This window comes from Saccopteryx leptura, chromosome 8, assembly GCF_036850995.1.
Source record: "Saccopteryx leptura isolate mSacLep1 chromosome 8, mSacLep1_pri_phased_curated, whole genome shotgun sequence".
NCBI classification, from domain to species: Eukaryota; Metazoa; Chordata; class Mammalia; order Chiroptera; family Emballonuridae; genus Saccopteryx; species Saccopteryx leptura.
This window is the reverse complement of record NC_089510.1, coordinates 53,154,776-53,298,954: the sequence shown is the minus strand read 5'-3', so window position 1 is coordinate 53,298,954 and position 144,179 is coordinate 53,154,776. Positions and strand designations below refer to the sequence as shown.

The 144,179-nt window shown below is 40.2% G+C and overlaps 2 protein-coding genes, 2 non-coding genes and 2 pseudogenes across 6 annotated transcripts; 4 read left to right on the top strand and 2 right to left on the bottom strand.

Annotated features, from left to right (window-relative positions):
- The first annotated feature begins 13,658 nt into the window (after positions 1–13,658).
- Positions 13,659–13,765, top strand: LOC136380218 (U6 spliceosomal RNA). Its single transcript, XR_010746894.1, has one exon. It is a non-coding gene; the product is annotated as a U6 spliceosomal RNA (small nuclear RNA).
- A 9,389-nt stretch (positions 13,766–23,154) lies between these two features.
- Positions 23,155–64,534, top strand: ROPN1 (rhophilin associated tail protein 1). Its single transcript, XM_066347594.1, has 6 exons — positions 23,155–23,235; positions 42,120–42,247; positions 44,139–44,256; positions 45,583–45,744; positions 63,071–63,246; positions 64,454–64,534. The coding sequence occupies exons 2-6, from the start codon at positions 42,132–42,134 to the stop codon at positions 64,518–64,520; spliced, it is 639 nt and encodes a 212-aa protein (XP_066203691.1). The 5' UTR covers positions 23,155–23,235; positions 42,120–42,131; the 3' UTR covers positions 64,521–64,534.
- Positions 64,535–65,710: 1,176 nt separating this feature from the next.
- On the bottom strand, positions 65,711–68,125 carry LOC136379527 (DNA-directed RNA polymerases I and III subunit RPAC2-like; annotated as a pseudogene).
- Positions 68,126–73,976: 5,851 nt separating this feature from the next.
- Positions 73,977–143,106, top strand: CCDC14 (coiled-coil domain containing 14). Of its 3 annotated transcripts, XM_066347554.1 has the most exons (14): positions 73,977–74,112; positions 82,848–82,903; positions 83,227–83,299; positions 83,868–83,937; positions 84,030–84,152; positions 101,694–101,930; positions 102,039–102,133; positions 103,411–103,897; positions 106,059–106,200; positions 131,747–131,829; positions 134,296–134,514; positions 134,590–134,722; positions 141,576–141,961; positions 142,054–142,311. In XM_066347554.1, exons 1-14 carry the CDS (start codon positions 74,083–74,085, stop codon positions 142,176–142,178), a joined length of 2,259 nt encoding a protein of 752 aa, XP_066203651.1. In that variant the 5' UTR covers positions 73,977–74,082; the 3' UTR covers positions 142,179–142,311. The 3 variants fall into 3 exon arrangements, with proteins under 3 accessions (XP_066203651.1, XP_066203649.1, XP_066203650.1); XM_066347552.1 differs by having other exon boundaries at positions 141,576–143,106; XM_066347553.1 differs by having other exon boundaries at positions 74,107–74,141; positions 141,576–143,106.
- LOC136380178 (small nucleolar RNA U3) lies at positions 104,338–104,552 on the top strand. Its single transcript, XR_010746865.1, has one exon. It is a non-coding gene; the product is annotated as a small nucleolar RNA U3 (small nucleolar RNA).
- Positions 109,760–110,934, bottom strand: LOC136380041 (Y-box-binding protein 1 pseudogene; annotated as a pseudogene).
- Positions 143,107–144,179: the final 1,073 nt, after the last annotated feature.

The window sequence follows — 144,179 nt, the reverse complement described above, 5'->3', positions numbered from 1 at the left end:
GGTCTGAGCCCCTGTGAGCCCGGCACACACATCTCGCCAAGGAAGCTTGCACCTTCCCAGCCCATCTGTCACTTCTTTAAGACTCTCTTTCTCCAAGAATTATTTTCTAATTTATCCTGCCTGTTCTGCTTTCACAGCATGACTTCCACTAAATCATCTATACTTCCTTTCACAGTTTGTTGTTGCCAACAGTTATATGTGCTTTTTGGGTCAGATATTATAGCAAACATTGGCAAGGAAGTGGGAAAACAGGACCCTCATCCACTGCTGGTGTAGTCATTCTGAAGGACAATCAAGTGCCTTAAATCCAGCAAGTTGATCCCTGGGTATAACCGGGGACATTCCTCCAGGGAACACAGGGAAATGTGCACAAGGAAGTTCGCTGCCACTGCTGAGAGCAACCTAGGTGCCCATCTCTAAGCTCTGTACAAGTAAGACATAAGGTATGCAAACAACAGGATAATGCATTATATCTTTATATAAGCAACCTGAATTGATCTCAAAAACAGAGTCGAAAGAGAAAAGCAAAAACAGAATGAGATTTACAGCACAATTCCATTTATGTATTATACACCCACATAAAACAGCCTTGTATGTTTGGAAGGGTGCCCATATATCTAAATAAGCATCCATCAGATGGAGTGAAAGGACTATATTAAATATATTAGAGTGGATTCCTATGGCAGGAGGGCAGTGGGATTGGGTGTGGTGGATGAAAAAGGAAAAGGAATAAAAGAGGAAAAAAATAAAATAAAATTTTTCTTAAAAATAGAGTTCTTCCATGATAGATAATGATGTTCCATGAACTGAGAATGGGATTACCTCAGCATGTGCACCTGAATCCCACAGGATATAAAAAAGGAAGAAAATTAGAGATAGATAGGTGATAGTTTTTGTTTGTCTGTTTTACATCTTCAAAATGAATGAACTGGCCCTGACCAGGTTGCTCAGTGGATAGAGCATTGGCTTGGCATGCAGACGTCCTGGGTTCAATCCCCAGTCAAGGCCCATATAAGAAGCAATTATCTGTTTCTCTTCCCCTCCCTCTCCCCCTTCTCTCTCTCTCTCTCTCTCTCTCTCTCTCTCTCTTCCACTTTCATAGCCAGTGGCTCAATTGGTCCGAGTGTCAGCCTCAGGAGCTGAGAATAGCTTGGTTGATTCGAGCATCAGCCCTAGACTGGGGTTGCCAGGTGGATCCCAGTCAGAGCACATGCAGGAGTCTGTCTCTATCTCTATCTCCCCTCCAATCACTTAAAAAAAATGAATGAATTAACTATGCTGATAATGGTGTATAAGTTTCCTATTGCTTCCATAAAAATGTACCACAAACTTAGTGGCTTAAAACAATGTAAATTTCTTGTCATACAGTTCTGTAAGAACTCTGACACAGGTCTCACTGGGTGAAAAAGGGTCAGCAGGGCCGTGTTCTTTTTTGGAGGCTCTAGGGCAGAGTCCACTTCCCTGCCTTTCCAGCTCCTAGAGGTCACCCACATCCTGTGACTCCTGGCCCTCTTCCTCCACCTTCAAAGCCAGTAAGGGCGGGTCTAGTTTGTCTCACATCTGCCTCTCAGATTCTCACCTCTTCTGCCTCCTGCTTTCACTTTCAGACCCTTGTGATTACATGGAGTCCACCTGGATAAACCAGGATAATCTCCCTACCTTACAATCGGCTAATTCTCCTTTGCTATATAAGGTAAATATATTCATAGTTCCCAGGGATTAGCATGTGGATTCTGCCTACAAACACTTGGGCATATGGAAGGTAGTGAAAACCACGTGTTCTTTATTACTGTGAATCAGTTGTTATTCATCCAAATAACAACAAAAATGTGTTGAGTCCTACTATGTGCCGGATCCCTGTGGTAAGTGCTGAGGTTATAGTAGGGGTCAGGAATTGGGGAAGTTGGTGATTTTTCTCTCTTTCAAACAATATTCCCGTTCTGACTTATTTTCTACTAAGGGATAAAGGGAAGTAATTACATTAATCTCTAGTCACTACATTGCAAATGACGGGCCTATGGTAATCTGGAAGAGACATTCACATTCTTTTTAAGAGGAGCACCCTAACCCAGTGCTTCTTAAACTTTAATGGGCATACAAATCACCCCAGAATCTTGTCAGTGCAGCTTTGATCAAGTAGGGCTGGCGTGGTGCCTGAGACTCTGTATTCCTGACAGGCTCGCAGGTGATGCTGACGCTGCCCCTCTAGGACAGTTAGAGATGCGAGGCCCTAACTCAAAGTCTAACCCTGAGCAATACTCAGTCTGACCCTGCCATTAACCCATCCTTACAAAAGTTTTGCCTCCTTCTAAGAGATTATAGAAGTCAATCATTGTGCCAAAACACCAAACTTGGTCGCTAACAAAACATTTATAGCAAAGGGGACAATCTGCCTACTGGTAAGGGCCTTGGTTTTTCATGAGACAGTTTCTGACCAAGACCCACATTTATTGCCAGAGATGTGGAGCATATGTTTTACAATCCTTGATGTAATAGTGAGTCATGTCTCCTAAACAAGGACTCCCAATATCTAAGACTTATGCCCACCTAGTCAGTTACCCAGTGACCCAGTACCTGAATTTATACCTATTCTTGTAAATTTATAAGTTTTGAGCTATTTCAGAATTCCCCTAATAGACAAGGTAATAAAAGCTGATAGCATTCAATTTATCTCGCTAATGGGGTGGGGTTTTGGAAACTAGCTCTTTGGGGTTGGGGTGGGAGTGAGGAAGTAGGGGAGAGATGAGCAGGAGGGCAAAGTAGAAGCAACAGAATTTCTATAGGTAACTTAGATCATCTTTATTGGTACCTCTAGTCAATGAGACAACCTTAGTAACATGCACGGACCAACAGGAGGACAAATTGTTGCCATAGGATGAATTGACAATGTGATTTTTAAGGTAGAAGAATGCAAGTTCCTATATACAGTGTGTCCGTAAAGTCATGGTGCACTTTTGACCGGTCACAGGAAAGCAACAAAAGATGATAGAAATGTGAAATCTGCACCAAATAAAAGGAAAACCCTCCCAGTTTCTGTAGGATGATGTGACAGCATGTGCGCATGCGCAGATGATGATGCAACACCGTGTATACAGAGGAGCAGCCCACGGCCATGCCAGTCGAGATGTGGACGGTACAGAGGAAAGTTCAGTGTGTTCTGTGGCTCGCTAAATTCGAATCTGTGACCAAAGTGCAACATGAATATCGGTTCATTTATAACAAAGCACCACCACATAGGAATAACATTACTCGGTGAGATAAGCAGTTGAAGGAAACCGGCAGTTTGGTGGAGAAACCCCGTTCTGGTAGGCCATCAGTCAGTGATGAGTCTGTAGAGGCTATACGGGATAGCTACCTAAGGAGCCCTAAAAAATCTGTATGTGAGCCCACATTGAACTGCACTGAATAGGTATGAAACTGGGAGAGTTTTCCTTTTATTTGGTGCATATTTCACATTTCTATCATCTTTTGTTGCTTTCCTATGATGGGTCGAAAGTGCACCATGACTTTACAGACACACTGTATATATCACATGGCTATTCCTAATTAATGAGTTTGGGCAATGCTATTTCACAGTGCAGTTCTGAATACCATATGATGTACTTTGGTGTCCCTATGACTTCCCCAAATTCTTGTTTTGGCCTCAGAAAGACCTGTCACTTCAGGTAAATGAAGCAGAACCATACCTACAGTTACATGCCTCCTACCTGCAAGAAGTACATCTTATCTCCTTGGCAGAGCACTGGCATACTGTTCCTCTCAAGACCTCCTTGAGGAGCCTTCGTTTCATGTCATCGATAGGCCTCCTTCCCACTTTATCTTGGGTGGGTAGTTGCTAAACTCTCTTGTATAAGCTAACTGCTGGGGCCACCTGACTCAAGCAGCACAGACCCAAACTTGGCACCTCTACAATACAGAGCTGGTAGAAGGCATAAATTTGCAATACATAAAGGGGATGTACTCTGACTAGACCAGGACTTAAGGCTATCCACTCATCAAGCATCTGAGCTAGATGTTCTCCATGAGAGCTGTTGCCTATTGCAGAACAAATTAAATTGGGGAGGGGGGTCACTATTCTCTTCCATCCAAAGCATTCATCCAGGTCTTAAAAAGTAGAATTGCAAATATTGAATCATTGTGTTGCACACCTGGAAATGATATAACATTGTATGTTAATTATACACCAATTTAAAAATGTAGAATTGTATACCAGGCAGCAGCTTTGAAGACACAGAGCCTAATATTCATCAATGCATGGAGAAAAAAAAGTCTACATAAGGGAAGTAAATAGATCAAGATCAAATAGGGAGTTCATGGTGGGCCATGTTCAAACCCAGCTCACAGAAGTTAGTCAGATGACTTGTTCAAGGACATATGTCTACTTGATGGCAACACTGGGACTAAAACTTATCTTTCAAATACAAGATTTGTGTTCCTGCCACAGCCTCACTCAACTGTATTTGAAACACCCTTTCCCACCCCTGATAGAAGGATACCTCTCTGTGGATTCACTAATTTCTTTGAAGATATTCACCTGGAGGGCTGAGGGGCAAGGTCAGCTTTGGGGAAAAGGGTAAATGGAGCTACCTGAGAATGCTACTGATTGGGCCTGGCCTTTCATCTCAGTCATATCAGCCCTCCATGTAATTCTACTTCTATGGCTTAAGCTTTTTTTTTTTTTCTTTTTTAAGTGAGAGGAGGGGAGATAGAGAGAAAGACTCCTGCATGTGCCCAGACCAGGCTCTAACCAGCAACTGTTGTCTGCGGCTGATACTTGAATCAATCGAGCTATCCTCAGTGTCCAGTCGATGCTTCAACGAATCACGCCACTGGCTATGGGAGCTGAAGAGAGAGAGAAGGGGGAGAGAGGGGAAGAAGCAGATGGTTGCTTCTCATGTGTTCCTTGACCAGGGATTGAACCCAAGATATCCACAAGCCTGGCCGATGTTCTAGCCACTAAGCCAACTGGCCAGGGCTGGCTTAAGCTTTTTTTTTTTTTTTTTTAATTTTTTATTACAGAGAGAGAGAGAGAGTCAGAGAGAGGGACAGATGGGGACAGACAGAAAGGAACGAAGAGAGATGAGAAGCATCAATCATGAGTTTTTTGTTGTGACACCTTAGTTGTTCATTGATTGCATTCTCATACGTGCCTTGACCGTGGGGCTACAGCAGACCGAGTAACCCCTTGCTCAAGCTGGTGAGCTTTGCTCAAACCAGATGAGCTCACGCTCAAGCTGGCGACCTCTGGGTCTCGAACCTGGATCCTCTGCATCCCAGTTTGACGCTCTATCCACTGTACCATCGCCTGGTCAGGCTTGGCTTAAGCTTTTTAATCACTTTCCTACCCGACCCCTCTTCTGGCCATGCGTGGTTACTATCTTTCAATTTCAAGTTTCTCTCCAGCTACCACTGGGTTTTTCTCTTTAATTTCATTTCATCTGCCCCGAGGGGCCATGTACCTTCCCATCCCTGTTCATCTCACTCAGTTCTTCCCACTGCTCCACTTTCTAACACTTTCATACTTTCCACTTACTCTCTCCCACCACTTCTCTTGAAATGATGGCTCCTGAATTTTTTGTTTTAACCAAAATTGGATGGGTTTCTCTCTCTGCTTAAGGGGGGAAGAGTCGTGAAAGCCCCAAATGCCATCTTTCATCTTATTTCCTATTTCCAGCACATATCTTATTTATAACTCTGCCTCCTTCTTAGCAGATTGACACAGCACTCTGCTTGCTTCCCAGAATAAAGGCAGTTCAAGAATGAGAGGCAAGTCCGGGTTTCCAGGGTTCTTCTGTCGTCAGGTGTCTGTTAGGAGTGTCTCCGCCAGCATTTGAGAAGTGTGTCTGCAGCCAGCTGTGCTTCTCTGAGCCCATCTTCTGCTGTCCCAGAAAGTCCCTCCACTTGGATTTTCTTCTTAGCAGATTCCCATCCTGGTCATGTGTGGACCAAGCTCATATTTAATGGTGGTTTTTATTCCCCTAGTATACAATGATGATACAATAAAAGATACCTGAGAAATATCTGTTGGATAAATAAATGTTGGTATATTAATAATAGGTCATAAGTAAGCATGTAGGAAGCCAATATGGAATTATAACTGATTCACATAGTAAACTGTGTGTGTGTGTGTGTGCGTGTGTGTGTGTGTGTGTTGTGTGTGTATATATATATATAAGGTCTACCGGAAAGTTCTGTCCATTTCTATCACAACAAGTTTCGACACATAAGCACATGTTTATTTGGCGCATGTGTGCCTCTCTATTTTTATCACTTAATGTATACATACTGACGTAGCAAATTAACTAAAACAAAGTTGATTCACGTTAGTCTTATGTGTGAAGCAATAGTGTACCCATGGCTACTGATAAAGTTCATCTATGCCACTGTAATTTTTATAAATTTCAACAAGGAAGAAATGCTACAGAAGCATGTCTGTCACATCCACCATATTCCCCGGACTTAGCACCCTCTGACTATCACTTGTTTTTGTCCTTACAAAATTTTTTGAAGGGCAAAAAATTCAAAAATGAAGAAGATATCAAACAAGCACTGGTTCAATTTTTTGCATCAAAAGATAAAACATTTTTCAAAATAGGATATACAAATTGCCCTCACGCTGGCAAGAAATCATTACTAATAATGGCCTTTATATTATTTAATAAAGTTTATTGACAGTAAGAAAAATTTGTATTTTGTTTTATTCCAAAAACGGACAGAACTTTCCAGTAGACCATATATATATATATTCACATTTTTTAATTAAAAACCAATTTCATATTGTACCCAATATCTCTGATGCTCCCATCACCAAATCACTTAAAAACTTGAAAGAGGAACATCTACAGAATGACCTCCATTAGAAATTGTGCTTTGCTTAAATAATTTTTTTTATTCCACAACCTCTGAAATGGGTATTATTATCCCCAGTTTGTGGGTATCAAAACCAAGACCCAGATATGTGAGCAGCTTGCCCTGGGGAACATAAACAGTAAGTGGATTCAACCCAAGTCTGCCTTCAAAGCTTTAAAAACTGTAAAAGTATTGGGGCCTTTGAGCATATCACTTAAGTAGCATTTGATGACTTATAGTTCAGCATGTGTCCCCTTGCCTATTACTGTATTTTCCTGCTTGGCACATAGTTGGTGCTCAAATATTTGTGAAATTAAATGATTGAATGTGCCATTTAGACTCAGTTTCTTAACCTAGTATTATTCTAATACTCAGGGCTTGACAGAGACACTTTAGAAGAAACCCAGCATCAAGCTTCAGAAGGTTATCAGATGGGGACACACGAGCCAATGTTGTCTGTCTTCATCAAGGAAAACAGATATGGGATGAAACCTTAGTAGGCAGGATTTAGGTTAGAATGAAGGGAAACATCGTAAGACACAGGAGCAGGCCACTGAGGAAGACAAGAAAGATATTTTGTCTGCAGATGCCCATCTCTCCAGGATGAGCCAGACTCCTGCCTGCTGGGAAGGCTCCGCTTCCACGGGTCTGCAGAGGCACCAGGAGCTGCCCTTCTGCATTTGCGGCAACAGAAAGAAGAGCCTGCTGCAGACACTGCCCATTTTCAATGGCATCCTCTTCACAGTAATGTGGAGTTGTTAGTTCCCTTGATTGTTCTCTGATGCCTAGTTTTAATTGTGTCCTTGCTTTCGTGTGGAAAATAGAATCATGTTCCCATGAGGATGGCTGGGAAAACCCACTAACAGCCTCAAATACAAATAGGCTACAAAAACTGCTGCTTCATGGTCACAGGTAAAAGGAGATGAGGAAGGACAGCTCCTCCCAAGGTTTGGGGTTTAGGCGTGGGGGGATCACCATCCATCCCCCTTGCCCTCTTCCAGGAGTATAAACAGCAGCAACGTTATTCATAGGAACCAGCCTGGAAATTGCATAGGAAATTACCTATGCATAGGAAATTGCCTGCGGGAAAGGGTTTATGTGGTGCTGAAAAGCACCATCCCCCAATGTCCCTCACCACATAGGAGCTTCTTTGGACTAATACCACTGTTGACATAGTTATCTATTACCTTCCTCAAATTTTTATGTTTCTATACAGTTAAAGTCATACTGTATGTAAATTTCGTAACCTGCCCTCTTTAGTTAACATTGTAGCTTACAAGCCTGGAGAAAGGGGTATAATAAAATCCAACCAGTTGACAGTTGAGGGTGACATCAGGCAGAAATGGCAGCAATAACCAGCAGCCCTGGGTTGGCTCCCAGGAGCCTAAACAGTCCTTTCCCACATGTGGTGTGAGTCACCCATTTATACAACTTCATGGGGCAGTGGGCAGGGTTTGGTTGGCTCCAGCAGGTAAAGACATTAAAGGATGTTATTTTTTATAAATTTTCTCTCAATTTATTTTCTTTTCAAATTTTTATATAATAGTTATGATTTTTTATAATCAGAAAAAAATATTTTAAGTGTTTCTTCTTTCTGCTGCAATAAATAAAGCAGGATGGGAATCTGAATTAGCTATAGAGGAGTAAGCCATGCAGGCTCTTCTCACTATGCTGTAGCTCTCCATCCGTGAAATGAGTCGATCACCCTGGTCCCTCCCCGGGGAGAGGTTGCAACACCATCCGCATCATACACAGGGGCACGGGGCAGGTAAGGAGATTAGCAGCCCAGATCTGGGAGGCGGCTGAGGTTCATGGCCCTCAGCAGGCCAACCCTCCACAGCAGCCCACCCCAAGCTTCTCAGAGGAAGAACATTCATTCGCCTTATTTATGATTATAACCTACTGACTTAGGCATTACTGAGAAAAGATTGGAACCCAGGTAGCTTTAAACTCTGGGGGGAAAAAATGGTGTTAAGCTACTTTCTTTTCTCATTGCTCATTTACAGAACTGACTTATTAGGCAGAGGAGATACAGTGCCTAGAAACCGAAATACTTTTAGGGGCCCACAAATATGATTTAATATACAATATTAATATATTTGCTATATGTCAACAGTTATAAAATATAACTTTTCATATTTGGAATGAAAGAAGGGTCCCACAAAAGAAAAAGTGCCTAAGGTCCATGGACGTCACAATGCGGCCCTGCCCGGCCTACGTCAGCTTCATTTTTCCTGAGCCATTCCATAAAATCGTCAAAGTGTGGACCAGAATGTCTTCCACTCCTGTTTGTCCTCTTTATCCTTCTGATTGATACAAAGGCAATGGAACTTGGGTGTGGCTTTTTGTCATGAAAATAACCAGAAAGATGAGGTCAAACTGAGAGTCTATAGCAAAATAAGGCAGCTGGAGACATATTTAGCAGAGAGCAGAAGAAATAGTTTTTTTAATTGCCCACACAAACACCATTACAACACAGAAAGGATAAGAAGCAATAACAAGGCCCTGGCTGATTGGCTCAGTGGTATAGTGTCGGTCAGCCTGACGCATGGAAGTCCCAGGTTCGATTCCAGGTCAGGGCACACAGGAGAAGTGAACATCTGTTTCTCCACCTATTGCTCATTTATAGAACTGAATTCTTTTCCCTTTTCTTCCCCTCCTGCAGCCATTACTCAAATGAGCAAATTGGCCCTGGGTGCTGAGGATGGCTCCATGGCCTTGCCTCAGGTGCTAAAATAACATGTTTTCTGAGCAGCGAAGCTGCGGCCCCAAATGGATGGAATATCAGCCTCAGACAGGGTGTGCTGGGTGGATCCCAGTCAGGGTACATGCAAGAGCCTGTCTCTCTGCCTCCCTGACTCTCACTTGATAAAAAAAACAAACAAACAAACAAAAAGAACAATAACTCTAGGAAATGACTTGGCATTACCCCACTTTTCAGAATGGTTACCCCTAATTCCTTATGATAAATTTTCTGTAAGATGTGAACATCCCCTTTCATAAGTCTAATCTTTCTTTTCAAATCAGAGTTATAAATAAATAAGTACAATTTGCAAACCATTTGACTGCATCCCTGTGCTTTCCCAAGATGCCCTAAAGAGGCACTTACACCAATTTTTGCATCATTAAATATTTAAATAAAAAACCGAGGTGAATTGTGGGACAAAAAGGCATTTACAAAACACATATCTGGGCACAATGCAGCACCAAGTTTCAGACTTAGTGAGCAAGTAGAACATTTGGTCCTTGCAGACCAGAATTAGAGTAACGAACGGCTCAGAAAAGAATTCTGAAGGAAGAGAATGTTGGTTCCAAGAGAGGAAGCCATTATAGAAACCCCCAATTTTACTTTCATTCCCTTGTCCAGCAGCCACAAATACACAGAACACCATCAGGAACCAGGAAGTTAGCAAAACCAAACAGCCGGGCCGCCAACCTCAAGTCCCAAAGCCCATGCTGTTTTGTAACATTGTGGAAAAGTTACTGAGTTCGAGTCACCCAAAACACCTGTGGTACAAAAGAAAATACGTGGTTGAAATTCAAAACACTTTATTTATAAAATCAGGTGGTTTTTAAAATAATTTTCATTGGTAAACATTTATTGGACACAGAATTATGCCAAGAGGGTGTAAATAATGTATTAGATAGTTCCAGCCCATAGAAGTTTGCATTTTCTGTAAGATGTGAACCTGGAAGTTGGGAAACCTGGAAAATACTAGATGAAAATGGATCACAGTGGTATTGGGGTGTACATGCCAAATAGTTTGGGAGGGGTCTAGACTAAGTTCTGCATGTGAGCCAAGAGAAAGACAAATCCACAAGTGACTTACATGTCATTGAGGAGCCACAGGAAGCAGATGACTTCCTCAAAGGATTGAACTAAAAGTTTGACTAAGAAAATACTGACTGAGGTGTAGGTGGAGTTAAGTCAACTAATCATCACAGTGGTGAACTCAGGGACTAGCAACAGTGGAATCAGCTACTACCTTACTACTCAGCAGGGCAAGGAATGATGTTCCTGGAGCCCACTGAGAGCTGCTGCCATGGCAGAGGCACACTAGACAGGAGCTGGGGCCATAAAGGCGGAGCCCGATGCTCAGGGTGAAAGTTGGGGACTAAACACCCAACCTCCGTTTACTAGTTGATGCTTCCCACAGGCCAAACCCAACCAGAAACTGGAAGACAAGGGAGCCAGGAAGTGCAGTTTGGGGGATACAGATCAGAGGGATCAATGCATACTGGCCCAGCTCAGAACTGGAGTAGAAATGGAAGAGGGAGGGCATGTTGGAGAGGGGAGGCATGCATATATAGGAAACGGGAAAAACCATTTTTCAGCTAGGTAATGTGTACACAGTGCATTTTCTTAAGAAGGGGCAGACTATAACATTCAGGAAGCTTGGAGGACTGGACATGGAGAGGGGTTTCTTAATCTCGGCATTACTGACAGTTTGGGCTGGATAATCTTTCGTTTAGGAAATTGTCCTGAGCGTTATAGAATGTTGAGCAGCATCCCCGGCCTCTGTCCACAGGATGCTAGGAGCACCCTCCTCTCAGTTGTGATAACTGCAAGTGTCCTCAGATATTGCCAAGTGTCTCTCGGGTACTCAGAATTGCCCCCAATAGAGAAGCACTGGGAGAGAAAGAAAGGAGACATCTGCTGAAACAGTGCAGAGGACTGAGACCAGTGTGGAGCAGTTAGGCTGACAAGAAAAAGGTGGGTGACAGAGACCCCGTGTGGGGAGGAAAGGGGCGTGGGCGTGATTGGGAGCAACTTTGAGGTTTGTCAATTGGATCACAGGGAGCGTGCTGTCTCTGCTGGCAGAGCTAGGAATATCTGGGGCCGGCCTTGGGGAAAGATGACTTTCCATTTGTGAGCTTGTCTGAAGGAAGCCCAGGACATTTAGACGGAAATTGAGTTGAGGAGGAAGGTTGGCACTAGAGATATAAATTTGAGTCTAAGAGACAGACTTCTAGGTAGATGTTCTTATGAAGGCAAGGTGGAGAAAAGCAGAGACTGAAGTTTTCTTTTTCATTTGGGGGGGGGGTGCTGGTGTGCATATTTAGAAGAAGAAGAATATGGGATAGGAATAGAAGGCCCCAGACACAAGAAAGATAGGCAGTTTTGATGGGAAGAGTGGGTTGAAGTCCAGCTCCTGACCCACTTGCCAGTCCATATGCCCCAGGGACTACATCTGCCATGAGAGACCACCTTTTTCTGATGTATACAATGGTGCCATGTAGGCTGCGGGCAGTTCTGAGGACAATCAAAGCCACCACAGAAGCCACAAGGAGGGAGAAATCTTGTCTGCCCCAACTCACACACAATGGTTAATGTTTCTTTCTCTTTTTTTTTTAAATCACTCAAATTCCTAAAGGAGTAGACTTTGACTAGTGGGCATTTACCCCTTATGTGAAATAAACAGTTTGTTTTTATTTTCCAAGTAAGAGGAGGAGAGATAGACAGACTCCTGCATGCACCCAGAATGGGATCCACATAGCAACTCCTGTCTGAGGCTATGCTCTGCTCCTCTGGGGCCATGCTCACAACCGAGCTATTTTCTTAGTGCCTGAGGCAGCTCCCTGGGTGATGTACTTGAACCAATCTAGTCATGGTTGCAGGGGGGAAGAGAGAAAGAAAAAGGGGAAGAGGGGAGAGAAGCAGATGGTCACTTCTCCTGTGTGCCCTGACCAGAAATTGAACTTGGGACATCTACAGGCTGGGCTGACACTCTACCACTGAGCCAACCAGCCAGGGCCAGGAATAAACAGTTTGTTCTTCATAAGTGAGTGGTTATAGGCAGTTTTATTGCCTGAGGTGGGGAGAAGAGGTTATGCACAAAGGTAGCAGGAGGAGGAGGGGATCAAGAACCACAAAAGTAGCTATGCTTGCTTGCCTCTGTGGTTCTCTATAAAGAAAGATAACACATTTTCTTGTTGTTGCTGTTTTTGCTCACAAATATGCATTTTGTGGTAGGCAGGATTCTGAAATGGTCCCAAGAGTCGAGATCCCTAATGTATATGCCCTGTATAATGTCATTTCTTTAAGTATGGGTAGTACCTGTGAATATGATGAGCTAACACTCCTATAATTAACATTATATATAAAAGGGGAATTTCAGATATAATTAAGGTCCGTAAGTGGTTGACTTCAAGTTCTGAAAAGGGAGATTATCTTAGGTGGGCCAATCAGGTGAAGTTTCTAAAAACAGAGGCCATAGCAGAGGCCCTCTGTTGGCAGAGGGAATAAACACCCATGTTGTGAGTTGCTGTTACAGGGCCATGTAACTAGGACCTGAACATGGCTTCCAGGAGCTGGGAGCAATTTTTGGCTAACAGTCAACAAGACAACATGGATGGACTTCAGTCCTACAACAACAAGGAATTGAGTTCTGTCAACAACCAGTGAGAATGAAATAGAAGCCCAAGACTCATACAAGATTACAACCCCAGCTCATACTGGATTTTAGTCTGGTGAGACGGTTAGCAGAGAATCCAGACCTGTGGATATTGAGATCATAAAATGTGTGTTATGTTTAGTTGCTAAGTTTGTGGTCATTGGTTATGCAGCAGATGTAACTAATGTATACATGAAGAAAAAATATGTCCACAAGGTAAATTGGCTCCATGAGGAAACTGACAACAACACCAAAAAGCTGAACCTCAGATGGGTATGGGGCTTGGTAAGTGCTCAACTGTAATACAACCATCACCACTCCATAGTCCCAGCCTCATCATGACCCAAGCAGCCTATATGATGGGTCCCATCTTATTTCCCCTGTGTAATGGCAAACTTAAGATCTGAAACAGCGGTGTTCATTTCAGCAGCATATATACTGAAATTGATATGATACAGAGAAAGTTAGCATGACCTGTATGCAAAAATGACATGCAAATTTATGAAGCATTCCATATTTTTAGAAAGAATTCTCAAAGCAGCTAAGGAAAATAAGAACATAACATATAGAGGAAAGCCCACTGGGTTATCATTAGACCTCTCAGCAAATTCTACAAGCCAGAAGAGAGTGGACCCAAACATTCAAAGTACTAAGGGGGAGGAATTACCAGCCACAAATACTACATTCATCAAAGTTATCCTTCAAATATGAAGAAGAAAAAAACTTTTATAGACATACAGAAGCTGAGGGAATTTATCACCAGAAAACTGCTACTGCAAAAAATACTCAAGGGAGTTATTTGACCAGACACAAAGAACAAAACAAATCAAAACTACAAGTAAAAGCTACAACAAGGTCACAGTAAAAACAAGGATAATCTGTGACAACAATAACATAAAAGGGACGGATAAAGATCAGCAGTAGCAAAGGAAAATGAAGTGCAGAAGCACTCATGAGACAAAAAACTCTTGTACATACAAACATTTTTCTCTTAATAACCTAATGATAACCACTCATGAAAAAGCTACTACTGAAATACAGCTTAAAAAAAGAAGAAACAGGGGAAAGAACTATAGAATAAGACCAAACAAAAACAACTGACAGAAATGCAAAAAAGAAGAGTCAAACAAGACACAGAGTTACAAGAAAACAAAACATAGAATGGCTATAGGAAATACTCAAATGTCAATAATTACCCTAAATGTAAATGGACTAAACTCACCAATAAAGAGGCACAAAGTGGCAGATTGGATCAAAATGCAAAATCCTAACCATATGCCTCAAGACACACAGACACACATCTAAGCTACAAGGACAAAAGTAGACTGAAAGCAAAAGGTTAGAAAATGACTCTTCAAGCAAATAACATCCAAAGAAAAGCAGGTGTAGTCATACTCATATCCGACAGTGCTGACTTCAAGACAACAAAGGTAACCAGAGACAAAGACGGACATTTCATTATGATAAAGGGAACATTGTATCAAGAAGATATAACACTTTTTAATATATATAGATGCACCAAACCAGGGAGCACCAAAATATATAAGACATCTATTAACTGATCTAAAAATAGAGGCAGACAAAAACCCAATCATGCTAAGAGATTTCAACACACCATTGACAACTTTAGCTAGATCACCAAAAGAGAAAATCAATAAAAATATATAGACCTTAAATGACACACTATACTAAATGGACATAATAGACATTTATAGGCCATTTCATCCCGAAACATCAGATTATACATTCTTCTCCAGTGTGCATAAACATTCTCAAGGATAGACCATATGTTGGGCTACAAAACTAACATCAACAAATTCAGGAAGATTGAAATTATACCAAGCATATTTTCTGATCATAAGACTTAGAAATTAAAATTCAACTGCCAAAAGGAATTAAAGAAACCCACAAAAATGTGGAGATTAAACAACATCCTTCTAAAAATGACTGGGTCAAAGAAGAAATAGAAGCAGAGATCAAAAGATATATACAGACAGATGAAAATGACAACATGACATATCAAAATTTCTGGGATGCAGCGAAAGCAGTAATAAGAGGGAAGTTTATATCATTACAGACTTATATCAAGAAACAAAAGAGATCCCAAGTAAACAACCTAACATCACATCTTAAGGAACTAGACAATGAAGAACAAAGGCAACCCAAAGCCAGCAGAAGAAAGTAAATAGTAAAAATTAGAGCAGAACTAAATGAAATAGAGAATAAAAAAACTATAGAAAAAAATTAATACAACAAAGAGCTGGTTCTTTGAAAAGATCAATAAAATTGACAAGCCACTGGCTAGATTCACTAAGAAAAAAGAGGAAGGACTCATATAAACAAAATCCAAAATGAAAGAGGAGAAATTACCACAGACATCATAGATATACAAAGGATCATAGTAGAATAGTATGAAACATTACATGCCACCAAATTCAACAACCTAGAGGAAATGGATACATTCCTAAAACTATAGAATCTTCCTAGACTGAGTCACAAAGAAGTGGAAAAACTAAATAGCAGGGAGGAAATAGAAACAACTATCAAAAACCTCCCAAAAAACAAAAGTCCAGGACCAGATGGCTACACTAGTGAATTCTACCAAACATTCAAAGATTTGGTACATATCCTTCTCAAAGTCTTCCAAAAAATAGAAGAAGAAGCAATACTCCCTAACACATTTTATGAAGCCAACATAACCCTCATACCAGAACCTGGCAAGGACAACACACACACAAAAAAACTTCTGACCAATATCTTTAATAAATACAGATGCAAAAATCTAAGCTAAATACTAGCAAATCGAATACAACAACACAACACATTAAAAAAATAATACATCACAATCAAGAGGGATTCATTCTAGGAACACAAGGATGGTTTAACATATGAAAATCGGTCAATGTAATACACCACATCAAAACAAGGAACAAAAATCATATAATCCTATCAATAGACACCAAAAAGGCAGTCAATAAAATACATCCCTTTATGTTTAAAATTCTCAATAAAATTGGAATAGAAGGAAAGTACCTCAACATAATAAAGGCCACATATGACAAACCATTAGCTAATATACTAAATGGTGATAAAATGAAGGCTTTTCCTCAAAAACAAGGAACCAGCCAAGGCTGCCCACTCTCTCCACTCTTATTCAATACAGTTCTGGAAGTTTTAGCCAGAGCAATCAGGCAAGAGAAAGAAATAAAAGGCATACATATCGGGAAAGAAGTAAAGGCATCACTTTTTGCAGATGACATGATCCTGTGTATAGAAAACTCCAAAGACTCCACCAAAAAACTATTAGAAGCAATAATCCAGTAAAGTCACAGGATACAAAATCAATATACAAAATTCTACCGCTTTTCTATATGCCAATGATGAAACTTTGGAAAATGAACTAAAAAAAAAAACAATCCTTTTTGCAATTGCAACAACAACAACAAAAAATTTCTAGGAATAAACTTAATAAAGGATGTGAAGGACCTATGTATTAAAAACTACAAAATGTTATTGAAAAAAATTGAAGAAGACACGATGAAATAGAAAAATATCTCATGTTCATGGATTTGAAGAACTGACAAAGTTAAAATGGCCATATTACCCAAAGCAATATACAAATTTAAAGCAATCCTCATTAAAATCACAAGGTCATTTTTTTAAACAAATAGAACAAAAAATTACCGGGTTTGTATGGAACCATAAAAAACCCTGAATAGCCAAAGCAATCCTATAGGAAAAAGAATGAAGCCAAAGGTATCACATTACCTGACTTTAAATTATATTACAGAACCACAATAATCAAATCAGCATGGTATTGCCAAAAAAAATCAGACATACAGACCAATGGAACAGAATCAAGATTCCAGAAATAAAACCATACATATATGGACAAATCAGCTCTGACAAAAGGAGTCAAAACTACACAATAGAGAAAAGAAAACCTTTTCAATAAATGGTGCTGGGAAAATTGAAAAGCCACATGCAAAAGAATGAACCTTGACTACAGTTTGACCCCAGCACAAAAATTAACTCAAAATGGATCAAAGACCTAAATATAAGACCTGAAACAATACATTACATAGAAGAAAACATAGGTACTAAACTCACAGACCTTGGTCATAGAGAACAATTTATGAATTTGACCGCAAAGGCAAGGGAAGTAAAGGCAAAAATAAATGAATAGGAGTATATCAAACTAAAAAGTTTCTGCACAAAGAAAGTGACACAACACAAATAGGCAGCCAACTAAACAGGAGATGATATTTGCAAACATCAGCTCCAATAAGGGGTTAATATCCAAAATATACAAAGAACTCACAAAACTCAGCAATAAACAAGCAAACAATCCAATTAAAAAATGGGGAGAGGACCTGAACAGACAGACATTTCTCCCCAGAGGACATATAAATGGCCAACAGATATATGAAAAGATGCTCATCTTCATTAACTATTCAAGAAATGCAAATGAAAACTACAATGAGATATCACCTCACACCTGTCAGATTGGCTAATATCAACAAGACAGATAATAACAAGTGTTGAAGAAGCTGTTGAGAAAAAGGAACCCTCGTTCACTGTTGGTGGGAAAGCAAATTAGTACAACCATTATGGAAGAAAGTATGATGGCTCCTCAAAAAATTAAGAATAAAACTACCATATGACCCAGCCATCCCTCTACTGGGTATCTACTCCAAACACTTGAAAAGAGTGATACATAAAGACACATGCACCCCCATGTTCACTGTAGCATTGTTCACAGTGGTCAAGACATGGAAACAACCAAAGTGTCCCTCGACAGAGGATTGGATAAAGAAGATGTGGTATGTATTTACAATGGAATACTACTCAGCCATAAGAGATGATGACATAGTGCCATTTATGACATGGATGGACCTTGAGAACATAATACTGAGTAAAATAAAAAAAATTTAAGAAATGTATGATTTCACTCATAGGTGGGATATAAAACTGAGACTCATGGACATAGATAAGTAAAATAGTTGCCAGGGAAAGGAGACTATGGGGGGAGGGGTGGGAAGAAGTGAGTTAAGAGGGACAAATATAAGATGGAAAATGATTTGACTTTGGGCGATGGGTATACAACATAATCAATAGTCCAAATGGAATAGAAATGTTTCCCTGAAACCTATGTACTCTTATTGATCAATGTCACCCTATTAAAGTTAATTTTCTAAATAAAATTTAAAAAAAAAATCTTAAAAAGCAAACTATGACCTAAGGCTAGGCAGAACTCACTCTTCGAGCTGAGATGGTAAGGCTTGTCAGGATTCCTATTCTTGCTGCCAGATTTGTCTTTACTTGACCAAATACAACTTTAGCCTCTAAGATACAACTAGCAAAGCTGAATGGACACTGAAGTATCACTTCTCTGGAGGGCCTCTTGGAAGCAGGTAAGAGGAGGAAGAAAAGAGGAAGGAGAAGAATATAAGGAGAATTTTATTCAGTAAACAAATATCTATTTGTGATGCCCATTATATGTGCAGACCTGTTCCAGGCCCCAGCAATACTCAGTAAATAAAAAACAAACCATGAACTCCAGTGAGAGAAGGTAGACAAAACAAATTTTTAAAAATACATAGTATGCAGTGATTGTAAAGCAAAGGAGGAATTGGAAGGCATGGTGCTATTTAATTGTATAGAGGGGTAAGGGAAGGCTCCCTCAAAAGGTGACATCTGAAGATAGACCTGAAGGAGCTGAGGAGCAAATCTTTGGGTACTGGAGGAAGTCATGTTTCAGGCAATGAAAATGCAAGTGCAAAGGTCCTGAGACAGGAGTGGCCCTAGCCTTTCTAAGGGATAGCAAGACAACCAGTGTGGCTAAAGGGAAATGAAGGAAGAGTAAATGAGAAAATGATAGGCTCAGAGAATGTAAGGGTCTTGCAGATGACTGTTTTTTGTTTGTTTGTTTGTTTGTTTTGTTTTGTTTTGTTTTCTCCGAGTAAGGTGGGAGCCATTTAGGAGTCCAAACAGAGAAGTGACATGACCAGTCAGGTTGTCAAAGAATCACCCTGGTAGCCGTGTAGAGAATATACTATAAGAGAGCAAGGGTGGAAACAGGGAGATGAGGTAGGAAACCATTGCAGTGGTCCAGGTGAGAGATGAAGTCTACTAGATTTGGGCCATGGTGGTGGAGGTGGGAAGAAGTGCTCGGGTTCTGGACACCTGTTAAAAACCAAGCCAGGCCCTGGCCGGTTGGCTCAGCGGTAGAGCGTCGGCCTGGCGTGCGGGGGACCTGGGTTCGATTCCCGGCTAGGGCACATAGGAGAAGCGCCCATTTGCTTCTTCACCCCCCACCCCCTCCTTCCTCTCTGTCTCTCTCTTCCCCTCCTGCAGCCAAGGCTCCATTGGAGCAAAGATGGCCCGGGCGCTGGGGATGGCTCCTTGGCCTCTGCCCCAGGCGCTAGAATGGCTCTGGTCGCGGCAAAGCGACGCCCCGGAGGGGCAGAGCATCGCCCCATGGTGGGCAGAGCGTCGCCCCTGGTGGGCGTGCCGGGTGGATCCTGGTCGGGCGCATGCGGGAGTCTGTCTGACTGTCTCTCCCCGTTTCCAGTTTCAGAAATAAAAAATAAAAAAAATTAAAAAAACAAAAACAAAAAACCAAGCCAACAGTTTTTGCTTTGATTTATTTAAGGTATGAGAGGAAAAGCAGCCAGAGACAATGCAAGGATTTAATGTGAGCAACTGCAAGGATGGATTTGCCGTTTGCTAAAATGGGGAAGCCTGCAGGAGCTGGTTTGGAAAGGAATAACAAGATTACTATTTGGGACACGTTAATTTTGAGAAGCCTATTGAACAGCATGTGGTGCTATCAAAGAGTTGGATATTCTAGCATGGAGTTTAGAAAAGAGTTGGGGCTGTAGATATAAATTTGGTATCTAAAACATGAGACTAGATGAGATTAAGAAGGAGGTGGGGAGCAAGAGTGGATAGAGAAGAAGTCCAAGGGTAAATCCTGGGATATTCCAACATTAAGGTATCAGGGAGAGGAGGAAGAACCAGTGTCTAGTTTAGGCTGCTATAACAAAATACCATAGACTGGGTAGCTAAACAACAGAAATTTATTTTCACAGTTCTGGAGGCTGGGAAGATCAAGAGTAGTGTGCTGGCAGATTGGGTTCCTGTGGGGGCCCACATCAAGGTGTGCAGACTTCTGCCCTCTTGCTGTATCTTCACACGTCACAGAGAGTGAATTCTAGGTCTCTCCCTCTTCCTATAAGGGCACTAATCCCATCATAAGGACTCCACTCTCATGATTTTATCTAAACCCAGTTACCTCCCAAAGATCCTACCTCTAAATACCATCACACTGGAGATTGCAGTTTCCACATATGAATGGGGTATGGGGAGTGGGGGACACACATTCAGTCCACAGCAACCAGAAAATGAGAAATGAGAAGAGCCGCGAGAAAGGAGAAAAACCAGGAGAGTGTGATGTCCTAGAAGCCAAGGAAAGAGTTTCAATGATGAGTGATCAATAGGTGATAGGCTGAGTTGAAGCTAAGAGAGCTTTTGATTTAACACATATCATTTGAGATCTGCACAAGAGTCATTTCAGTGGAGTGATGAGAATGAAAGCCTGGTTCAAGTAGATTCAGGAGAGAAATTAGAGGCAGCAAGTACAGACCACTCTTTCAAAGAATTCTGCAATAAAGGAAAGCAGAGAAATGGGGCAGATCTGGAGGAAAATACGATGGAGAAATTATAGCATCTTTGTATGTTAGTGGGAGTGAGAGAAAATAAAATGAAACATATACAGTCAATTCTCAATTACACAAGAAAAAAGAGAGAGAGATAGTGTGACCTATTTGATGAATTTACTTAAAATTTTTTATGTAATATCTGAAAAATATGAGTATACATAAATTCCAAAACATAATGGACACCCACAAAACCAGCATCCCTACCAAGATCTAGACCACCAATCACATCTATGTGCTCTTCCCTCCTTCCTCTGCCTCTCAGAATTTTGTGATTATCATTTCCTTGTAAAGTCATCCTCTTTATTATTTCTGTTGCATGTATTGACTGAGAGATCATGAGTAACCTCACCTCTGCCCCTCAACCTGGTCACCTGCAGACAGATATCAGATCACTTCAGTCAGACAGTATCATGAAATTCCTCTCTTACATGCCACATTGAAATTCTATTTTTCATCTTCCATCTCCAGCTGGCTACTAGCTTACCAGAAACACCTCTTCTTCTACATGAAGGTCATTATTACTCATTCCTGTCCGAATTACTTACGCTGTATGAGAGCAGGAAAGAAACCAGCATACCTTCTTCCCTCATGCACACACAGGACAAACTCCAGTGGCCTTTTTCTTCTGGAAGAAGCACCTGCAGCCCTCAAACCTCTAGCCTCCCCTTCCAGTCCTAAGGCACACCCTGCTGGACAGATGCTTACACCAATGTTTGGTGGTCCCTCCATAGAAGGATCTGGAAGGCTACTGATGGCCAGTGGTTAGATTTCTTTGCTCCCCAAACTGCCAGTGGGTTAGTGGCCATCCTCAGGTCATCCAGAATTCTCCAGGTGTGCAAGGACTTGCAAGAGTTTGACAAATGTCAACTGACTGGGCCCTTTACAAATGGATGGGCAGGCTCTGAAAAGCACTCTGCATATATAAGCAAAAACCCCAGTTTCCTCCCACCCTTGTTCACTGATGCTTGAAATTGCTTTAAGAAGAGACAATGGCTTTCATCTCAGAACTGGAGAAACCTTTGATGGCCCTGGATGAACTCATTGATTTAAGTTAGTACACAGTACTGCGTAAATGGATTGAAAGATTGAATGATGCAATAGGCACGGAAAAAAATGGATGTAAAATGACAAAGTGTGTACCAGAGAAAGATGGGGCTTTTCTTGCCTCCTTGAGAGCTTGAAAAAGAAAATCTTAGAATCATTAGACCTGGAGTCCTATGTCCATCAATATGCAAGTTACTCAAAGTCTTTAGCCTGTTTCTTATTTCTAAAATGAAAGTAAAATACCTACCTCCTGACTTACTGTCAAACTGATGCCACACAGTAACTGTTTTCCTTCTTTCTCTGCTGCGCAGGCATATCGAGCTCTCTCTCTATGCACAGTAACTCCTCTCCTTTCTTAGCATTACAGAAGAGTGAAGAATCTAGAACCATGCAACATGGGTTCAAATCCTAACTCTCATTTGCTAACTGTGATCTTGGGCAAGTTACTTGACTGCTTTGTGTTGTTACCTCATCTGTCAATGAGGATAATGATGGTACTAGCCTCAGGGGGTGGTCGTAAGAACTAAGTGAGTCATTATGCATCATACACTTAGGGATCATTCTGTCAGGTAAAAAAAAAAAAAAGAAGAAAGAACGTACTATAAGAAATGCTTGCTGCTATTATGCCCAAGAGTTTCTTCACCGGCACGCCTTCCACAAGGCAAAAGATCATTTTAAGCTCCTCCACTTCTTCCCTCTAATGTATAAAAGCCCACAGTAAATTGCCACACAACCCCCCCCCACCCACCCACCACCACGTTTCCTAAAGTCCCCAGCCCCATCCTTAGACTCTGGTCCTCCCACCGAGGACCCACAAGCAAACCCCCGAGGCTGTTCTCAGTCTCTCCACTTTGCCCTGGCGGGGTTTCGGGAACCCAGGATCTGCAGGAGGTTGCAGCCCAGGGGGGAGGGGCGGATTGAGACCGGTGGGCGGGGCGGAGGCGGCTCTGTGACGTCACGACCCCGCCCCTCCATCTCGGTTGCCACGCCGCGCAGCCGGCGTCCGGTTGCCAGGCGAAGGCTAAGCTCTAACAAAGCCGGGTCTCGCTCCACCTCTCCTGTCGCTCCAAGCCAAGGCCAGTACCTTCCTTCTCCGCCCAAGTTCTGCAGCTTTCCCTCTGCCAAGGGTGCCAGACACTGAATCTCTCCCCACATAATCCCGCCTGAGGCCAGGCGCGAGGTGTCACCTGGTGCCAGACAGCTTGTTTGGGAGCGAGCCTCAGGTAGCCACCCCGAAGGGGAAGTGGAGGGAGGGAACCACAGCGAGCTCCCCGATGGCTGCGATGGCTGCATCGGTCTGAGGGAAGAGTCCTGCCCAGAGGCCCACCTGGATTCTGAATCCTTGTTCACAGAGCAAGAGGAGGGGACTATGATCTTTAAGAGAATATGACCATAAGTGATAATTGCTCTCTGCTCATGTTATAGCTATAGTTTTTGTACCAAGAACTACTATTTCATGGTTTCTTACACAGAGGACAGTGATTTGGAAATGCAACAGAATCTGGGATCAGAACCCCCGACCCCACTGACTAGCCAAAACTCTACTTTTCCTTCTGTGACATGGATATAAGAACACCTAGGGGAGGGTTGTCATGAGGACCAATGAGCATGACTAGCACTTTATAAGCGGCTATTATTGGTTCATTTTCCTAGTATTTTTATTGAACACTGAGTGTATTCCAGGCATCAGGCTAAGCATTGAGGATTCTGTAGTGAACAGAAAGTGATCATTCCTGCCCTCAAGTTTACAGTCCACTGAAAGAGGCAGGTATTTATCAAAGAACCCTGCAAATAGTGTAAAATTAGAATTAAGTGGGGGAAAAAATAAAATTAGAGCTAAGTGCTGGCAAGAGGAGTTGGGTAAGTGGTATGCTGAGAAGGTACAATGAGCTGACAGAGAGCTCAGGGAAAGCTGAGCTGAGATCTGAAAAACCTGTGAAAATGTGAAGATTGCATTCCAAGCAAGGGTAACATGTGTCCAAAACCACCTTTTCGAAACCAGAGTATATGCGGTTGCCTGGTCTTGGGTTTCAAGAGCTGTTCATAGAAACTCTTTTTAGGATTCTGGTGTCTGGAGCCTCTTGTTTATATAATAAAGCCCTGTTTAGTCCATACTAATAAAACCAAATGAGAGATTCCAGAAACAAATCTATATTCCATGTACGATAAGACCTATATTATTCAGCACTCAGCATGTGTGTGTTGGCCACAATTTCACATTGAAAGGGATGTGAGTCTTCAAAAGAGGAAATCTGTTGAATGTTAAGAGCTGGCAGCTAGAGGAGCTAAAATGGATAATTGAGAAGGGCCTGCCATACTGAGAACTTTAAGAATGGAAAAGATCAGAATGAGCCTGACTGGGCGGTGGCACAGTGGATAGAGCGTCGGACTGGGATGCGAAGGACCCAGGTTCGAGACCCCAAGGTCGCCAGCTTGAGCTCGGGCTCATCTGGTTTGAACAAAGCTCTCCAGCTTGGACCCAAGGTCGCTGGCTTGAGCAAGGGGTTACTTGGTCTGCTGAAGGCCCACAGTCAAGGCACATATGAGAAAGCAATCAATGAACAACTAAGATGTCACAATGAAAAACTAATGATTGATGCTTCTCATCTCTCTTCGTTTCTGTCTGTCCCTATCTATCCCTCTCTCTGACTCTCTGTCTCTGTAAAAAAAAAAATCAGAATGATGGAATGTTAATATAAAATAGACCTTTCTCCATTTCTTTTATCTGATGTGAACGAATGGTCCATATTACTCAAAGGGCATAAAAGTTGGGCTTCGGGGTATCTCCAAACTAAGGAGCCTATGATTCTAAGTCTCTGTGGCTCGAAAGTACATAGAACTCCTGAAAGTATATGGGAACATGGGAGGAGAATTGACCTGCCCTTCTTCAGTGCTCTCCCTTTCTACTGCGGTGCCACCATCTACCCAGTCATCCAAGCTTGAAAAGTGGGGGGATCACCCTAAACTCTTCTTTCTCTTCATCCTCTTCCCTCAGTGGTTACCTAGTCTCATAGCTCCTGTCTCTCACATCCCTCCTCATTACAATTGCTTTTCATGGCAATGATGTTTGAGAGTTGTTGCCAAAAGTGCTGCCATATTCACCTAACCAGATTCAGTCCACTCCCGACCATCTACACAGCTGTCAGTCAATGCATATTTCAGAGTCCAGCAAAGAGAAATAAATCGTATAAGAAGTTTAACAAAGAAAGTTCAACATAAAGAATGTTTAACTTTAATGGGATTGGAGTAATGGAAGATTGGTTAGTAAGACATGTAGAGATCTAAAGCATACACAGACAGTTATAAGGAGTAACCACGACCCTTGAGATAGATTATCCAAAAGAAGAGACCACCTCCCAAAAGCTTGTGCAGAGGGTATGACCATATCTCATTGGAGGGCAGAAACATTGCTGAGGTTCCAGGGAGGCAAAAATCTATTGTCTGTGATGCCAAGAAGCCATTTATGAGAAGGTGACTGACTCACTGGCTGTACTCTGTCTCAAAACTTTCCAAGAGAGGTATAACAGGGGATAACAGAAACTGCTGGAGACTGTGCACTGCAGCAGTCAGGCACTTCAGAGATCAAATACTGCACATGCTGGAGAAGCTGTACTGCAGGACCCCAGTACTAGAGAAACTTCACACTCCTGACCTAGCAAAAAGAGTACATCTGAGAACCCACAGAGAAACCCCTCCAGCGCCCTCTACTGAGGAAGGTGAACATTATGCCCACTGACAAAATGAGAAATATTTTAAGGGCCTACTTCTGCTTTGTTGAGGAGGCAATGTGGGGTGAATCTGGTACTAAATTGATAACTAGAGCATCAAGCTAACACTAAAATTTGACCTAGTGGCTCCCTATTGTAATTAATATGCAGTTCAAAAACCTTACCATGGCATATCAGGCCTTTTATATTTTGGTTTTGGGTTCATTTTCAGCCTTAGGCTCAGCCATTCTCCCTTTGTCCACTCTAACCCTCTATTATTACTCATAGTCCCTGAATTTACCATGTTCTCTGTTATTCCACACCTTTATCTAAGTAGTCCTAGCCACAAAGAATTCCCTCCTTGCTCTCATCAGTAAACAGATACTTATTAAGTACTTGCTCTGTATCTGGCACTGTTCTTGAGGCTGGGAATACAACAATGAATAAACAAGGCTTCCTCAAGTCTCTGTTTGAATATCATAACCCTTTGCGAGTATTTTCCACCCTCCTTCTCTTACCTCTAGATGAGTTAGATTCCTCATCTAGGAGTTCCTGGCCACCTGTATCTAGTCCAGACATATTGACCTTTATCATACCCTTTTTTAATCACTGATTTTCCTATCAGTCTCTCCCATACTATAAGCCCTGTGAGGGCAGCCTATGAGCTCTTTAAGGGCAGAGTATGTGACTCATGTATTTCTATATCCCAGTATTCAGTACTATTCCTGACACAGGTTTTGTTAGATTAATTATTTGCCCAGAATGACATAATGAGTCTGGTCCTGGGCCTCAGAGTCAAGAGTACCTCTTAACTAGAACTTAATCTACCCTACAGGATTTATGAAGGGACAGCAGACTGTGCTTTGTATTGGAAAAAAAACAAGTCATTGTTGAATATCATCAGGAATGGTAACAGAAATAAGATAGAAATCTAGCCCTGATCTTATATTGAAAACTATGGTGCATTCAGCCCTCAGAGCCCTTTTATACTTTGAGTATAAAATTATAGATGCTTGACTGCTGGTGGTGCAGTGGACAGAACATCAACCCGGGATGTCAAGGTCCCAAGTTCAAATCCTCGAGGTCACTGGCTTGAGTGCTGGCTCATCCAACTTGAGTGCAGGCTCACCAGCTTGAGCATGGGGTTGTGGGCTTGAGTGTGGTGTCATCAACATGATCCCAAGGTCGCTGGCTTGAACCCAGGTTGCTGACTTGAGCAAGGGGTCATTGGCTCGGCTTGAGCCTCCCTCCCTCCATCCCCTCCATCATCAAGGCCCATATGAGAAGCAATCAATGAACAACTAAAGTGGCACAACTAAGAGTTTATGCTTCTCATCTCTCTCCCTTCCTGTCTCTCTCTCTATATATATAAAACAAAATCATAGAAATGCTATAATGAAATTAGAAGTAAGGAGTACAACTAAATAGATGCAAATTGGGGGTTATTCTGACATTTCACTCTGAAAAATGAAGACTTTCTTTTTAGATTAAAAAAAAAGAAAAAAGAAAAATGAAGACTTTCATATAGTTATGAAAGACAAAACTAAGGTGACTCCAGATTTGTATACCAGATTCCCAAATCAGGGGACATGCTACACAGCTTTAGGGAACACAGTTAACATGGCAGTCTGTAAATGGTAACCTTGGACTTGTGGACCATGATGTGAACATGGGGGAAAGCACTGAAATACAAGCATGGCTAAGTTAAGATAAGTCAAAAGAGGTTTACTTGTTAAATAATGAATGTGGAACTCATAACTTCCAAGAGGTGATACTAGCATGATATACAAGCAATTTTGGGATATTTGCTAATAACAGAACCAAAAGCTCTACTCAAAAAAAAGGGGATGGGGTGGGGGAGACAAGGTCAGGTAGAACTGCTCTTAGCAATTTTGTTGTTAGCATTCAAATGCTGGATTGGCTTTATCATGGATTGTCTCAGTATGCAAAAAAATCCAGACTTCTGTGAAATAAAGTTGGAAAGGCAAGATAATATGAACAAGACAAACTGTGAAAAGCTTGAAATTCAGACAGGGCATCATTTTGATAAGAAATGAAGATGTGTAGAACTGAGTTCTTGATTCAACTCCAACATAAACTGTTACTTTGTACCAGACACAACTTATTTGTACATCAGTTCTCTCATTTATAAATGGAAGATACTGAACTATATTATATTATAAGTGAAATTAAGTCCTTTCTTTTCTTTAAAAAGAAAAAATGTTCCATTTTATTTTCCTGAAAGACTTTTTAAAAAGTTTATCAGGACTAAAGAGGATAATGAAAGAGAAGGATAAATCAAAAATGACCATGACATATCAGACTAATGCAATTGAAATAGTAAAAGAAGTCTGGTTTTGGATGCTCTTATGGGAAAGGGGAACTATACAACAGGGAGCTGGTGGAGATGACTATCCATAGTTGAGAGTTTATGACTGGAGATTTGGGAGTAATCAGCATAGAGCACTAGTTAAAGCCTTAATAAGCAAACAAACAAAAATAAATAAATAAAAACCCCTTTCCTCCAGCTAGAAAAGAGCAGGTTGCAACTGCTCAAGGCTCCCATTGCAACAACTGAAAAAAATCTAGAGAAGTAATTTTTAGAAACATTGTAAAGACATCAGAGAGCTTTAGAAGCAATGAGAACTAGATTAAATTTCAGAAGGATGGAGAACCTTTCCAGGGTAAGCTGATGGTCCCAAGCCATTTTCTTCCCTGGGGACATTTACCAACTTTGGTTGTGGACTCAGGATTGTGCTTGACCCTTGCAGAGAGACTTTACTGGGAGGTAGTCAAACAACACTGGCATGACAGATTAGAAATTTAAGGCATCCAAACATACATTAGTTTTTACACAATGTCTGACATACAATTAATAAGTAGTAGGCATGCATAGAAGCAGGAAAATGTGTCTAGAATCAAGAGGGAAAATAGATGTCAGAAAAGAGATCCACAGGTAGATTCAACTACTGGAGTTATCAGACATTGACTCTAAAATAATTATAAATAGTATGTTCAGGTAAATCGAGAACAGATGCATAGATGGATGAAAATGGAGAATTTCAAAACAGAAATTGCATCTTATAAAAATGCCTGATATTTTAGAATACAAAATACAATATCTGAAATTAAGAATTGATTGATGAATTTGGAGCCTGGACAGCAGAAAATATGGTTAGCAAACTCAAAGTTAGGTCTACAGAAAATATACAAACTGAATCACAGACAGATGGAAAAGCAAAACAGAGTGTATGGCCTACAATAGATATAATTAGAGTCCCAGGAGGTAAAGAGAAAGAAAATAGAGTCCCAGAATATAAGGGCAGGGTCAGTATTTGTAGAGGTAATGCTCAAGAACTTTTTAAAACTGATGAAATACATCAACCACAAATCCAAGATGTTCAGCAGACCCTAACAAGGAACTTCTGGGCATATCATAATTAATCAAACTAATGAATATCAAAGATAAAAAGAAAATCATAAAACAGAGGGGGAAGGGTACATTATCTCCAGAAGAGCAACAAAAAGACATTTGGCTTATTCTTAACAAACTCTGGAGACCAAAAGACAATGGGATTACATATTGAAAGTTCTGAAAAGAAAAAGTTGCTGGCCTGACCTGTGGTGGCGCAGTGGATAAAGCATCGACCTGGAATTCTGAGGTCGCCTGTACGAAACCCTGGACTTGCCTGGTCAAGGCACATATGAGAGTTGATGCTTCCTGCTCCTCCTCCTTCTCTCTCTCTTCCTCTCTCTCTCTCTCTTTCTCTCTCCTCTCTTTCTCTGTACTCTCCAAAATGAATAAATAAAATCTTAAGAAAAAACGTTGCTAACCTAGAAATTCTATACGCAGTTGATATGTCTTTTGAAAAGGGAGACAAAATTAATACATTTTACACAAACCAAAAATTATAGACTTATTTCTCCACAAACCTGCACTATTGAAAACATTAGAGTTTTTTAGGCTGAAAGAAAATGATCCCAGAGAAAAGGAGGGGACTGACCCTGATTTAGGAAAGGAGAACACATGAGCTTAAATGAATGGGTAAAAAATTTTAATATTGACTATTTAAAAATAATTTCATAAGTCAATAATGTATATAGAAATAAATGATAATCATATAAAGGATGGGAAAGGAATACTGAGTTAAATTGTTATAAGGTCACTCTTATTATTCATGATATAAAAATATTAGGGTAGACTTAATAAATTAAGGATGTAAATTATAATCATTAGGGTAAAGAAATAATAAAAGAATATATAACTGAAAAGCTAATAGAGGAGAAAAATTAAAATAGTAAAAAATAGCCCTGGCAGGTTGGCTCAGTGGATAGAGTCAGGGTACACATGAGAAGCAACCATCTGCTTCTCTTCCTCTCCCCTTCTCCCTTCTCTCTCTTTTCCCCTCTTGCTGCCAGTGGCTCAATTGGTTCAAGCATTGGCGCAGGCACTGAGGATAGCTCTGTTGGTCTGAGCATTGGCCCTAGACGGGGTTGCCAGGTGGATTCCAGTTGGGATGCATGCAGGAGTCTGTTTCTCTATCTCCCCTCCTCTCACTTAAAAAAAATAGAAAAAAATTATTTGACTGCTTTAAAAAGACAAGAAAAAAATAAGGAAACAGAAATTAAGAAAATAATCCTACCTACAATTGCATCGAAAAGCATGAAATATAAGGAATAAATAAATTTAACCAAAGAAGTGAAAGACTTGTACTTTTAAGAAACAGATGACAGAAAACAAAATGATGAAGAAGCAACAACATCACCAACAAAATAACAGTATTTATATTAAATGTAAATGGACTGAACAATCCATCTTAAAGTTCTTTATAAAAGACACACCTGAACAAAAGGATACAAAAATATTGACAGAGAAAGTATGGAAAAATGTATACCTTGCAAAAATTAAAACAACTAGCAAAATAAGTTGAGTTAAGATAAGTAAAACTAGACATAAAGAGAGGCATTTCATAATAATGAAAAGGTCAATTCAATAGGAAGATTTAAATATACTAAATATCTATGTACCTAACAACAGAGCTTGAAAATGTATCAAAAAAGCAAAAACTGACAAAACTTAAGATGAAATAAACAAAACCACCTCACAGATGGAGATTTTAATACACCTATCTCAGTAACTGATAGAGTAAGCGGACAAAAAAGTATTATAGATTTTAACTACATAATTATATCCCTTGACATATATAGACACTCAACAGCTGCAGAAGAAACATTCTTTTTAAGTATACATAGAATATTTACCAAAATTTATAAAAGCTATTGGAGAGAAAGAAATATATAGATTATAAAACAAGCAGCCAGGAACTGAGCCTTAGAAAATATTTCTACAAGTGATGGTGGAGACAAAAATGAATAAAACAGAAATGAAAATGGAACAGCACAGACTTAGGACAAGCAAATCTATAACCATTATTAATGAGACATGGTGTTGCATGAGAGAGTGATCAACTTCTTAATTGCAATACAGAAGCCAAGAAGAAGTGTTATGAGAAAATCACTAGATTTAGCAGCTAGTAAGACTTTGGTGATATCTATATTTGTGAAAGCAGTTTCAGGACAGTAATCAGGATGATAAGCCTTATAAGGGATTTAAGGAGGAGGAATGTGGAGAGGAAAGGAGTCTGTCCTTAGGGCACTTGGGAAGTTTGACCAAGAAAAACAAAATTAGATAAAAAGAAAGACAGTAGGGGTAAAAAAAAACAAACCCCCAAAAAACACCCCATTTTCTTTAAGAGATGGCCAGACTGTGCATACTTGATGGAAGAGAAGGTGCGAGGGTGATGGAAACGATGAAAATATCTGGGGAATGGAGAGGAGTAACAGTCAAAGTCTAGTTGCTCAGGTCTCAGACAAGGCAAGAACCAAATGCTCAAGAGGTAAAGGAAAGAATAAAAGATCAAAGAGATAGATTGAGGTAGGCAAAGGATAGCAGTGAGAATTCATTCTGACATCCTTGATCTCAAGTAGGATATGACTTCATCTACTGAGAGTGAGGACAAGAGTTGGGTGGGACGCAGTTTTGAAAGGGAAGTTGTTCACTGGAGATTAAGAAATAGAATTGTGTCATTGGGGAATGGCGAAGTTTACTGCAGAGCAGTAGTGGAGGAGTTAGAGGATAGAGGTGATGCAAGGTTGGAGTGTGCTGCACTGGAAAATATTGTAAAGATTACTATTATGTTATTTTTTATATAAAATAAAAATAGAATGAAGCCTAAAGAATAACCTGCACCCAAATATGATTGCCAATGCAATGAAGCCTAACTTGATATAACCCTACTTTTCTGGTTCTTTCAAACTCACTCAGTTTATATCAATCTTATAATCACATGGCACCTTAAATTTGTTTATGCTTTGGTGTTTTACACTTATCAGAAATGTTAAAGAACCCTTCCTTGTACCAACCCTAGCAAGCAATTTCAATTCTCTTGAGGAAATCCCAACTCCAATTTATAAACCAACACAAAATTACATTGCTTTATCATGCTGCCTCAGTAAGAGACTAAGTGGTTAGCTAAATATTCTTCTTTCTCTTGGCTTCTATTTTCTTTAGAAAATATGAAGTGTCTTTGGCCCGTGTGATATTCTGTGAACTCTGCAATCAAAAGAAGTTCATCTGCTTTGCTAATTTGTCTCAAACTTTCTTCCTGTCTTCTAATTAATACTTCAGTTGAGTAATTTAAATTAGAAGCTAGTTGTTCCTTTAACAACCAGTGTTTTACAGTTTACTTTCTAAGGAACATTCCTTTTAAATTATATAAATCTCCTATTTTACCAGAAATTTTTTGAAAAGGTTAACAAAATTGACAAATTCTTGGCAAGACTCACCAAGGAAAAAAGAGAAAGGACTCATATAAACAAAATTCAAAATGAAACAGGAAAAATCACCATAGACATCATAGATATACAAAGAATTATTGTAGAATACTACAAAAAACTATATGCCACCAAATTCAACAATCTAGAAGAAATGGATAAATTCCTAGAACAATACAACCTTCCTAGACTGAGTCATGAAGAAGCAGAAAGCCTAAACAGACCAATTAGCAGGAAGGAAATAGAAAAAACTATTAAAAACCTCCCCAAAAATAAAAGTCCAGGCCCAGATGGTTATACTAGTGAATTCTATCAAACATTCAAAAAAAGACTTGGTTCCTATTCTACTCAAAGTCTTCCAAAAAATTGAAGAAGAAGCAATACTTCCAAACACATTTTATGAGGCCAACATAACCCTCATACCGAAACCTGGCAAAGACAGCACAAAAAAAGAAAACTACAGACCAATATCTCTAATGAATACAGATGCTAAAATATTAAACAAAATATTAGCAAATCAAATACAACATATTAAAAAAATAATACATCATGATCAAATGGGATTCATCCCAGAATCTCAAGGATGGTTCAATATACATAAAACGGTTAACATAATACACCATATCAACAAAACAAAGAACAAAAACCACATGATCTTATCAATAGATGCAGAAAAGGCACTCAATAAAATACAATACAACTTTATGTTTAAGATACTCAACAAAATGGCTATAGAAGAAAAATATCTCAACATGATAAAGGCCATATATGATAAACCATCAGCTAACATCATATTAAATGGCATAAAATTGAGGACTTTCCCTCTTAAATCAGAAACAAGACAGGGTTGTCCACTCTCTCCACTCTATTTAACGTGGTGCTAGAAGTTGTAGCCAGAGCAATCAGACAAGATAAAGAAATAAAAGGCATCCATATCGGAAAAGAAGAAGTTTTTGCAGATGATATGATCCTATACATCAAAAACTCCAAAGACTCTACAAAAAGATTACTAGAAACAATCAACCAATACTGTAAGGTTGCAGGATACAAAATTAATATACCTTTTTTTTTTTTTTTTTTGTATTTTTCTGAAGCTAGAAACGGGGAGAGACAGTCAGACAGACTCCCGCATGTGCCAGACCGGGATCCACCCGGCACGCCCACCAGGGGGCAATGCTCTACCCACCAGGGGGCGATGCTCTGCTCCTCTGGGGCGTCGCTCTGTTGCCACCAGAGTCACTCTAGCACCTGGGGCAGAGGCCAAGGAGCCATCCCCAGTGCCCGGGCCATCTTTGCTCCAATGGAGCCTCGGCTGCAGGAGGGGAAGAGAGAGACAGAGAGGAAGGAGAGGGGGAGGGATGGAGAAGCAGATGGGCGCTTCTCCTGTGTGCCCTGGCTGGGAATCGAACCTGGGACTTCTGCACGCCAGGCCGACGCTCTACCACTGAGCCAACCGGGCAGGGCCTCCATAGTCTTTTTATATGCCAACAATGAAACATTAGAAAACAAACTCAAAAAAAAAATAACCCCCTTCACAATTACAACAAAAAAAATTAAATACCTAGGAATAAACATAACAAAGAATGTAAAGGACCTATATAATGAAAACTACAAAGCATTGTTAAGGGAAATCAGAAAGATACAATGAAATAGAAAAATATTCCTTGTTCTTGGATAGGAAGAATAAATATAATCAAAATGGCCACATTACCCAAAGCAATATACAAATTTAATGCAATTCCCATCAAAATTCCAATGACATTTTTTAAATAAATGGAACAAAAAATCATCAGATTTATATGGAACTATAAAAAACCCCAAATAGCCAAAGCAATCCTAAGGAAAAATAATAAAGCTGGGGGCATTACAATACCTGACTTCAAATTATATTATAGAGGCACGACAATCAAAACAGCATAGTATTGGCAGAAAAATAGACACTCAGACCAATGGAACAGAATAGAAAGTCCAAAAATAAAACCATATATATATGGTCAAATAATTTTCCATAAAGGGGCCAACAACACACAATGGAGAAAAGAAAGCCTCTTCAACAAGTGGTGCTGGGAAAACTGGAAAGCCACATGCAAAAGAATGAAACTCGACTACAGCTTGTCCCCTTGTAAGAAAATTAATTCAAAATGGATAAAAGACCTAAATATAAGACCTGAAACAATAAAGTACATAGAAGAAAACATAGATACTAAACTGATGGACCTTGGTTTTTATGAATTTGACTCCAAAGGCAAGAGAAGTGAAGGCAAAGATAAATGAATGGGACTACATCAGACCAAGAAGTTTTTGCTCAGCAAGAGACACTGACAAGAAAATAAACAGCCAACTAAGTGGGAAATGATATTTTCAAACAACAGCTCAGATAAGGGCCTAATATCCAAAATATACAAAAAACTCATAAAACTCAACAACAAACAAACAAACAATCCAATAAAAAAATAGGAAGAGGACATGAACAGACACTTCTCCCAGGAAGAAATACAAATGGCCAACAGATATATGAAAAGATGCTCATCTTCATTAGTTATTAGAGAAATGCAAATCAAAACTACAATGAGATACCACCTCACCCCTGTTAGATTAGCTATTATCAACAAGACAGGTAATAGCAAGTGTTGGAGAGGCTGTGGAGAAAAAGGAACCCTCATTCACTGTTGGTGGGACTGTAAAGTAGTACAACCATTATGGAAGAAAGTATGGTGGTTCCTCAAAAAACTGAAAATATAACTACCTTATGGCCCAGCAATCCCTCTACTGGGTATATACCCCCCAAACTCAGAAACATTGATACATAAAGACACATGTAGTCCCATGTTCATTGCAGCATTGTTCACAGTGGCCAAGACATGGAAACAACCAAAAAGCCCTTCAATAGATGACTGGATAAAAAAGATGTGACACATATACACTATGGAATACTACTCAATCATAAGAAATGATGACATCGGATCATTTACAACAAAATGGTTGGATCTTGATAACATTATATGGGGTGAAATTAGTAAATCAGAAAAAAACAAGAACTGCATGATTCCATACATAGGTGGGACATAAAAACGAGACTAAGAGACATGGACAAGAGTGTGGTGGTTGCGGGGGGAGTGGGAGGGGCACAAAGAAAATCAGATATAAGGTGATGGAGGACAATCTGTCTTTGGGTGATGGGTATGCAACATAATTGAATGACAAGATAACCTGGAGATGTTTTCTTTGAACATATGTACCCTGATTTATTGATGTCACCCCATTAAAATTAATAAAAATTTATATAAAAAAGATCAATTTAAATGCACTTTAAAAAAGTGTTATGTCTTCTTGATATAATGCCCCCTTTATCATTATGAAATGTGCATCTGTGTCTCTGGTTACCTTTGTTGTCTTGAAGTCAGCACTATCAGATACGAGTATGACTACACCTGCTTTTCTTTGGATATTATTTGCTTGGAGAATCATTTTCCAACATTTCACTTTGAGTCTACTCTTATCCTTGCAGTTAAGTATGTCTCCTGAATGCAGCATATGGATAGGTTTTGCATTTTGATCCAATCTGCCACTCTGTGCCTCTTTATTTTGGTGAGTTCAGTCCATTTACAGTTTGAGGATTTCCTATAGCCATTTTATGTTTTGTTTTCTGGTAGTTCTGTGTCATGTTTGGCTCTTTCCTTATGTGTTTCTGTCAGTTGTTTTTATTTGGTGATATTCCATGGTTCTTTCTCCTGTTTCTTCTTCTTTTTTTTAGCTGTATATTTCACTAGTGGGTGGTTACCATTAGGTTATTAAGAGAAAAATGTTTGTATATATAAAAGTCCTTTATCTTATGAGTGCTTCTGCACTCCATTCTCCTTTGCTACTGCTGATCTTTATCCTCCCTCCTTTTATGTTATTGTCATGGAAGGTGGTGAGGGGCTGAACCAAAGTAAAAGGAGTAGAAGTAGAGAGACAGGATTGAAATAGAGAAATGCTTTAAAAGAAATATCAATGGGATTTAGTGACAGACTGAGCAGATTGAAGAGAATGAATGACCCTAGGGCTTTGATGCCAAATGACTGAGAAAATGGCTACAGCATGTTTAGAAACGAATTTGGGCTTTAGTTGGAAGATGGAGAATGAATTTTGTGGAGCTGTGTCCTTGAGATAGTAGGAGGTATGGAATTAGAGCACAGGAGAGAGGTTGGGGAAGACAGACCAGTATAATCAGCAGTTTGTGACTGATGAAACTTTGAGAGGGTCTGAGCTCTCAAAGAACAGTGGCAGAAATTAGGAGTTCAGAGTGCTGAAGACTCGGCTGTGGAGAGATTGTGAATGCTTGCTCAGCGTGAGGAAGAATTGTGGTGACAGAGGAGATGAAGAAAATAGAAAGGCAAGAATGGTGTATACAATCAGAGAAAGAGAGAGCCTCAGGAAGGACAGGATAGTCATGTTGAGCAGGCTACTTCCTACCTCAGACTGTGTGTGTTTAAATCCCATCATTTCAAAAGTTCTGTTTTCTTAGTTTATCATTTGTAAAATGCTGATAATATAATTTGTCTCATAAGGATATTTTTGAGGATTAAGTGAAAAACTCATACAAAATACTTAACACACTATCTGGGACAGATCAGAAGTAAACAGATATAGTTGATGACTTTTACGGAAGCAACAGAATGGTAGAGCAGAAAAGATGGAAAGAGATTAAAGAAGAACTGAACACTGAGAAAAGACAATAGGATGGAGAACTTACTAGGGTAGGGATTCTTTGGCCAAAAATGATGAGAGATCATAGAACAGTTGCTAGAAGAGGCAATGGGGTGAAGTAAAGCTTTTGCATAAGTCTGGTCTACATTGAGCAAAGGTTACCATTGTTAGTGTTGTCATAGAAGCCTATTTCATTAGGGTTGGGCCATTTCTTTCATGAGACCATTTAGCCTTCAGAATAGAAATCAAAGAATTTCACAACTAAACGATCCTGTCAAAATATATGTGAACTGGCCCTGGCCGGTTGGCTCAGCGGTAGAGCGTCAGCCTAGCGTGCGGAGGACCCGGGTTCGAATCCTGGCCAGGGCACACAGGAGAAGCGCCCATTTGCTTCTCCACCCCTCCGCCGCGCTTTCCTCTCTGTCTCTCTCTTCCCCTCCCGCAGCCAAGGCTCCATTGGAGCAAAGATGGCCCGGGCGCTGGGGATGGCTCCTTGGCCTCTGCCCCAGGCGCTAGAGTGGCTCTGGTCGCAATATGGCGACGCCCAGGATGGGCAGAGCATCGCCCCCTGGTGGGCAGAGCGTCGCCCCCTGGTGGGCGTGCCGGGTGGATCCCGGTCGGGCGCATGCGGGAGTCTGTCTGACTGTCTCTCCCTGTTTCCAGCTTCAGAAAAAATGAAAAAAAAAAAAAAAAAAATATATATATATATATATATATATATATGTGAACTGTAAAAGGGTTCAGCCTTTGTGGAAAACAGTATGATGGTTCCTCAAAAAATTAAAAATGGAATTACCATCTGAACTAGTAATCCCACTGCTGGGTATATGCCCCAAAGAATTGAAAGCAAGGACTCCGAGAGATCTTTGTACACTCATGTTCATAGCAGCATTAGTCACAACAGCCAAAAAATAGAAACAACCCAAATATTCAACAACAGATGAATGTATAAACAAAATGTAGTATATAAACAAATGCGATATTATTTGGCTTTAAAAAGGAAGGAAATTCTGACATATGCTGCAGCATGGAGGAAACTTGAGGACATTATGCTAAGTGAAACAAGCCAGATAAAAAAAAAAACAAATAGCCCTGGCCGGTTGGCTCAGCGGTAGAGCGTCGGCCTAGCGTGCGGAGGACCTGGGTTCGATTCCCGGCCAGGGCACACAGGAGAAGCGCCCATTTGCTTCTCCACCCCTCCGCCGTGCTTTCCTCTCTGTCTCTCTCTTCCCCTCCCGCAGCCAAGGCTCCATTGGAGCAAAGATGGCCCGGGCGCTGGGGATGGCTCTGTGGCCTCTGCCTCAGGCGCTAGAGTGGCTCTGGTCGCAACATGGCGACGCCCAGGATGGGCAGAGCATCGCCCCCTGGTGGGCAGAGCGTCGCCCCTGGTGGGCGTGCCGGGTGGATCCCGGTCGGGCGCATGCGGGAGTCTGTCTGACTGTCTCTCCCCGTTTCCAGCTTCAGAAAAATGAAAAAAAAAAAAAAAAAAAGAACAAATATTTTATGATTCCACTTATATGAGGTACTTCATATAACTTCATAAAGACAGAAAACAGAAAGGTGGTTGCCAGGAGCTCAGGGGAGGGGAAATGGGAGTAATTGTTTAATGGATAATGAGTTTCAGTTTGTTAAAATGGAAAAGTTCTGGGAATGGATGGGGGTGACAGAAGCACAACAATGTGAATGTACTTACTGCCACCGCACTGTACCCTAAAATATGGTTAAAGTGCTACACTTTGTTATGTATATTTTACCATGATTCAAAAAATAAATATATATATATATATATATGCTGACAATATGAACAAAATAAGACAATGTCCTTGATAAAATAGATTGAAAAGTCATCAGAGACATTCAACTTGTATTAGTAACTTTAAAATTATAAAATATTTCACCATACAAAATGAAATGCATAATGTAAATATAGACATAAACACAATGGAACAAGCATCTAGGCAGCCACCATCGAGCTTAAAACATAGAGCATCACGAATAGTGTTGCCTCTACCTGCTGACATCTCTCTCCTTCTCTGACACAAGAATTTCTGTTTACCTTCTGTTTGTTATTGTAATATTATGACATGAGTATGTAACCCTGAACAACATATTGCCTTTCCAGCCAACATCCTGAGATTCACCCTTGGTGATGTCTATAGCTCTCTTCTTCATAAATTGAAGCTTTCATCATTATGTAGTGACCCTCTTAATTCCTAATAATGCTGTTTGTCTTAAAGTCTCTTTTGTCCAGTATTAACATGTCTACATGAACTTTCTTTTGGTTATTATTTGCCTATTAAATCATCTATTCTTTTACATTCAGTCTTTCTGTGTCCTTATGTCATTTCAGATGTGTCTATAGCTGAATTTTTAAAAAATCCACTCTGATAATTTCTATATTTTAACTGGCACATTTATCACTGATTCTTTTTATGGTGATTACTGATATATATGGATTCTTTTCTATTATGGTATTCATCTACTTTTCTTATGCTTTTCCTTCTCCTTTCTTCTTTTCAAGTGATAAGTTGTTTTTGCTGCTGTTGTTTTTAATTCCTTGTCTCTTATTTACTAGTTTGGCTGTGATATTACTTTTATAGTAATTATCCTTGAAATTTTACTTTAAATACTTGCATACTTGACTTCTTTACAAAGTCTAAAATTAATATCTTTACACACATCTTCCTCCAAAAAAAAGAACATAAAGTAAAAGATAATGGTGTACCACCAATCTGAGGCCACTTTAATTTTTTTTATTATTAAGTGAGGGCAGGAGCAGCACAGAGACAGACTCCTGCATGCGACCCCACTGGCAAGCCCCCTGTGGGGCAATGCTCTGCCCATCTGGGGCCATTGCCCCATTGCTTGGCAACCAAGCTATTTTAGTGCCAGAGGTGAGGCCATGGAGCCATCCTCAGTGCCTGGGGCCAACTTGCTCCAACCAAACCATCACTGAGGGAAGGGAAGAGAGAGAGAGAAAGAGAGAAAAGGGGGAAGAGGAGGGGTGGAGAAGCAGATGGGCACTTCTCCTGTGTGCCTTGACTGGAATCAAACCCAGCACAATCACACACTTGGCCAATGCTCTACCACTAAGCCAATCAGTGAGGGCTGCCACTTTAATTTTCTGTCTTGGTATTTTCTATCCAGGCTGGTGGGTGGTATACATTTAAAATGTAGACCTAGTTTGTGGCTACAAACTTGTGGGAAACTATCTTGCCCCCAACAAGAAGCAACAGTGGAAATATTTCTATGTCACTTCCCCTGCCAGTAGGCAGATATTTTCACATTAAGGGTATGTGAACCTTGTTGGGTCTCAGGTTGGGGAGGGAGGGGCAGCGGTAAGAGAGTCCTTCATTTCAGCTAATTACATTCTGTAGGCCCAAGACCTGGTCTGTTCCCAACTTGCTTGGCCATTAGTCTGAAAGGTTCAAGTTTCTGGCATTTCTCACTTGCCTCTAATTTTGTCATTAGATTACCATTCTGGTTTCTGCTTTACTCACTTTATTTGGCACTCAACAATTTCCCTCACTTTCTTACAACTTAACAAGACAGTTTTAAAGGTACAGTTTGCTGGGATTTGCCTAACATCTTGGTGTTTTTTGAAGGAGGGCTTTTCAGAATACTTAAACTCTCTATGAAAAGCAGACAAAATCTGCTAATCTGTTGTTTGTGCATAAAGCTATATACCATGTATGAATTTTTATATTTCTTTCTATTTGTCCTGAAACTTTTTGAGTGAAATATACAAGTTTTCTCTTACAATTAGAGTAGATAAGCACATACAGATATAAAGAGAGATGTTTATCAAATGGCTTCTTAATGATTATTTTTATTTGGAAATAACTGAATGTCAAATAACAGAGGATTCACAGAGTAATTTTACTACACTCTTATGTGGCCAATAAGAGTTATGCACATAACATGAAAGATGTTCATGATATGCTGTGGAGTAAATAAGCGCTTTTCTATGACCCTATCTTTTATGCAAATATATTTACATTAAAAAAATTCTGGAAAGATATCCAATATTTGAGGTTGTAAGGCCAGTAATCACAGCCAACACAGCCGTCACTGCCAGACAGGTGCAGGTTCCCATTAGATTCCGACAGACAGTAATGAAACTACGGAGCCAAAAACTGGTGGGCCATTCCTTTATTCTAGTCTCATAACTGGCCGGCGAGTAAAACACGGGGCACCAAAATCCACTCACACATTCTCTGGTTCCACAACCAGGAGAATCTTGTCTGGTTTTTCCTAGAATCAAAGGTCCCCACCAGTCTCAGCAGAGCTCACAAGGCCCCTCCCCCCTCTGGTTCCCATCTGCCAACATGGCTTCTTTCTTTCCAGCACTCTTCTTCCCTGCTCTCACTCTGCAAAAATATGGCCTTCTCCTTCTCTTTTCTTCATCGCCAACTTTTCTTGGCGTGAAAACCCCTCCTCCAGCACACATTAGCATAACAAAGCCCCTTCCCAAGCAGGAAGGTAACTAGCAGTTTCACCTGGCAGCGCAATTTACCTGGGCAGCGGCCATTTTTAACAATAAAAGTGAGCAAAGTCCGAAAATACAGATTTTACAAATCCACTTGCTCAACAGGGATGACATTGTTAGAAGAATTTTTTGCTTCTTGTTTATCTCTACTTTTTAAATGAATTAGTACTCCATGTGTTTTTTAATGTTAATAGATAGAATTATTTACCACAACAGTAAGCAGGAGTTAGTGAGCCCCTCTAACGTTGGAGTTGTGTAACAATAGAATGCATCTGTCTCGTGGGGTAGTGAACTCCCCAGTATTGAGAGTATCACACAAGCTGGATAACCTCCTGTCCAGGATTCCTGCCAAAGATTCTCATTTTATTTACTTTTTCTCTGCTAATAGGTCAACCAATCAATGTCTTACACCAATAAGCAAGTATGCATTCCCCCGGAGCTTCCCGAATTGCTGAAGCAATTTACCAAAGCCGCTATTCGGACCCAGCCACAGGACCTCATCCAGTGGGCTGCAGAGTACGTACTCCTTTCTCACCTCCAGCCCCTGGTTCCCATTGGAGGTGGAGATGGGGGTGGAGGAAGGAAAGGTTTTGAAAAACTGTGAGTAGGTTGTCATGGCTGCAGGCTGTAAGTAGAGACATATCAGCATAGTGTTTGTGATGTTCAGCTCTCACATTGCTGTGGTGCTTTAAACTTCATACATAAATCCATCAAACTGGGTGAAGATGAGATTCCCTTAAGCGAACCAGACTGAGAAATAGGACGCCAGAGCAATAGGAAAAGGGTCCTGAGACAATCAACCAGTTAATTTATCACTTCACATCAGCAAACACACACACTCCATCAGATCCCTGCACCCCAGCCGCCTGTCCCAGGGGAAAGAAAAGTTCAGGATCCCGGAGTTTGGCCGACCTTAACGCGGTGTAAACCGGGGCCTCGTTCTCCACTAGGTGGCAGCAGAGCACCTGGGGAGGGCTGCGATCACCCAGTGGGGTGGAACGGGTGGGACTAGTCCAAGCTGGTTCACTCCTCTCGTGAGACACCTTCCTCCTTTGCTGTTAAAACTCGCTTTTGGCCCTGGCGGGGTGCTCAGTGGATAAAGCATCGTTTTGGCACACCCGGTCGTAGGTTGAATCCCCCAGTCAAGGTGCATACAAGAGACGATCAGTGAGTGCATAATTAACTGGAACCAGTTGATGCTTCTCTCTCTCTCTCAAATCAATGGGAAAATTGTTTTCCTCTTGCCTCAACCAGTGACCTTATGTATTTTGTCATTAGGGAAATTGTTATTCTCTTTCGTGTTTCTTTGAACTGGCTTGTCCACACAGAACACATTACATTCTGGAGAAATGGAGCAAAACGAGTGTTATGGGCTAGAGAGCACCCAGCCTGGCTGAAAACAGTGTGCCTCAAAAGCAGTGGCCTCTGTCCTCAGAGACCCTGGAGGCTGCCCAGTGGAAGGAGCTTACACAACAATAGCACTGGCCTGGACCGAAACAGCTTTATACAGAAGGCCTCTCAACTTTGAAGTGGCTGTTTAGACAAAGTGTTTCCTTGAAACTGGGGAACTACCAGACCTCCCAGACCATTTCAAGCTGTTTTTATTGCGTGATGGCCGCCGTAGTAGTGTTTCAATGGGAAAGAGGAGTAAGAGCCACTGGTGGGCTGGGGGAAGGGAGAAGCAAGGTTGTAGGTGTATTGTGCAAGTGGTGAGAAAGGGTGGTGGACACCCTGAGAAGGCACGCTAAGGGGTCTAAGGGGAGCCGTCCAGAAGCTCTGAGCCAGCACACTCATGCCCCAAGTGGGGCCACCAGGACACTCTTACAAATAGAAGGAAAATAATCTGGTAGTGCTCATAAAAAGAAACAGAAATGAGGTTGCTTTGCTAGTAATGAGGCCTGTGTAGTTCTCCATTCTAAATTTTATCTATTACCTCTAAGCATGAACTTCAGCGTCAGAAGACTAATTTCTTTTGGCATCTCGAGCAGACTTTTTTTATACTATATAATAGTTTCAACCTCCATTTTATTTTCTTGTGCCTGCTGTTTAATAGCAAGAAAAATGGCATTTTTTGGTATTGTCCTTGACATTTATATAAGAAAACACCACACTGTTGTAGCCTGCTTGCTTCTGTACAGTATTGTGCACAATAAATTTTTTAGCTGTCCATGAAGAATCAATTTGTAGTTCAGCTGCAGGGAAGAAGGAGAGTGTGGCCCAAGAGCACTCTCCACCCACGCAGACATTAAAAAGCCCTTAGCAGATGGTTTTACGTGACTTACAAACCTGCAGCATTTTAGAGCAGAAACTCCACAAAGTATTTCCAAGGCAAAGTATATATTTAATTCGTCACAAGCAAGAATGTCCTTGCCTGTGTGCTGTCAATGAAGGAACTTTTTTCTTTTAGATATTTTGGGGCTGTGTGCCGCGGAGAGACTCCTCCAGGGAGAGAGTGGTCTGAGCCAGTCGCTTCGTCTAACTGTGCAGAGCTTACACCTGAGCTGTTGAAGGCCCTGCATTCTAGGGTAAGGGTCGCACTGCAGCATCAAATGCAGGGACAATGTCAAGGCCTGGCAGGTACAGACAGAAGCCCACTGCCAAGTCAGCTGGCCACTCAGCATTGTCCTAACGTTCACTAAACCATGCACTGAAAGTCACCCTTCCCTGAAGGAAATAGAAATGACACTGACATGGGCAGTAAGCTGAGTTGTCAGTTGGAGTCACCCCATGTTTCCGCAAAGCTGGCAGAATGTCCAGGGGCTCCATGCAATGCTTGCTGATCCTTTCTCCTCAGAAAGTGCAGGTCCACATCCCTTGGCAGTGTCTCCCTTACTGATTAAGAGGAGCACAGTCACAGTTTGGGGAGGGACATACTGTCATTCCCCAGCTATCCCAGGTGTGGACATAGCCAAGTTTCAGGATAGCTCTGGACTGCCACATCATCCTGGGAGCTGCCTGATGAATGGATAAGGAAATACAGTTTAGCACCACCAGACCCTGCTTTAGGATCCAGGACAGAGCAGTTTAGGGTGGTTCAAGACTGACTTAGCCAAAAGCATTTCGCTAGAATCAGAGGGTCTGGGAAGATGTACTGATGCTTCACGGGGCCATCTGTGCCCTTATGGTATGGTTGGCCAACAGCTGGCCATTTGTTCCCTTTCTCTCTTAACCACCTACTACCTTGTGCAGTGGACACGGCACAGATCTGAAGTAACTGTGACCAAGTAACATGAAGCATCTAGATATAGACCCCATCTTATTCCTGGGAAAGGGTGAGGGGGTGCATGCGAAGTCTGCTGCAAAGAACTGAACAAGGCCTAGAGGCAAGAGACTTAACACCTAATTCTAGTGTTACTACTAATTCTGGTCTCAAATAGTCCTCTGCCTTTCGGCTACACTTCAGGCTGCCCTGTCTGCCTTATATGGATAACCTAGGAGCAAAACAGCAGATAATAAAAGCATTAGGAAAAAGTTAAAAGATAATGTAAATGTATTGAATTTATTGGGGTAACATTGGTTAATAAAATTATCAGGTGCACAATTCTATGATACATCACCTCTATATTATATTACCCTAAGTCAAGTCTCCCTCCATTACCATTTATCCCCCTTCTAGCCTCTGCCACCTCCCCCCATAATTTTGATAAATTATATCTTAGCATATTTTTCATTGGCTGAATATTTCTCTACCCTTACAAAGATAGCTGCCAATCAGAGTCCCCCTTTATCTCCTCACATCCCCATCTCTCACCGGGCACTGGGAGAACATGGGGCGTTTTCTGGGCAGTATTCCTCCAGGACTTTCATCCTGCCCCTCATTCTCTGTCCTGTGTCTGTCTCCTGCCGTGCAGGTTGGTGGCAGACTGATCATCCATGTCAGTGAGCTGGCCCAGATGTGGAAGGTGCTGCGTCTCCCAATAGACATGTTTAATAGTGTGATGGCTGTGGGCCACTTCACAGAGGAGATTGAGTGGCTGAAGTTTTTAACCCTTGCTTGCAGCTCACTTGGTGTCGTAAGTTCACTTTAACACTCTTGGTCTGTAAGGGAAAGTCACCCTTTGGGCCTGGAAGGGAAAGTCACCCTTTGGGCCTGGAAGGACAGGCCATCTCTACCCATAGCCAACTCCCCAGGGCTGATGATGCACATGCCTCTTGTCTGCTCCTCCTCCCGGCTGGGTTCAGTCAGTTCTCGGCTCATCAGCCAGAAGCAGGGGTCAGAGGGGAGAAAGAGTGGAAAAATGTCATCAGGCTCTGGGGAGAGTTTGACTAAAATGTGGCTTTTGGATTATTTATGAATTTCAATCACTGCACTTAGACTCATTTCCATCACCACTTTACTCCCTTCATTCCTGTTCCTAGAGATAACTGAGTCCCAGCTGTGGCATCAGATTTGCTTTTACTTGGGCTCCAGATACCAAGGAGAGACATTTAAAAAGAGGTATAGCTTCATATACAATTTTTTGATAAACATAATTGGATAAAAAAATCAGAGATAAGACAGCAAGAAAGGAAGAGATGAGGCTGTGTCTAGACTTATAGTCATGACATCATCATAAGATTAGAGTGGGCTTATAATTGGGAAAGCTATTTTTCTATTTTAAAGAAAAAGATACTGCAATGAGTTTATATATGTATTTAAAAGCGTTAAGTATCATCTTATATGTGACTCATTCTTTTTAAACATTGTTATAATGAATGAGAATTAATCAGAAATATGGTTTTTAAAAAATCCCTGAAATACATACAAGTTTAAAAGTTAATGAGAAAATTATTGCCTCTGCCAAAACCAAATGATATGAAAAGGTAGTTCAACTCATGCAGCATATCTAAACACAATCTATTCTTTCTTCTCACATATGCTTGAAATGCATATTTGACATTTTTATTTCTGGGAAAAAGTATTCAAATACAAAAGTACAGAAATCCTGCAGTTGACCTCATATGGGTTTCCGCTGCAACTTTTTTTTTTCCCCCAACAGATTACTATTTTTTATTTAATTAATTGTGTTTACATAGATTCTAGGGTCACCTCGAATGCCTCCCCCCTCCCCCCTATTCCCCTCAACATCTCCCTTGCCCCCCTCCCTACAGCACCCTCCCCCCTTCCCTTCAGGTTTATCCCATCCTATCATCCCCTTTCCTCTGTCCTCTTTTCCTCTGGTCCCTTTGATCCCTCCTCTGTCTCAATTCCGTTCCTCAGTTCTCATTATTCCTTGGATTCCTCAAATGAATGAGGTCATATGATATTTTTCTTTCTCTACCTGGCTTATTTCACTCAACATAATAGTTTCCAGGTCCCTCAATATTGTTGCAAAAGGTAAGATTTCCTTCTTTTTCATAGCACCATAGTATTCCATTGTATATATGTACCAAGCTTTTTAATCCACTCGTCCACTGATGGACACTTGGGCTGTTTCCAGATCTTCACTATTGTGAACAATGCTGCCAGAAACATGGGGGTGCATTTCTTTTTTTGAGTCGGTGATCTGGTGTTCTTGGGATATATTCCTATAAGTGGAATAGCTGGGTCAAAGGGCGGTTCCATTTCTAATTTTTTGAGGAATCTCCATACTGTTTTCCGCAGTGGCTGCACCAGTCTGCATTCCCACCAGCAATGCAGGAGGGTTCCCTTTCTCCACATCCTCGCAGGCACCAATCATGTGTTGTTTTGTCAATGAGCGCCATTCTGACTGGTGTGAGCTGGTATCTCATTGTGGTTTTAATTTGCGTTTCTCTAATAATTAGTGATGTTGAACATTTTTTCATTTGTCTATTGGCCATCTCTATGTCCTCTTTGGAGAAGTGTCTATTCATTTTTTTATTGTATTGTTTGTCTTCCTGGTGTTGAGTTTTACAAGTTCTTTATAAATTTTGGTTATTAATCCCTTATCAGATGTATTGTCGAATGTGTTCTCCCATTGTGTGATTTGTCTTTTTATTCTGTTCATAGTGTCTTTAGCTGTGCAAAAGCTTTTTAGTTTGATATAGTCCCATTTGTTTATCCTGTCTTTTATTTCATTTGCCTGTGGAGATAATTCAGCAAAGATATTGCTGCGATAGATGTCAGTGAGCTTACTGCCTAAGTTTTCTTCTAGGATACTTATGGTTCCACAATTTACATTTAAGTCCTTTATCCATTTTGAGTTTATTTTTGTGCATGGTTTTAAGTTGGTGGTCTAGTTTCATTTTTTGCAGGTAGCTTTCCAGTTTTCCCAACGCCATTTGTTAAAGAGACTGTCTTTACCCCACTGTAAGCTCTTACCTCCTTTTTCAACTATCAGTTGTCCATAAAGATGTGGGTTTATTTCTGGGTTCTCTGTTCTGTTCCATTGATTTATATGCCTGTTCTTATGCCAGTACCAAGCTGTTTTGAGTATAATGGCCTTGTAGTATAACTTGATATCAGGAAGTGTAATACCTCCCACTTTATTCTTCTTTTTCAAAATTGCTGAGGCTATTCGTGGTTTTTTTTGGTTCCATATAAATTTTTGGAATATGTGTTTTATATCTTTGAAGTATGTCATTGGTATTTTAATTGGTATTGCATTGAATTTATAAATTGCTTTGGGTAATATAGACATTTTAATGATGTTTATTCTTCCTAACCATGAGCACAGTATATGGTTCCACTTGTTTGTGTCTTCCTTGATTTATTTTATCAATGTTTTATAATTTTCTGAGTACAAGTCTTTAACATCCTTGATTAAATTTACTCCTTGGTACTTTATTTTTTTGTTGCAATAGTGAAGGGGATTGTTTTCTTAATTTATCTGATAGTTCATTGTTTGTGTATAAAAATGCCTCTGATTTCTGTGTATTAATTTTATATCCTGCTACCTTGCTGAATTCATTTATTAGGTCCAGTAGTTGTTTTTTTTTAATTAATTTTAATGGGCTGACATTGATAAATCAGGGTACATATGTTCAGAGAAAACATCTCTAGGTTATTTTGACATTTGATTATGCTACATTCCCATCACCCAAAGTCCAATTGTCTTCCATCACCTTCTAACTGGTTTTCTGTGTGCCCCTCCTATCCCCCAACCCCCTCCCTCTCCTCCCCCCCACCCCGTAACCCCCACACTCTTGCCCATGTCTCTGAGTCTCATTTTTATGTCCCACCTATGTATGGAATCATATAGTTCTTAGATTTTTCTGATTTGCTTATTTCTCTCAGTATAATGTTATCAAGGTTCATCCGTGTTGTTGTAAATGATCTGATGTCATCATTTCTTATGGCTGAGTAGTATTCCATAGTATATATGTAACAAAGCTTTTTAATCCACTTGTCCACTGATGGACACTTGGGCTGTTTCCAGATCTTCGCTATTGTGAACAATGCTGCCATAAACATGGGGGTGCATTTCTTCTTTTCAAACAGTGCTATGGTGTTCTTGGGGTATATTCCTAAAAGTGGTATAGCTGGGTCAAAAGGCAGTTCGATTTTTAATTTTTTGAGGAATCTCCATACTGTTTTCCACAGTGGCTGCACTAGTCTGCATTCCCACCAACAGTGCAGGAGGGTTCCCTTTTCTCCACATCCTCGCCAGCACTTATTCTGTGTTGTTCTGTTGATGAGCGCCATTCTGACTGGTGTGAGGTGATATCTCATTGTGGTTTTAATTTGCATTTCTCTAATGATTAGTGATGTTGAGCATTTTTTCATATGCCTACTGGCCATCTGTATGTCCTCTTTGGAGAAGTGTCTATTCATTTCTTTCGCCCATTTTTTTTATTGGATTGTTTGTCTTCCTGGTATTGAATTTTACAAGTTCTTTATAAATTTTGGTTATTAACCCCTTATCAGACATATTGTAAAATATATTCTTTCATTGTGTAGTTTGTCTTTTTATTCTGTTCTTATTGTCTTTAGCTGTGCAGAAGCTTTTTAGTTTGTTATAGTCCCATTTGTTTCTCCTGTCTTTTATTTCACTTACCTGTGGAGATAAATCGGCAAATATATTGCTGCGAGAGATATCAGAGAGCTTACTGCCTATGTTTTCTTCTAAGATGCTTATGGTTTTACAGCTTACATTTAAGTCTTTTATCCATTTTGAGTTTATTTTTGTGAATGGTGTAGTTGGTGGTCTAGTTTCATTCTTTTGCAGGTAGCTGTCCAATTTTCCCAACACCATTTGTTGAAGAGGCTGTCTTTACTCCAATGTATGCTCTTACCTCCTTTGTCAAATATCATTTGTCCATAAGAGTGTGGGTTTACTTCTGGGTTCTCAGTTCTGTTCCATTGATCTATATGTCTGTTCTTATGCCAGTACCAGGCTGTTTTGAGTACAATGGCCTTGTAGTATAACTAGATATCCGTAAGTGTGATACCTCCCGCTTTATTCTTCCTTTTCAAGATTGCTGAGGCTATTCGTGTTCTCTTCTGGTTCCATATAAATTTTTGGAATGTGTTCTATATCTTTGAAGTAAGTCATTGGTATTTTAATCAGTATTGCATTGAATTTATAAATTATTTTGGGTAATATAGACATTTTAATGATGTTTATTCTTCCTAACCATGAGCACGGTATATGCTTCCACTTGTTTGTGTCTTCCTTGATTTCTTTAATCAATGTTTTATAATTTTACGAGTACAAGTCTTTAATTTTCCTAGGTTAAATTTATTCCTAGATACTTTATTTTTTTGGTTGCAATGGTGAAGGGGATTGCGTCCTTAATTTCTCTTTCTGACAGTTCAATGTTACTGTATAAAAATACCTCTGATTTCTGAGTATTAATTTTATATCCTTCCACCTTGCTGAATTCATTTATCAAGTCTAGTAGATTTTGGACTGAGACTTTAGGGTTTTCTATATACAATATCATATCATCAGCAAATAATGATAGTTTTACTTTTTCTTTTCCAATTTGGATGCCTTTTATTTCTTTTTCTTGTCTGATTGCTGTGACTAGGACTTTCAGAACTATGTTGAATAAGAGTGGTGAAAGGGGGAACCCCTGCCTTGATCCTGATCTTAAGGGGGTTGCTTTTAATTTTTGCCCATTGAGTATGATGTTGCGTTTGTCATAGATGGCCTTTATCATGTTGAGTTATGTTCCCTGTATTCCCACTTTGCTGAGAGTTTTGATCATGAATGGGTGCTGGATTTTATCAAATGCATTTTCTGCATCTATTGAAATTATCATGTGGTTTTTCTCCTTCCTTTTGTTTATGTGATGAATCATATTGATTGATTTGCGAATATTGTACCAGCCTTGCCTCCCAAGAATAAATCCCACTTGATCATGGTGTATGATTTTTTTCATATATTGCTGGATCCTGTTTGCTAATATTTTGTGAAGGATTTTAGCATCTAAATTCATCATGGATATTGGCCTATAATTTTCTTTCCTTGTGTTGTCTTTGCCTAGATTTGGAATCAGAATTATGCTTGACTCATAAAAGGAGCTTAGAAGTCTTCCTTCCTCTTGAATTTTTTGAAATAGCTTGAGAAGGAGAGGAGTTAGTTCTCTTTGAATATTTGTTAGAATTCACTTGTGAAGCCATCAGGCCCAGGACTTTTCTTTTATGGAGTTTTTTTTTTATAACTGTTTAATCTCATTTGTTGTAATTGGTCTGTTTAGGTTTTCTGATTCTTCCAGATTAATTCTTGGAGAATTATATGTTTCAAGGAATTTGTCCATTTCATCTGGGTTGTCTAGTTTTTTGGAATACAGTTCTTCATAGTATTTTCTTACAATATTTTGTATTTCTGTTGTGTCAGTTGTTATTTCTCCACTCTTATTTTTAATTTTATTTATTTGAGTCCTCTCTTTTTTTTTCTCTGTGGGTCTGGTTAAAGGTTCATTGATCTTGTTTACCTTTTCCAAGAACCAGCTCCTGGTTTCATTGATCCTTTGTATTGTTTCTTTAGCCTCTATGTCATTTATTTCTGCTCTGATCTTTATTATTTCCTTCCTTCTACTAGCTCTGGGCTTTACTTGCTGTTCTTTTTCTAGTTCTCTTAGATGCAGTGTCAAGTTCTTTATTTGAGCTTTTTCTAGCTTCTTGAGGTATGCCTATAATACTATGAACTTCCCTCTCAGAACTGCTTTTGCTGTGTCCCATAAGTTTTGAGTTGATGTATGCTCATTATCGTTCATTTCTAGGAATTTTTAAATTTCTTCTTTGATCTCATTGTTAACCCATTCATAATTTAATAACATGCTATTTAGTTTCCATGTGTTTGAGTATTTTTCAGTTTTTCTGTTGTGGTTGATTTCTAGTTTCATGCCATTGTGATCAGAGAAAGTGCTCGATATGATTTCAATCTTCTTAAATTTGTTGAGACTGCTTTTGTGCCCTAACATATGGTCTATCCTAGAGAATGTACCATGAGCACTTGAAAAGAATGTATATTCTGCTGCTTTAGGGTGAAAGGTTCTGAAGATATCTATTAAATCGAGTTGATCTAGTATATCCTTTAAGTCTACTGTTTCTTTGTTAATTTTCTTTCTTGAGGATCTATCTAGTGATGTTAGCAGGGTATTGAAATCCCCTACTATTATAGTATTGCTGTTGATCTCGTCCTTTAAATCCATCAAAGTCTGCTTTATATATGTAGGTGCTCCTATATTAGATGCGTAGATATTTATAATGGTTATATCTTCCTGTTGGATTGCTGCCTTTATCATTATGTACTGACCTTCTTTATCTCTTACTATAGTCTTTGTTTTAAAGTCCTACATTTTGTATGATATAAGTATTGCTACCCCAGCTTTTTTTTCATTTCTATTTACGTGAAATATTATTTTCCATCCTTTTATCTTCAGTCTATGTGCATCTTTTGTTTTAAGGTGTGTCTCTCGTAGACAGCATATGTATGGGTCCTGTTTTCTTATCCATGCAGCTACTCTATGTCTTTTGATTAGATCATTTAATCCATTTACATTTAATGTTATTGATATGTAGTTGTTTATTGCCATTTTATTCTTTAAAACTGTATTCCTCTTTTGCTATATTCTTTTTCTCCTTTGATCTTTTACAACAGGCCCCTTAACATTTCTTGCAGCCTTGGTTTGGTTGTAGTGAATTCCTTGAGGGTTTTTTTTGTCTGTAAATCTTTTTATTTCTCCTTCAATTTTAAACTATAGCCTTGCTGGATAAAGTAGTCTTGGTTGTAGGCTCTTGTTCTGCTTTACTTTGAATATTTCTTGCCATTCCCTTCTGGCCTCAAGTGTTTCTGTTGAGAAGTCTGATGTCATCCTTATGGGGCTCCTTTGTAGGTGATAGTCTTTTTTTTCTCTAGCAGCTTTTAATATTTTCTCTTTATCACTTATATTTGGTATTTTAATTATGATGTGTCTTGGTGTAGATTTCTTTGGGTTTCTCTTTAAGGGAGTTCTCTGTGCTTCTTGAACTTGTGAGATGTTTTCCTGCCTTAATTGAGGGAAGTTTTCAGCTATGATATGTTTGGACAAAGTTTCTATCCCTTGTTCTTTCTCTTCTTCTTCAGGAACCCCTATGATGCAGATGTTATTTCTCTTTATGTTGTCACAGAGCTCCCATAGAGTTTCCTCAGACTTTTTAAGTCTCTTTTCTTTTTTCTGCTCTGCTCCCATGCCTTTATTTATCTTGTCCTCTAACTCACTGATTTGATTTTCAGCTTCATTCATCCTGCTTTTAATTCCTTCCATTGTGTTCTTCATTTCTGATATTGTATTTGTCATTTCTGACTGATTTTTTTAATTATTATTTCAATGTCCTTTTGTATATTTGCTATCTTTTTATTTAGGTGTTCATAATGACCATCTATTGTTATTCTAATATCTTTGAGCATCTTACCAATCGTTATTTTAAACTCTGCTTCTGGTAATTTGGTTATATCTGATGCATTTAGGTCCTTTCCTGGGATTTCTCTTGATTCATTTGTGTTGCATTTCTCTGCTTTCTCTTTTTGTCTGTGTAAAAGAAGGTTTTGGCCACTGGAGTCCTCTGGGTGTGGCCTCTGTGTTCCCTAGGTGTGGTCTGTCTGCAGGCCCACCACCCCCTTTGCTGTTGCAGCCTAAGGTGTTCAGGTATGGGCATTGCTGGTGGCTGCCCACTGGGGCTGTTGCTGTGGTTTCCACCTCTCCTTCACGGGAGTGGCTGTGATCACGTGCTTGGGTATACAAGCCTCAGTAGCTTTGGCCTTCGCCCCACCCCCACGGGCAGCATTATGCCCGGCCCTTAGGGCAGTGGTGAGCACCTTTGCTCAGCTGCGGGTCTCCGCCTGATTCCAGGCTTTCGCCATGCCCTTGCAGAAGGAGCCCGCTCGTGGGATGGCTGCAAGCCTTGGCTCCACAGGCCGGGTGGAACTCTGTGCCCAGGCTCAGTAGCGGGACTCTGCCTGCTCTGGGCTTTCAGCTCCAACCCCGCGGGAGGAGCCGGCTCCCAAGTCAGGCCACAAGCCTGGGTTCTGCGGGCAGAGCAAGGCTGTGCTCCTACACCCTTGCTCAAGGGCAGGTCTCCACCCCTTCCGGGGGTCCTACCCTTCCCCCCCACAGGCTGGATTGCAGGAGGCCCACAGCTGGGTTTGACCACTTTTGCACATCCCCTCCTCCCCAGCCAGGCAAGACTGAGCTCACACCTGGGCCTCAGTTCTGGCCAGCCAGCTTCCATCCTTGCTGACAGAACCACGCTTCCACGTCCCACTGCCACCTGCCCTCGGGTGAGCCCTCAGCCCTGGGGGTGGGGGCACTGCAGCTCAGACCCTAACACTTACTACTGTATTCCCGAAAGCTCCCTCCTTCTAAGCGACAGTGCTCTGAGTGCTGCGGGAGAGCTTGTTTTGCTGGTGTCCTGCTTCCCTTTGCTGGTATTGCTGTTTCCAGGGGAAATATTCACTTCAGATTTGGGGAGTTACTCATCCCAGAGGTTAGGGTGGCTGTCTCTCAAAATGTTTCTCCCTGTGCTTCCTAGATTACACTGTCTTCCTGCTACTCCGGTCCTCTCCTCTCTCCCCATCCCCTGGGTGAGTAGTTTTGAGAGAGGTTTTCTGCACGGTCCCTTTAAGAAGAATCCTGGGTCTAAGAAATCAGTATCTTTCTCACAAACTGTATCCAGTCTTGTTTCCAGCTAAATACTGTCCATAGGCCTCTTCTAGGCTCTGGGACTGCAGGCTCGGGATTTGTTCCTGGGGCTCAGAACCCTCCCCTCTCTGCTAAACTCACTTCCTGCCACGCGAGTCTCCCAGCTGCCATTTGTTCTGGGAGGCTTTGCAGCCCTCTCTGCGTTTCCGCTTTTCCTACCAGTCTCAGTGTGGCTTCTTCAGTGTTCCATGGTTGAAGAGTCCTCTTAGTTTAGTCCAAAGTTGGTTTTTCCAGATGATGGTTCTTAAAATTAGTTTGTAATCCACTTTGGTTCTGGGAGGTGGAAGTTGGTACGTCTGCCTACTCCATCACCATCTTGTCTTCTCCCAGATCTAGTAGTTTTATGACTGAAACTTTAGGGTTTTCTATATACAGTGTCATATCATCTGCAAATAACGATAGTTTTACTTCTTCTTTTCTAATTTGTATGCCTTTTATTTCTGCTTCTTGTCTGATTGCTGTAGCTAGGACTTCCAGTACTATGTTGAATAAGAGTGGTGAGCCTTGTCTGGTTGGCTCAGTGGTAGAGTGTTGGCCTGGCGTGCAGGAGTCCCAGGTTCAATTCCCGGCCAAGGCACACAGGAGAAGCACCCATCTGCTTCCCCATTCCCCCTCTCCTTCCTCTGTGTCTCTCTCTTCCCTTCCCACAGCCAAAGCTCCATTGGAGCAAAGTTGGCCCGGACGCTGAGGATGGCTCTGTGGCCTCTGCCTCAGGTGCTGGAACAGCTCTGGTTGCAACAGAGCGATGCCCCAGATAGGCAGAGCATCGCCCCCTGGTGGGCGTGCCAGGCGGATCCTGGTCAGGCGCATGTGGGAGTCTGTCTGACTGCCTCCCCATTTCCAACTTCAGAAAAATACAAAAAAAAACAAACAAAAAAAGAATAGTGAAAGAGGGCACCCCTGCCTTGTTCCTGGTTTAGGAGAATTGCTTTTCATTTTTGTCCATTAATTATAATGTTGGCTGTGGGTTTGTTATAGATGGCCTTTATCATGTTGAGGTATGTTCCCTGTATTCTCACTCTGCTAAGAGTTTTGATCATAAATGGGTGCTCGATTTTATCAAATGCTTTTTCTGCATCTATTGAAATTATCATATGGTTTTACTCCTTTCTTTTGTTTATGTGGTGAATCACATTAATTGATTTATGAATGTTGTACCATCCTTTCCTCCCCAGAATAAATCCCACTTGATCATGATGTATGATTTTTTTATATATTGCTGGATCCTGTTTGCTAATATTTTGTTGAGGATTTTAGCATCTAAATTCATCAGGGATATTAGCCTATAATTTTCTTTCTTTGTGTTGTCTTTGCCTGGTTTTGGAATATGCTCGCCGCATAAAAGGAACTTGGAAGTATTCCTTCCTCCTGAATTTTTTGAAATAGCTTGAGATGGATAGGAGTTAGTTCTTCTTTGAATATTTGGTAAAATTCACCAGTGAAGCCATCGGGCCCAGGAGTTTTGTTTTTTGGAAGTTTTTTGATAACTGTTTCAAAACTCTTTTGTTGTAATCTGTCTGTTTAGGTTTTCTGATTCTTCCAGATTGATTTTTGGAAGATGATATGTTTCAAGGAATTTGTCCATTTCACCTAGGTTAATTTTTTGGCATACACTTCTTTATAGTATTTTCTTACAATATTTTGTATTTCTGTTGTGTTGGTTGTTATTTCTCCACTCTGATTTCTTTTTTTTTTTTTGTATTTTTCCTAAGTTGGAAACAGGGAGGCAGTCAGACAGACTCCCGCATGCGCCCCACCGGGATCCACCTGGGGGTGATGCTTCGCTCATCTTGGGGCATTGCTCTGCCTTAATCAGAGCTATTCTAGCTCCTGAGGCAGAGGATACAGAGCCATCCTCAGAGCCCGGGGAAACCTTGCTCCAATGGAGCCTTGGCCACGAGAGGGGAACAGAGAGACAGAGGGGAAGGAGAGTGGGAGGGGTGGAGAAGCAGATGGGCACTTCTCCTGTGTGCCCTGGCTGGGAATTGAACCCAGGACTCCTGAATGCCAGGCTGACACTCTACCACTGAGCCAACCGGCCAAGGCCTCCACTCTCATTTCTAATTTTATTTATTTGAATCCTCTTTCTTCTTTTCTTGGTGAGTCTGGTTAAAGGTTCATCAATCTTGTTTACCCTTTCAAAGAACCAGCTCTTGGTTTTATTGATCCTCTGTATTGTTTCTTTAGCTTCTATGTCATTTATTTCTGCTCTGATCTTTATTATTTCCTTCCTTCTACTACCTCTGGGCCTTACTTGCTTTTCTTTTCTAGTTCTTTTATATGAAGGGTTATGTTGTTTATTTGAGCTTTTCAAGCTTCTTAAGGAATGCCTGTAATGCTATGAACTTTCCTCTCAGGACTGCTTTTGCTGTGTTCCATAAATGTTGAATTTTTGTTTGCTCATTATCATTTGTTTCTAGGAATTTTTTAATTTCTTCTTTGATCTCATTGTTAACCCATTTGTTATTTAATAACATGCTCTTTAGTTTCCATGTGTTTGAGTATTTTTCAGTTTTTCTGTTGTGGTTGATTTCTAGTTTCATGCCATTGTGATCAGAGAAAATGCTTGATATGATTTCAATCTTCTTAAATTTGTTGAGACCGCTTTTGTGTCCTAACATGTGGTCTATCCTAGAGAATGTACCATGAGCACTTGAAAAGAATGTATATTCTGCTGCCTTAGGGTGAAATGTTCTAAAGATATCTATTAAATCAAGCTGATTTAGCGTGTCCTTTAAGTCTGCTGTTTCTTTGTTAACTTTCTTTCTTGAGGATCTATCTAGTGATGTTAGCGGGGTATTGAAATCTCTTACTATTATAGTATTGCTGTTGATCTCACCCTTTATATCCATCAAAGTCTGCTTTATATATTTAGGTTCCCCTATATTAGGTGCGTAGATATTTATGATGGTTATATCTTCCTGTTGGATTGCTGCCTTTATCATTACGTACTGACCTTCTTTATCTCTTACTATAGTCTTTGTTTTAAAGTCCATTTTGTATGATATAAGTATTGCTACCCCAGCTTTTTTTTCATTTCTATTTGAGTGAAATAGTTTTTTCCATCCTTTTATCTTCAGTCTATGTGCATCTTTTGTTTTAACGTGTGTCTCTTGTAGACAGCATATGTATGGGTCCTGTTTTCTTATCCAAGCAGCTACTCTATGTCTTTTGATTAGATCATTTAATCCATTTACATTTAAGGTTATTATTGATATGTAGTTGTTTATTGCCATTTTATTCTTTACAGCTGTATTCCTCTTTTGGTATATTCTTTTCCCACTTTGATCTGTTTACAACAGGCCCCTTAACATTTCCTGCTCCATTGGTTTGGTTGTAATGAATTCCTTGAGGGTTTTTTTTTACTGTAAAGCTTTTTATTTCTCCTTCAATTTTAAACTATAGCCTTGCTGGATAAAGTAGTCTTGGTTGTAGGCTCTTGTTCTGCATTACTTTGAATATTTCTTGCCATTCCCTTCTGGCCTCAAGTGTTTCTGTTGAGAAGTCGAATGTCATCCTTATGGGGGCTCCTTTGTAGGTGATAGTCTTTTTTTCTCTAGCAGCTTTTAATATTTTCTCTTTATCACTTATATTTGGTATTTTAATTATGATGTGTCTTGGTGTAGATTTCTTTGGGTTTCTCTTTAAGGGAGTTCTCTGTGCTTCTTGAACTTGTGAGACCCTTCCCTGCATCAATTTAGGGAAGTTTTTAGCTATGATTTGTTTCTATCCCTTGTTCTTTCTCTTCTTCTTCAGGAACCCCTATGATGCAGATGTTATTTCTCTTCATGTTTTCACAGAGCTCTCTCAGAGTTTCCTCAGACTTTTTGAGTCTCTTTTCTTTTTTCTGCTCTGCTTTTGTGCCTTTGTTCATTTTGTCCTCCAACTTGCTGATTCAATTCTCAGCTTCATCCAATCCTGCTTTTAATTCCTTCCATTGCGATCTTCATTTCTGATTGTATTTGTCACCTCCAACTGATTCTTTTTTAATATTTCAATGTCCTTTTTTATATTTGCTATCTCTTTATTTAGGTGTTTGTAATGACCATCCATTGTTGTTCTAAGATCCCTAAGCATCCTAACAATCATTATTCTAAACTTTGCATCTGGCAATTTGGTTATTTCCATACCACTCAGTTCCTTTTCTGGAGATTTCTCTTGTGGTTTCATTTGGATTGCACTTCTCTGTCTTCTCATTATGTCTATGTGTTTGGGTGTGTTGTTTGTAGGGCTGGGTGAGTCTAGGTTTGGTGTTGTCTGCCTTCAATTTTTAGTTGTGTTATTTCTAGGTCTTCTTGGGTTGACATCAGCTGTTATTTGTAATCCACTTTTGGATTTGGGCTGCTTTATAGTCTTGATTTATTTGTTTTCTTCTCACTTGTAGTCTTATTTACTGATCTCAGCAGGGGGCTTATTTGAAACTGTGTCCAGGAATGCGGTGGGTATAACCTGAGACTCTGAAGGTCTTATCTGCCAGTTACTCTCTCTGGGGGCGGGGTGCTTTCTCCACTTCAGTAGGGGGAGATGTATCTCAGATCTTCATGGAGACCTGAGTTACTGCCCCTCCTCACCACTTCTTGTTTTCAGCTGTGTCTTGTTGCACTGATTGGAGCTGGAGAGATGTCTGGAGATGTATGATTTGGAAGCACTTTAGTCTTGTGTTATGTGGAAGGATCAATCCCTCCCCCAGCTATGGCCAGCTCCAGCACTAGGTGAGTCAGCTTCTCAGGTCCTCCCATGCATTTCTGTGCCAGCCACCCTCTGTCTCTCTCTCTCCCCCCCCTTTCCTTTTGGAAGATAAGCCAGCCCTTTCAACACATCTTGTTCCCAGGTCCCCAGGCAAGTGGCTGTGAGTGATTTTTACTACTCTTTTCCTTGGAATGAGAGCCCTTCTGGGCTGTCAGCCTCACACCCTCTTTGTTCCTGTAAGCAGGGGAGACTCACTGCTCCTCGGTGCTCCCTACCAGGCTCAGTGTGTCTTCTTCTTTGCTCCTTGGTTTTTGAGAGATGGTCTTGTAGTCCAGAGTTGGTTTTTCATGCTGATTGTTCCTAAATTAATTTGTAATCCAGTTTGGTGGTGTGAGCTGGGAGTCTGTGCATCTGCCTACTCCACTGCCATCTTCAGGTCGATCACCCTCTGCTGAAACTTTCATCATAAGCATTTCCTTAGAGAGGGGCAGAGGAGAAGCCATTTTTGTCTTTGTTGTTCTTTATGGTACCATTATTATAATGAATAAATACTGCCCTCCAGAGAGGAGAAGGAAATGCAGCTGAGGGCAGGTGAGCTGCTGCTCAGCACTGTCCCACTTCTGTAGAAACAGACCCAACGACTGGGGAAATCACAGAAGGGAAAATAAAAAAAAGGAATTTTTTCAAAGTCACATAAGGTTACAATTTTATTCATACCACATTTGAAAATGTTTATGGGGTCAGGGAAGTTATTTTATTTTATCTGCAGTTAATTCTTATTTTCCTGACCTACCTTACCCACAAAGAGTAGACTAAGAAAATAAGTAGATTCAGTCCAGTTCAGGAGTTTTCATATGATGCAGTAACTGAAACAGCTGTAAGGTAAATTGTCCAGTCTCTCAGGTTTCTCCTCACCACTCCTCTCTTTAAGAGAGCGGCTGAAAATTGGCAGTTAGTAAATGGTCACAGGGATGTAAAGTACAGCACAAGGTATATAGTCAATAATATTGCAATAACTGTTTATGGTATTGGGGGGGTCCTAGACTTATCAAGGGGTTCACTCCACAAGTTATATAAATGTCTAACTACTATGTTGTGTTCCTAAAACTAATATAATATTGAATATCAACTGGTATTGAAAATTTTTTTTTCATCAATGGACTGAAAAAAAAGATGGCAGTTGAGTATATTAGGAAAGGGCTGACTTTGGGACTCTAGAACACACAAGTGAAAGGTTTCTCACACCCTTGGGTCATCTCTGGCACCTCAGATCTGTCTGGAGGTAAATAATGGCCTTTGTGGTTCCTAGCTATTTGCAACTTAAGTCTTCAGTCTCTCCTCTCTCTCAGTCCCCCACCAGCTCATCTGCACTCCTTTTTATTTATTTTTTTTTGTGTGTGTGAGAGAGATAGAGAGAAGGGACGGGCTTCAAGTCAGCAACTTTTGGGCTCAAGCCAGTGACCATGTGGTCATGTCTATGATCCCACGCTCAAGCTAGCAATCCTGCACTCAAGCTGGTGAGCCCACGCTCAAGCCCAGGACTTCAGGGTTTCAAACCTAGGTCCTCAGGTTTCAGTTCAACACTCTATCCACTGCTCCACCACCTGGTCAGATGGAATTATAGCATCTTTATAGCACCTGCTGCTTCTTTCTCCCAGTTCATCACTTAGGACTAACTTTTCCCTGCTCCCTGGAGAGTGTGCAAGGAGAATCTACACATCATCTGTTTTAGCAGACTCCCAAGATATACAGCGTGTTCGTAAAGTCATGGTGCACTTTTGACTGGTCACAGGAAAGCAACAAAAGATGATAGAAATATGAAATCTGCACCAAATAAAAGGAAAAGCCTCCCATTCTGTAGGATGATGTGGCAGCATGTACGCATGAGCAGGTGATGATGTAACACCATGTATACAGTGGAGCAGCCCACGGCCATGCCAGTCGAGATGTGGACAGTACAGAGGAAAGTTCAGTGTGTTCTGTGACTTGCTAAATTTGAATCCGTGACCAATGTGCAACCTGAATATCAGCACGTTTATAACAAAGCACCACCACATAGGAAATAACATTACTCGGTGGGATAAGCAGTTGAAGGAAACTGGCAGTTTGGTGGAGAAACCCCATTCTGGTAGGCCATCAGTCAGTGACGAGTCTGTAGAGGCTATACGAGATAGCTACCTAAGGTGCCCTAAAAAATCTGTGCATGAGCCCACATCGAACTGCACTGAATAGGTATGAAACTGTGAGAGTTTTCCTTTTATTTGGTGCAGATTTCACATTTCTATCGTCTGTTGTTGCTTTCCTGTGACCGGTCAAAAATGCACCATGACTTTACGGTCACACTGTATATGCTGATCTGTCTTTGCTAATTCAGAGCTAAACAATCCTTTCTTTGAATCACTTCTTTCCTTTCTCCCATCATTTCACAACTCTTTTACTTGTGAAATTTACTGAAAGGATGGGTTTATTTAAAGACAAAAATAAGTAAAGCCTCAGTTCCGAACATGATCCTTTAAATGTTCAAGTTTCATTGTAAGAAATGTTTGCTCCTACAGCAACCCTTCCATTAAAATTTGTGGCATTCATCATCTACTAATTTTTCCCAGTAATGACAAGGTTAGTGTTATGTCATATAAAGTACTTGCTGGTTCTGATTATATGTTTTAGAAGAACTAGGTTTATTGTGATGTTCAGTGTCACTTTTCTTGAATCTGGGACTCTTCTCTTCCCAGGCACATTATCCTTCTCTTAGTCCCTTCTTTCTACCCGGTCACTTCCTGTGGCATTTGCTCCAAGTATCTTGCTAGACTAATCACCTCATCCCTTTGGAGATAAGATTAGAGAACAATAAGGATAATAAATCATTTTAATTTTGTAGAATGCAAATCAAATTCTCCTTGGGTAAGCTTGTTCTGATTAAAATAACAAAAATTTTAAAGTATTCAGCAGTTTATAAACTTAATTCTTTGAGAGAAGCTCTCCAACAAAGAAATGGGAAAAAAAACAACCCAGTAGATAAAAAATTTTCGATTGAATTAAATAACATTTGGGTATAAAAAAATTCAGACTTGGCCCTGGCCGGTTGGCTCCAGCAGTAGAGTGTCGGCCCAGTGTGTAAGTCCCGGGTTCAATCCCTGGCCAGGGCACACAGGAGAAGCGCCCATCTGCTTCTCCACCTTTCCCCCTCTCCTTTCTCTCTCTCTCTCTTACCCTCCCGCAGCCAAGGCTCCATTGAAGCAAAGTTGGCTTGTGCACTGAGGTTGGCTCCATGGCCTCTGCCTCAGGTGCTAGAATGGCTCTGATTGCAGTGGAGCAATGCCCCAGAGGAGCTGAGCATCGTCCCCTGGTGGGCATGCCGGGTGGATCCGGTTGGGCACATGCGGGAGTCAGTCTGACTGATTCCCAACTTCTAACTTTGGAAAAATACAAAAAAAAAAAATCAGACTTGCCAGAATATTATATCATTCCCACTTTATTTTATGAAAGCAAAAAAATCTTTTTCTTTTTTTATCTATACTGATCTTAGGAGTCTAGTCCAGAATAGTGACTTCTCTTTGATTTAATCTTATGGCTTTATAGACCATCTCCAAAACTCTCAAGGTAGTATGTGAAGTTTTATCATCTGACCATGATTGTGGACCTGCCCGCATCCCTTTTAGTACCTTCCAGTTTCTCTACAAGTACATTGCTGAAGTGGATGGAGAGATCTCTGCATCACATGTCAGCCGAATGCTGGCCTACATTGAACAGGAAGTGTAAGTAAACTTTTACCAACTGGAGGGGAAAGAATACAAGAAAAATAAATCTAGCAAGCCAAGACATACTGAAGTTATTGTATCATATTATACTGCTCTGGGAACCGAGAAATAGTGTGAAGAACAAGAGAGAAGGAAAAGGGGAAGGGAAGAATGGTATAAGACAGCAGTTCTTAGTGTTGTCAAGACCAGTAGCACAGCATCAGCTGGAAACCTGCTGGAAATGTAATTTCTCGGACTGTACCCTGAACCTATCCAATCAATAACTTGGCGGGGCAGGGCCCAGGCATCTAGATCAGTGGTCCTCAACCTTTTTTGGGCCACGGACTGGTTTAATGTCAGAAAATATTTTCACAGACTGGCCTTTAGGGTGGGACGGATAAATATATCGTGACCAAGACAAGCGTCAAGAGTGAGTCTTGGACGGATGTAACAGAGGGAATCTGGTCATTTATTTTTATTTATTTATTTATTTTTTTATTTTTTTACTTTTCTGAAGCTGGAAACAGGGAGAGACAGTCAGACAGACTCCCGCATGCACCCGACCGGGATCCACCTGGCACGCCCACCAGGGGCGACGCTCTGCCCACCAGGGGGCGATGCTCTGCCCCTCCGGGGCGTCGCTCTGCCGTGACCAGAGCCACTCCAGCGCCTGGGGCAGAGGCCAAGGAGCCATCCCCAGCACCGGGCCATCTTTGCTCCAATGGAGCCTTGGCTGTGGGAGGGGAAGAGAGAGACAGAAAGGAAGGAGGGGGGGTGGAGAAGCAAATGGGCGCTTCTCTCATGTGCCCTGGCCGGGAATCGAACCCGGGTCCCCCGCACGCCAGGCCGACGCTCTACCGCTGAGCCAACCGGCCAGGGCCGGAATCTGGTCATTTTTTAAAAATAAAACATCGTTCAGACTTAAATATAAATAAAACAGAAAATAATGTGTTATTTATTCTTTCTCTGTGGACCGGTACCAAATGGCCCACGGACTGGTACCGGTCCACGGCCCGGGGGTTGGGGACCACTGATCTAGATGACACTGGCTGGAGCTCAGGTTTCACCAGTGGGGTAGGAATAGAGGAGGAGGAACAGGCAGTCAAGAGTTCAGAGAAAATGGGGGTGATGAGGGCAAGAGCTGTAGTAGAATTCATTCAGGGAGTTTATATATTCTTTCTTATGATTAATTGACTAACCCCAGATATATATTTTCTCCAAACAGAATTGGTCCTGATGGTTTAATCAAGGTGAATGACTTTACCCAAAACCCCAGGGTCCGGCTGGAGTAAAAGCACAATTCTGGAATTTTAAAGAAGATACAGAGATGACTGTGATTCACAATAACTGAACTCTACACACCATCCACTGTCTGTTTTCTTGTACAACTGGTACACACTAATAAACAGTTAGGCAAACATACGAAGTCAGAAGTGTGTGGAATTAAGATGTAAAATTGCCCTGGCCGGTTGGCTCAGTGGTAGAGCATCGGCTTGGTGTGTGGAAGTCCTGGGTTTGATTCCCACCTAGGGCACACAGGAGAAGCGCCCATCTGCTTCTCCACCCTCCCCCTCTCCTTCCTCTCTGTCTCTCTCTTCCCCTTCCGCAGCCAGGGCTCCACTGGAGCAGGGTTGGCTGGAGGACAGCTCTACGGCCTCCACCTTAGGCACTAGAATGACTCTGGTTGCAAAGGAGCAACGCCCCAGATGGGCAGAGCATCGCCCCCTGGTGGGCATGCTGGGTGGATCCCAGTCGGGCGCATGCGGGAGTCTGTCTGACTGCCTCCCCATGGAGAAATAAAAAAAAAAAGATGTAAGATTATTGGAACAAAAAACAGTAACAGAAGATTAGTATTCTTCCCACATGGACACTAAGTAAAAGTGGCTGAGGAAGCATGGCTAGAAAATGCACCTTGGCTCTGGACTGTTGGATCAGTGGTAGAGCACCCCCTGGTGTGTGGATATTCCAGATTGGATTACAGGTCAGGGCGCACAGGAGAAGCACCCATCTGCTTCTCCACCCCACTCTCTCTCACTTCTCTCTCTCTCTTTCCCTCCTGCAGCCATGGCTTGATTGGAGCAAGTTGGCCTCAGGCGCTGAGGATGGCTCTATGATCTGGGCCACAGGCACTAAGAAGAGCTTGGTTGCTGAGCAACAGAGCAAGCCCCATATGGGCAGAGTAGCATTGCCCCCTAGCTTGCAGGGTGGATCCAAGTTGGGAGGCATGCTGGAGTCTGTCTCTACCTCCCCTCCTCTCACTGAATGCAAAAAACAAAATGCATCTCAAGCCAAAACCGGACTGTCAAATTCCTTCCCCTTCCCTTCCCTTTGGTTAGGATTCCAATAGCTGAAGTGGGTCAATAGTTAGAATCACAAATTTCTGAAGGGCAGATCATGTTATAATCATAAACTACTACTTCTGGGGTTTGCAAAATAACGGAGAGAATGTTGAGGATGTTTCTCTCTGTATAGTTCACAAGGACTAGAATGTGGATTCACTTCCACTGGCTTTTAGGTCCTTATATTCCTTTATGCGGGCATCAGACTTGTCAAGCACACGTTGGCAGACATTCAGGAGCTCATTCAGGCCTCTCTGAAATGGCTCAGCAGCTGGAAGAGCATCTCGAGTCTGAATGCTTAGGTTAATTGTATTCTCTGAAGGATGGGTTATAGTGTAACCAAAAATTCCACTTCTGGGTTCTTCACAATCATATAAGGAAGAGAATTTTCTAGGTCATGTTCCTCCTCCTGCAAAACAAGTGTCACACAGTGTCTACCTGTTCCAGCTGCCTGAACCATTTCCAGGGCTGTTTTCCTCTCGCCTTCAGCCATTGAGGTCTTCAATCCAGAGAATTTCCTTCACACATATATTTTTATAAAAAAAGATAGTACTCTCCAGCTTTTGGTCCCCTTCCATTCCGGGGCGGGGTGGGGGTGGGGATGAGCTTCTGGGATCCTTAGGCGGTGCTGGTGGCGGGATGCTCCGCCCCATATCGCGCAGCAGGTGAACAAAGCTGGAAGGAAGGAAATGCAGCCTCAGACTGTCAGATTTTGAAAGGTAGAATGTTCACCAGGCAGAGTTTTGATGTTTTGTAATTGTTAGGTATAACTCAAATGAGCGTCTTTTACATGGTCAATCCATGTTTTTACCAGTTTATTTCTCCATTTGTTGATATGATTCTAGTCATTTATTCATTCACTCACTCACCAACTGAGGTGGGGTATATGGCAGGGATAGAATTGCCAGATAAAATACAGGATACCGGTTATATTTGAATTTTGGATAAACAATATTTTCATTCTCCTCCCCCCATCATATGCTGGCTTCTTGGCATGTGCAAATAAATCATGTCTGATTTCTGCCCTCATGGAACTCACAGTTTAACACTAAGACATCAACTTAAATCACTTCATTGCAAATGGCCCTGTGAGGTACTAATGAAGTGTTTCAGAGGTCAGTATTAAAGTGCCAATGTCAACAGATTTTTCTGACACCATATACAGAAGTAATGGGACCCTCTTGGGGAAATACCCTATATGAGTTTAAGACCAGCTGACAAGGTCACAGAAAGGTTTTTCTTTCTCCCACGAAACAGATGAGATTAACGGGATTTGTGGTTGTCGTTCTTAAAGCCAGGTGAGCCAATGTTGCTGGGTCCCTTCTATCTGTAATACTATCACCTCTTAAAAGTCGGGTTTTTTTTGTATAAATATCATGCTACCTTGCTTTTTTATACATATATTTCTCTTCTGAATTGGGGAGAAATTTGTCTATTCATGTCTAAATTAGTAAAAGAAGATTGTGACGGGATATCACCGTTGGCCCTTGATTCTGAGCTGGCGTAAAACAACAAAAAGAGCTGAAACATATTCTATAACCATAGTTAGGTCATCTGGCTACACCTGTAGGGGCGTGGCAACAACTAATCCTCCCTGCTGTCTGCTGTCTTAGCCAAAGTGGCTCGTCTTCTCTGAAAAGTCTGAAACGCTGAGGTGAACCTGGCAGTGTAATTAATTGGGATGAGGGGAATGAGTGAAATCCTTTAACCTGCCTGTCTGTTTCTCTTTCACTGTGATCAAAGAATTTAAATATGATCCTGCCTGGAAGTGTGGAGTGGAGGGGAGCAAAGGGAACTACCCCAATTTGAAAAACCCTAAGACAGCAAATTAAGTTTGTGAACATAATAAAAACGATATTTCTGTGGCAATGTTTCCGCTATGTCATTGCTATTGCTAAGTCCCATATGCTCATCAGATACCCACCCTCTATAGCACGTGTTCCTAACCTGCTTCAGCTGCCATCCCACGGGTGGAAAACAGCTTTGCCCCCAACTTGGACTATGCTTTATTAATTATAAATATATTAATGAGAATAGTCAACATTTATTAAGCAGTTACTATGTACAAGCCACAGCTCACACTTGACATACATTCTCAATTTTTTTTTTACAACCTGACCTGATGAAGTCAGTACTATTATCGTCATTCTATAGATAAAACAGTCTTAAGAAAATTAAGTTGTTTACTGTCACTGGTGAGAAGAAATTTGAATTCAGGTTTGCCTGACTGCAAACTTGTGCTGCCTTGTATGCTCAATGCCTATTTTGGTATGGAGTTTTCTCACCAGAAACAGCCTCTGAAACAAAGATTTAAGTGCAATCAATTTAGTATTTGGGAGGCAATCCCAGGAACAGTGGAAATAGAGTAGAAAAAGTGAGTGATGAGAAGAAAGCTAACAGAGAGTATGCATGTTATCAAGCCAGTTAGTCTTAGAGGCCAATCATTCTGGAGGACTCTGGGAGACAGTGTATAACACACCTCAGAATTCTCCCAACCTGAGGAACAAGGGAGCTCTGTTAAGGCAGGGGTCGGGAAACTTTTTGGCTGAGAGAGCCATGAACGCTACATATTTTAAAATGTAATTCCGTGAGAGTTATACAACCACCCATATACGTTACGCATTATCCAATAAAAATTTGGTGGTGTCCTGGAGGACAGCTGTGATTGGCTCCAGCCACCCGCAATCATGAACATGAGCGGTAGGAAATGAATGGATTGTAATATATGAGAATGTTTTATATTTTTAACATTATTATTTTTTATTAAATATTTGTCTGTGAGCCAGATGCAGCCATCAAAAGAGCCACATCTGGCTCGCGAGCCATAGGTTCCCAACATCTGTGCTAAGGGCTGCTTCATCACCAAGTTCCCATCTGTCACTGACTAAAGGCTGTTCCTAGGGGTTTTAACTTTCTGGCATTTGCAGCTTGCTCAGCTCATGGCTTGAGCTTGCTTCCTTTGCTCCAGAAAAAAATTTTTTTTTGCTCAGGTAGGAAGACATATTCACAATAAGCATATGGATTGGGGTACACAATCATCTGCTACAATGCATTAGACTTTTTAAATTATTTGTCCATTGATGAGAAAGAGAGCAAGAGAAGCATCAATTCATTGTTCCATTTAATTGTTCCATTTAGTTGTACACTCATTGTATGTTTCTCGTGTGTGTTTTGACCGAGGGTAGAACCCATGCTCTCTGGTGCGCCAGGTCGACACTTTATCCACTGAGCAACCTGGCCTGGGCTTAAAGAGGTTTTGATAAAACATATTTTTAGCACACTAATTTCTATCATTTCTCAAGTTGGGTCAGGCACAAGTCTACAGGACTGCAGTGCAATAATTGACTAACCCTCAAACCTGGCACATTGTCTCAAGCCAACTTTTTCTTCTTTGTGATGAGATCATTCCAAGGGGCTCTCTCAGTCCTTGCTGCCAATAGACCCTAGCCAGACCCATCCCCCTAGGCTTTCTATCATGACCAGAAGTATCTGGGTCCTAGCATGCAAGTTAAGTTGTCAAACTAAGACCTCCCTGTAACATATGGTTTGTATTTCTCCTTTTAAAAGAAAAATATTCAGGAAGCACTAAAATCAGGATTTTATAAAGAAAAAGAATTGGGCTCTTTCTTTCCTAAATTAAACAATTTTGATTAAAGTGAAGACTGCAGATACATTTAAAGCTTCAGTGGGAAATGCAAAGATTATGGCTCAATTCCACTTTCTCCATGTTCCATGTCTTTTCTCTCCTTGATGCTGTTCAGTCAGGGACCTCACTATTCCTCATTAACCAACTACTTTCAAGGTCACCAGGGCCCTGTAACACAGGAGCTGGATACTCAAGTGTGGAAAGCTGTTTTGAATTATTTAACAAAAGGATTATTAACCGGAAATCCTTGGAGAGACTCTTAAATGCTTCTGATAACATTATATATTTATAAAAAATATGTTTCAGAAATATTCACATTAGCAGTTTTCTGAGAAAAAGTACAAAGCTTTTTAGCAAATTCTCAAAATTGTATAGGATTTCTAAAGGTTTAAGAACCATTGGGTTAGAAATAAATTCAAAATAAATGTGATGACATCAGACTAATGGCAGCATGAGAGATACTCCTGAACTCTCCTCTTGGAATTTCAACAAATTGAACAACTATAACACAGTAAAGGAATCCTAGCTGGATTCACAAGTGTGCCTGAAAGATCCATGCACCCAATGGTGGGATTCAAATAATTTAACCAGTTCTCTGCCCTAACGACTGTTTTAAGTATGAAAAAAATGATATACCGACAGGTAATTTATTATTTCATGCATTTAATACTTAAATAAGAACAATAAAATAGCTACACAAAACTAGATTATGTTATGAGTTTTAAAATATTAATAAAAATATTAAATAATACTTGACAAAAACAATAAAACTATTATTTAAGGCATTTCCATATTGCTTCTTTTGTGTGTGTGTGTGTGTGTGTGTGTGTGTGTGTGTGTGAGACAGCAACCAAGAGAGAGAGACAGAGAGAGGGACAGATAGGGACAGTCAGGAAGAAAGATGAGAAGCATCAATTCTTTGTTGCAGCACTTTAGTTGTTCATTGATAGCTTTCTCATATATGCCTTGATGGGGGGGGCTACAGTAGAGCAAGTGACCCCTTGCTCAAGTCAACGACCTTGGGCGTCAAGCCAGTGACCTTTGGGCTCAAGCCAGTGGCCATGGGGCTATGTCTATGATCCCATGCTCAAGCCAATGACCCCACTCTCAAGATGGTGAGCCTGTGCTCAAACCAGATGAGCTTGAGCACACTCAAGCCATGATCTTGGGGTTTCAAACCTGGTCCTCTCCATTCCAGTCTGATGCTGTAGCAACTGTACCATTGGCTGGTCAGGCTCCATATTGCTTCTTGATTGACATCCTCGTCTGTAATTTTTTTTAACCTATGGATATAATAAACATGACTATGGGGGCTTAGAATATGCTGTTATGCAGATGAACATTAAAAATGAGTAAGGAATGTAAATTTGTGATTTCCACATTGGGCAGGTGCCTAGGCACTCACCTTAGAAAGAACCCTGATTACAAGTGCCATTTTTAACAACTGGTTCACTGAACTTAACAAAAAATTAGGTGTTGGTTCAGCAGAATCCCACCACTGTGCACCCAGTGACTAAAGGTGGGAAGAGTTGAAAAGGGGTATGGAAGATAAAACGCACTTGTGGTCAGCTCTGGAGTGACTGGGTTGTTTTTTTTCTCTGCCAGAACTATGAGGAGGAAGGAAGTTCAGGCTGTCTGGGTTCTGTCTGCCAGGATACATAGAGAGAAGCTCAAAGTGACTGGGCCTCCTTCTGCCTGAAGGATCAGAGAGATTTAGGGAAAGAGGGGGTGATACTAAACCAAAGCAGAGGCAGAATGGGGGCAGGGGTCACAACCAGTGTTCCTGCTGTCAGCTTACAGCCTGCACTTGGCACAGAGACAGAGAAAACTAGTTTGGCCTCCAGCCTCCCTCGTGGGTAAGGAGAATGGCAGAGACAGACACCACAGGTAACTCTCCAAAGTTATTCTGTCCCCTGAAGAACAAAGGTGCTCCATGTCTGGTCTCCTGGTCTGTTAAGGTGTGGGGAGGAGCACATGGAGGCCTGAAATGCCATTGCTAAAGCTTTAAAGCTGTAAAACTATAGTAACATGTCTCAGCCACCATTACGGCAGCCCCACCTCCATCATTGTGACAGCAACATCTCAGCAGAGGTCAGCCTAGGAATTTAACAGAGCAAAAGCTTGTAATACAGTGACACCTACTGGAAGCAAACAGTAACCTCTCAAACCTGACATTTTTCCCCATTTTTTTCTTTTTCTCTTTATTTTTTTCCTCTTTTGAATTACATTTTATTTAATTTATATATATATATAAATTATATATATATATATTTTTGTTTTGTTTTGTTTTGTTTTGTATTTTTCTGAAGCTGGAAACGGGGAGAGACAGTCAGACAGACTCCCGCATGCGCCCGACCGGGATCCACCCGGCACGCCCACCAGGGGCGACGCTCTGCCCACCAGGGGGCGATGCTCTGCCCCTCTGGGGCATCGCTCTGCCGCGACCAGAGCCACTCTAGCACCTGGGGCAGAGGCCAAGGAGCCATCCCCAGCGCCCAGGCCATCTTTGCTCCAATGGAGCCTTGGCTGCAGGAGGGGAAGAGAGAGACAGAGAGGAAGGAGGGGGTGGGGGTGGAGAAGCAAATGGGCGCTTCTCCTATGTGCCCTGGCCGGGAATCGAACCCGGGTCCCCCACATGCCAGGCCGACACTCTACCGCTGAGCCAACCGGCCAGGGCCTAATTTTTATATTTTTATTGTTATTCTTTGTAGGTGTTTTGTTTCTTTTGGTTTTCACTGTTCGTTTTTTGTGATTTTTCTTTTACACTTGTCTTATTTTTTAAATTTTTATATTTTTCATTGTATTTATTCAATTTTTAGTTGTTTCTTGTTAAGAGTTCTTAACAATATCACTTTTAAATGCCATCAAGGAGGAATAAATCAAATACCATGGCCACACAAGACAAACAAGTAGTACAGAAATAAAATGAAAAAATCCTCAGAAAGCAATCTCCATCATATGGAAACCTTAGAGTTAAATGATAGAGAATTTAAAATTGAAGTTCTGAAAATATACAATGAGTTGTGAGAAAACACTAATAGGGAAATTAATGAGCTCAAAAAACAAATTAATGAACAAAATGAGTACTTCACCAAAGAGATTGAAACTTTAAAAACAAAGATGAATAACTCTATACATAAATTGAAAAATGAGTTAGAAAGTTTAGCTAATAGAACAGGCCAGATAGAGGACAGAATAAGTGACATCAAAGACAGGCAACTACAGATGCTACAGAGAGAAGAGGAAAGAAACTCACAAATTTTAAAAAAATGAGAGAGCTCTACAAGAATGGTCTGACTCCATCAGAAAAAGCAATATAAGAATAATGTGTATCTCAGAAGAGGAAGAGAGGGAGAAGGGAAGGTAGAGCCTATTCAAACAAATAATTGATGAGAATTTCCCAAGCCTATGGGAAGAGTTAGAGCCTTGAATCCAAGAAGCAAACAAAAAGCCAAGTTACCTCAACTCAAACAGACCTTCTCCAAAGCACATCATAACAAAATTGTCAAAAATTAATGACAAAGAAAGAATCCTCAAGGCAGCTAGGAAAAAGAAGAACATAACATATAAAGGAAGGCTATCATCAGACTTCTCAGCAGAAACTCTAAGTCAGAAGAGAGTAGACCCAAACATTCAAAGTACTAAAAGAGAGAAATTACCAGCCAAGTATACTATAGCCATCAGAGATGTCCTTCAAATGTGAAGAAAAAAATAAAAACTTTTGCAGATATACAGAAGCTGGGGGAATTTATCACCATAAAATTAGCACTGCAGGAAATACTCAGGAGGGCTACTTGACCAGACACAAAGAACAGAACAAATCAAAACTAAATGTAAAAGCTCAAGCAAGGTCACAATAAAACAAGGATAATCTGTGACAACAATAACATAAAAGGAGAAAGGAGAAAGATCTGTAGTAGCAAAGGAGGATGAAGTGCAGAAGCACTCATAAGACAAAAAACTCTTGTCCATATGAACATTTTTCTCTTAATTACCTAATGGTAGCCACCCACAAAAAAAAAGCCACTACTTAAACACATAGCTTAAAGAAGAAACAGCCTGACCAGGTGGTAGCGTAGAAGATAGAGCATTGGACAGGGATGCAGAGGACCCAGGTTAGAAACCTTGAAGTCACGGGCTTGAGCGCAGGCTCATCAGCTTGAGTGCAGGGTCACTGACTTGAGAATGGGATTACAGACATGACCCCATGGTTGCTGGCTTGAGCCCAAAGGTTTCAGGCTTGAGCAAGGGAGTCAGTTGCTCTACTGTAGTCCCTCCCCAACTCAAGGCACATTAGAGAAAGCAGTCAATGAACAAATAAAATGCCACAACAAAGAATTGATGCTTCTCATCTCTCTCCCTTCCTGTCTGTTCGTATCTGTCCCTCTCTGTCTCTCTCTGTCTCTCTCTCTCTCTCTGTCACAAAAATAAATAAAAGAAAAAGAAAAAGAAACCCTCTTAACAGAACCATGAACTCAGGTCTCCCTGGTACAGTATTGCCAAGCCCGGTTACTCTCAGCCAAATGATAGGACACCCTCCTACGCTCCCTGCCTGGCCTCGCCCCGCCCCTCTGGGGGCCCCTCCCTGGCCCCGCCCCCTTTCCGTCAGTGGCTTTTCCAACTCGCCGCTGGAGTATGAAGAGCTAGGAGCCGGGACAGGGCTATTGCGCAAGCCCAGTGCTCCTTACTGGGAACAGGGGAGGCCTCCGTCGCGCGCCTGAGACGATGAGGCGCGGTGTGCCGCGGGATTCTTCCCGGAAGCGGAAGCCAGAGGGGCGGGCCAAAGGCGGCCTGGAATCCACGGCGGTTAATTCCTTTTACCGTGCGGTGTTGCTTCCTTCGATCTGGGCTTCTCTGAGTCTGCGAAAGATGGTTAGGTCCGGATCTCGACCGGGTCAGGTGAGGGCCGTGGACCTGAGGCATCCATGGTACGGGTGGAGAGGGACTGGGAGAAGTGCAAAAATGAGAAAAACAAAGACGATGCGGCTGCATTGAAAATGCTGGCTACGGGGCGTGGGGGAGACACCTGATCCTAACACAGCCGCTCGGTCCGTGGAGTTCGTTCTGCTTTAATCGTTGCAGTCCTCCAGAGCGCGGGCTTTGGTGTAGGATTGGGGCTCAAGTTCAGCCTCTACCGCTGGGTCGGGTGACAACCTCTCCGAGCCTTAGTACATTGTTGCATCAAGGCCAGGTTCTCGGCTCTTCCACCAAGTGCCGCTCTTGGCTAATCTTTCGTCACAATTGCTGGTATTTTTCAAGTCTCCTAGTTCGTGTCACCGCCTGTGGTTTTACTCCTCTCAAATGCACACCTCTCACCTCTAGTTGGAACTAAATGATCTCTGTTATGCTTCAAATCTGACACCGGGACACTTCCTTTTCAAAATAAAATCTCAGTTCTTTGGCCTGAGATTTTTTTAAAATCTGGCCTGTGGATTTCTTTACCAGCCGCCGCCCCTATGCCAGTGTTATCTTACTCTGCGGTGTCCTGGGTGCTCCGTGCCTGTGCACTCCGTTCAGTGTAGACTGCCTTCTATCTCTGCTATCTCCTCTCCCCGTCTCCATTCCCTTAGCTCAGGGGCTACTCCTAGAAGTCTTACTTCTTACTCACTTTTCCATCCCCATTGTTTGGGTGCCCGTTGGCTCCCCTTTTGTGCCCTGTTCTAACCTTTGTTAAACTGCTTTTAATAAGGCTAGAGAAGTCGCTAATCTGTCTGCCTCCTTTACTACACAGTTTATCTCTGCATCTTCAAGGCCTAGGACAGCACCTGACATATAGTAGGTTTTCAGGTAATAAATCAACTCTTCCTTGCACAGACCCTCTACGTAGAGTGATCTTACTCTTCCTCAAATATATCCAGTCTCTCCCCCTTATTTTTGGTCTTCCATTATTTATTAACTCACCTATCATGCTGTCTTCCCCATTAATGTGAATCTTTCTCCTTTTTCAAACTAGCTCAAGACTTTCTCATGAGTACTTTCAGACCAGCCCCACCCATAATAGATCTTTCTTATCCTGAACGAGCTCAGATTATGCTCAGTCAGCAAGGGGTAATAACATGGTTTTGTAGTCACAGTCACCTACAGATTAAAATTCCTATTCTGCCTCTACTACTGTAGTGATAGTAAGCAAAGTACTTTTTACTTCTCTGAGCCTCCTTTACAAAATCGGTATAAATATGGATAAAGTTCTGCCTCAAAGAATTGGGAGATTAAATCAAAGAATCTAGTGAAACATCTATCTCACCCTTGGCATAAATACAGGAAAATTTAGTCTCCTTTAAAACTTAGTTTACTTCCATCTTAATAATAGAAGTTAATATTTAGATAGCATTGTGGCAGGTACTACTCTTAAGTGCTTTTACATGTTATATATGATTTCATATTAAATCTTCACAGTACAGTAGCTTTAGGAGGTAGATACTATTATCATTCCCATTTTATAGACAAGGAAATTGAGGGATGTAAAGTTCAAATTACCTTCCCTGAGGTTGCACAGCTGGTTAGCAGTGGAGACAGGATTCTTTTGAATATCACACTAGTCTGAGAAGGTGTTTGGCTGAACAAGCCACCTTTCTGAAATTCAGGTTTCCACCTCTGAGAAATAATTTCAACTCACAGGGTGTAGATCAAGTGGAAATGAAAGACTATATAGTACACTCTCATTCCACAAATGTAATTTTATTTTGCACTTGTTGGTGGCAAGTACGACTTTTAAAAATGCTTATATTTTTTCATATAGCAAAGTAAAAAGTGTGGAAGAAAATATGAGGTAAAGCAAACTGATTTTCTTGTGCATTGTGATTTTGGGCATTCAGTTTGGAGAGCAGTTTTACAATTTGTGTCAAGGACCATTGAACAAATAACCTTTCACCAAATAACCAAGTTTTTAATCCTGAATATGAAAAGGTTATTTTCAGTATATGAAAAGGTTTATTTCAGGTTTGTTTTTTAATTGTGAAAAACATAAATCAGTAGTTGCACTCAAGGAAATACTGTGCAACCATTAAAAATTTGAAGACTATGTTAATATGGAAAAAATTTTAAAAGTATCAACACAAGATTCAGAATTACGACTATCAAGTCATGATGACTGAGTAATTCAATGAAAAAAGATTAGAAGCCGCAGTAACAAAGAGCACATCTAGTGCCTAAATCTCGGTTTTAAATACCATTCTCCACTAAAAGGAACTATAGCTTCTTGGAGAAATGGTTAATTCCATGGCTGAAGCAGGGAATCATAAGATGAGCCTTGATATAGCAAAATAAAAAACTCCATAGCAAAGGGAATCATTAACAGAGTGAAAGTGTAACTTATAGAATGGGAAGATATATTTGTAAACCATATATATCTGATAATATCTGATAAAGAGTTAATAACCATATATTAATATATATGGGACTCCTACAACTTAAGAGCAAAAGAATGAAAAAAACAGCGATTATAAAAAGGGCGAAGGCCTGACCTGTGGAAGCGCAGTGGCTAAAGCAGTGACCTAGAATGCTGAGGTCGCTGGTTCAAAACCCTGGTCTTGTCTGGTCAAGGCACATATGGGAGTTGATGCTTCCTGCTCCTCTCCTCTTCTCTTTCTCTGTCTCTCTCCCCTCTCTAAAATGAATAAATAAAGTCTTAAAAGAGAGAGCATTATGTTTTAAAATAAATGGGCAAAGAACTTGTAAATATTATAGACATACAAATGGCCAACAGATGAAAAAATGGTCAACATCATTAATTATCAGGCAAATGTAACTCAAAACCACAGTGAGATATTACCTCACACCAGTTAGGATATAGAAACAGGAGATAAGGATGTGGAGAAATTGGAACCCTTGTATGCTATTGGGAATGTAAAAGGGTGCAGCTGCCGTAAAAAAACTAAGACAGTTTCTCAAAAAATTTATCCCATTTTGGGTACCTATCTGTTGATAAAAGAATAAAAACAGAATCTTGTGTCCCTGACCAGTTGGCCCAGTGGTAGAGCGTCAACCCGGCATGTGGGTGTCCTGGGTTTGATGCCCAGTCAGGGCACACAGGAGAAGCAATCATCTGCTTCTCCACCCCTCCCTCCTTCTCTCTTTTGCTTTCTCTCTTTCCCCCTACAACAGCCATGGCTTGATTGGTTCAAGCACATGGACCCCAGGCAAGGAGAATGGCTCCGTGGAACCTCTTCCTCAGACACTAAAAATAGCTTGGTTGTGAGCATGACCCCAGATGAGCAGACCATTGCCCCTAGACAGGGTTGCTGGGTGGATCATGGTCAGGGTGCATGTGGGAGTCTGTCTCTCTAACCTCCTCTCACTTGGAAAAGAAGAAGAAAAAAGAAAATAAAATGTAGAAAGAATGATGTGAGTTAGAAAACATTGCTATTTAACAAGAATTAAGGCAAGAGTCATTAATGGATGCTAAAACTACTGGGTAAAAGTTTGATGAATAGGATGGCTGCATAATCTCAGTATCTCATTATACTTAATATTTACAAGTGTAAAAATAATAACCTTACAGTGCAAAACCTGTCAAGCACCATCTTAAATAATCAAAGTTTACATCACTAGTAATGGGACAAACTGACATCCTATGCCTATGTATTGAGAAGGACACAACATCCCTCTTATGGTAATATTGTCCAAAATGTACAACCTGATTGTAATCATTAGGAAAATCAAATGAGTCTAAAGGTCCAGAGGGACATCCTACCAAAATAACTGGCTTGCACTCTTTAAAATGTTAAGGTTGTGGCCCTGGCCGGTTGGCTCAGTGGTAGAGTGTCAGCCTGGCGTGCGGAAGTCCCGGGTTCGATTCCGGGCCAGGGCACACAGGAGAGGCGCCCATCTGCTTCTCCACCCCTCCCCCTCTCCTTCCTCTCTCTCTCTCTCTTCCCCTCCCGCAGCCGAGGCTCCATTGGAGCAAAAAGATGGCCCGGGCGCTGAGGATGGCTCCTTGGCCTCTGCCCCAGGCGTGAGAGTAGCTCTGGTCGCGACAGAGCGATGCCCCGGATGGACAGAGCGTTGCCCCCTGGTGGGCGTGCCGAGTGGATCCCGGTCAGGCGCATGCGGGAGTCTGTCTGACTGTCTCCCCGTTTCCAGCTTCAGAAAAATACAAAAATAAATAAATAAATAAATAAATAAAATAATAAAATAAAATGTTAAGGTTGTAAACAACTGAATAACTCCCAGGCCAGGTAGCTCTGTGGGTTAGAACATCGTCCCAGTACACTAGGGTTGCAGGTTCGATCCCCAGTCAGGCACATACAGGAACAGATAATGATAATCCATGAAGCTGTTTCAGGTTAAAGAGGTGACAAATTAATGCAACATATCCTGAGTTGAACATGGACCAGACTTTTTTTTGATAAGGGACAATATTGGGATAATTGGCAAATGCGAATAAAGTCTGTAGATTAGATTATAATATTGTATCAGTATTAACTTCCTGATTTTGATAATTATATTTTAGTTATATGGGAGTGACTTTGTTCTTAGGAAATATTTAGGAGTAAATATTTAACTGTAAAGGGGTATCATGTCTGAAACCTCTGAACTTCAGACAAAAAAATTATTCTGAGAGAGAACATGGCAGCTGTAATAAAATGTCAACAGTTGGGGAATCTGGGTGAAGTGTGTACAGTACTTTGTGCTATTATTTCAAAATAAAAAATATTTTTAAAATGGAAGAAAAAATGTTAATATGATATACTGTTTCAGGGTGTTTTTATCCTGAGTAATTTTCTTTGCCTGATTTTAATATAATCATGTGTATATTTTTTGAGAAATACTATATATATTCTTACAATTAGGCCATATATTTATATCAGACTACTTTTTTTTATTTTGAAAAATAATTATGGTAGTTGTTTTGGACTTAGTAGCCCCATGGTTTGGATTTTTATTACGGTTCTGGCTAGGCTACCAGCGTAGAGTTACTGAAGAGAAAGATCCTGAGTGTCTGCAGGGACCAGGAGAGCTACATTACCTGGGATCTCACTCCTGCAACTGGCTTCTCACTACTGATTTTGTGACGCCATCATATTCCAAGTTATCCCAAGGAGAAATCTATCATAATTATCAACCCAACTTTTTCAGTATTCTCAGTAGCATTTTTAGAAGGGAGTACATATTCAAACAAATAATAGAATACTATGTAACTCCAAAAAGTTTAGTTATTGCTCAGAGCTATCTTAGGATGAAATATTTAAACATATCAAGAAAATCATAAATGTTAACTGCCAACAGTGACTACACCTGAATGATGAAATGAGGGAGTGATAAGGAATTTAACCATGTCTCTTTTTTTAATGTTTACTTTATTGATTTTAGAGAGAGGGAGAGAGCAGCAGAGAGACAGGAGCATCTGCTCCTGTGTGTGCCCTGACAGGGGACTGAACCAGCAGCAGTATCTCTGCTTCAGGATGATGCTCTATCCAACTGAGCTATCCCGCCAGGGTGAACCATATATATATATATATATGTATATGTATATATATATATATTTTTTACTTCTGATTTTAGAGAGAGAAAGGAAAAGAGAGAGCGAGACAGGAATTTATATCTATTCCTGCATGTGCCCTGACCAGGGATCAAACTGGCAACTCTGCTTCGGGATGATGCTCTAACAAACCAAGTTATCTGACCAGGGCTTACCCATGGCTTCTTAAAATTAAGTTCCATAGAGATAATATGTTTACCTGGTATAAAGTTTTAAGCTAAAAAGAGGCATACCATGGAAAGTCTCCCTTCTTGCTCTGTCCCCCAGATTGTCAGTTTCCCTTTCTGCAGGCAGCTGCAATGAACTGTTTGTGTGTAACTCTTAAGATATTGGATGCGTGTAAAAGCAAATGCATATGTTTCCTTCTACACAAAAGGTAGCCCATTTATGTTACTTTTAAAATAAAATTTTAATAAAAACAATATTGCTATGTGACTTTAAAGAGAAAGACTGAGAGAATGAGATTGAGATAAAGAGGAATGATGGAGTTGTGTTTTTTGGTTGGTTTGTTTTTTGTGGCAGAGACAGAGAGAGGGACAGATAGGGACAGACAGACAGACAGGAAGGGAGAGAGATGAGAAACATCAACTCTTTGTTGCAGCTCCTTAGTTCAGGGGTTGGGAACCGATGGCTCGCAAGCCAGATATGGCTCTTTTGATGGCTGCATCTGGCTCGCAGACAAATCTTTAATAAAAAAATAATAACGTTAAAAATATAAAACATTCTCATGTATTACAATCCATTCATTTCCTACCGCTCATGTTTATGGTTGCGGGTGGCCGGAGCCAATCACAACTGTCCTCTAGGACAACACCAAATTTTTATTGAATAATGCATAACGCACACAGGTTGTTATATGGCTCTCACGGAATTACATTTTAAAATATGTGGCGTTCCTGTCTCTCAGCCGAAAAGGTTCCTGACCCCTGCCTTAGTTGTTCATTGATTGATTTCTCATATATGCCTTGACTGTGGGCCTTCAGCAGACAGAGTAACCCCTTGCTCGAGCCAGCAACCTTGGGTCCAAGCTGGTGAGCTTTGCTCAAACCAGATGAGCCCATGCTCAAGCTGGCGACCTCGGGGTCTCAAACATGGGTCCTCCGTGTCCCAGTCCAGTGCTCTATCCACTGCGCCACCGCCTGGTCAGGCGGAATGATCGAGTTTTTGTGTGCTGGTCTTGTCAGGCATTATAAAGAATGTGGTTAAATAGAAACAGAATTATGGACTTTGCCCTATATCTAGAATTACATATTTTGAAGAATTGGGGTATGTAGAACATGTTCAGGGATTGAGAATAGTCCAATTTACTTCTGGTTAAAATACTAAATAAGTACTTCTACTTAAAAGTAATATCTCAACTTCGGCCCTGGCCGGTTGGCTCAGCGGTAGAGCGTCGGCCTAGCGTGCGGAGGACCCGGGTTCGATTCCCGGCCAGGGCACACAGGAGAAGCGCCCATTTGCTTCTCCACCCCTCCGCCGCGCCTTCCTCTCTGTCTCTCTCTTCCCCTCCCACAGCCAAGGCTCCATTGGAGCAAAAATGGCCCGGGCGCTGGGGATGGCTCTGTGGCCTCTGCCTCAGGCGCTAGAGTGGCTCTGGTCGCAACATGGCGACGCCCAGGATGGGCAGAGCATCGCCCCCTGGTGGGCAGAGCTTCGCCCCTGGTGGGCGTGCCGGGTGGATCCCGGTCGGGCGCATGCGGGAGTCTGTCTGACTGTCTCTCCCTGTTTCCAGCTTCAGAAAAATGAAAAAAAAAAAAAAAAAAAAAGTAATATCTCAACTTCATTTTCAACTCAAGTAGACTTAAGGAACAAATAATATGTTTCTTGCTTGACATTTATTTATTATTTATTTTTATTTTATCAAGTGAGAGGCAGGGAGGCGGAGAGACAGATTCCCTCATGAACCCAGCCAGGATCCACCAGGCAAACCTTGTCTAGGGCTGATGTTCTGCCCATCTGGGGCCACTGTAGCCGAGCTATCTTAGCACCTGAGGTGAGGCCATGGAGCTATCCTCAGCGCCCGGGCCAACTTGCTTATTTGAGTCATGCTGCATGAGGGGAAGAAAGAGAGAGAGTGAAAGAGAGAGGGAGGGAGGGTGGAGACGCAGATGGTCACTTTTTTGTGCCCTGACTGAAAATTTAACCTGGGACTTCCACACACTGAGCCAACGCTTGACATTTTATTTTATTTATTTAAAAAAAAATTTCTTTTTTTGTAGCTAATTGAGAGGTGAGAAGGTAGAGAGACAGACTTCCCCACGCGCCCCGACTCGGATCCACCTGGCAAGCCTCCTACAGGGTGATGCTCTGCCCATTCAGGGCCGTTGCTTTGTTCAGCAACTGAGCTGTTTTAGGCCTGAGGCGATGATATAGAGCCATCCTCAATGCCCAGGGCCAACTTGTTCGAATAGATTGAGTCATGACTGGGGGGAGAAGACAGAGAGAGAAAGAGAAGGGGAGGAAGAGGAGTGGAGAAGCAGGTGGGCACTTCTGTGTGCCCTGACTGGGAAACGAACCTGGGACTTCTACACGCTGGGCCAACACTCTACCACTGAGCCAACCAACCAGGGCCTGCTTGACATTTTATAGAACAAATTGTGAGTTCAGTTGTACTTGTGGGTTTTTAGAATATATCACATTTATCAAAAATTAGTATCATACTACATTCATAAAATGGAATGTTATTCCGCCTCAAAAAGGTAGGAAGTTTTGACATATGCTACAACATGGACGAACCTTGAAAATGTGACAAGTGGAATAAGCCAGTCAAAAAAGGACACAAATACTGTATGATTCCACTTATATTAGCTTCCTAGAGTAGTCAGATTCATAGACAGAAAGCAGAAGAGTAGTTGCCTGGGGTTGAGGGAGGAAGGAAGGGGAAGTTAATGTTTAATGGGTACAGAATTTTAGTTTGGGAAAATGAAAAAGTTCTAGAGATGGAGGATAGTGATAGTTGCACAACAGTGTTAATATATTTAATGCCACAGAACTATACACTTAGAAATGGCAAAAATGGTAAGTTTTGTTACGTTTTACTTAAATAAAAAAGGAATCAATGCGTAATATTTCAGGTTTTTTCAAGAAAGCACACTGAGTATAATGCAAAAATATTTGTATATCTACTATAATATTGCAATTCATTATTTCATAGGTGTTATCTTCAGGAAAGAACACTGGACCTGCTAAATTAACAAACGGGAAGAAGTGGTAAGTACTTAAAGCAGCTTACAGCTTCAGGAAATCTCAAGAGATTTTTCAGGTATTTGGGCTGGACTAAATTTAGCCTACCCTGGAAACTAGATGGGTCTCTGCCTTCACAAAAGGGGAGGAACTTTCCAAATCTAGCCATGTTGATCATTTTAGTGTTTAACAGTCTTTTAAGTCTTTATAAGGTGCTATATAAATCCATCTTATACATGGTTACACAAGTTTTCTTATCCAACCTTGGCTAGAAGGAAAATGACTACATATAATATATTTTCAGAAATTTTTTTTGTATTGTCTGTAAAAGTATTAAACTTGTTTTCTAGGACCCATTTAAGAAAGATATCACGTCTTAAAGCGGATTCTGGCTATCATATCCATTCTGATTCGGAAAGTCAGGTAAGATTAAACTGAATCAATACAATGAAGACTATTTTAAATTAGCCTTCAGATAAAATCTAAAAAATGGGAATGAAATTCAAAGGTAAAGTATAAACTGCCCTAAGGAATTATGAATGCTTCTGCTTTAAAACATGTTTTCCACCAATACTAAATTGTTCCTAAAAGAAAATTTAAAATTATGCCATTAGGTTCTTTTTCAATTTATTTTTTTTAAGTGAGAGGTGGGGAGATAGTGAGACAGACTCTCGCATGTACCCCAACCAGGATCCACCCAGCAACCCCTATCTGTGGGCAATACTCAAATTAACAGAGCTATCCTTAGCGCCCTGGGCTAATAATGTTTGGACCAACTGAGCCACTGGCTGCAAGAAGGGAAGAGAGAGAGAAGGGGGAAGGAGAGGGGTGGAGAAGCAGATGGTCACTTCTCATGCGTGCCCTGACCAGGGATTGAACCCTGGATATCTGCACACCCGGTCGACACTCTGTCTCTATCCACTGCGCCAGCCAGCCATGCCCACCCGCACTGAATTCTGTATACACATTTCTAACGACTTTCTCCTTACAGACTGAAACCGTCCAGGGGCTTGATGGTTGTGCTTCTCTGCTGCAGAACATTCTGAGAAATGAAGATTCAGGTTTTATTTTTTAAATGCTTTTTTGCTGATTACCTTTTTTCAATCAAGTAATTGTCTTAATGCCTATGACTTTTTTTTAAAATTATTAATAGGTTCAGAAATGACATATTCAGAAAATAGATATAATCCTAGACCTTTAGAAAGCAAAAGATGCGGATCCAAAAAGAAAGGGCAGGAGAAACGCACTGTTCCTTCATTAATCCGGAAAGAAATCTGTGAGTATTTTTTACTTATTTAACTGTAATGCTTCATTCTGAAGGTTTAGATAAATGGTCAGAATTGTGTTCTCAGTCTTTCAGTTGAATACATTGGCTATTCGGGTGCGTGTGTGCTTATGCCTCTCTTTCTCTGTTCAGCTTCTATTTGCTGAGTAGTTATTTTGTTTACTATCACATTCCCAAGAAGAAAAGGAGAAAAGTCACTGGATTTTGTAAGAGAAAAGTTTAAAACTCAGAATGACATTTGGGAGGTATATAATCCTTATTCTCCTTGCCAATTGTGTCCATAGATAATCACAGATTGGTTGAGTTGCATGTGTATACTTACTATTTTTAAATAATTGTGTATGGATATATCTTTGTCGGTTTAGGAGATCAACTTGTTGAGCTGCACAGTTAGAATACACAGTACATAAGAAGGTAAACTTTTAAGTTGGATAGATACGTTAGGAGAGGGGGCCTGCCACTTGGATTGATGGTGAAAGTAGCCAAGGATATATTTTACATTCTAAAAGTTAACTTGCTGACTTAATTAAGTATAATATTCAGCAAACAGCTTAGAATAAGCAAGTTTTGATTATGTTGTCCCTAGGAGACCTATAGACAAGATAGCCCAAAATGGAGATGAAAATGTCCCCAGTGGGAATTCAAATGGACAAGAATGGGGCTAGCTAGTTCCACTGCTTTGGTGGGCCAGAAATGTTAGCACAGCAGTGCATATTGAGATTCAGCTCAGATAAGGGTGAGGTTAGAAAATGATCTTCAGCTGTAGCCCTGGATATTAACAGATCAGGATCTGGCAAAGAGGCTGAGAAAAGGAGGGGCGAGCATTCTTAGGAATAGAGGTTGATGTTCCCTGTGGTCTCTGAGTCAGAGAACTAAGGCAGAGGAAACAACCTACTAACCCATCTTGGAGGCCAGTCGCATTTTAGCCTCACATTCTCTTGACCTGCACTGTTCAGGATGGTAGTTACTGACTGCATGTGGCCATTGAGCACAACCAAAGAGCTGAATTGTAAATGCTGTTTAATTATAATGGATTTAAACTTGGAAACTGTTACTTGATCCAGTTATTAGAGAACATTTAGGTATGTTTGGAATAACAAGGGTACATAAATCTACTTTTTCAACTGTAAATTTTATTAAACACACATCAAGTATTTCTGATGAAAATTTAGCATCATCTCAGTCATAGATTGAAATGATCTCAATCATGGATTAAAGTATGCTTTGTATAAAATACTAAGTTCAGAAGATTTAATATGAAAAATAAAATAACTTTTAAAATTAATTAACTATTTACATGTTCATATTTTGGACATACTGATTTGAATAAAACATGAATATTAGCCTGACCTGTGGTGGCGCAATGGATAAAGCGTCAACCTGGAAATGCTGAGGTTGCTGGTTCAAAACCCTGGGCCTGCCTGGTCAAGGCACATATGGGAGTTGATGCTTCCTGCTCCTCCCCCCTTCTCTCTCTCTCTCTCTCTCTCTCTCTCTCTCTCCTCTCTAAAATGAATAAATAAAAATTTAAAAAAAAAACATGAAAATTAATGTTACCTATTTTTACTTTTTAAATTAGTTACTGGAAAATTTTAAATTTCATATATGGTTTTCATTATATTTTTATTGGTCTAAATGTATGGTCAGCATACTATAGCCAGTTTTATTTTATAAATAATGTTTAGCTATATTATTTTGCAAATAAAGTTTTACCAGAGCACAGCCATGCTAATTCATTTATGTATTTTCTATGACTGTGTCTGTGCTGCAGTTGAGTAGTTGTGACAGAGAGACCATCTGGGCTGGTAGCCTTCTAAGAAAAAGTGTGTCAACCACAGTTCTAAATTCTTAAAGCAGAGGGCTGTGTCTTGGGGCCCAGTGAAAAGGAGTGGTGGAACCAACTGCCTGTTCCGCTAGTGTCCTACTTTTTTATCAAGGCAGGTTATTTCTTGTCCAGGGCACCCTTCCTCAAGGAACTCTCATTTGGAATATACATGGCTGATATGGTGGCATCTTGGATCCCAGCTTAACTGCTTGTTACTCAGTGTTCCAGCAGGAAGCAGATGGTGTATGGCCAGTAGCCAGGGCCACCATCACAGCCGCCTGGCCCATGCAGGTTCGCATTGGGTTCGGACAGTCGGTAAAGAAACAACGGAGCCAAAAACTGATGGGCCATTATCTTTCGTCTTAGCTTGCACCCGGCAGGCAACCTTTCTCTGCTCTCTGCTCTGCTCTGCTCTCTCTGCTCTTTCATGCTAATCTCAGGAACCAAGAGAGCAAGCTCCTGTTCTGTCTCCATTTTATAGTGTAGAAATCAAAACCTTTAATCCAATATACAAATTAGGAAAGTTTCTAATACAAAGTCACTTATCTGGGGCATGATGGGATTGTACCACCCCACATCAAAAAGGGTGGGAAAGGCCCTGACCTGTTGGCTCAGCGGTAGAGCGTCGGCCTGGCGTGCGGGGGACCCGGGTTCGATTCCCGGCCAGGGCACATAGGAGAAGCGCCCATTTGCTTCTCCACCCCCACCCCTCCTTCCTCTATGTCTCTCTCTTCCCCTCCTGCAGCCGAGGCTCCATTGGAGCAGAGATGGCCCGGGTGCTGGGGATGGCTCCTTGGCCTCTGCCCCAGGCGCTAGAGTGGCTCTGGTTGCAGCACAGCGACGCCCCGGAGGGGCAGAGTGTCGCCCCCTGGTGGGCAGAGCATCGCCCCTGGTGGGCGTGCCGGGTGGATCCCGGTCGGGCGCATGCGGGAGTCTGTCTGACTGTCTCTCCCCGTTTCCAGCTTCAGAAAAATATAAAAAAAGAAAAGAAAAAAAAATTAAAAAAAAAAAAAGGGTGGGAAAGGCTTAATCCTAAAACCAAGCCCCAGGCTACAAGGATTCTGCCTGCCCACAGCCCGCCCCCAACACACATTAATATCACCTGGGTGATGGCCTCCACGTGGGCAGCGCCATCTTTAACAAAGTGAGCATAATATATTTTATCTGCCCAACAGATGGCAACACTTGAATTAAGATAATTCAAGGGGCCTGGGCTAGCTGGTTCAGTGGACACAGCATTGGCTGGGCTTAGAGATGTCCTGAGTTGGATCCCCAGTCAGAGCACTCATGAGAAGTGACCATCAGATTCTCTTCCACTCCCTCTCCCGCTTTTCTCTCTCTTCCTCTCACAACCAGTGGCTCGATTGGTTTGAGGTTTGAGCACTGGCACTGAGGATAGCTCAGTTGATTTGAACATCAGCCCCAGGCAGGGGTTGCTGGGTGGATTCTGGTCAGGGCGTGTGCAGGAGTCTGTCTCACTATCTCCCCTCTCCTCACTTAAAAAAAAAGAGATAATTCAAGGAGGGTTTATTTACAAAGAATCTCACTACAAAGGTGTGAATGGGCTATAGGGAAACCACAAAGGATTGTACTAGCCCAGTAGCAGTGGCAGCAGCAGAGCTGTTATCATCCTTAGGCCTTAGAGGATGAGGTGATAGAGAGGTTACTGAAGAGATACTGTTGTGTAGAGTAGGCCACTTTGAGAATAGCAGTGAGCTTCCTTAAAGGAACAAAGCCAGCCCAAGGTGGCCTTATAGAATTGGAAATGGATACCCTCACTTCGTGCCGCTTCCTTTCCTTGATAATACCCAGAATCCCATTGGATCAGACCCAACTTGATTTTTATTCTTACAGCCTAATAAGTTTGCCTTACTTACTGTGTCACAGATACTGGCAAGAGAAAAGACTCCTGGGTCAGAGAAAAAGGAGTTTGACTCATACCATAGCAAGCAGCATATTTGTCTTGGTTCCCCTTTGCCACCAGTTCCCATAGGGGTGATATGATGGACCCAGATAGATGCTGCACATGCTGTAGTTTTGTGGGGGTTTTTTCTTAAGTGAGAAGCGGGGAGGCAGAGAGATGTCCTGATTGGGATCCACCCAGCATGCCCCCAATGTGGGATGCTCTGCTCATCTGGGTCTGTTGCTCCATTGCTCGGCAACTGAGCCATTTTAGCACCTGAGGCGAGGCCATGGAGCCATCCTCAGTGCCTCGGGCCAGCTTGCTCCAACCAAGCCATGGCTGAAGGAGGGAAAGAGAGAGAGAGAGAGAATGGAGAGGGGGAGGGGTAGAGAAGGAGATGGTCGCTTCTCCTCTGTGCCCTGACCAGGAATTGAACCTGGGACATCCACATGCGGGGCTGACATTCTCCTGCTGAGCCAACTGGCCAGGGCCTCATGCTGCAGTTTCAAGTTTCAGCTGAGGAACACTGAATTGAGGATTCCATTGCTTTGGGTAGGAAATAGTAAGCAAGCCTATACTTGTCTTAGGGGAAACACTACCTTAGCCCTCAGGTTTGCTCAAGGTTTTACCCTGTGAAATGGCCCAGGTAAAAGAGCTTAGGTCAAGGCCTTACTTTCCTGGTATACCCATTAAGACATGTAGAAGCAGAAGAGACTCATGAAGGACTGTCTCTCAATAATGTAATCCATAGAGATCAACATCTTAGGGAGAACAGGGTGGAGATAGTAGAGGATGATTTGTAGGAGCAGATGAGAGATATCTGCCATTCTGGGTCCCAAGCAATAAATTCTTATTTTGATTAGAGTCAAACCAGGACTTCTAGCCTGTGATCAGATTGAAATACTGTTATCGTCCTTTCCCCATATACAGTACTTTTGTTATCAGAAGGTAGGACCTGCTTCCCATAGGACAATCTCCTTTAGGGTTGCAGTATTAGAAATTAGTTCTCATTGCCCTGGCCAGTTGGCTCAGCGGTAGAGCGTCGGCCTGGCGTGCGGGGGACCCGGGTTCAATTCCCGGCCAGGGCACATAGGAGAAACGCCCATTTGCTTCTCCACCCCCCACCCCCTCCTTCCTCTCTGTCTCTCTCTTCCCCTCCCGCAGCCAAGGCTCCATTGGAGCAAAGATGGCCCGGGCGCTGGGGATGGCTCCTTGGCCTCTGCCCCAGGAGCTAGAGTGGCTCTGGTCGCGGCAAAGCGATGCCCCAGAGGGGCAGAGCATCGCCCCCTGGTGGGCAAAGCGTAGCCCCTGGTGGGCGTGCCGGGTGGATCCCGGTCAGGCGCATGCAGGAGTCTGTCTGACTGTCTCTCCCCGTTTCCAGCTTCAGAAAAATACAAAAAAAAAAAAAAAAAAAAAAGAAATTAGTTCTCATTGACTTATTTACTCTTAAGTTTAGAAGGAAAAGCCTCCTTGCCTTTTGGTTTAATGACTATCTTTTCTAGGTTACCAAACTGTAGCATTATCTAGATATCTTTTCTGTTTGTCTTTGGCAGCTGTTAATACTCTGTTGTCACAGTGCTCAGCAATATATAAAAACCATGCTCAGTACGTGCTCTCTTTTCCATTTCTCCACAAGGGAGGTTAATCATAGAATTTTAAGGAATCTGTTATAGTATGTTAACTATGTAGTATCTGTATAATTTTAAATTTAATATATATTATCTCACTATTTTTTGTTAACCATCTTCTGAGGCTTGGTCTCATATGTACTTTCTGCCTGGGATCTACCTGATCATTTAGTGTCTATGGAGTCAAGACCGCCTTCCTTGGTATGTTCTAGGAGTAAGTAGGCAGAGAGGCAATTCCATAAGTGCATTGAGCTTACATTTAGAGTGCTTCTGGCAGTGAAAGAAAAAAAAATTTTTAAGTGAGAGGAAGGAAGATAGACAGACTCCCACATGTGCCCTGATCGGGATCTACCCGGCAACCCCGTCTTGGGCCGATGCTTGAGTACTGAGCTAGTTTTAGAGCCTGAGGCTGGCATACTCAGACTAGCCGAGCACTCCTCAGCACCTGGGACCATGCTCAAACCAGTTGAGCCACTGGTGATGGGAGGGGAAGAGGGAGAGAAGGAAGAGAGAGAGGGAGAGAAGTAGATGGTCGCTTTTCCTATGTGCCCGGGAATCAAACCCATGACATCCACATGCCAGGCCAACGCTTTAATCACTAAGCCACTGGCCAGGGCCGAAAAAAAACATTTTTTTAATAAGCATCTTTTTACATTTGATAACTGTGTTGAGTGCTGTGGGCACATGACCCTGCTTTCAGATAACATACATACATTGCTGCCCTTGTCTTGGGGAAATAAAGCAGTACAGGCAGAATACTTTCTGCATTGATTGCCCCCATCTAGGCAAGGTGTTCTTTTACATATTTCAAATTATAATAGACATTCTGCAGTTCTTGTCTGCAGTAGATGTTTGTTCTGTATTTGGCTGGCAGGAATTATCCTACCTGCCAGACAGTGTGTGTATACCCAGGCAACAGTGCTGTACAGCAAGCAGCTGGAATTCAAAGGCTGAAAAAGTTTTGTGGACTGAATAACTGAATGCATCCCATTCATGACTGTGGTCATCACTGACACCAGTCAGACATATTACCGTCCCACTCTGTTAAGTAGGGTGCTTTGGTATGATGAACAAGAGTAAGAAAAGATGCTTCCTTTGTGTTTGTGTAGTAACAGGTTCATTTTTGCTGTTGGTTTTTTGTTTATTTTAAAATTTGATAGCAATATAAATGCAGTCTTTTTTATATCCATTTACTGTTTTTAACTTGCTTTAAGAAATATTTTTTTCTCAAATACAAATTTTCACATTATCAGTCAAGTTTCATATGGACTGAGTTAGTAAAGGAATAAAAAGTAAGTCACTTTAATTCTAAGGCTCTGATATTTAGGAAATATACTTAATTGATATTGGATGATGACATCTGCTGGCAGAAGAGTAATTTTGTAGCTCAGCTTTATGAGAGATTGTGAAAACCACCCCTTGAAAAGAAGGTGAATGAGAGCCAGTGCCTGGGACCTGTGAGTGTGAGATCTGAGAATTCCTCAAACCAGACAGTTCTTACCTTAGATAAGGCCAAAGGAAATCTGAGAGCAGACAAGAGGCCCAGGAATTAAGAGGAAAGAAAGATGGATGGCCATGGGCTGGCTATGGTCTCACCTTCCATCATTTTAGATTTCAAAGTTAAAGTATTTTAGAGGATACTTTTCCATTTGATTTATAGTAAAATTGTGTTTCCAATAAGAATTTTTTTTTTTTTTTTTTTATTATATAATTTTATTTTTTTTAATGGGGTGACATCAATAAATCAGGATACATATATTCAAAGATAACAAGTCCAGGTTATCTTGTCGTTCAATTATGTTGCATACCCACCACCCAAAGTCAGATTGTCCTCTGTCACCTTCTATCTTGTTTTCTTTGTGCCCCTCCCCACCCCCTATCCCTCTCCCATTCCCCCCTCCCCCCCGTAACCACCACACTCTTATAAATGTCTCTTAGTTTCACTATTATGTCCCACCTACGTATGGAATAATACAGTTCCTGTTTTTTTCTGATTTACTTATTTCGCTTCGTATCATGTTATCAAGATCCCACCATTTTGCTGTAAATGTTCCGATGTCATCATTTCTTATGGCTGAGTAGTATTCCATAGTGTATATGTGCCACATCTTCTTTATCCAGTCATCTATTGATGGGCTTTTTGGTTGTTTCCATGTCCTGGCCACTGTGAACAATGCTGCAATAAACATGGGGCTGCATGTGTCTTTACGTATCAATGTTTCTGAGTTTTTGGGATATATACCCAGTAGAGGGATTGCTGGGTCATAAGGTAGTTCTATTTTCAGTTTTTTGAGGAACCACCATACTTTCTTCCATAATGGTTGTACTACTTTACATTCCCACCAACAGTGTATGAGGGTTCCTTTTTCTCCACAGCCTCTCCAACATTTGCTGTTACCTGACTTGCTAATAACAGCTAATCGAACAGGTGTGAGGTGGTATCTCATTGCCGTTTTGATTTGCATTTCTCTAATAGCTAAAGAAGATGAGCACCTTTTCATATATCTGTTGGCCATTTGTATTTCTTCCTGGGAGAAGTGTCTATTCATATCCTCTTCCCATTTTTTTATTGGATTGTTTGTTTGTTTGTTGTTGAGTTTTATGAGTTCTTTGTATATTTTGGATATTAGGCCCTTATCTGAGCTGTCGTTTGAAAAAATCATTTCCCATTTAGTTGGCTTTCTGTTTATTTTGTTATCAGTTTCTCTTGCTGAGCAAAAACTTCTTAGTCTGATGTAGTCCCATTCATTAATTTTTGCCTTCACTTCTCTTGCCATTGGAGTCAAATTCATAAAATGCTCTTTAAAACCCAGGTCCCTGAGTTGAGTACCTATGTCTTCTTCTATGTACTTAATTGTTTCAGGTCTTATGTTTAGATCTTTGATCCATTTTGAGTTAATTTTTGTACAGGGGGAGAGACTGTAGTCCAGTTTCATTCTTTTGCATGTGGCTTTCCAGTTTTCCCAGCACCATTTGTTGAAGAGGCTTTCTTTTCTCCATTGTGTGTTGTTGGCCCCTTTATCAAAAATTATTTGACTATATATATGTGGTTTTATTTCTGGACTTTCTATTCTGTTCCATTGGTCTGAGTGTCTATTTTTCTGCCAATACCATGCTGTTTTGATTGTCGTGGCCCTATAATAGAGTTTGAAGTCAGGTATTGAAATGCCCCCAGCTTCATTCTTTTTCTTTAGGATTGCTTTGGCTATTCGGGGTTTTTTATAGTTCCATATAAATCTGATGATTTTTTGCTCTATTTCTTTAAAAAATGTCATTGGAAGTTTGATGGGAATTGCATTAAATTTGTATATTGCTTTGGGTAATATAGCCATCTTGATTATATTTATTCTTCCTAGCCAAGAACAAGGTATATTCTTCCATCTAATTATATCTTTTTCGATTTCCCTTAACAATGGTTTATAGTTTTCATTATATAAGTCCTTTACATTCTTTGTTATGTTTATTCCTAAGTATTTTATTTTTTTTGTTGCAATCGTGAAGGGGATTATTCTTTTGAGTTCCTTCTCAGTTGTTTCATTGTTGGCATATAGAAAGGCTATTGACTTCTGTATGTTAATTTTGTATCCTGCGACCTTACTGTATTGGCTTATTGTTTCTAGTAGTCTTTTTGTGGATTCTTTGGGGTTTTCGATGTATAGTATCATATCATCTGCAAAAAGTGATACCTTTACTTCTTCTTTTCCGATATGGATGCCTTTTATTTCTTTGTCTTGTCTGATTGCTCTGGCTAGAACCTCTAGTACCACATTAAATAAGAGTGGAGAGAGTGGACAACCCTGTCTTGTTCCTGATTTAAGGGGGAAAGCCTTCAGTTTAGTGCCATTTAATATGATGTTAGCTGATGGTTTATCATATATGGCCTTTATCATGTTGAGATATTTTCCTTCTATACCCATTTTGTTGAGAGTCTTAAACATAAAATTGTGTTGTATTTTATCGAAAGCCTTTTCTGTGTCTATTGATAAGATCATGTGGTTTTTGTTCTTTGTTTTGTTGATATGGTGTATTACGTTAACCGTTTTACGTATGTTGAACCATCCTTGAGATTCTGGGATGAATCCCACTTGATCATGATGTATTATTTTTTTAATATGTTGTTGTATTCGATTTGCTAGTATTTTGTTTAGTATTTTAGCATCTGTATTCATTAGAGATATTGGTCTGTAGTTTTCTTTTTTTGTGCCATCCTTGCCTGGTTTTGGTATGAGGGTTATGTTGGCTTCGTAAAATGTGTTTGGAAGTATTGCTTCTTCTTCAATTTTTTGGAAGACTTTGAGTAGAATAGGAACCAAGTCTTCTTTGAATGTTTGATAAAATTCGCTGGTATAGCCGTCAGGGCCTGGACTTTTATTTTTGGGGAGGTTTTTAATGGTTTTTTCTATTTCTTCTCTACTGATAGGTCTGTTTAGGCTTTCTGCTTCTTCTTGACTCAGTCTAGGAAGGTTGTATTTTTCTAGGAATTTATCCATTTCTTCTAGGTTGTTGAATTTAGTAGCATAAAGTTTTTCATAGTATTCTACAATAATTCTTTGTATATCTACGGTGTCCGTGGTGATTTCTCCTCTTTCATTTTGGATTTTGTTTATATGAGTTCTTTCTCTTTTTTCCTTGGTAAGTCTTGCCAAGGGTTTGTCAATTTTGTTGATCTTTTCAAAGAACCAGCTCCTTGTTCTATTAATTTTTTCTATAGTTTTTCTGTTCTCTAATTCATTTATTTCTGCTCTGATTTTTATTATCTCCTTTCTTCGGCTGGTTTTGGGTTGTCTTTGTTCTTCTTTTTCTAGTTCCTTAAGGTGGGAAGTTAAGTGGTTCACTTGGGCTCTCTCTTGTTTGTTCATATATGCCTGAAGTGATATGAACTTCCCTCTTATCACTGCTTTTGCTGCATCCCATAGATTCTGATATGTCGTATTGTCATTTTCATTAGTCTGTATATATCTTTTGATCTCTGCACTTATTTCTTCTTTGACCCATTCATTTTTTAAAAGTATGTTGTTTAGTTTCCACATTTTTGTGGGATTTTTTTCCTCTTTTTTGCAGTTGAATTCTAGTTTCAAGGCTTTATGATCAGAAAATATGCTTGGTACAACTTCAATTTTTCTGAATTTGCTGATGTTGTTTTTGTGGCCCAACATATGGTCAATTCTTGAGAATGATCCATGTACACTGGAGAAAAATGTATACTCAGTCACTTTGGGATGAAATGTCCTGTAGATGTCTATCATATCCAGGTGCTCTAGTGTTTTGTTTAAGGCCACTATGTCTTTGTTGATTCTCTGTTTGGATGACCGATCTAGAGCCGTCAGCGGTGTATTGAGGTCTCCAAGTATGATTGTATTTTTGTCAGTTTTTGTTTTAAGATCAATAAGTAGCTGTCTTATATATTTTGGTGCTCCTTGGTTTGGTGCATATATATTAAGAATTGTTATGTCTTCTTGATTCAGTGTCCCCTTAGCCATTATGAAATGGCCATTTTTGTCTCTGAGTACTTTTCCTGTCTTGTAGTCAGCATTATCCGATATGAGTATTGCTACACCTGCTTTTTTTTGGATGTTATTTGCTTGGAGTATTGTTTTCCAGCCTTTCACTTTGAATTTGTTTTTATCCTTGTTACTTAGATGAGTTTCCTGTAGGCAGCATACAGTTGGATTTTCTTTTTTAATCCATTCTGCTACTCTGTGCCTTTTTATTGGTGAGTTTAATCCGTTTACATTTAGTGTAATTATTGATACTTGTGAGTTCCCTATTGCCATTTTATATCTTGCTTTCTGTTAGTTTTGTGTCTTGTTTGATCCTTCTCTTTTGTTTTTCTATCTTTTGTTTTTATTTGGTTGTATTCCATACATCTTTCCACTGTTGCTATCTTTTTTATCTCATGTGCTTCTGTGGTGGTTTTTTCAATGGTGGTTACCTTTGAATAATGAAAAGGGTCCCTACCCTGTTCATTGTAGCGAACTATTTTGTGAGTACTTTTGCACTCCATCGTCCTTTGCTACTGTTAATCTCCATCTTCTCCCCCTCTTTCTTTTTGTTGTTGTCACAGTTTAAATTTGGTTTTATTGTGTTCTTCTTGGAGCTTTTACTTGTGGCTCTGTTTTTTTTTGTTCTTTGTATCTGATTGGAGAACCCCCTTTAGTAATTCCTGGAGTGGGGGTTTTCTGATGATAAATTCCCTCATCTTTTCTGTATCTGTGAATGTTTTTATTTCTCCTTCATATTTGAAGGATAGCTTTGATGGGTATAGTATTCGTGGCTGAAAGTTCCTCTCTTTCAGGACTTTAAATATTGGGGTCCACTCTCTTCTAGCTTGTAGAGTTTCTGCTGAGAAATCTGATGATAATCTAATGGGCCTTCCTTTATATGTTGTATTCTTCTTTTCCCTGGCTGCCTTGAGAATTTTTTCTTTGCTGTTGGTTTGTGTCAATTTCATTATGATATGCCTTGGAGTAGGTTTGTTGGGGTTAAGAAAACTTGGAGTTCTGTTTGCTTCTTGAACTTGAGGCTTTAGTTCTTTCCACAGGCTTGGGAAGTTCTCATCTATTATTTGTTTGAGTATGTTCTCCATTCCATTTTCTCTCTCTTCTCCCTCTGATATACCTATTATTCTTATGTTATTCTTTTTGATGGAGTCAGATAATTCTTGTAGGGCTATCTCATTTTTTTTAATTTTTGAGTCTCTTTCTTCTTCTCTCTGTTGTGCCTCAAGTTGCTTGTCTTCTATTTCACTAATCCTCTCTTCTATCTGACCTGTTCTATTAGCTAAGCTTGTTACTTCGTTTTTCAGCTCGTGAATTGAGTTTTTCATCTCTGTTTGATTTGTTTTTATAGTTTCAATTTCCTTGGACATATATTCTTTGTGTTCATTGAGTTGTTTTCTGAGCTCCCTAAATTGCCTTCCTGTGTTTTCTTGTATATCTCTGAGTATTTTTAGGATTTCTATCTTGAATTCTCTGTCATTTAGCTCCAAGGTTTCCAATATATTAAATTTTTTCTCCATAGATTTTTCCTCATCTAGCTGTGTTACCTCTCTTTCTTTTGTATCCATGATATTCGATTTTCTCTTCCTTAATGGCATCTGAGGGTGGTTTTGTTGATAGTATTAATGAGATTTAATAAAGAATAAAAAGTTTAAAAAAATAAAAAAAAATCGAAAAGAGTTGTTTTTTAAAAAAAAAATTAATAATGAAATAAAGAAAAATAAAATAAAATAAAATAAAAAAAAAAATAAAAAATAAAAAAAGGAAATTATTCCCCCCCTCCTTTTTTCCTCTCCTCTCCTCTCCCCTCTTTCTTGAGAAAATCTTGTGGTGGACTGTGAATTATAACAAACAATGCCTGTGATGGAGGGCCTGAATTGGGGAAAAGTAATAAAGGGGCAAAAAAAAGAAAGAGAAAAGAAAAAAAAGAGCGTATGGACCCACAAAAAGCAAATAAGGAAAAAATTTGGGTCAAGAATAAAATGATTTGCTTTTAGGTGTTGGTTGTCTAAGAGTTATGATGAGAGGATTAAGAGGAAAACGGAAAAATGAGGGGACAAATTAAAAAATTACTATTGTATTTAGTGGAACAAGAACTAGATAATATGGAAAGCCAGGGATGGGAGCACTGCTAGTGAGTTAAAAAGGTGAAGTAAAAACCCCCCAAAATGCCACAAACATAAGTTTGAGTCCCAGATAAGATAATTTGTTTGTTATTGAGGTTTGAATGAGAGGAGATGTAAAGGAAAAAGGAAGAAACTAATATAGAGGGAGAAAAGAAAGAGAGAGAGAGAAAAAAAAAAAGAGGGAACCACTAAAAGAAGAAAAAAGAAAGGAGAGAGAGAGAGAGAGAGTTAAGGGTTTTGGAGTGCAACCCTCATAGAGAGAAAGGAAGAGAAGAGAAAAGATAATGGGAGATGTAACACTTATGGGTAGTGTAGTTCAAGGAGAGGAGAGAGTAAGACCGGTAGAGAGTTAATCGGCCAAATTGGAGGAGGAAAAAAAAAAGTATCAAGAATGAAGATAAGAGAAACAAACGAACAAATATAATAAAATGGGATAGGTTATAAAGTCTGCAGATTATTCTTGATTTTGAGAGGTTATCTTCTTGCTTTTTCTTTTCTCTCCCTCTTCCTGGTCGGTGACTCTGTACCCCGGGTTTTGCCCCTTTGCCACGCTCAGGTGGAGGTTTGCAGTTGATAAGTCTCTATGGCAATGTCATGTATTGTGCTTTAGTCTCGTTGGCAGTCGAGGCTATTAGCATTTATAGGCTCCGACAGTGAGAGAGTCCGTGTTCCTGGAGCCTTTCTTCTAGTCTTTCCTTCCTCAATTAGTAGCCTGATAATCCAGCTATGGGGTTGCTGCTGCCTCTGCCTGGATAGTAAGAGGCTCAAAGAGCTGGCAACTCCCCACTCTATTTCCACTCAGCACAGGGCTCTGGATAAGGCTCAGTCAGTCAGAGCTGCTAGCATAATCAGGCGGGCTTTCCACCCACTCACAGACCTCTGTCTCTGCCACTCTGTCCGGTAACACAAGCGGGTGCCCACTTCCGGGGCGCTTGGAGGAAACCCTCACTCACTGGCTGCGCGCGCAGACCAGGATATCCGACCAGCAGTCTCACGCTCTGAGGGAAACCCCCGACCGCAGGGAAAAGTTGCAGCGTTGGAATTGAGTCTCGCTCCGTCCCCGTGCGCGGCTTTTGCAAGGCGCTGGGGCGGCCCGAGATTCCGCTTTGGCCCACACAAAGGCCCCTGACTCTGCCCCTCTGTGCGATAATACGGGTGCGCACTGCCGAGGCACTCGGAGGAATCGCTCACTCCTTATCTGCGCGCGCAAACCCGGATATGAGGCCGGCCGCGATTCCCTCTGAGTGAAATACCCTCGGCCAGGAAAATCTCCACCGTTGGAATTAGTTCTCACTCCCTCCCGTGCGTGGCTTTCCCAGGGCGCTGGGGCTGCCCAGAGACTCTGCCCTTGGCCCACAGAAAGGCCTCTGACCCTGCCTCTCCGTGGGGCAACACGGGCACTGACTCCCGGGACCTAGGAAGAAATCTCTCGCCCACTAACTGCGCACCAACCAGGAGACCGGGTAAAATGGCCGGGCCGCTTGTCTTTCTTTGTTTGGGTTTGGCGCGAGTGTTAGCTTGTATTGCCCGGGTTGCCACAGGATCAGATTTTCCTCGGCTTGGATCTCCGTGCCACAGCCTGGTTCGGCCGTTTGTATTCACCCCCTTTGCCCGCCTCAGTTTCTATATTCACAGTTACCAGAGAAAGCCGCCCTGTTTAGGTTAGTGAGGAAGGCGGAGCATTTCTTACTCCCTATTTCCTTCGGGGTTTGGTTATATATTTAGCCAATTTTTCACTCAGTCATACCTTTGGGTGTATTGCGAAGCATCTGGAAGCTCCAAGTATAGGTTTTTCTGTTTCTGGTTGAAGATCTTGTTGAGTTTTGGGGGAGATTTATCGGTATCGCTTCCTACCCCGCCATTTCTCTGACGTCATCTCAAATAAGAATTTTTTTTACAGAAATTTAATTAACCATTTTTTTGGTAAAGCTCATCTATTCAGATAGGAAAGAATAATTATTACTGCTTAGAGGAGGGAGACATACTTAGAGGTATATTCTTTTGTTTGTTTGTTTTGTATTTTTCTGAAGTGAGAAGCGGGGTGGCAGAGTGACAGACTCCCGCATGTGCTCTACTGGGATCCACCTGGCATGCCCGCTAGGGGGCGATGCTCTGCCCATTTGGGGCATTGCTCTGTTGAAACCAGAGCCATTCTAGCACCTGAGGCAGAGTCCAGTGAACCATCCTTAGTGCCTGGGCCAACTTTGCTCTAATGGAGCCTTGGCTGCGGGAGGGGAAGAGAGAGACAGAGAGGAAGGAGAGGGGGAGGGGTGGAGAAGCAGATGGGCACTTCTGTGTGCCCTGACCAGTAATTGAACCCGGGACTTCCACACACTGGGCCGACACTCTACCACTGAGCCAACCAGCCGGGGCCTAGAGGTTTATTCTTGATATCAGATGAGAAATTTGTGAATTTGAAATATTTACTTGCTTGTCTTAAGATTTTGCAGTCATTTGTAATATAGATAACATTGAATTTTTACCATGTGCTAGACATTTATACTTTACATGTCTTAACTCATTTACTTTTTGCAATAACCTTATAAAGTAGGTAATACTTTTTCATTATCATTTTTATGATGAGGAAAAGGAGGTCAAGAGAGGTTAAGTATTTTGCCATTAAGTCACTCAGCTAATTAATGTTAGAACTTGTCTTCAGGCCTGGGAAGTATCACTGGAACAGATCATCTCAAAAGGATGCAAACTTCAAGTCAAAATGTAGTATCTAATCTCTGCAACCTTTTTCATAGTCAGATTTTAATTTATTAGGTTTTTTTCTTAAAAATTTTTCCCATTGATGATAATATTTAATCTGCCTTAACATTTTGCTTTAAAATTTTTTTATTTTCAATAAACTATATGTATTTGTGGAATTCCATACAAAAAATGAACTGTTTCACTCTTTAAACAATTAAGTAATTGCTTTCATAAAGCATAAGTCTTGACAATTTTTGTATATGTATACTCCCGTATAAGTCACTACCCAGATGAAGATAGAGAACATTTTCAGCGCCCTACCAGGTTCCTGCCTCGTCAGTATCCTCACCTTCACCTATCCCCTCATTCCCCGTAACCGCTTTTCTGATTTCCAGCTCCATTGGATAGTTTCAAAGGGCATGTAAATGCAGTTGTACACTGTGCAGTCTTGTGTCTGACATCCTTCAGAAAACATTATGTCTGTTAAGTTCATAGAAGTGGTTATGTATTCAGTAATCTGTTCTTTGCACTGCTGTGTGGTATTCCATCATACGAGTTTACCATAGTCTTATCCATTTCTGCTATTCATGGCTTTTGGCCATTTTCAGGTTTTGGTTACTGCAAATAAAGTTGTGAACATTTTTATTCACATGATTTAGTATACATAAACAGTCGTTTCTGTTAGGTATATCTCTGGGATGCAATTGCTGTGTCATAGACTATTTGTATGTTCAGCTTTGGTAGGTATTGCCAAAAGCTATATATTTTTCTAAATTTATCTTGTACCCTGATGACTTGTAATCTACCAGAACATGCTTATTTCTATTAACAGTCTTTAAAAAAAAAAACATTTGGGAAGGAGAGCTTTTTAAACAGAGAAATAGACTTTGATACAGCCCTATAGAGTAGTGCTATGTAGAAAATTTTGTTGTTTTTCTTATATTAATAAATTAATACCAGCTTTATACTTTGTACAACTTTGTAGACTGATAGGGACCTATTGGGGAAACTAATGCAGTACAGGATACAGTTCTGCCTCTAGAGCCTTGGTTTAGTCAGATAGGTAAGAGATTAGCAGATAAGCGGTGTGGTGCATCTGCAGGAGACAGCTGATTTGTATAGACAGTACATGCTCTGGGATGGTGAAGAGCTGTTACTGGACTGGGATGATTGGAAAAGACTCATGGAAGAGGGGAACCTTCAGATGAGCCTTGGTGAGTGGATAGAATTGCCTTAGAAGAGGTGGTTCATCATGAGTAATGTTATAGGAAGATGAGAAAAGCTTGCAGGGGGTCTAAGTGGGCCTACCTGGAATGAAAATGGGAGTTGAGGGTGATGGGAAGCTGTTTGGAAAAGTAGGTTATGTCAGTCTTTGTAGACTTTAAATGCCAGGTTAGGATTTTGTAGATTAAGTCCACTTTTATTCTTATTCTCGAAGTTCTGACTGATTGATTTTTTATAGTCAAATATTTAGAATTCTTACAAAGTTTTCTGCTTTTTAAGTTTTATTTCCCCCCAGGAGCATGCACTGGACAAGGAGCAGGGTGAAAGTTTTGATTTTAGAGAGAAATAACACCTGTAAGAGGGGACTTGTAATTGAAGGAGAGATTTTGCAAATAGTATTTAATAAAGATTTTAAAGGCATAATATAGATAATTTTGACTGGGGAAATTGATTACAAACTATAAAAAAAAGAATTTGAGTTGATTTTCTCTAGGGGTTATAGTAAAATCCTTCTGTAAAGTATATTAAGAAATTGAGCTACTTCTGAAAGTCCTTTTTTTCCCTAATGTCTAATGATCGAAGTTTTTGAAGAATCATATTCCAGGATTTTTTTTTCCCTCTTCCACATTAGTATCTTCAGATTATAAGAAACAGATACCTAATGAAATTTCTGCTGGAAGTAAAAGAGACTTATCAGATATACCACAAAATTGGTCGTTCCAAGACCATTATAGAATGTACTCACCAATAATATACCAAGCCCTCTGTGAGCATGTGCAGACTCAAATGTCACTGATGAAGAACTTGGCTTCAAAGAACAACCCTAATGGAATTCCTGCTGTACCTTGCCATATTGTGTCTGGTTCTGGTGAGTATGAATGTTGTTTTTTTAAAGCATGAATATAAACTAAGTTGCCTGGTTACTGTATAAGCAGGATGAGATGTGAGTGATCTTTTTCTCCCTCTTACCTTTTAGAATCTCAGACCACTCCGCATGGTAGTTACGGCTTACCTGCACCCATCCCAGGCCAGTTACCTCAGCAGCCACCCTGCCCTCCAGTGGTTCATTCTGTAGGTACAGTTAATAGACTATATAAGTCATCTGCTTTTAGCAGTTGTCATCTTAAGAGAGAAAATTGAAATTAATGCCCTGGGATGTACAATATAAAGACCAATAATTCTTTTCCAAGTTGTTTTTTATTACCCAAGTTGTTTTCCCTGTTTATTAAGGACAGTGGGGAGGGGAAAGAGGGAGAAGAGATCAACAGGAAAAAGAAATCCCTTATACCCATCACCGAACACAATGTTGTTAACACATTGATAGAGTGCTTTCCAATCATTTAATTCTCTGAGTAGATTTTGTTTTCTACTTTTTATTTGTTAACTTTGCTTTTTAAAGAATATATAGTCATAATAAAATTTTATAGTTTTATGTTCTGCTTTTTTCACTTACATTTTATTAAAAACATGTTTCTCTATATAATTCTGTAAATTTTTAATAAGATGATTATACTCTATTTAGTAGATATACCATAATCTTGTAACTACTCCCCTATGGCAGACATTTAAACAACAGTCAAGGTTTTGGGGGGTTTTTTTGTTTGTTTTTTAAGTGAGAAGAGGTGGGATAGAGAGACAAGACTCTCGCATGTTCCCTGACCATAATCTACTCAGCGTCTTCTGTCTGGGGCCGATACTTGACTCAACCGAGCTATCCTCAGTGCCTGAGGCCAACACTTGGACCCACCAAGCTGTCTTGAGTGCTGGGGGCTGATGCTTGAACCAGTTGAGCCACTGGCTGCAAGAGGGAAGAGAGAGAGAAGAGGGGAGGGAAGGGAAGAGAAGAGAAGTAGATGGTTGCTTTTTATTGTGTCCTGACTTGGGATGAAACCCAGGACATCTGCCCACTGTGCTGATGTTCTGTCCACTGAGCCAACTAGCCAGGGCCAAGGAACAATCAGTTTTTTACTACCAGAACATTTCTGTAAGTTTGTGCAAAAGCTTTTTGTATGTTTGTGCTTATTTTCTTACAATGAAATTTCTCAAAGTGGAAGTTTGTTTTAGTCCACAAGTTGATTAATTTTTGAGGCCCTTTCCCTTTAAACCATGTATGATATTTATAAATAGTCAATTTTAATCATGGCTTAATAATGTTTTCATATTGCAGAGTGAAATAATTAACTTTTAAAACACTATAATATTGTGCCAAGGGGAAATCCAGCTTACTCACTGGTAATCTATCACTCCATCCTGTTAAAGTCATTTTCTAATATTTCTGGTTTGATTTTATTATAGTTAATGACAGTGCTTACATTTTTTGAAGGCTTAGCTCGTTTTTCTTTTTATAGGAAGTTCAGACTGATGGTGACAACCAGTTTGCATCACAATGTAAAACAATTTCTGCTGATAGTCGGAGGAAGTCCTTCAGTACTAGTCTTGGAGTTCAATGTAGCCTGCCCAAAACTGACCAACCTGCTATTCCAGCATTTCAGCAGCTGGATCTTGCTAATGGAGTTCTGCCACAAGAAGGTCCTAAGGAACCATACCTATTGAAGTGTTTCCAAACATACCTGAATCTGTTGCATTCTCATCCGGACAGCCAGATACACGAAAACCCCATTCTATTACAGCCAACTTTCCTGGCCACTAATGAAGAAAACTGTGCCAAAGAACAAATTGGAGAGATCACAAGTGAGGGAAAGGATTTAAACATACATGTGCAAGATGCAAGAATAAAGGATTTCCAGAAAGCAGAAAATGGGAACCATTGTACTGAAGAAGTTAGAACTATAAAGTACTTGTTGGGAGAGGTGAAGGCCCTGGTAGCAGAACAAGGTAGATGAGTACTTTCTTTATAATTTTCTGTAGCTTGGTGTTAATGCTATACAGCAATGACATATTACTTTGTCATCGTTTAAATTTAGAATAATTGACATGGAGTTTGTGGCATTCTCCATAGAAATATGTCTTGAGCTAATAAAGAAATTAGTTCTGCTAGTTTTATTCCTTTTATTTTTTTTATCAATTGATCCCTCTACTGTGGATTTGAAATGTACTAGGGAATAGCAAACAATCTTACTTGAGAGTGTATATTCACTCTTCTTGATCCAAAGGGATCTTGAAAAGACTCAACCAAAAAGAATTTGTAGAGAGAAACTTGTAGGAGTTAGAGGATCCCTAAAGATGACTAATTCCCTGGAAGAGACTGATAATTTTATTTTAAAATGCAGAGAAGACTATACTTTCAGGGATCATTTCTGTAGTTTGTTAAAATGCAGATTATATTTTCAGGGATCATTTCTGTAATTCGTTACTAAGGAAGTTTTTCTGAACACGTAGAACACCCAGACCACGAGGAGGAGGCTCAGCGTCTTCTCCTGAGCGTGGAGCTGGCTCTTGATGTTGCTTCATTGCTGCCATTTGCCTTTGATGATCATCCTCTCTCTTGTGACAGAGTAAGAAGGAGAGTATATCACACTGTCTGAGTGATATAAAAAATAAATAAATGAATGAATAAGAGGAGATTTTCTTCCCATCATTTCTTTAATACCCAATTGTTCTAATGTTTAATAAATCTTGCTATGAGAAGTAACCTAAACTTATTTGTGGACTTTTCATTTTACTTTTGGGTTTTTTTAACTACAACAATAAAAATGTCTTAGGTGAAGTTATGAGATATTTGAGCCAGGTTGTATTTATTTGTTTGTATCGTGTGTTTGTATTCTAAATAATGGTTTTTGCTTAGAGTGAGTTACAGGTTTGCCACTTGAGAAAGCATAGTAACTGATTGTGGAAGTGCTGATTGAATACCTAATATTTGCAGACTGACAAAATACCAAATCTTAAAATGTATCTATAGGAATATAGCATTATTGTTCCAAAGATTTAACACATTAAAGTCTTTTTTCAGACCTTTAACTTATTACTTAGCCAGATACTTAATCCTAGTCACAAAAATAATAATACTAACAATATTAGCTGTCACTTATTGAACATTTACCATGTGCCTGGCACTGATAAGTATTTTGTGTGTATTACCTCCTTTAATCCTCTCAGCAACCCTGTGATGTACTACTATCTCCATTTAACCTGGAAGAAAAATAGACTGCAAGAGTTAATTAATTTGAAGTTATATTGCTAGAAAGTGGTGGATCCCAGATCACTCTTTCCAACACTGAGCAAAACCACTGTACAAAGGATTGGTAGAGGACTGCTTATTAATTGGGCATAGCTGTTTACTGTGTGCATATACTTTTCATCAGGGTGTTAAAATACCCATGGGATTGACTTACTTCCTATCTCTTTGGGGTGTCAGACAGTTAAATAGAATAGGAATTATAATTATTAAATGTTTTGGTCTATAAAATATTTGGAAATGGAGAACAATAAAAGGACAAAAGACTTAAATTTCACCCCTACCTGTGTCTGCCACCTCCAAAACCATCCACTCCTCCCAATTAATAAATAAAAAAGGGTGTTGCTTTTGATGCTACATCAAATGATGTGTGGCTGGTTGTGTTAAATCTCCTTTATAAAATTAAATAAAACCGTATTTTAATAAACCCTCAATATATTGCCAAATTGAATAACCTAAAGTGAATTATTTGCAGCAGAATCCGACTGCTGTAAATGTGAACACTGTGTCAGTTGCAGGAAAGCCTTTAGCAATTATGAGAGTCTGGCGGTCCTTTGGTATTGTGAACTGGGAGGCAAATATAAGCTGTCTTTCTGTCAGACTCCTAACTGAGAAAAATCACTAATACAATAATGGTGTGATTTAAGATGAATCTTTAGTGTATGAATTTAATTTCTTTAAAGTTTTTCCAAATAAGCAGGCAGTAGGAAAGAGAAAAATAGGGCATATGTATTAAATTTAGAAATAATTGAGTTGCATTTATAGCAAGTATGTACATATCTTTTCTAGTAATATACATGAATAATCTTATCCAAAAACAACTTACAATGTGTCTTTACTCATTTTTTTTGCCTTTTGTAGAGGATTCAGAAATTCAGAGATTGATTACAGAATTAGAAGCATGTATAGCTCTGCTTCCAGCAACAAGTGGAAACACAAATATTCAAGTTGAAATAGCACTGGCCGTGCAACCACTAAGAAGTGAAAACGCTCAGTTGCGCAGGTAAGAATTGCTCTGAATATTTTGTCTCTATGCAGAGATGTTTCATGGTCAGAACAAAGGTGCTTCATGAGATCCATAAGAAAAACAGATTTTCTGTCTTACTGTGTTTCTACTTCCCCCTTTTCCAAACATTGCTAGCATCCTCTAACATTTCCATTACTCTGCCTACTGGCACCTGTTTTCTCCCACCTTTATTACCTCTGTTAACACTCGGTTGGTAGTGTGTAGAGAGGAAAATGAAGTACTTCAGGGTGTTTATCAGACTAGTCTAGGCTCTGCTGCAGTAACAAGTTCAAAATCTCAGTCCGGTGACACAGCAAAAGTGTGTTTCTCCCTCACACCAAGACCAACATAGGCCATCAGAGGCTCTGTTTCATCCTGTGACTCTGGATTCCATTTCCCTTCACTGTGAGGCCATTGCCTCAGTGTTTTCCAGGAGGAAAGAACATGGATATGGCACACCGACTCTTACATACCCTGTCCCAGCAATGACGATCTCACCACTTACATTTTGTGGGCTAACACAAAGCATATGACTCTGCCTAATATAAACACCTGGGATGTAAAATTCCCCATACAAGAAAGGAGCCCCTAATGTGAGTTAGCACCAGTAGCCCCATCACATTCAGACATAGAAAAAAAAAATTACTTCAATTTATTTTGACCATCTTAATTTATGTTGGAATCATAGTCTTACTTTGCTTAGGAAAGAGGTAAATCAGGGATCTAATCTCAAAATACAGAAATCACTTACAGATTGTCAATAACATCTTAAATTGGGATGTTTTAGTGGTGACCTCCGAGGCCATTACTCCAGTGTCTGTTTATCAGCCTCCTTTGCAGAGAATTGGAGCCTGTTTTCAGGTGCTTCTGCAGCACTGTGGTGTGAGTGTGCCCTGAGGGCATTATAGTTGCATGAGCTGTAGACATTGTCCCAGGTAGGACCTGGAAGGACCTGCACAAACGTCGAGAAACTGGAAAGCAATAAAATACTAGGATTCCTAGTTGTAAAGGAGCTTAAATGCATGGATCTGGAGCTGGCAAAGACACGACACCCAGCGAGATTTACTTGCTTAGGAATATTTCTCTAATGATCATTTGTCTGTAGATACTATGGTATATGATAAGTTTGCAGGGTTTAAATTCTAATAATGTTGTCTTCATTCCTGGCCTAAATGATCTCTATAATAATTGTTTTTCAAAATCAAAGCCATGTATATAAATAGTAATGTTAATAGCCAATGCTTCTAACAGTTATTAGATGTTTCTTATGTACTGAGAAATTAACAACCTTTATATGTTTCATCTCTATAAATCTCATAACAGTTCTAAAAGGTAGGTATTGTGGTATTTTCATTTACAGATGAGGAAACCGAGGCACAGAGAGGTTACGTAATTTATCCAAGGTCATATACCTGAGAGTAACAGAAACAAGACTTAAAACTGCACCATTCGGTTTTTTAGAGCACAGTCATTTTAATTTCTGTACTTCTGCATTACCTCTGCTAGGAAGTAGAGACTAATTTATACTTTAATATTTAGGTGTATTTTGTAAAACAAAAAAATATACTGTAAGCCATTTAAGATAAACCTTTTTTTTTTTTTACAGATACTGAGAGAAGGATAGATAGGGACAGACAGGAACGGAGAGAGATGAGAAGCATCAATTATCAGTTTTTCGTTGCAACACCTTAGTTGTTCATTGATTGCTTTCTCATATGTGCCTTGACCGTGGGCCTTCAGCAGACCAAGTAATCCCTTGCTGGAGCCAGCGACCTTGGGTCCAAGCTGGCGACCTCGGGGTCTTGAACCTGGGTCCTTCACATCCCAGTCCGACGCTCTATCCACTGCGCCACTGCCTGGTCAGGCAAACCCAGCATGTTTTTAAAGAAACGACTCTCAAATAATTGGTTTCTTAAATAAACGACCAGAACTTAGTCTCACAACACTATTTTAATATTGTGATCAGGGGAAATACCAGTGGTTATTATTTATTTCTATGTCTTAGAACATTTTAGAGTTGTTTTAGGAGCTAATTTATAAACCCTCTAAGAAAATAATATTATACTTACTACTTTATAAGTCATTTGTTTTTAATTCTTTTTAAAAAGGTATTAGTCTGATGTCTTATTCAGACTTGGCACCCGAGTTTTTTGATTCTGGGTCCTTAGAAGACAAAGATTATATAGCATACTGTTTCCACTGTTTACTTGACCTTCTAAAAATAGCATTATAGAAAAATGAGAATTTGTCAGTTATACGATCTTTTAGCAGAATGAGGTTTCCAACACAAGTGTAGGAATTTTTGTGCCTCTTTGGAAATCTTAATTTAGAAAGTATCATTTGTAATCCCCATTACAAATGAAAGTTGGAATGCACTGGCTCATTTGAAAGTGTTTTTCAGCACTTTTCAAACAAAAATGTTTTCTATTTGGGCATTTAGAAACTACATGATTTTTTTTTTTATCCAGAAAGTTATCTTTCAGGATATTTTGGAGTTTATCGCCATCTTGTGGCTTAAATGAAATTGCAGGTGCACTGTTTCTATGGCAAATGGGTATTTTGGGGCAGTTTTTATGTGGAATTCCTGGCCCATATCCACAAAGTGTCTGTAGTGCCCCATTCATTGTGACTCCCAAATGCCCTAGCACATTACCAAATTTCCTGGATGTGGGTTAGAGGGATACTACTTCATTTAGGAACCATTGAGCTAGAGAGAGCCTTAATATTTATAGGGCAAGTTAGAATTCATGACCACTTCCTGATTTTAGATTTAAATACAAGACCATTATATACCCATGCATGCAGAACAAAAATGTGAAATGGGGTGGCGTTCAATCTTTTAGTTTGATCATCTGACAGATAATAATATAATTCTTCGAAATGGAAGCTACTAGAGAAAGAATAGATTATTTGTTTTTTATTTCACATTATTTTTGAGTTAGAAGATGTAATGGCAGAGAGCCAGTCAGTTAAGATTTAGACATGCTGAATGTGTCATTTTACCATCTGGATGTATGTATGGTACAAGTGGAACATAGGAATACGACCCAGGATAGAAATGTAGATTTGGGAGTTACTCACTGAACACATTTTTACTGAGCTTTTACTGTATATGTGGAACTATTTTTGACACTGGAGACAATGGTGATTAAAAGTGAATGGTTTGTCATCAGTGTAGAAGTGGTAAATTAACCAAGAAGGTATAAATAGCCAAGGGTGGATTGCTGGTTAATAACAGCTTTTAGGGAATAAAAACTTTATTGTTGTTATTGTTATTTAAGACCTTTATTAACAGATGCTTGCAGTTTATTGACTTTTTTGAAAAAATCAAGTTGTAAACTTTTATTACAAATTTTTAAAAAAATGAGACTTAAAAATCTCAACTTGACCAGATATGATACAGTTTAAAAAACCTTCAAAGGTGTTTTGAGAAGAACCAGTCTTTTTTTCTTTTTTAAAAAAAACACATTTGTCATTACCAAAAAGAGACATCTTTAGGTAAAAGTAATAAAAATTCCATGCTGCATAGATAATGCAGATAGTTCTAGTTATCTGGTCAACAGGCAAAAAGCAAGCACTTAAGGTCTTCAGCTCCAATCCCTTGTGCCTTTCTCATTGCTGGCATTTCATATTCATTGTTCCTTGTTGGATGACTAAACCAGATGCTGGTAGAGATGGCAAGCCGGTATTTCCTCAGCCCTGCCTGCTCAGCCTAGGGAGCAGGCGAGTTCTCAGCTGGTGGATGGGCAGCTCTTTCTGTTTGCCATCTTGTGGTTTAGGGTTTTCTGGGTATTATTTGTGTGGGTAATTGAAGTTGGGGTGGTACCGACGTTGAGGTGGCAGCTGAGCTTGGGTCTCATCGCCTTGGTTTTCGTCTTCGTTGCGGTTTTCTCTAGCCTGTCTTTGGCATGGAGGGCCTCTGCAAAGTTGTGGTCTGTAGCCCCTATACAGATTCTGCCTCACTGGTCTACCTTGTCCTCCTGCACCCTCGTTGTCAGCACCCTCCATCAGGTCTCCCTGCACAGGAGGGTTGTATTTTTGTGGTCCACACCCACAGGGTCTCCACATGCAGTGATGTGAGAACTGTCATCTGCCGGAGGGCCAGCGCTGTTGGGCCTGGCCTTCCGAGCACTCTCCCATCCCTCATGCCCCTCCTCCCCACACACTGTTCTGGTAATTCTGCTGGTAATTGGGTGGAGGACTGCTGCGGTGTGGATAACGTCTGTAATGGTTATGGTTTGCTGCATATTTACTGCCTCGCACTGGAACTCCACCAGGGCCTCTAACATTTGCTACTTTTGCACCCTTTTCTCCTTCAAACAATATCAAACTCCACCCTGTCTCCATCTCCTACACTATGAAGGTATGCCCTGGGATTCTTCTTGATTGCAAATAAATTTGCAAATAAATATTGGTGTACAAATATATTTTCCTTGGTGTGATTCCAGTTGATGAAACCATATCTGTTACTTACATAGAACCATTTTACTGTTCTGAAAATCTTCACTGTGATGACCTTCTTGTCCCGCCAGCAGGCGGCAGCGATGTGAGACTGCCTGGGCTACCGCTTCCTGCCACTTGCCAGTGGCACCGGGCTTGGTGTCAGCAGCGCTGGACCATGGGGTTGGCGGCGACTGTGGTTTCGGCCTCACTGCTCGAGGTTGCTGAGATGGTGACCGGTGATGGTGACCGGGTCCGCGGTGGCAGCGGCGACTTCTCCTGGGGTGCCATGGTAACTATGCCGGTGACTGCAGTGGCGCTGCTCAGGGCTCTCTGGGGTTCCCATCTGCTCCCGCTACCGATGGAACTCAAAATAAAAGCTTCTAACACAGGAAGAGGAGCCTGGAAAGAAACCCGAGAAGAAAATAATGGGCAAAGAGCAAGAAAGCTAGGAGAGAATGACGTCACAAGAGCGATGGGAAGAAGTAATTTATAGGAGAAATATTTGCATACGTAACATTCAAAATAAACTGACAGAAGAGACAAAGGTGGATCAAGAACAAACATCTCAAGATGAATCTCCCAAAGAAAACTTGAAACTATTCCAGTCTCCAGAAAATTAAAGATAATAGAACCCTTTTTAGAGGCAGAAAAAGAGAGATTGAGAAAGACAGAAATCTTAAGGAAGACAAGACAATAAAAGAAGAAAAGTGAATTTGATGAGCTCATCAAAATAAAGGAAAGAAGCAAAAGAATTACAAAAATGAAAGCCCCATTAGAAACAAAAAAAAGAATTAACCAGACATGAAGTCAGGGGTGTTACATTCCGTAAGGACCCAAGCAATATGAAGGCGGCTGAGGGGTTTTTGTTTTATTTTGGGGGTATTTACTACCTTCACCCCAAAGAATCATTCTGTTTCAGTTTCTATTAAATTTATAGTTAGTGTCTCCTGACAGCTTTTGGAGGGAGGATTGGGGTGCTGGGTGAAAAAGGTAAAGGGATGAAGGGGAAAAAAACCTCAGAGACAATAGTGTGGTGATTCCCAGAGGGAAAGGGAAGTGGGGGAGATAGAAGAGGGAAAACGGGGGGCGGGGGGGTAAATGGTGATGGAAGAAGTCAGGCTCCTGCGTGCTCTGGCCAGGATTCACCTGGTAACCCAATCAGCCTGATGCTGGAGTACTGAGCTATTTTTAGTGCCTGAAGCTGATGCATTTCAACCAACCAAGCTATACTCAGTGCCCAGGCCCACTCTGAACAAATCGAACCACTGGCTGTGGGGGAGGAAAGGGAGAGAAAGGGGAGGGGGAGGAGGGAGAAACAGACGGTTGCTTCTCCTGTGTGCCCTGACTGCGAATCGAATGGGGACATGCTGGATAGGTGCTCTATCCACTGAGTGGCCAGGGCCAGGAGTTATTTTGAAGTAGCGAACTATTTGCCTGAAGTTCATTAATGAGTTCTGGTTTTACTACTTTTCCTTCAGTTAAAATCACATAATTCTAAATTTAATACATGTAAGTTTAAAGTAGTGTTTGTAATATCTCTATTTTAGAGTTTTATAAAAAATGTCTGAATGGTATCTGTTAGGGTTAAATTGGCTCCTTTAAAACTCAAATTCCCCTCACTCAACTTCCACTAAGGCAACTTCTTCAGTAAGCATCTCCCTCACCCACCCACTCCCTCCCCTAAAGCAACCTCCCCCCCCCCCCAACCCTGGGAAGGTTCTGAAAAATATCCTTGAGATAAGGCCATCATGAGGGGCCTGAGGGTTGGGAAAATGAGCCAGTTTGTAACCAAGGCAACCAACTCCAACATGCTAATCTAAGTATATCCAGGTGCAGCAGCCCCTATAACTACCTGCTCCCTCCCACAGCTCAATGCTGACACCCTTTTGCTGGTTTCAGCCTGTTTTATCCAGGATCTAGGCGCTTTTAAAATAAACTTTCCTTTTGGAGCACACTGGCCTCCTGGGTTTTTTTTGATCCCTCAGTTTCTTGCCTTTTCAATATCCAGCAAATAATGATTAATATTTTATTCAGCATTGTGTTAGAGGGTCTAGCCAGTACAATAAGGCAAGGAAAAAAAAATAGAAGCCACCCTCATTGGAAAAAGAATTAAAACTATCTTATTTACAAATGACATGACAGTCTTTGTAGAAAATCTTAAGGAATCTACAAAAATGCTATTAGAATTAAATGAGCTTAGCAGACTTGTAGGATATGAGATCAGTAGACAAGAGCCAGTTATATTTGTATGCATTAGCAATGAACAATTTGAAGTGCAATTTAAACTCAGTATAACTTATATTAGCATCAAAAATATGAACAATTTAGGAATAATAGATGAAAGATGTGTAGGACCTGCACAGTGAAACTAAAAAACATTGCTGAGAAAAAAGAAGACCTACATAAGAGAGAGATAAACCATGACCATAGATTAAAGACATTATTTTTAAGATGTCAGTTCTCCCCAAATCAAGCCATAGGTTTTTTGTTTTGGGGTTTTTTTTTGTAATTTCAGTGAAAATCCCAGTACATATTTTTGTAGAAAGTTGGTTGTAAAATTTATATGGAAATGCAAAGATCTAAAATAACCAGAACAACTTTGGGTAAGGAGAACAAAATTGTCACTTTTCTATTTCAAGATAAAGTAATAGTAATAAACACAGCATGGTGTTGGTGTAAATGTAGACAAATGGGTAATTGAAAAGCTCACACACATATGTAGTTAACTGACTTGGTAAAGATGCCAAGGAAATTCAGTGGGGAAAGAATAATCTTTTCAGTAGTAGTGCTGGAACAATTAGAGGGTTGTATTACTATTTTTAAAATTTTTATTTATTGAGATGACATTGGCTAATAAAATACAGGTTTCAGGTGTAAAATTCTATAATACATCATCTGTATATTATATTGTATGTTAACTACCCCAAGTCAAGTCTTCTTCCATCATCATTTATCCCCCCGTTTTCCCTCTTCTATCTCCCCCACTTCCTTTTCCCTCTGGGAATCACCACACTATTGTCTATGAGGTTTTTTCCCCTTCATTCCTTTACCTTTTTCACCCAGCACCCCAGTCCTCCCCCCAAAAGCTGTCAGTCTGTTTTCTGTATCTATGAGTCTGTTTATTTTGTTTGTTAGTTGGTTTTATTAGATTCCACATTCAAGTGAGATCATATCTACCTGTCTTTCTCTGACTGGCTTATTTCACTTAGCATAATGCTCTCCAGGTCCATCCATGCCATCACAAAATATAAGATTTTCTTCCTTTTTACAGCTGAGTAGTATTCCATTGTGTAAATGTACCTCAGCTTTTTTTTTTTACTTTTTTTTTTAAGATTTCTTTTTTATTTTTATTTTTATATTTTTATTCTTTTTTTTTTTTTTTAGAGAGGAGAGAGAAAGGGAGAGAGAGAGAGACAGAGAGGGAGAGAGAGAGGAGAGAGAGAGACAGAGAGAGAAGGTGGGGAGGAGCTGGAAGCATCAACTCCCATATGTGCCTTGACCAGGCAAGCCCAGGGTTTTGAACCGGCGACCTCAGCATTTCCAGTTCGACGCTTTATCCACTGCGCCACCACAGGTCAGGCTACCTCAGCTTTTTTATCCACTCATCTACTGATAGGCACTTGGGCTGCTTTCATATCTTGGCTATTGTAAATAATGCTGCAGTGAAGAGAGGGGTGCATATACTCTTTTTTTTTTTTTTCTGAAGCTGGAAACAGGGATAGACAGACAGACTCCCACATGCACCCAACAGGGATCCACCCGGCATGCCCACCAGGTGGCGACACTCCGCCCACCCGGGGGCGATGCTCTGCCCCTCCTGGGTATCGCTCTGTCGCGACCAGAGCCACTCCAGCGCCTGGGGCAGAGGCCAAGGAGCCATCCTCAGCGCCCAGGCCATCTTTGCTCCAATGGAGCCTTGGCTGCGGGAGGGGAAGAGAGAGACAGAGAGGAAGGAGAGAGAGAGGGGTGGAGAAGCAGATGGGCACTTCTCCTGTGTGCCCTGGCTGGGAATCGAACCCGGGACTTCTGCACGCCAAGCCGACGCTCTACCACTGAGCCAGCCGGCCAGGGCCTACTCTTTTGAGTTTGTGTTTTGGGTTTCTTTGGACCCATTCCCATAGTGGAAATGCTGGGTAATACGGCAGTTTTGTCTTTAATTTTTTGAGGAAACTTCATACTGTTTTCCACAGTGGCTATACCGATCTGCATTCCTATCAACAGCGCATGAGGGTTCCCTTTTCTCCACATCCTCACCAACACTTCTTTATTGATTTATTGCTGATAGACGTTCTGGCAACTGTAAGATGATAGCTCATTGTGATTTTAATTTGCATTTCTCTGATAAGTGATGTTGAAAATCTTTTCATACGTCTTTTGGTCATCTGTATGTCCTCTTTGGGGCATTGTTTGTCTACTCAGGTCCTTTGCCCATTTTTTAATTGGATTTTTTTTTCTTTTTTTTGGTGTTGAATTATATATGTTATTTATGAATTTTAGACATTAACTCCTTAAAAGATATATAATTGGTGAATATAATTTCCCATTCAAATGGGTTGGTTGTCTTTTCATTTTGTTAATGGTTTCCTTTGCGGTACAAAACCATTTTAATTTCATGTACTTCCATTTGTTTATTTTGTTTGTTTCCCTTGCTGAAGGAGACATACCAGGAAAAATATTGCTATGAGAAATGTCTGAAATTTACTGCTATATTTTCTTCTAGGATTTTTTTTGGATTTGAGTCATATTTAAGTCTTTAATCCATTTTGAGTTTATTCTTGTGTATGTTTTAAGAAGGTGGTTTAATTTCATTTTTTTGTATGTATCTGTCTAATTTTCCCAACACCATTTATTAAAAAGACTATATTTACCCCATTGTATGTTCTTTCCTCCTTTGCCAAATATATTAATTGGTCGTAAAGGCATGAGTTTATTTCTGGGCTTTCTTTTTTGTTCCATTGAGCTCTGTTTGTTTTTATGCTAGTACCATGCTCTTTTGATTCCCGTGGCCTTGTAGTATATAGTGTGATATCAGGTAGCATGATTCCTACAGTTTTCTTCTTTCTCAAGATTGCTGTGGCTATTTGGGGTCTTTTGTGGTTCCATATAAATTTTTGGAATATTTGTTCTAGTTCTGTGCAATATGCCATTGGTATGTTGATAATTGTGTTAAATCTATAGATGCTTTGGGTCCTATGGACATTTTAATGATGTTAATTCTTTCTATGCATGAACACGGTATATGCTTCCACTTATTTGTATGTATCTTCTTCCATTTCTTTCTTTAGTGTCTTATAATTTTTTAGTACAGGTATTTTAAATCCGTGGTTAAATTTACTTCTTGGTATTTTATAAGTGCAACTGTAAATGGGATTGTTTTCTTAGTTTCCCTTTCTGATAATTCATTACTGGTATATAAAAATGCAACTGATTTCCAAATATTTATTTTGTATCCTGCTACTTTACTGAATTCATTTCTCAGTGCTAGTAGTTTTTTTGGTGGAATCTTTAGTGTTCTCTAAATATAGTATGCCACCTACAAACAATGACAGTTTTACTTCTTTCTTTCCAATTTGGATGCCTTCTATTTCTTCTTCTTATCTAATTGCTGTGTCTAGGACTTATTGTACTATGTTGAGTAAGAGTAGTGAAAGAGGACAACCCTGTCTTGTTCCTGATCTTAAGAGAAATGCTTTTAGTTTTTACCCATTGAGTATGATGTAGATTATGAGTTTCTGATATATGACCTTTATTATGTTGAGATATGTCCCCTCTATTCCCACTTTGCTGAGAGTTTTTATCATAAATGGGTGGTGGATTTTATCAAGTGCTTTTTCTGCATCTATTGATATGATCATGTGATTTTTATCCTTCATTTGTGTATTTGGTGTATTACTTTTATTTCTTTGCACTTATTGTACCAACCTTGTATCCCTGGATAAAATCCAACTTGATCAAGGTGAATGATCTTTTTAATGTATTGCTGGATCCAGTTTACTAATAGTTTATTGAAAATTTTAGCATCTGTGTTCATCAGGGATATTGGCCTATAATTTTCTTTCTTTGTAGTGTCTTTATCTGGTTTTGTAATTAGGATAATTCTGGTTTTGTAAAATGTGCTTGGGAGTCTTCACTCCTTGAATTTTGTGGAAAGTTTGAGAAGATAAGTGTTAGTTCTTTGAATGTTGGGTAAAATTCATGTGGGAAGCCATTCAATGTAGGACTTTTATTTGTTGTGAGGTTGTTTTTTTTATTACTACTGCTTCAATTTCATTAGTTGTAATTGGTCTATTCAGATTTTCTGATTCTTCCTGATTTAATTTTAGAAGATTGTATGTTTCTAGGAATATATCCATTTCATTCACATTGTCCAATTAGTTGGTATATAGTTTAGTTTTTCATAATATTTTCTTATAATACTTTGTATTTCTGTGGTGTCAGTTTTTAATTCTTTCCTTTATTTCTCATTTTATTTATTTTGCTCCTCTTTTTTTCTTGATAAGTCTGGTTAAAGGGTTGTCAATCTTTATCTTTTCAGAGAATCAGCTCTTAGTTTCATTGATTTTTTAAAAAAATTTATTTAGACTCTTTTGCTTATTACTGATCTGATCTTTATTATTTTGTTCTTTTCTACTTTGGGCTTTGTGTTTGTCTAGTTCCATTATGTGTGAAGTTAGATTATGAATTTCCCTCTTAGGGTTGCTTTCATTGTGCCCCATAGATTTTGGACAGTATATTTTTATTTTTATTTGTTTCAAGGTATGTTTTTATTTCTTTCTTTACCTCATTGTTAACCCATTAATTGTTTAATAACATGTTATTTAGCCTTCATGTCTTTCTGTGCTTCTCATTTTATTTCTTGTGACTGATTTCTAGTTACATACCATATGGTGAGATAAGATGCTTGACATGATTTCAATCTTAAACTTATTCAGACTTGTTTTGTGACCTAACATGTTATCTGTTCTAGGGAATGTTTCATATCCAGTTGAAGAGAATGTATATTCTTCTGCTTTGGGTTGAAGTATTCTGAAGATATCAGTTAAATTCAGTTGAGCTAGTGTGTCATTTAAGGCTGCTGTTTCTTTGTTGATTTTCTATCTGGAAGATCTATCCATTGATGTCAATGGGGTATTAAAACCCCCTGCTATGACTATTACTGTTGATCTCTTTCTTTATGTCCATCAAGATTTGCTTTACTGGCCCTGGCCGGTTGGCTCAGTGGTAGAGCATCGGCCTGGCGTGTGGGGGACCCGGGTTCGATTCCCGGCCAGGGCACACAGGAGAAGCGCCCATTTGCCTCCTTCCTCTCTGTCTCTCTCTTCCCCTCCCGCAGCCAAGGCTCCATTGGAGCAAAGATGGCCCGGGCGCTGGGGATGGCTCCTTGGCCTCTGCCCCAGGCGCTAGAGTGGCTCTGGTTGCGACAGAGCGACGCCCCGGATGGGCAGAGCATCGCCCCCTGGTGGGTGTGCCAGGTGGATCCCAGTTGGGCGCATGCGGGAGTCTGTCTGACTGCCTCCCCGTTTCCAGCTTCAGAAAAATACAAAAAAAAAAAAAAGATTTGCTTTACGTATTTAGGTGCTCCTATGTTGGGTGTATAAATCTTTACAAGGGTTATATCCTCTTGTTGGATTGCTCCCTTTATCATTATGTAGTATCTTTGTCTCTTTACCTTTGTTTTATTTTTTGTTGTGTTTTTTTTTTCAGAGACATAGAGAGAGTCAGAGAGAGGGAGAGAGGGATAGCCAGGGACAGACAGACAGGAACGGAGAGATGAGAAGCATCAATCATTAGTTTTTTCGTTGTGCGTTGCAACACCTTAGTTTTTCATTGATTGATTTCTCATATGTGCCTTGACCGTGGGCCTTCAGCAGACCAACTAACCCTTTGCTTGAGCCAGCGATCTTGGGCTCAAGCTGGTGAGCTTTTGCTCAAACCAGATGAGCCTGCGCTCAAGCTGGCGACCTTGGGGTCTCAAACCTGGGTCCTCTGCATCCCAGTCTGATGCTCTATCCACTGCACCCCCGCCTGGTCAGGCTCTTTACCTTTGTTTTAAAGTCTCTTGTCAGATACTAGTATTGTTACCACAGCTCTCTTTTTTCATTTCCATTTGAATGAAATATCTTTTTCCATCCCTTTACTTTTAGTTAGCATGTATCATTCTGAGATGGGTCATCTCTTGTAGACAGCACATATATGGGTCTTATTCTCTTATCCATTTAGTTACCCTGTATCCTTTGATTGGAGCATTTAAGCCATTTACTTTTAAAGTGATTATTGATAGGTACGTATTTATTGTGATTTTTTTTCTTTTAACTATGTTCCTCTGTTTTCTTCTTTTTCTTATTATTCAGTAAGACCCTTTAACATTTGTTGTAATATTGGTTTGGTGGTAATGAACTCCTTTAGCTTTTTCTTGTCTGGGAAGCTCTCTACTTCTCCTTCAATTTTTTTTTTTTTTTCATTTTTCTGAAGCTGGAAACAGGGAAAGACAGTCAGATAGACTCCCGCATGCGCCCGACCAGGATCCACCCGGCACGCCCACCATGGGGCGACGCTCTGCCCACCAGGGGGCGATGCTCTGCCCATTCTGGGCATCGCCATGTTGCGACCAGAGCCACTCTAGCGCCTGAGGCAGAGGCCACAGAGCCATCCCCAGCGCCCGGGCCATCCTTGCTCCAATGGAGCCTCGGCTGCGGGAGGGGAAGAGAGAGACAGAGAGGAAAGTGCGGCAGAGGGGTGGAGAAGCAAATGGGCGCTTCTCCTGTGTGCTCTGGCCGGGAATCGAACCCGGGTCCTCCACACGCTAGGCCGACGCTCTACCGCTGAGCCAACTGGCCAGGGCCTTCTCCTTCAATTTTAAATGATATTCTTGCTGGGTAAAGTAGTCCTGCATTCTACCCAGACCTTGGCAGTGTGGAGCCACCAGGAGTGGGGGCGGGGGTGGAGCCACCAAGAGCCAGGAGAGTTTGGCTGTCAGACTTTCCATGGGGGGGGGGGGTGCCCGTCAGGTTCACAGGAAAGTGGGAGGAATGGCCACTGCCTTAAAGCCACACCAGTCAGACAGCCCCTGAGTCTGCTCAGACCTCTACACTCTGGTCTAGACTGTGGACTCCTCAACAAGGTGCAAGCTTCTCAGGGTGGGGTGACAGAGAGTCCAGAGTGTGAGGCTGTTGCTTTTCTCCAGGCTGGTGCTGTAAGGAGGGGAGTGTTCCCCCGAAGAAAGATGGCATCTACAGTGTGGGAGAATGACTCAGCACAGGGATCCTGGCAGCTGTCCATTCACCTCTCTGTCCAGAGCCACAAACCCCAGAATCTCTTCATGCAACTCTCGCCCACTCTGCCTTCCCTCCACCGGAGCCCAGAGCGAGTAGCTGCAAATATGATTTTGTATTGAGTCTTTAAGCAGGTGCCTGTGTCTCTCACAGAATCCTGCCTCTCCCTGGTAGACACAGTTCCTGCTAATTTTCACAGCCAGATGTTATGTGGACACCTCTTCCCAGATCCGCTGGGCTGGGCAGAGGAGCCCGACTTGGGGTCGAGACCCTACTCTTCTCAGGGGGAACCTTTGCAGCTGAGTTCTCTCTCAAACCTCATGTGCTGCCATGGGAGCGGGGCAGCCCTTTTTTGCATCTCCACCCTTCCTACCAGTCTCTATGTGGCTTCTTAAGACTTCTCTTCAGCTTTCAGTTTTTATTCAGGTTCGTTGGTCTGTATTTTAATTGTAACTCCAGTTTAGCCATGGAAGGAGGTGGGTGTAGTTTCTACCTACTCTGCCACCATCTTGGATCTCTTGGAGAGCCATATTATTTAAAAACAAAAAACAAAAACATTACCTCACACCATATACAAGTATTAGCTTGAAATGAGTCATCGATCTTAATATGCAAGCTAAATCTATAGAACTGATAGAAGAAAACAGGAGAAAATATTAGTGATCTTAGGTTGAGAAAGGTTTTTTTAAAATAACAAAAAATGTAAGTAGAAGAAAAATTCATACATTGTACTTCATCAAAATTTAAAATATTTGCTTTTTAAGGACACTATTACTAAAAATGAACAACAGAAAATGTTTGCAATACATTTATCTGATGAAGTACTTGTATCTAGAATGTATAAAGAACTGTTGCAGCTCATTAAAGTGGTCAATATATTTGAATAGACATTATAGCAAAGAAAATAGATGGAATCAGGTAAGCCTGTGAAAATATGCTCATTGTCATTACTCATTAGGAAAATGCAAATTAAAACCACAATGAGAGACCACTATACTCACTAGAATGGCTAAAATTTAAAAGACCATACCAAGTGTTAGCGGGGATGTGGAGGAACTGAAACTTCCATTATTTAGTGATGGAAATGTAAAGTGATGCAATCACTTTGGAAAATGGTTTGTCAGCTTCTTACAAATTAAACATACCATATGATCTAGTCATTCCACTCCTAGGTTTTTACTGCAAAGAAGTGAAAGCATATGTACTTGATTTGAATGTTCATAGGGGACAGCCCAAATGTCTGTCAGTACCATTCAACAGAACACCACTCAACAATAAAAAGAAAGGAACTATTGGCATGTGCAACAGCACAGATGAACCACAAGATCGTTATGCTGAGTGGAAGCAGCCAGGCTAAAGTACATATTGTATGATTCCATTCTATAATATAGTTGTATATTATATAAAGTATAATATATAAAATTCTAGAGAATGCAAACTAATCTTATAAATCAGTGATTGGGGAGAGGATGTTATGAAATGGAGCATGAAGACATTTTAGAAGGTGAGAAATATCTTAATTGTGGTGATAGCTTTACCATATCATATGTCAGAACTTATCAAATTATACACCTGGCTCTGGCCAGTTGGCTCAGTAGATAGAGCGTTGGCCTGGTGTGCGGACATCCTGGGTAGGATCCCCGGTCAGGGCACACATGAGAAACAACCATCTGCTTCTCTTCCCCTCCTTCTCCCCCTTCTCTCTCTCTCTCTCTCCCTCTCTCTCTCTCTCTCTCATTATCAGTGACTCAGTTGATTCAAGCATCGGCCCTGGGCGCTGAGGATAGCTCGGTTGGTCCAAGCATTGGCTCCAGACAGGTTGCTGGGTGGATCCGGTTGGGGTGCATGCAGGAATCTTATCTTTCTATCTCCCCTCCTCTCACTTAAAAAAATAAATTCTACACCTTAAATATGTGTAGTTTATTTTACATCAGTTTTATCTCAGTAAAGCTATATTTAAAAAGAATAAGTGAACTTAAAAGAAAATTTGCCTAAATGTCCAATAGTTCTTTTCCTTTGTTAAAAATCTAGTATACTTAAATAAATCACATAAAAAAATTTTAAAGCATGCATAACTATCCTTTTTTTAAAGATTCTATTGTCGTTTACTTTTTCTTATGTATCACTTTAAATTTATTTATTTATGTGTGTTTGAGAGAGATTCAGGGACAGAGAGACCGGACCATTGAGCTGCTCTGGTATGTGCCTTGACTGGGGAATCAAACCAGCAATTTCCACGCTCCAGGATGACACTCCAACCACTGAACTATCCAGCCACGGTTTTATCGTGTATCATTTTTTAAAAAATCAAACAATCATGTTTTAAAAGCCTGATCCTGAAAACTGAGATCTAGAGTAGCTAATGGTACAGTTAGGTTGGATGGAATGTTTTCTTAAATATGACAGCAGTTTGTTATGCTTCTCAGCTCATGTGCATGAACCAGTAAAGAGGGAGAAGCTGCAGGTGGAGAGGGTAAATGGAATGGAATGAGAACAGAGTCCTTTAGGGCAGCGTTTTCCCAACTCTGAACCAGTACACCAGAAATTTTGTGCCAGTCAGTGAAAGAGTTAACCACCCTCCTGTTGTATGAAGATTGTAGACCCAGTGATTAGTGGAATTCACTTAGCCTGATGTCTGCCTTAGTGGTCCCTGAAGTAATTCTATTTTCACCAGTCCCCTATGCCCTAAAGCTGTAAACCGCTGCTTCAGGGCATAGGAGGAGATAGGATCCAGGGAGTTGATGAGGCTCCCTTTCTCTAAGACCGGAAGAAAGAAGTGAAATTTAGTACAAGTGGATAAACTTGTAGACACTGGGACAGAAGGTGAACAGATTTTGTCCCCAAATCATGTTATTTTTAGTGAAAATAGGAAACATCCTATTGAGAGGGGGAGGGTAGAGATGAGAGGTTTATAATGAGTGATGAGAACTTGAGGTTAGCTGTGTTGGGGAAGAGAAGAGAAGAATCTGATCAGGGATGAAAAAACACATTGTCAAGCAAATCTATCACATTCTTGGTGTGTAAGAGGACTTCAGCACCTGCTGTTATTTTGGAAAACACCAAAAGAATTATTCCACTTGGAGTTATGGATTACCAGTCTGTGCTGCCATTAGTACATATATCTGCTCTCTTTGTTGTAAAGGGGAAACTTCGGAAAAGCAGAGTTCTATTAAAACAAAAAATGGGATTATATTATGCTTTTCCGTTTCTTTCCTTTTTTTTTTACTTCCTTAATGGATCTTGAAGATCTTTCCATATCAGTACATATAAGTGTCTCATTACTTTTTTAAATGCTTGTGTGTTAGTATTGTTAAGTATGGACATACAGTAATTTATGTAGCATTTTCTCTTTTTTAATTTTATTGAGAAAATTAAATTTAACAGGGTGACATTGAATAAGAGTACATAGGTTTCTTTTTTTTTTTTTTTTTTTTGTATTTTTCTGAAGCTAGAAACGGGAGAGACAGTTAGACTCCCGCATGCGCCTGACTGGGATCCACCGGGCATGCCCACCAGGGGCGAGGCTCTGCCCACCAGGGGGCGATGCTCTGCCCCTCTGGGGCGTCGCTCTGCCATGACCAGAGCCACTCTAGTGCCTGGGGCAGAGGCCAAGGAGCCATCCCCAGCGCCCGGGCCATCTTTGCTCCAATGGAGCCTTGGCTGCGGGAGGGGAAGAGAGAGACAGAGAGGAAGGAGGGGGTGGGGGTGGAGAAGCAAATGGGCGCTTCTCCTGTGTGCCCTGGCAGGGAATCGAACCCGGGTCCCCCGCATGCCAGGCCGACGCTCTACCGCTGAGCCAACCGGCCAGGGCAGTACATAGGTTTCAGGTAAACATTTCTATAGCATTTGAACTGTTGATTATGTTGTGTATCCATCAACCCAAAGTCATATCATTTTCTGTCACCTTATATTTTCCCTCTTTACACCCTTCCACCACCCCTCCCCCTGGTAACCACTTCACTTTTATCTATGTCCATGAGTCTCAGTTTTATATCCCACCTATGTGTGAAATCATACAGTTCTTAGCTTTTTCTGATTTAATTTTTTTTTTTTTTTTTGTATTTTTCTGAAGCTGGAAACAGGGAGGCAGTCAGACAGACTCCCACATGCACCCAACAGGGATCCACCCGGCACATCCACCAGGGGGCGATGCTCTGCCCATCCGGGGCCTCGCTCTGTCGCGACCAGAGCCACTCTAGGGCCTGGGGCAGAGGCCAAGGAGCCATCCCCAGCGCACGGGCCATCTTTGCTCCAATGGAGTCTTGGCTGCGGGAGGGGAAGAGAGAGACAGAGAGGAAGGAGAGGGAGAGGGGTGGAGAAGCAGATGGGTGCCTCTCCTGTGTGCCCTGGCCAGGAATCGAACCCGGGACTTCTGCACGCCAGGCCGACGCTCTACCACTGAGCCAACCGGCCAGGGCCTGATTTACTTATTTTACTCAGTATAATGTTCTCAAGATCCATCCATATTGTCGTAAATGGCACTATGTCATCATCTCATGTTTGAGTAGTATTCCATTGTATATACGTACCACATCTTCTTTACCTAGTCCTCTGTTGAGGGACACTTTGGTTGTGTCCATGTCTTGGCCACTGTGAGTAATGCTGCGGTGAATATAGGGATACATGTGTCTTTATGCACCAATGTTTTCAAGTTTTGGAGGTAGATATCCAGTAGAGGGATTGCTGGGTCATATGGTAGTTCTATTCTTAATTTTTTGGAGGAACCACCAAACTTTCTCCCATAATGGTTGTACTAGTTTGCATTCCTGTCAGCAGTGAATGAGGGTTCTTTTTTCTCCACAGCCTCTCCAACACTTACTACCTGTCTTGTTGATAACAGCCAATCTAACAGGTGGTATCTCATTGTAGTTTTAATTTGTATTTCGTGAATAGCTAGTGAAGATAAGCATCTTTTCATATATCTGTTGGCCATTTATATGTCCTCTTGGGAGAAGTGTCTGTTCATGTTCAGATCCTCTCCCCATTTTTTAATTGGATTGTCTGCTTGTTTTCTTGCTGAGTTTTGTGAGTTCTTTGTATATTTTGGATATTAAGCCCTAATTGGAGCTGTTGTTTGCAAATACCATCTCCATTTGGTTGGCTGCCTATGTGTTTGTTGTCAGTTTCTTTTGCTGTGCAGACATTCATTTATTTTTGCCTTTACTTTTCTTGCCTTTGGGGTCAATTTCATAAATTGTTCTCTATGGCCAAGGTCCATGAGCTTAGTACCTGTTTTCTTCTATGTAATTTATTGTGTTAGATATTATATTTAGGTATTTGATCCCTTTTAAATTAATTTTTGTGCTGAAGGACAAACTGTAGTCAAGTTTCATTCTTTTGCATGTGACTTTCTAATTTTCCCAGCAACATTTATTGAGGAGGCTTTCTTTCCTTCATTTGGCTCCTTTCTCAAAGATGATTTGTCCATATATATGGGGTTTTATTTCTAGGCTCTCGATTCTGTTCCATTTATCTGAATGTCTGTTTTCTATCAATACCAAGCTGTTTTGATTATTGTGGCTCTATAGCATAATTTGAAGTCAGGTAGTGTGATACCTCCAGTTTCATTCTTTTTCCAAAAGATTGCTTTGGCTATTCAGGTTTTTTTATGTTTCCATAGAAACCTGGTAATTTTTTGTTCTATTTCTTTAAAAAATGACATTGGTGCCTGATCTGTGGTGGTACAGTGGATAAAGTGTTGACCTGGAACACTGAGGTCACTGGTTCGAAACCCTGCACTTGTCTGGTCAAGGCACATATGGAAGTTGATGCTTCCTGCTCCTCCCCCCTTTCTCTCTCTCTCTCTCTCTCTCTCTCTCTCTCTCTCTCTCACTGTCTCTCCTCTGAAGTGAATAAATAAGTAAATAATTTTTTTTAAATGTCATTGGGATTTTGATGGGGTTTGTATTAAACTTGCAATTAAGATTGCTTTGGGCCTGACCAGGCGGTGGCGCAGTGGATAGAGCATCGGACTGGGATGCGGAAGGACCCAGGTTCGAGACCCTGAGGTCTCCAGTTTGAGCGCAGGCTCATCTGGTTTGAGCAAAAGCCCACCAGCTTGAACCCAAGGTCGCTGGCTCCAGCAAGGGGTTACTCGGTCTGCTGAAGGCCCACGGTCAAGGCACATATGAGAAAGCAATCAATGAACAACTAAGGTGTTACAACGCGCAATGAAAAACTAATGATTATGCTTCTCATCTCTCTCCGTTCCTGTCTGTCTGTCCCTGTCTATCCCTCTCTCTGACTCACTCCCTGTCTCTGTAAAAAAAAATTAAAAAAAAAAGATTGCTTTGGGTAATATGGCCATTTTAACTATGTTGATTCTTTCAGTCCATGAATATGGAATATTTTTCCATTTCATTGTGTCTTTCTCAATTTCTTTCAATAATGTTTTGTAGTTTTCAAAATATAGGTCCTTCACGTCCTTTGTTAAGTTTTTTCCTAGGAATTTTATTTATTTTCACTTTTTTTTGGTGGCAATTATAAAAGGAATATTTTTTTTAGTTCATTTTCTGAAGTTTAATTGTTGGCGTATAGGAAAGTAATGGACTTTTCTATATTGATTTTCTATCCTGTGACTTGACTGTGTTGGTTTATTGTTTTTAGTAGTTTTTTGGTGGAGTCTTCGAGGTTTTCTATATACAGGATCATGTCATCTGCACAAAGTAATCTCTTTACTTCTTCTTTCCTGATATGGATGCCTTCTGTTTCTTTTTCTTGCCTGATTGCTGTGGCTAAAATTTTCAGAGTTATGTTGAATAAGAGTGGCGAGAATGGGCAGCTTGGCTTCTTTCTGATTTTAGAGGAAACAGCTTGTTTTTTCACCATTTAGTGTGGTATTAGTTGATGGTTTTGTAAGGTATTTTTCCCCACCAAGAAGGAAGGAAAGGGCCGGAGCCACGAAGCGTGGAATAATAAAAGGCTTTATTGAGTACAGTGCGCATCCTGCCCAACGAGGTCCTCTGGTCCCGGGGGACAGAGACCAGAGGAGTTGCAAGGTGTGACCTGTGTGAGAGGTATTTAAAGGGTCCCTAGGATGGTCGAGCTAATATGACGTGGTGAAATCTCACTGGCTGACGGAGGTGTTCCTCTTTTCCAAAGGGCTCCTGGGAAGTTGCTTTAGGGTTTTTTTTTTAGATTTATTCATTTTAGAGTGAGGAGACATGTGCCTTGACCAGGCAAGCCCGGGGTTTTGAACTGGTGACCTCAGCATTCCAGGTCGATGCTTTTACCCACTGTGCCACCGCAGGTCAAGCATGGGAAGTTTCTTTTGGCGCACTTGGTTGTGGGTGGTCCTAGCCAAAGTTCCCGGATCTGACCTTTCCACATTATCCACCGACCTTACTGGTTTGTCATATATCGCCTTATTATGTTGAGGTACTTTTCTTCTATTCTGGTTTTATTGAGTGTTTTAAACATAGAAGGATGTTGTATCCACTTGAATGCCTTTTCTGCATCTATTGACAGGATCATATTATTCTGATTTAATTTTTTTTTGTATTTTTCTGAAGCTGGAAACAGGGAGGCAGTCAGACAGACTCCTGCATGCGCCCAACCGGGATCCACCCGGCATGCCCACCAGGGGACGATGCCCTGCCCCTCTGGGGCGTTGCTCTGTTGTGTCCAGAGCCATTCCAGCGCCTGAGGCAGAGGCCACAGAGCCATCCCCAGCGCCCAGGCCATCCTTGCTCCAATGGAGCCTCGATGCAGGAGGGGAAGAGAGAGACAGAGAGGAAGGAGAAGGGGTGGAGAAGCAGATGGGCGCTTCTCCTGTGTTCCCTGGCCGGGAATCGAACCCGGGACTCCTGCACACCAGGCCGATGCTCTACCGCTGAGCCAACCGGCCAGGGCCTTAAGATTGTATAATTTTAGTAATTTATTCATTTCCTCTAGGTTGTTGAATTTGGTGGCATATAATCTTTCATACTATTCTATGATCCTTTGTATATCTATGATGTCTGTGGTACTTTCTCCTCTTTCATTTCAGGTTTTTGTTTATATGATTCCTTCCTCTTTTTTCCTTAGTGAGTCTAGCCCGTGGTTTGTTGATTTTATTGATCTTTTCAAAGAACCAACTCTTTGTTGTATTAATTTTTTCTATAGTTTTTGTTCTCTATTTCCTTTAGTTCTGCTCTAATTTTTACCATTTACTTTCTTCTGCTGACTTTGGGTTTCCTTTGTTCTTTTTTTCTAGTTCCCTAAGATGTGATGTTAGGTTGTTTATTTGGGGTTTCTCTTGTTTCTTGATATAAGCCTACAACAATATAAACTTTACTCTTTTTACGGCTTTTGCTGCACCCAGAAATTTTGATATATCGTGTTGTTATTTCATTTGTCTGTATATATCTTTTGATCTCTGCTTTTATTTCTTCTTTGACCCAGTCATTTTTAGAAGTATGTTCTTTAAGTTCCACATTTTCGTGGGTTCCTTTACTTCCTTTTTATAATTGAGTTCTAATTTCAAAGCCTTATAGTCATAAAATATGCTTGGTATAATTTCAGTCTTCCTGAATTTGTTGATGTTAGTTTTGTGTCCCAACATATGGTCTATCCTTGAGAATGTTCTGTGTGCACTGTATAAGAATATTTAATCTGACGTTTTGGGAAGAAATGTCCTGTAAATGTCTATTATATCCCTTTGGTCTAGTGTGTCATTTAAGGTTGATATTTCTTTATTGATTTTCTGCTTGGATGAACTATCTAAAGCCATCAGTGGTGTGTTGAAATCTCCAAGTATGGTTGCGTTTTTGTCTGCTTCTAGTTTTAGATCAGTTAGTAGATGTTTTATATATATATATATATATTTTGGTGCATATATATTAAAAAGTGTTATGTCTTCTTGATACAGTGTCTCCTTTATCATTATGAAATGTCCATCTTTGCTTCTGGTTACCTTTGTTGTCTTGAAATCACTGTTGTCAGATATGAGTATGGCTACATGTACTTTTTTTTGGATATTGTTTGCTTGGAGAACTGTATTCCAGCCTTTCACTTTGAGTCTACTTAGTCCTTGCAGCTTAGATGTGTCTCTTGAAGGCAGCATATGGTTGGGTTTTTCTTTTTGATCCAGTCTGCTATGCTATGCCTCTTTATTGGTGAGTTCAGTCCATTTACATTTAGGGCAATTATTGACATTTGAGAATTTCCCATAGCCATTTTATGTTTTGTTTTCTGGTAGCTCTGTATCTTGTTTGATTCTTCTCTTTTATGTTTTTGTCAGTTGTATTTGTTTGATGGCAATCCATGGTTATTTCCCCTGTTTCTTTTTCTTTTTAAGCTCTGTATTACAATAGTGGCTTTTTGTGGGTTATTACCATTAGGTCATTAAGAGGAAAATGTTCATATGAACAAGTATCCTTTGTCTAATGAGTGGTCCTGCAACATTTAACTTGTTTCTAACTCCTCAGTGTTAAATGTTGCCATTGTAAACATCATTATGTGTATTTACAAGGTTGTAAAACTTTTGCACATATACAGCTATCTGTGAGGCCATATTATTTAGTTGGAATTGTTTTGTTGGAAATTATGAAACAGTTTACATTTTTTTGGATACTACTAAATTAAGCCATCCAAAATGGTTATTATACTAATAGACTCCCATCAATTGAGATAAATTTCCCTATATCACATATTCCTCAACAACAAATAATGTTATTTTGTTTTGTTTTTGCCAACCTGTGACCATAAAATAACTTCTGTTTTAAATTGCCATGTCTTCATATTAGTGAGGGTGAGCATTTTTTATGTGCTTATAAGGCATTTCTGTGTCTTATGTGAATTGGCCATTCTTATCCTTGGTTAATTTTTACTGCCTTTCTTCCTGATTTCTAGGAGTTCTTTAAATATATTAACCTTTTGTTTGTTATATATGTAGAAGGTATATTCTTCCAGACTGTTAATTCTAGAACAAGTTTCAAATTTAGTTATCGTTAAATCCTTCATTATTACTTGATTGATGGTTGCTGGATTTTGAGTCTTACTTAATAATGCCTTCTCCACTTAAAGATTATGTAGATTTCTACCTAAAACTTGTATAGTTGGTTTTGATTTTATGATTCCACCTAAAACTTGTATAGTTGGTTTTGTATGTCTTAGGTTTAGCTCTTTAATCCATCTGGAATTGACAGTGACTTTGTGTGTGTGTGTGTGTGTGTGTGTGTGTGTGAGAGAGAGAGAGAGACAGAGAGAGAGAGAGACAGAGAGAGAGAGAAGGACAGATAGGGACAGACAGGAAGAGAGAGAGATAAGAAACATCAGTTCTTCGTTGTGGCTCCTTAGTTGTTCATTGATTGATTTCTCATATGTGCCTTGATCAGGGGGCTACAGGAGACCGGGTGACCCCTTGCTCGAGCCAGCAACCTTGGGCTCAAGCTGGTGACCTCGGGGTCTTGAACCTGGGTCCTCCACATCCCAGTCCAACGCTCTATCCACTGCGCCACCACCTGGTCAGGCAATCCATCTGGAATTAGTACATGTAAATGATGTGATTCAGTAACAGTTGATATTTTGGATTCAGTAACAAAAGTAAGTACTTTCGTGCAGAATATTTTTCAGTAAGTAATTCTGGAAAGATACTAGAGATAATCTTTATTTAATATTAACTTCTTAGAAGTGGAGAAAATACATTTGGGCCCTGGCCAGGTTGCTCACTTGGTTCGAGTGTCATTCTGATACGCCAAGGTTGCATGTTGGGTTCCCAGTCTAGACACATACAAGAATCAACCAATGAATGCATGAAATGGGTGGAACAACAAATAGATCTCTCTTTCTCTATCTCTTCCTCTCTCTTTCTCTCTTTCTCTCTCCCTCCCTCCCTCCCTTCCTCTCTCTCTAAAAGAAAAAATCAATAAATAAAATTTAAAAAGAAAACACTTCGTAGTTCGTTTTGTATGTTCATATTTGTGAAGCAGCTGTATATTGTGAAGTTCACTTGTAGGGCGGTTGCTGTTTATTAGCATTCTTTTTACTTAAACAGGCCATTGACCTTTCCATCCAATTAAATTATTTTTTTTATTTTAATTTAATTTTATTTTTTTACAGAGACAGAGAGAGAGTCAGAGTGAGGGATAGACAGGGACAGACAGACAGGAACGGAGAGATGAGAAGCATCAATCATTAGTTGAGCATTGCGACACCTTAGTTGTTCATTGATTGCTTTCTCATATGTGCCTTGACTGTGGGCCTTCAGCAGACCGAGTAACCCCTTGCTCAAGCCAGCGACCTTGGGTCCAAGCTGGTGAGCTTTGTTCAAACCAGATGAGCCCGTGCTCAAGCTGGAGACCTCGGGGTCTCGAACCTGGGTCTTCCGCATCCCAGTCTGATGCTCTATCCGCTGTGCCACCGCCTGGTCAGGCTCCAATTAAATTATTAAAAGCACAAATTTGTTTCCCAGTTTTTTTAGTGTATGACAAACTAAGCAGACAGATACCTGATAGCTATCAGTCCCTGTAGATATTCTAGTTCATAGTTATGACAGGTATTTTTAAAACTAGAGCATTGCTACATAATAAAAATACAGAGACAGAAGAGGAGATAGGAAATGAATGAATAAAAGCAAGGAAATCACTGAAAGTTAGGAAATAAAAAGAGAAACAGGAAAAATCAGAGAAGTTAACGTTAATCACAGGCCCATAAATAATATTATTCATGTGGTTTTGTTGTTTTGTTTGGGTTTTTTTGTCTTTTGCTTTGGGAATGAGATAGACTTCTCCTCTCCTCCTGGGTGCCACCATTTGTGTTCTCTTTTTTAATATCCTGTCAAATGTTTATGGTTAAATCATTTTGGGATTCTTGCATTCATATTTATATTTCTTCATTATTTCCTTTAGGCAGTTGAGAATTTTGAACCAGCAACTTAAAAAACAAGGAAAAACTAATAAGGCATCTGGTTCTCAGGAATGTAACCTTGAATGTAAGTAAAAGAACTTTTAGGAACTGATGGTAAATTCTTTGTGGCTCTAGAAATATTGATAAAGAATTGAGCTTTCTTAATTATTTTATCTTAAGTAGACTTTCTTTTTCAAAAATTAAAAAAATGGGGTTAATACTCATTAAAATTTAAAATAGTGCAGAAACAGAAAAATAAAAGATTCATGATACCACTTCCCAACACTATATCCCTATTTCTTTTAAAAAGGCTGTATTTCCTTTCACCTATTATCTGTTATATAAAATTAATTCATTTCCCAAATAGTTACTGAGTATCTAAGGTGTGACAGGCAACACTGGAACTATGTAAGTACTTTTTTTTTTGTAAATGAGATTTGTACAGTATATATCCTTCTGCAGCTTGCATTATTTGCTTAACATGTAGTGGCTTTTTTCTCTAGCAAAATAAATAGGTTTCTTTCTGGTTAAGAACCACTTGGATAGTCTGCTTATGTGGTTATATCCTAATGTATTCAAAATCATCTGCTGATAGATATCTAGGTACTTTCCACATTTTCCCAATGTAAACAGTGCTACAGTGAAAGTCCTTTTTTTTTCTAATTTATTGATTTTACAGAGAGAGAGAGATGTCCATTTGTAGTTCCACTTATTTATGCACTCATTGGTTGATTCTTGTGTGTGCCCTGATGGGGGATCAAATCCACAACCTTGATGTATTGTGACAACAATGAACGACCTGGCCAGGGCTGAAAATCTTGTACATAAATCTTTGTACACATGTGTGACCATTTTTACAGATTTTGCAGTAGAACTGATAAGTCACTGGTCATATACAGTTACAATTTTGAGATATTGCTAAATTATCCTTATGGATCACAGAGTTTGAAGTAAAAGAAAAGACAAAACTAATAGTACTAGAGTAAAAGATGAGAACTTTTTGTTTTGGGAGGAGACTTTTCCCAAGCCTGACAAAAACTCAGTTGCCACAAGGAAAAGATTAATAAGATATACCCTAGAAGATAAAATATATCCCAGAAAATTTTTTTAATTTTAATTTTTTTCTGGACATCAAAATTATGAATAATTCCAGATGCATCAACAAAAGAGAGAACATTTTTTTTAATTACATGATATGACAAAAGCTTAACTTTCCTAATACCTGGAATAAGAAAAATATGAGCACGCAACAGCACACACACCTTATAAAAGTGTTCAACTTCCCCAGTGTAATTTTGGAAAAGGTCATTTTGATCCCACTTTGAATGGAGGGAGGATGAGAGGGAGAGACAAAATAGGCCAAGATGAGAAGTGGGGAGATCAGTGGGTCCCATTCTGAGTAGCTTTTCTTTTTTTATTTTTGTGCATTTACTTATTGTTTCCCTGGGAGCCTTTATTGCTATTTATAATGACCTGTTTGTTACCAGCTCCATGAGAGTATGGACCCATGTGTCTGTTGTTCACCACTGTATGCTCTGATTCTACTACAATGCCTCACACAATGAGCCTTCACTCGGGGCTGGAGTTTTTTTGTTGTTGTTGTTTTTTGTTTTTTGGGGGTTTTTTTGTATTTTTCTGAAGCTGGAAACGGGGAGAGACAGTCAGACAGACTCCTGCATGCGCCCGACCGGGATCCACCCGGCACGCCCACCAGGGGCGATGCTCTGCCCACCAGGGGGCAATGCTCTGCCCCTCCGGGGCGTCACTCTGTCGCGACTAGAGCCACTCTAGCACCTGGGGCAGAGGCCAAGGAGCCATCCCCAGCGCCCGGGCCATCTTTGCTCCAATGGAGCCTTGGCTGCAGGAGGGGAAGAGAGAGACAGAGAGGAAGGGGGGGGGGGTGGAGAAGCAAATGGGCGCTTCTCCTATGTGCCCTGGCCGGGAATCGAACCCGGGTCCCCCGCACGCCAGGCCGATGCTCTACCACTGAGCCAACCTGCCAGGGCCGGGGCTGGAGTTTTTAAGCAAATGGTGTCATATACTTTTATAGCCATTAAGAAGAATGTGATAGCTCTATGTGCTAACATATAAAATGTCATAGGTGGGAGGAAAGGCAAAGGCAGGGTGAGAAATTGTGAGTATACCATAATATGATTTATTATGCTTAAATGAAAGTATTTTCCAGAAAAATACCAAAATTAATAGTGATTGCCTCTGGGGGGAGAGTAGAAAAGTAGAGGCGGGTGGAAGGGAGATCCTCACTGAGACTCATCGGTATTACGTGGTGTCTGAATTTTTTTTTCAGTTGTGCATGTATTATTCTTTCTTTAAAACAGGTAAAATGCCCAAAATAACAATTGGGAAGGAAAGGCATGGCTTCTGCCAAACAATTTTAATAAACAGATTTAGTATTAGCATAGAACGGCTCAAACATATAATTGTTAAATAGAATTAATAAATTCTAAGCCTTTTCTTTTTTAAAAACAGCTCTTTTCTGGGTTTTCACTCTTTAAATTGGGGAAACAATTATTTGATCTGTTTTGTCTTACAGTATTTTCCCTTCAATCATTGAATATGTCACTGCAAAATCAATTACAGGAGTCACTAAAGAGCCAGGAATTACTACAGAGTAAAAATGAAGAGCTTTTAAAGGTGATTGAAAATCAGAAAGATGAAAACAAAAAGTTTGCTGGTATATTTAAAGAGAAAGATCAAACCATACTTGAAAATAAACAGCAATTTGACATTGAGACAACTAGAATAAAAATTGGTATGTATTTGCGCTGTAGTTATGGTCACAATTTTAAAAAGGAATAAGGAAAACTAAAGTTATTTGTCATTTTAGAATTAGAAGAAGCCGAGGTCAATCTGAAAAGCTGCCAGTTTAAATTAGAAGCTGCTGAAAAGGAAAATCAGATATTGGGAATAACGTTACGTCAGCGTGATGCTGAGGTGACTCGACTGAGAGACCTAACCAGGTAATATTGACCATTTGAATAACATTCCTTTTAATAGATATATCTATTGTATAAACTTCAAAATAATTTTAGACTTGCTCTCTTTCCCTTATTTTGTCAGTATTTTTGCTAATTTCTAGTTTGTTTGTTTTTATTCTGTTTCAAATAAGTTAAATTTAGAAATGTGAAATCTGGCAAATACTTTTTTAAACCATGAGATTCCAGAAAAAGGGCTCTGATGTGGAGCTAAAGATTTATTTACCAAAATGGTTAGGAGCTCTCTGGTTCTAAAAAGCTAGAGAAAACTGAGTGGAATCCTAGCTCTACCCTGTTTTAGCTAAATGTTTTAGCTAAATGACTTTGGGCAGGTTACTCGTCCCTAAACCTCAGCTGTAAAGTGGGGACAAGAATAGGGTTGATTGCGGGGGACAAAGAAGTATCACAGGAGAAGCACTTAGCACAATAGGTCCTAATGCCACATGATCCTGGGTAAGTCTTTTAGCTTCTTTGAGCCTCAAATATCAGTAGAATGAGAGAGTTGGCAGCTATTCTTAATTTCTATGTTCTTAAACAAGTCTTTACTGAAATAAAATCACTTCACTCAATTACCATATGATACATACTTATAAAGTTTAGTTTTCTCTTCAGATATTTGCTAAGAATTGGATTTTCAACTACTTTTTAAAATTCCAGAAGAGAAGCTAATTATTTTAGGCCTGAATATCTTATCTGACCATGCTTTTGAATGATTCTGGAAATTCATAGTTCCCAATATAAAAAAATCCTGAATATAAAACAATCTCCTCTGTATTTCAAATGAGAGGGCCCATTTTGAATTGTAAACTTTTAGGAAAATAGATGAAATAGTAATATATATGTAATATTTAATTTATTAATTTAGTTTTGTAAACATTTGAAATGACTTTATATAAGCTCTGTTAGCAAAGAAATATTGCTTTTTGTCCACATTTATATTTCAAAGAATAATTTCATTCAGACTTCATTGAACAGTGGGAAAAGCAAACGACACTTCCTGTATCTGCATTGTGTTATAATTAATTAGGCTTTAGTCAGCTTTTCTAAAATGTTGGTCTATTCTGCTCTGTTCAAAGTACAAGTAATTGAGAGAATTTCCCTTCTTATGAAAGTCTTTGTAAGGTTTCCAAAGGAGAAAACTTCTCTTCTGAGGATACTTTTGGGGTAAAAACTCTGTTGTTGCTTGACCAAGAGGTGGGGCAGTGGATAGGACGTTACACTGGGATGCAAAGGACCCAGGTTCAAAACAGCAAGGTCGCCAGCTTGAGCATAGGCTTATCTGGTTTGAGAAAGACTCACCAGCTTGAGCCCAGGGTCAACGAAGAATTGATGCTTCTCATCTCTCTCCCTTCCTGTCTGTCTGTCCCTCTCTCTGTCTCTGTCACAAAAACAAACAAAAAAAACCTCTGTTGTTATCACATATTTGTGGTAAAAAAGCCAGTCACAAAAGGCACCATATTGTATGATTCCATTTAAATGAAATGTCCAGAATAGGCAAGCTCATGGAAATAAAAGTAGAGTAGTGGTTGCCAAGGGCTGGAAAAAGAGAAAAGACTTAGTGAGTAACTACTGATGGGTATGGAATTACTTTTTAAGATGATGAAAATGTTCTGAAATTAAAGAGGATTATACAACTCTAAATACTAAAAACCACTAAGTTGTATACTTTTCAAAGGTATATTCAATATAGTATATAAATTATATCTCAATAAACTTTTAAGTATATATGGTATATAGTCAATTTGAAAAAGAAAAACTGTCAGTGTGGCCAGTGTCCACATGCAGCTGCTTAGCACTGGGAGCGTCTCCGCCACTCCAGGTGCTTAATTCTCAGCCCCACACAGAAACTGACACAGAGGATCCCGTTCCCTGTGAGTCTTCTTTTCTTCCCATAGTTCTTTCTTCATACTACAAAATCTAGCTCCTTTATGGGCATGAACTCAGAAACTGCTATTATCTTTTATTTATAAAGTACTTTAATTTTTTCAAAACATTTTCTCTCCCATATTTTTTGTTTTATTTGTCCTCATGTATGGAAGGAAGATTTTAGTATCTGCATTTTCATAGATGGAGGAACTGGGACCATGCAAATGATATATTAATAGAAATTTAATAACAGAGCTGGGGCTAGAGCTTTCACGTCTTAATTCCTAGCCATGTTTTCTTTTGCTCTTGCACATCTCATGGCCTTAGATAAAATAGTTTATTTCTGGTAACAACTTCATGCTTCATGTAGTCTAAGTAAACCTTAGCATTTTTTTTTAACCTGAGAGATGAATGGATAAATGGTTGGAGTCATTTACTTAATTATTTATTTATTCAACAAACATTTTTTGCATATTATGTTCCAAATATGTGTGTATGAAACACACACAAAAATATTTAATCACTTTAGGTGCTAAATATCCACAATATCAAGCAAAAAGCTTATTCTAGTGCTTTGTGGGGAGATACACCTTTTGTATGCTATGTAGGGAGATAACATGTTTTTTTAAGGATAAACTGGACTAAAAGCTATTTAACGTGTGTGGTACATTTGTGAAGAAAATTAACAAAAATGTAAGAACAGTTTCAGAGTAAGTGATGGTATAATTATGCCAGAACTTAGCATAAATGGAAGCCCGGAGAAGTGAAGGGACTTCCTGACTGTCACAGCTAGTTGGGGCCTAAGCTGGGACCTGAGCCAAGATTTTGGGTTCCTTCTTTCGCCTTCCTTACTATTTTGAAAGGACAGCTTCTCTCTGAGAGAAAATGACTCACTATTGAAAGATCTTTCTGCCTTTGTAAAAGATACCTTTGTACCTGTGAATTCTTTCAAAATAACACACAGCCCGCCTTTTTCAGTGTTTATTAGGAATGAAAAAGGATTTGCTTGCAACAGCAGTCTTTAACATTTACCCAAACCCAAGAGCATGGGAACTGAAAGCTCATTAATTCTTGTATTTTATTTTATTTGTTCTTAGAAAAGACTGTCTCCACTATTAGATATATAGATATTTTATTGCCTTACGACTCTCAAAAATTCTCCCATCAGGTTTTCCATTGTTGCCAAGGACCTTTTCTTTTTATGCTGGCATGAATCCTGACTCATGACTGCTATCCATTAGATTAATTTTAAATGATTATAGAATCATTTGTGGGCTGGCTTAGCATAATGTCTTAGAAGGGTTGATACTACTACTACATTTTCTCAAGATTGAATAACAGCTTCAGAATGAAGTGCATATATACCCCTTGATGTTTATTCTGTTCTTTAAATTACAAGCAAAATAATCTATCTTTGAGACTAATTGTATCAAAATTCATCCATGTTGGTCATTTATAATATTTTTGGTGATACCTTTTGCCATTAAATTAATTAAGAATATTTCTAATAATATAGCTAGGCTACTATGACCACTTTAATTTTACTTTGACATTAAGAGGTAAATTAAAGAAAAAAATAGGTAAATTAGCAACATCCAGCAATACAGACAAATCTTCACATTAATCTACCTCATTCCTCTTCCCTACAGCAATGCACCTCAGTTAGATAGGTGTATGTCTTTTGTAGGTGTGTGGTTTTAAAAACTTTTTCCCATTGATTTGAGAGAAAGGAAGGGAGAAAAAGAGAGAGAAAAGCATGAACTCGTTACACTTAGTTGTTCCATTTACTGTGCATGCATTGGTTGCTTCTCATATGTGCCCTGACCAGAGATTGAACCCGCAACCTCACCATGCCAAGACAATGCTCTATCCACTGAGCAACCGGGCCAGGGCTGTATGTGTGAAAAGAGATTTCACAGAATTTCTGAATGTCTTTCTCTGACTATTCTGGAGGGATAATGGAACTAGAAGATACATACACAAGTTCCAAACAAATATCCTCCTAAACCTTCTTTCTCTGCCTTCTCCAACCTTCAATAATTTTGAAAACGTCTTTATCATTTTTTTAGATTTTACTACAACACATATAAAATCATTAAAATGTGAGGAGTATTAATATATTTTAGGTAAATAAGTAGTAAATCTTATAATAGTTTCTAAGAGTACTCTTGTGCTGATAGTTATTTAAATTAGTATATTTTTATAACCAGCTAAGGAACAACCTTGCATGTCACATGAAATGTGCCATTTTTCTAAGTGTTGAAGAATTAGTGTGCTTACCATGTTACACAAACACAAATATATTCACATTGTAGCTATTAGGTATTTTAAATTTTTAACATATTCTCATTTTTTAATTATAGAGATTTTTGTTTTAATTTCAGAGACAGTGGTGAGTCACATTTTGTTTATGTATCAGAAGCTTAATGGTTGATGTTAATTTCCATATTCTGAGCTATTCTTAATGAATGTTGTTCTCTTCCTTCCTTGATCAGTGATTTTTGTCCACAGCAAAGATAACATTTTATGCAAAATTAAGTCTGGAAAGAAACTTCATCATAACTATGTATTCCTTTTCCAAAAATAAATAAAAATTCCAGTGTGCAGTTCTGACTGAATTAAGTAGTGGGTCATTATTAATTTTAGCATTCCTTTAATGATATGTTCCTATAATATTTTTTTCTTTAATAATATCTCATTAGCTCCTTGGAGTAGGTATACGAAAAAAATGGCAGAAACCATTGTCATTTTAAAAGCAATCAGAACAAAAAATAGAGGATGTTTAGGATGATGGTATAAGTCAAGTTGGAAAAATAACTTTATTTTGTAGGGAAAAAGAAATTTCGCATTCTGTATCCAGAGATATATAATCACTGCTGTTTGGTAAAGAGACTTCTTTTTAGTATTTTATTTAGATGTGGTGATTGTTTATACAAAAATAGTATTGTATGCATGTTATTTATGGCCTGCTCTTTTTAATTTAACCTCATATAATGAACATTTTTCCATCATTATTCATTCTTTACAACATTAACATAAAAGGCTGTGATGTAGTTATATCATAATTCACCTAAAACAGCCCACTGTATTTGAAGATAAAGATATTAAATTCATCTATTTTTTCATTGTAAATTATATCTTTGTAAATATATTTTTGGGTACAGCCTATTATTTATAGTTATATCAATCAGATAAATTCCTAGAAGTTTTAATTGGTGGGTCTACAGGTGTGAGATATATAAATCTGATGTATTGCCAGTGTGTTCTCCAGAAGTTATACCAGTGTGCACTAGTAATACCTGCTTTTCCAACTTCTCTAACAACGGGTATTTTTATTTTATTATGTTAATTCGATAGGCCAAGAAAAATCACATTAAAAATTTTTGATTTTTGATGTTTTTTGTATCTTTTTAAAGATTGGTGTGTTTCTTTTTCTTACCAAATGAGCATATGTGATTGAATTCAAATAGACTGAAGCCATTGGTATACAATGGCTTTAATGGGACTACTCATAAAAGTTCCCACTAAATCAGTGGTAGTCAACCTGGTCTCTACCGCCCACTAGTGGGCGTTCCAGCTTTCATGGTGGGTGGTAGTGGAGCAACCAAAGTATAAATAAAAAGATAGATTTAACTATAGTAAGTTGTTTTGTAAAGATTTATTCTGCCAAACTTAGCGAAAATCCGACATAAAGTACTTGGTAAGTTATTATTATTATATGCTGTAACTCTGCTGTATACATTTTATAAAGTAAAGTTAATTCCCTACTTTATATTTATAAATCACCATTACTGTAGAACCGGTGGGCGGTTAGAAAATTTTACTACTAAAAGAGATACAAAAGTGGGTGGTAAGTATAAAAAGATTGACTACCCCTGCACTAAATGAACACCCATTTAGACTGAAACTGTGCTAAGCATGTTATCCTTATATTTTATGTTATTTAATGCTCATTGTAATTCTGAAGTATCTTCATTTTGCAATTGAGGAACTTGAGATTCAGAAAGGTTGAGTGACTTGCCCAAGGTCACAGCTAGTGATCCATTTATTCTATTTCTGACTTTAAATTCTGTGCAGTTTTCCTTGAATCACACTTTTCCTGGTGTTTAGCTGTTGCTTACATCGCTTTATGCCAGATAATTTTCTAACCATTCTTTTTTTCCAGTATCGTTCCAGTGTTTTTTGAATATATATTAGAAATGGAGAGAAATTATTACTAACATAATCCACTACCAAATGAGTAGCATACTTACCATTTTGCAGCATTTCTTAAAAATAAAGCATCTTGGCCCTGGCCGGTTGGCTCAGTGGTAGAGCGTTGGCCTAGCGTGCGGAGGACCCGGGTTCGATTCCCGGCCAGGGCACACAGGAGAAGCGCCCATTTGCTTCTCCACCCCTCCGCCGCGCTTTCCTCTCTGTCTCTCTCTTCCCCTCCCGCAGCCGAGGCTCCATTGGAGCAAAGATGGCCTGGGCGCTGGGGATGGCTCTGTGGCCTCTGCCTCAGGCGCTAGAGTGGCTCTGGTCGCAACATGGCGACGCCCAGGATGGGCAGAGCATCGCCCCCTGGTGGGCAGAGCGTCGCCCCTGGTGGGCGTGCCGGGTGGATCCCGGTCGGGCGCATGCGGGAGTCTGTCTGACTGTCTCTCCCTATTTCCAGCTTCAGAAAAATGAAAAAAAAAAAAAAAAAAAAAAAAAAAGAAAAATAAAGCATCTTCATACCTTAAGAGAAAAAAATTTTCCAAGCCTCTATTTTTAGACATAATATTATATTTGATGCAGCCCAAGATCTTTCATTATTTATTTTAATTTATTCATTGAAAAGCATATTCTATGATTTTGTGCTTTTAGTTTCTTTTCTCCATAGTAAGAACCAGGCACTTACCTCACATCCTTTTTTTAAAGATGATGTATATATAAATACTTGAAAGAAATGGGTAAAATAATAATTAGTATACTAAATTCTTCTTAACAGAACTTTACAGACCAGTATGGCAAAGCTGCTCTCAGATCTTAGCATGGATACTGCCCGCTGCAAGCCTAGGAATAATCTAACCAAATCACTTCTGAACATTTATGAAAAACAACCTCAACACGACCCAATCTCTGCTCAAATGTTCATAATGAACTACCTGAATAAGTTAGAAACAGATCACACTTTTACACATTCAGAGCCACTTTCTACAAATAACAACGAGGAAAACACAGTGCTAGGTAGGTCCTATGAAAATGTTCTGCCTTCCAAAGGCCCTCAGCACAGGACCACTAGGAGCGCGGAGAAAGTATTAGCCCCTGGAATCATTTCTACTCTTCTGAAACAGGATTCCGATGAGGAGAGCGAAGTTACAACTTTAATAGAAGGTGAGTGTAACCTGGATAATACAATTTATATTCCGTTTGCTAGAAGCATGTCTAAGAGGAAATCACCACTATCTAAGAGATTATCCCCCCAGCCACAGACCAGTGTAGCTCCACCACAGCTGCTCAGCAACTGTGGACCTGTCTCTGGAAAAGAAAGCAAATCATGTACATCTGGAGTTTGTTCTTCTTCCAAAAAAGAAGCAGAAGGTGCACTTGAGAAATTTTCCAGAACAGCTGAAATGGAGGACAAGCAGCTCCTGGAGATAATAAAGGAAGCCATCTGCAAGATCCCTGCTGCCACTGAGGTGCCACAGGACCCGGCTGTGTGTCCCGGCCCCTCCACTTACCAGAGCAGCAGCTTTCCAGTGAAAAATAGTGCTGTCTCTGATGGAAGCTTTTTAAATTCTGACTTGACATCTGATTGGAGCATCTCTTCTTTTTCAACATTCACTTCTCATGATGAGCAGGACTTCCGAAATGGCCTTGCAGCACTGGACGCCAACATTGCTCGACTCCAAGAGTCCTTACGGTCTGGTCTTCTAGAGAAATGAACTCGGAAAAACATAGATTGTGTACCTATTTTTAAGAATAGAACTTGGTTATGTTGAATGTATATTTTAAATTTCTTTATAGAGAAGTGATGTTTTATATAATTATGTATGAAAAATAAATTGAATAATAAACTTATTATTGGAATATATTGACACTGTGGAGTTTATAAAAATAAGTCATTTTAAATTGTCACTTTCTAAGAGAAGAAAGTTGTAGATAACTAGGGAAATATTATTAATATTTTATTTTAGTACTTAGCAGTTAGATTTCTTTTTTTACCCTGCTGGGTGAAGGGTGCAGGTTGGAAGGATTCTCTAAAGGATAATTGGAAGGTTATCTCTGGATACAATTTACTGTATTCAAACTAGAGTTTCTCTTTTAGGATTCCATTCTGTTTTCTTAATGGCATTGTGTTTTTTATATGGGATACTCTGTGCTACAGGCCAGTGTTTCTGGTGAGATGTATAAACATTAAGACAGAAAATACTCCACTTATTAAAAAACATTAAGTGGTCCAATAAAAATAACAGGTAACATCCTAAGTTAGCATATGGTTTCTTAAAACTTTGACACTTGTTTTTATTCTGAATGCATTTTAACACCTATAAAAATAAAGTCAGACTGGCCTGACCTGTGGTGGCTCAGTGGATAAAGCGTCAACCTGGAAACACTAAGGTTGCTGGTTCAAAACCCTGGCTTGCCTGGTCAAGGCACATATGGGAGTTGATGCTTCCTGCTCCTCCCCCTTCTCTCTCTCTCTCTTTCTCTCTCTCTCCCCCCCCCCCAAAATGAATAAATAAATAAAAATTAAAAAAAAATAAAAATAAAGTCAGACTGATAAATACTAACAATTCTGCTTTTCTGGACCAATTATTTTCAGCACTTGAGCTGAGAACTTTCTCTGTTCTGTAGCTACTGTGAACGAGGTTGGACTCTGCTTCTCTGCTGGTGCCCCTAACTGCTCAGTATCTCCTCCCTCCATGCAGGCAGCACAGCTGAACTCTTAGGAAGCGGAGCGCTGTGCTATCACTAATACTCCACGTGAGTCACCTGCCTGTTTAGTGCTTGAACAGGCTTTAACATTAAAGAGTGTTGTTCTGCTGGTCCCAGAACCTCCTTCTGCTGGTTTTTTAAGTGTTGATGCCACAATTTCTGAAGTACGCAGTTATAGTGTGACATATATAGGCTTTATAAATAGAAATTTCTTACGTCTAAGAAATATTACATGGATTCTAGGCTATTTTCACAGAATTGTCCATTAATTTAATTTTTCTTCTAGTATTCATAAATTGATACATTGGTTTATTTGGAGCTAACGTCACAACTCTTGAACACATAAGTTCAGAAGTACAGTTTAGAAATACAAAGTAATAAAGCAAGAAAGAAAATACTGTCATCTTTCTACCCTTAAATATTCAATTGTTATTCATATGCAGAAGTAAATTCTTAAGATTATATAATACAAAAATATTGTTCTATTTTGCCCTGAATACAGGACAAGTATCCTTATGTACAAAGAAAAAATTTAAATTCTTATGTGTTCACTTAATTAGGAGTTAATAATTCGATTGAAGAACAGATGAGACTGGAATACCCTGGAGGGACTGTTTCTGGAATGATGAGGGACTATTTATCTGATACACATGGCAGAAAACATGAAAGAGTT

Coding starts and splice junctions, on each gene's coding strand:
- ROPN1 (XM_066347594.1), top strand. CDS start 42,132: ATGTCTTACACCAATAAGCAAGTATGCATTCCCCCGGAGCTTCCCGAA. Junction 42,248..44,138: donor CTCATCCAGTGGGCTGCAGA/GTACGTACTCCT, acceptor TTTTTCTTTTAG/ATATTTTGGGGCTGTGTGCC. Junction 63,247..64,453: donor GCCTACATTGAACAGGAAGT/GTAAGTAAACTT, acceptor TTCTCCAAACAG/AATTGGTCCTGATGGTTTAA.
- CCDC14 (XM_066347552.1), top strand. CDS start 74,083: ATGGTTAGGTCCGGATCTCGACCGGGTCAG. Junction 103,898..106,058: donor GGCCCTGGTAGCAGAACAAG/GTAGATGAGTAC, acceptor TGCCTTTTGTAG/AGGATTCAGAAATTCAGAGA. Junction 106,201..131,746: donor GAAAACGCTCAGTTGCGCAG/GTAAGAATTGCT, acceptor TATTTCCTTTAG/GCAGTTGAGAATTTTGAACC.